The sequence below is a fragment of the Apteryx mantelli genome, chromosome 3 (assembly GCF_036417845.1).
Source record: "Apteryx mantelli isolate bAptMan1 chromosome 3, bAptMan1.hap1, whole genome shotgun sequence".
Lineage (NCBI taxonomy): Eukaryota > Metazoa > Chordata > Aves > Apterygiformes > Apterygidae > Apteryx > Apteryx mantelli.
The window spans coordinates 55,517,397-55,661,575 of record NC_089980.1 but is presented as its reverse complement, the minus strand read 5'-3'; the positions used below and the strand labels follow the sequence as shown (position 1 = coordinate 55,661,575).

Genomic DNA, 144,179 nt, shown 5'->3' with positions numbered 1-144,179 from the left:
CACACACAAAATACAAAAGTGCTCCCCCACAAGACTCCCTCATGTCAGGCTGATCCTTTATCCCCCCAAACCATCCTTTTTAGTTAAGTGCCCAGCAATATTTATGCCAGGACCTGGTATCAGAGCACTGGGACTTACTGAACTTACTGAACAGTGCCTGTCTGTAGTAGCAGTCACTATTTTCTCTCCTTTGTTGGTTGTGACACTGAAGGACTGATTGGACAGTGACATGATGAAAACTATGCTGAGAATCAGTAGCAGAAGCCCTGTCATCATCCCCGTCCTCCTCAGGCACACACTGGGTGCCCTGCGGAGGACACCTGGATTATAGGGCTCCTTTTCATTTGGTAGAAACATTGGATGCTAATACTTCTGTGTGAAGAGAAGCATTTCCCCCTTTAATGCAATTGAGGTGCATTAAAACTCATCAGAATTTACCCACCACATGTGGGCCTCTCCTAAGAAGCTCAGCTGTAAAAATAATTCTCATCACACATTACAAAGTTGACTGTGATGCTAAATGTAGCAGACATTTGGTGAAGTGTGCTCCTGGACAGGACCAAGCAGTGGTAAAGCATGCTAAAAAACTGTTCTCTCATTCAAATAGGGGCCACCAAAATGTTTTTTGAATAAGAACTCACTGGGTTTTCTTCACCCTTTCATCTGGTCAGGAAATCTCTGTGAACTTCCCTCCTCTCCATTTGCTTTCCTTCCCCTTTCTCTGCTGTCATTTACCAGCCGGGCTATTTTCTTCAAACTACCCTCTAAATGTCACAACCACCAAAGAACCACAGCAAGTAATGGAAATGCCCTAGTAACCCTTCCCGAAGCACTGATATACCAACACCGAATAATTTGACCTACTCTCATTCTTGGGAGTATATTTCACTACAGTGGCAGAAAAATGGGAACAGTTTTAAGATTTTGTTCCCTTTTCTCTTGGTTCTCTTTTCAGTGTAAAAGAGTGCTACAAACACGAACAAGGAGAACCCTACAACCCAAACCAGACGCCCCTCGGAATGAGCGTGCCAGCTAATACAGAATGAGGAACATTCCCATTTCAAGTGCTGTCACACACGCGTCAAAATGCATCCCCTTGACTATAAGAAAATTACTTAGAAGTCCTCTGGGATCTCTAAAACAAGTAATCTGTAACAATAAAAGGCTGGGGTGGCAAAGGTGTGCACACGTTTATCTCTGAACACAGGGTTTCACCTGTGAAACAGTTCGTAGTGCAAGATTTCAGGCAGAATTCCAACTCTTACTTTGGTTTTAAAAAACAGAAGTTTTCCAAAGAGCTGTGAGAATTGTTTTTTTTCTGCCTGATTCTTTCTAAGGTATCAAAAGACATTTGGTCTAAAGACCCACACTAACAGGCAATTAATTGTGTTAAGATATGTTAAGACACCCTACTCGACTAGTCTCAGGATTTCTGTATAATTTTATTCAGTGTCGGTTAAAATTCTCATTTTACAAACAACTTATTTCTATCTGTCTCCTGGATCACTGATAAATATGAATTTCACAATATTTTGTATACAAGACATGCCTGAAGCAATATCCCCAAACCAGCTCATCTTCAAGATCAGAAAACAAATATTTAAGTCAGAAGTTAGGCTTTGAAGAGGATCTTACTGCATTTCAAATAAGACTTCTGGATCTAATCTAGATCTGGGCTTTGGTCTCTGCCCCCTTTCTATTTTACAGACCCTGAATAATACTGAATGTGGTCTTTATCACAATAGTTTTCCCTCCTTCCCTGCAGGCAGGCCTTTCACTGTACTTAATTTGCCTCGCCCTAAATAAGCAATACTGACCTTATCTACTGTCACTAAATTGATACTTCAAATCTAATCCAAGGTACTTTGTCTTACAGGTCAGGAGTGAACAGAAGTGTTCAATTAAATTTTCAGAGATGTGGATTTAGTGATACACTCATCTGTTCACACATAAGCTCCTTCTGACCTGCTTCGCATCTATGAAAAAGAAAACAGTGGCACTGAGAGTCTGACCAAAGCAAATTTAGGAGCTTCCCCTGATACTACTGGAATAGGTAAGTGAAGGAAATACAAGTGGAAGAAACAAGCAGGAACCCCTCCACAAATTAACCTACCTATGCAAATAGGTAATGACAGGAGAAATTGTTTCTGGATCCCAACCATGAAACTTGAGGACTGATATAACTCTTCTGTCTGAAGTAACTGTTTGGCGTTAGTCTCCCACCTGACCTGCCCTGAAAGCTCCTCTCAGAAGTTACAGCAGCCAGAAGTATGAGACTATTCTTTCCCTTGCCACCACAATTTTGCCAGGAAAAACTCTTGTTTAGGTACAGCTATACTAGCAACAGGATTCATAGCTATTTCTGCTCAGAGAACCAGCAGGATCAATACTGGACAGAGGACGCAATGGCTGGTAGCTGGAAGGTTTGTCAACACAGTTTGCTGGAGTAACTACATGAACATCCCCTTTTAAGCACAGAAAAAGTCCTGTTCTTCTAACTGTGCAATCACTGCAACTATTTGCCTCACAGATACCACATGGCACTAAGTTCCTCTGGTTAATTAGAAGCAGCATAAATAGGAGATGCTTGCACACCCAGTCAGCCTCCTCTGTCTTTCACAACATACTGGGGAGATGAGTTGGTCTTGTGGTTGATGGTACTGGCCTGGCTTGCTGGAAATGTGTTGCTGCAATACCCATGCTACTTATATGCTGTATCCCTTTGTCTCTTGTCTGTAAGTCTGCGGCAAGGATGATCTGAGCATGTGTGGTGCCCGGTACAACATGGCTCCCATATCAACTGTGGTTTCTAAATTCTTACACAAACAGTTACTAATGATAAGAGAGCCTTCTTTCTTAGCATATAAAAACAAGCAAACAGTTAAAGTTTCAAGTGGTGAGCTCTGGCTTTCCCTGACACAATGGCAAACATTCGGTGGAGTTCAAAAGAAGCAGGCCCAAGCCCTTTACCAGTGCCCTGACCCATCTACCAACCCTGTCTCCTCAACTTTTATTGCAGCTTCTTCGGCTGCACAGAGCTCCTCAGTCAACTGCTAATATACTGAAGGCCATAATTTCCTAACCTGCCCTGTCAGCTTCTCCATGGGATTTACAAGCTCTCTCCTTCTCCTTCTGATGATCTGATTTCCATGTGTATGAGATGAGGCGAGAGCATGGCCATTTCAAAGCCTCGGAAATGGACCTCCAGCACTGGGATGCTGAAGGACGGCAGAGGAATCAGCATGAGAATGTTATCTTAACACCTTGGTAAGAATGGGAGCCCTTGGCACAAATGTTTATTCAGAGACAGAGGGATGGCCTAGCTGGGCAGCATTTTATTTTTCACTCACACGTAAAGAAATTTACAACTTGCAGTTCCTCTCCTGGGACCTAAAAGGTGCCACAAAGTAGTGGAAAAACAAAAGGCTTTTAAGATGAGGGCGGGAATTTGCTGCCCACAGTGAGCGTAAACCTGCAGTTTGTTCTTTTAGCTATGTTCAGACAAAATCTTAGATGATGCTAGTATCAGAAAAGAGCAATGGGATTTTATCCAGGCTGCAGCTATCAAAATCAAATGGGATTCTTTATTTTATTACTATTTTTTTTTGTGACTGAGAATGCCCAGCAGCATGGCACGGTATGGCAGCAGAGCTGTGCAAGGGGTGAGATATCTAACAGGAGATCAGCAAATCTGGTCAAGTAATGAAAGTTACCATCTGCCTAGCAAAAGCTGTGAGTACTTATCTCGTGCTCTTGAAAGAGCACATGGCATATTAATTAGTGTCAGACAATAATGAAAGGGCAGCATGGTGATTACTGCTGAAGCAAAGCACTGGCTGCCACTGCTCCTGTCCAGCGTGTGGTGCAGAGGAATGCAGAGACTTATAGTTTGGGTCCAGCCTGAGCTGGTCTCGGCCACAACCTGAAGCACTGGCCCTGGCTAGATGCAGCCAGGCTGCTCTGCAGTCCCTTCCTCAACATCAGCCTTACTGCCTTTAGTTTCCCATAGCCCCTGTCTCTCATGTCTTCCCTCTGGCAGAAGCAGGGAACATTGTTTTTCACATTAATATATCCTGGGGGATATATTTTTCTCCTGGGGGAATACGCACATAGGATATTCCTAAATATTTTGTCCCCCTCCAGGAGAATTTTGCAAAGAGCAGGCCTCTCCTGCCTCCACAATATTTTTTAGGAGACCATCCCTTTAGTGTAATTGACCTATGTAGAACCACAATAAAATATAATTGGAACAAATTATGTCTAGAGAGGCATATTTCAAAGTCAGAAGGCCCATTAGATTTTTCTGGCCTGAACACTTGTTTATCCTAGGACATGGGATTTTAGCCCATTTCTCTGTATTGAGCAGGGCCTCCACTTCGAAAAGCTGATAAATTGCCATGCCATGGTGGAGATTAAAAGCAGGTAAACAGACAGTATGGCCTTGACCAATTTTTCATACATTTCAAACAGGTGAGTTCACCCAGTTTCTAAAGTTTACCTGTCTGTTAATGATAAGCAGTTTACATTAGTTTCCTATTTGGCCACCAGCCGCTGGCTACCCTGTGTTGCAGGGTCACACTTCTGTACTCCAAATCAGTGAGTCTATTCCTTACGTATGGTTCTGATCAAAGACAGACCAGCTGAAGAAGAACTGAAGTAACAGGCTGTTTAGCCTAGTACAGCACAAGCTGTTTATCCTAGTACAGCAGACCGTGTTATTGCTCAATCTTTTAGGAAGACTGAATGAGACTAACACATTCATCTGTACATCAGAAAATTGCTTTCAGGGAGCAATATGTTGGGAAGTGACAATTTATTATGACTCATTTTTAGTTTTCAAAATACAAGCAGCCCACTTTGTTAATTGTATATGCATGAGGGTCCGTGTTCAGATGTCACAGCAGACTCTTCTTCCATCAATATAACATTTATTTTCCTGGGCAGCCTGCTCTAGGTGACCCGAGGAGGGTTGGACTAGATGATCTCCAAAGATCCCTCCCAACCTCAACCGTTCTGTGATTTTGTGTGATATCTTCACTCTCTCAAGAAAACAGCATGGTAAGTCAAAGGCTTTTGTATCCTATAGTTGGTAGAGCTTATAGACTTCCTATTAGACTTCCTTCCTAGACTGCTCAGAAGAGCAATAGGTCCAAGAAAGAGATTTCCAGTGGATTGATAGAGCCCTTGAGGGCAACAAGTTCTTTCTGCCTCTTCTCCAGAATAACACTGCAGGAAGATGATCTGGTTTCCTCCTAATATTAGCTCTCTGAGGTGCCTAAAATGAGAGTGACAGTTTCCCTAAGCATTTGTAAGAAAGGAATATAGGCACTTCCCAAAGGCAGATTCAGATCTCAAGTGAACCGAATAACCCTCTGGAAGAGTCTTTCTTCCGTATCAAGCAGAAGCAAAGGGTACTATTTGCCTAACTGGGGCAGGACTCACCTCAGATAACTCAAGCCACCAAAAATCAAACTTCTAGCTTGTGCTAGCACTTTAGGCTCCTTTTACCATCCGAGATGAGACAGGCACCTGTGGGAGACAATTTTCCCACCTATTTTAGGATGGGCTGAACCACCATCTGAAATTTGTTCTCTTCATCTCTTGTCTTTCTGCTGGCAAGAGAGGGAACATAGATTATTAGCTTGGATCTGTAGCAGTCCAACTGTCAGACAGTTAATGCTGGGTGAGAGAGTACTCGCCCTCGCGTAACGTAGGCTAGATGCATCCAGTTAGTTGAGGGGAATCTGGGCCAAAACACCTTTGTCAGCTTCGTGGAGGAGTTTCACATTTTCAGTATTGCAACCCTTCTAAAACTAATTAGAGCAAAATAGCAGGAGAAATTAGATCATATTAGAGCCTATTTATTTGGACAATTATATTTTTAAATTGAATCATCTTCAGCTATGTGAGGGCAAAACAAGAGCAATCAGAAACAGCTGCAATGATTTTGGTTGAAGGACTAAACCTTCCAGCCTGGGCTAGGATCTTGCATATGCTAGTCACTCTAGCTAGTGCTATACTTCACCAACATTTTGGAAGACCAGATGCTAAGCTTGCACATCCACATGGAATTTTCCCCAACAGCCACAGGCAAAGCCTATTTCAGTGACCCAACCTCAAACTTCCTATGAGGGCACTTCAATTCTCATATTACTGAAGACAGAGCACAATTGGCTGCTGCAGTAAAATTGCACTAAAAACTCAGGTTGCAGATTTAAAATACCCAAATAAGTATAATTAGAAGCCCAAAAAGCCCTCAGAGTTCAATGCCTGACTCGCAAGAATCACATGCATACAACTGATAGGATAACAGAACCTCAGAAGTTCATCTTTCCTTGTCATGCCATAAAGAAACATTCTTGATTTCTTCTGAAATTATCAGGCCCAGCCCATGCCTGAAATCAGTGTTAGACTACATGAACAGATAGTCTGATCTGGTGTGGCAAATCACACTTTGTTTTTATTTCATCCCCCTTTTTTCTACCACCAATAGTTAACATTTGATATGCAGGGCACTGGGATAATTATCACTGCATCTGTTTTCTCTATTACAGACTACATTTTTAGCCATATAATCATTCACAATTGGATGGAGGATTCTCAGAATGTGTTTACAAAGAAGTATATTGAGAGGCATCTGTTTCATTTAGTCTGGAATTAAAAAAATAAAAAGTCAAAATGGAATACTTACCCTGGGGCAATGCTGAAATTATGCTACATACTGAAGTCCAGGCTACTACTCTATTAGATCCATTTTTAATGCATCCTTGTTAAATCTGCTAACCTTTCCTGAACCAGACATACCAGATTTCGTGAACATCCTTGCCAATACTAGGAAGCAACTTATGCTAACGAAATACAAAATGCAGCAAAATTTAATTCCCAGAGTAAAACCAGCTTGTATTTTGCACTGTTATAATGAAAAAACTCTAATTAAGTGTACTAAGCAAAGCCCTGGCTTCCAGAAGCTCTGCATAGACTGCAAAAAACTCTGAAGGGCCGGAGATGCTTTATCTGACAGCTTCTGCTGAAGAAAATAAAAATAAATACTTATATGGAACATTCACATAACCCCTTGCTCATTTCAGAGTCTGTGGTTTGCAGATCACTGCAGAAGAAAAATTGCAATACTTGGCTAAGTGAATTCCCACATACATGTCTCAAAGTCTTGTTGTTCTTTGAAGACAGAGGAAGTTTCAAGTATTAAAACCATCTTTAAAATCTTTATGAGACAGTATGACAAGGTACTTCATGCTTGTGAGGAGACAGAAAACCAAAAATTTATCATTTTTTCCAGCTTCTCTTATGCTACCAGTAAAACATGCTTGTACATGGAGATACTGTCCTCTCAACCCCTTGCAGTTGCTGACATGTAGATCACAGAGTAGGACTGGGCTGCACAGCAAAGACAGCCACTATTTGAGAGACGACACTTCATAAGCCTTGGGTGTTTCTCAGCTGTGCTCCATGCCACACCATTTAGCCTGCTTGTAGAAGTATGGCCAAGTGGTGTGCCTCTGCATTTGCAGTTACTAGGACCAAACAGACACCTGTCTTTGATGAAGTTTTGTGCAGCCATGACCAGAGGTGGCTACAGCCCTATCCTACCAGGGAATGGCACAGCTCTGCAGGGACGCAGGGGCATGCACCACACCATCTGGTTCTAAGAAGGGGTGTGTGGGGGTTAAAATCTCTCAGTCTTCATTCCCTAGTAAATCTCTGACTGCTGGTTATAGTCTCTATTTCAGCAGAGTTCACTAGCAGTAAACAGAGACATTATGGGGCTTGGGACAGGATTATATGGAGAGTAACCCCCTGGCTACAGCCCCTCAGGAGCTTGTGTCTACTGCTGTACACAGACTAGGTAGCCTTTGGCAGGAAGACTTGCAATGGAGTGAGAAGGATTCTCACATACTGCTTTTTCTTTCATGGAGGTCTTTATGATCATTTGACTGGACAAGCCCCTGAAAAATGTGATTTAACTGGACCTGCTTTGAGCAGAAGTTTGGACTAGATGACCTTCAGATGTCCCTACCAACCTGAATTATTCTACGGTTCTATGATTTCATCCCCTTTTGGTTCCTTGGATTTCCTTAATCTAAGAAAAAGTCACCCAGGTTAAATGTGACTATTTTGCTCTGTATATAAAGACAACTTTGTAAGTGGCTTTAAGCACAAAGAAACTGCACCCCAGATCCAAGGCCCTAAGGACCAACTTGACTGTGTTAAGAACATTTGTTCGACTGAGGACACTTAGCCCATACGTACATGTATGTCTGTTGCACTTTGACACTGTGATAAGCTACTTCTTTCCACAGCTGCCTCCCAGAAGCAAATTACCAAACTGGTTCCTGAATGATAATATTTAATTATCTAATCCTGAGGTTGTTTTGGTTGGGTAACTTCCATTAAAGCTCTGGGATGTGTGGTGACTTCTGACAGGATTTGGAAATATCCATATCTACCTAGAGCTAACACTTAATAAAACACTGTATAATATTTCAAGCACAGCTTCAGGCTCATTTAATGCTATTTTGAAAACTCAACAGCATGAGGTGAGATTTAAATAAAAGCATGTTTCAAAGTCACAGAAATGACCATCAAAGATTGACTTCTTATTACTCTCTCAGCTGGCTGCTGTCAGTGCAAAGAACTAAGCAATTCCATTTTTAATGCCATGTAAATTATACTGCTGTGTTGTGATACATCAATTAAGTTCTTTGAATAAATTAATCAGAAAATTCTGTAAAGATGTTTCTTTACTTTCTAAAGGGAAAAAGATAATAAACCCAAACACAAACCCAGGCTTTGTGTTTATCTGGTGGTTTGTTTTCCTCTGGAGTTAATTCATGGGTTGAAATCTTCCATGCACATACATTCACACATGTAAATAAGGAATGAAAAGCTTCACATTCTGTGTGAAAAGCCTCAAAACACTTCTCATAATTTAACTTAATAGATGTTAGCAACATGCCAACTAAATAAAGGGCCTCACACACATTTAGATGAAGCATCAGTTTTGCAGCTGACTGACTACTGCTCCATTATTTCTAATTACATATTTATCTGCCTTAAGGAGCAGTTTTACTGCTGATTCAACCAAAAACTGCTTGCACAAAGCCAAAAATAAAGCAGCATTATCAAGCCTGACTTTTACATGCAAATACAGGACCCAGTTTAGCCATGGTGTAAAGCGGCCGAGTCATGTAACTTCACTAAACTGTACCTCCTCACCACACAAACAAAATTGTCTCATCTCAGGTTTTAACATGAAAGCAGACAGGTTGGTTAAAATCAGATAAGCTTATGAATAATATGGTACATGTGAACATCTTCTCATTAGTGTAAACACATCAGTGCTACACAAAAGAATAAGAGTCAGAAGCAGAACTGCTGTATATCAGCAAAGCTCTCATGACAGCAGTAAGAGCTTGACTCATTTGTATTGTCAGGGAGCAATGCAGTATTTTGAAAGGAAAAAATTTCTCAAAAAATAATAGATTCGCCACTCTGCTTTAGTGCACACAAACTGAGCTGAGAGCAAGTCTTGGCTTTGTCTGAATTTTGCAGTAGCATGGCCAAGGTTAAAATATAGTAAGAGCCAACATCCTTCTTATCTAATCCTTGATTGCTGCATCAGTCTTAAATCCTGCTGATTTTTAATGCTTATGTGTCCTCTGGAGTGGCTCTGGCTATTTGAGGAATTTGAGGTGCAATTTTTATATGTTGCACTGAACTCTCAGATACCAGTTTTGCTGAGCCATTTCCAGGTAAAATTTGCTTCCATTAACTACATGAAAAGTGCATCCTCCTCCTACTTTCCTCTAGGCAAAAAAAAACCCAACCCAAAACACAAAATAAAACATCATCTTATATTATGGATCCAAATCTCATTCGTCATGGTCCAAAATACTGATGCTGAAAAGTCTATGATTTCTGCAAACAAAGAGCCTAGATGCTGGACTACTGCAATGGCATGTCTGCTCTCAAAAAGTGGTTCCTAGAATGTTCTCCAAAACTCAAAGCCTAGAAGGTAACATCACAGCCAGGTCAAGCAGCAAAAGCTGAGGTCTTGCTGGTGACAAGATATTATAGCATCTCAGTGGGAGGCTACTTTATAGCATGACTTTTTGTTTTTTAATTAATCTATGTGTATAGGGATTTTGACATCTGCATATGAACGGTAACTAAATGATTGCTGTATGCAGAAAGAGAAAGGGTATATATTGTATACATCCACTATAGATGCTGAAAGTGTATACATGTATGTGTGAGGAAATGTACAATACATATTACATATTTTCAAGGAAATATATGCTCATTTCTTCTGGAATAATGAACAGAACACCAGTTGCTAAAATAACACATAGGAAAAGTCCCCCCATCCCCATGCAAAACCAAGCATCGTCTGTACTGCATTCTGGCAAATAATAAGCATTAATGTTCTTAAACAATGTCTGCTTGAAGAAAAAGGATGGATGGATCAAGGGAGGGGAGGTTTGTAAATATTGCCCACAAATCATTCAGGACTTCTTTCACAGTGCAGTATCAAAGCCAGACTAAATTAGCAGTCCACTTCCCCCACTCTCCTTCCCACTCAAGTCATGTCTGTTTACCCTCAGTAATGACAAAACGTAGACAACTGTCTGCTAGGACTGTGGTGACATTGGCACACACATACCAGACAAGCAGAATGTTGTGGGAAACAGAGATTGAAGCATCTTGATATACGAGAAACAATTATCATGGGAATTGTTGTTTCTCAGTGCAACAGCTATAATAAATAGTTGCCATATGCTAAGCACAGATGCCTCCTTGAAAAGCAGCCCTGTGATGGCACAGCCCATGTTCTTCAGAGTCTGGGGCTTTGATGAAGTGACTGGCTTTTTCCAATCAGAACTGCTGCCCCAAGGAAAGGTATCTCAGGCCACTGAGGGGCTTAGAAAAGAGAAGGGGCTAAATAACAGCTTTGTGTTTTATTGGCGGTTTTGGAGGGGTATCTGAAACTGATCCCTGCAATCAGGTGAGAAAAACAGGGATGCCTCTTGGTAAAACGGATCTCAACTCTGACTGCTTCTCAAAAAACAGACAAATGGAAAAGCAGAGAAAGCTTTCTTGAGGAAGAAGTGCTAGATTGACTGCTTTAGGCACATGCAGGACTGCAAGATGATTTAGTGAATTGCAGGGGTTTCAGGTTTCATTTGATTTCAACACTTATGAGTGGAATGGTTTATATACATTTATGTGTACACATGAGCATGCACGCACAGATGCACACACATATGTATATATCTCAACTCATGTATCACAAGACATATTTTGTTAATCTTGATAGGAATGATATGTTTTGTTAATCTTGATAGGAAAAAATATTTTTGTAGGAGAGGATGGTAAAGAAGCAAATGGAAGTCTGTGAGGTTCTTCCACCTATTTCACTAACATATCAGAGGACAGCTGTGGTGTTCAACAAAAAAAGCAAAACAAAACAAAAAACTAACATGTCAAAACAAACCAGGCAGACCAACTTACACAGTTTCCCACTGAGACTGGCAGGACTTTCACCAGCACTCCTGTTTTTGCATGCTGCTCATCTGCCTAGATCCTAAACTCTTTAAAACCATATCTTCCTCGTATTTACATAACCCTACAGGCACATCTCCAACCCTCCTCTTGCACAATGTAAGGTCTAGATTGTCATTTAAGTGCTGAAAAAGGCAGAGAGAACCCAGATCTGTATCATTAGGTGCTCAAGTACTTCAAGAAAAAATCTGCCTCTGTGCTCTCCAAGGCAGTGACTGGGCTTTTACAGAGCTCAGCACACCGAACCCCTGGGCTATGTATGCTACAAGCAACTGCTAATAATATTTACTTCTTCCCCCGTACTACAGTGGGACCACAGTCTCAATCTGAGCATCTAGGTATTATTGCAAAATAAACACTCAGGATTTCACTGCTGGCACACGCAAAAATGGATACTCGAAGAGACTTTGCTAAGTGAGAAAACTGTGGATGAAAATCTAAAATTAAACAATCTGTGTGTGTGTATCACTTTAAGAACATGGAAAGGCATATATTTGGAAAGCCAGCTGTAAAACCCTTAGATAGGCTTTTGAAAAAGCTAACCCACCATGCACAGCAGATGCTGGCTTCATAAATGTCACAGAAGGCTATGACGTAACCTGCTGTACCGTTTGGCTGACAATTTATGTGTGCTATCATACAGAACACTAATAGTTTTTAAAATACATTTTTAAAAAGTTGATAACCCAATTAATAAAACATGTTAAAAAATCTTGGCTCGTTTTTCATTCCTCGTATGATTAACATATGGCAGTGATTAAGAACTAAAAGAAATTTCCAATAACGTTACAAATTTTTCATTCATACAGTCTCTTTTAATCGGAAACTTTATTTTATCTGAATTCAGTTGTATCTTTTGTCAAGAACTGTAACATCAGCAATACCAGGAACTTCCTTATGATTATCCTATTTATGCCAAAGATTCTGATTGCTACCCCCTACTCCCACCCCAAATTTAAAGGAAAATGGAAAACTGTTAAGGAAAATTAAACCCTGCCGAGTGGTTGCTATGCATTTTGAATAACCCTTTTGTGCATGTATTATAAATACATACATACTACATGATCCTTTTATTGGTTAAATTTGTATCTATCTAGTGTATGTTTATTAAACAGCCAAGAAAAAAACACTGTTAAGAGGCTGCCTGTTTTCAACTCTTGTTCCATTTGCAGCAGCACTTACAAGATAGCTGAATAAAGGACAAATGCTAAAGTGCTGAAGTTTCTTTTTTTAGCATACGAAGACTTTACAGGCTTGACACTTAAGAGTTCTCAGAAGATTCGTTGTTTCCAGGATCTTTTTGGACTCTCACTGAGGCTCTTGAAACATTTTTTTACACCCAACACAGTGGTCATAAATAACATATAGGATTTTTCTCAGCAGCCTTGTTATTAGCCTATTAAAGATATTGTATGAGGATGACAATACCAATGAACAAGCTATTTTGACTCTGTGAATTCCACTGCCCATTTTATCTGAGAGACTTACAAATTCAGATGCCACTGCTGCACCTGGCTCCATGCAGAGAAGCCTTTTCAGTCTCATGGAGCTGAGGAGAAGGAATGAAATTCTATACTAGCACCAGAGTCTGCTTTAATTTAGATAAAGGATTGGAGCCATTGTGCAGTCCTTACGCAAACCTTCTTCACACAACACTTGCACTGAATACAAGGGGAGCCCTGGCTAGTGTGAGGACTGAAGGATTCAGTCTGTACTTTCACTGTACAAACTAAACGCATTGCTGACTGGGGCTGCCCTTGGCCAGAGTGGTACAGGGAAGCAGTTTAACCCAACAAGCACTACCCAACAGTATAGGGCAACACACAAAGGAGAGCAATGAAACTACTCGAGGAATACAGAGAAGTAAAGTCCAGTTACTCAAAGCTGGAGTGCCAGCACAAGCTGGCACTTTGACAGTTGGCTTTATGTTTATTTGAAGGAGAAGTTTGAAAGGCACATTGATGAACAGTATCTGTGATGGAGTTGACCTGTGTTCACAGAGAACAGGAAGTTTCCCTCCTCTTCTCAGAGAAGTTATACTCGTTAAGGGGAGCAGTTTCTTTCTGCTTCCTCTGGATGAGTGGGCTTATTCTGGAGATATTTGCAAGTGAAAATTCTGACACTCGACTGAAGGGAAGAGGTAGAAAAGCAGTAGCTGACGGAGTTAATGGAAAGAGGTGTATGTTCCTGAATGTTAAAGCATGGTGTGTTTAAGAGGGGTGACACAAATCACTCTATGAAATACATCAGGTTGAACACAATGGCATTTTATCCTGAGTTACAAGTTTTGCTAATCCTTTCTATCAGGGTCCTCACCCTAGCCTCCCTATATACAACCTGCTGGCTGAATACACTGCTGCACTATCAATAAAGTAGAATATGCTTCAGGGGCTAAGAACTAACAATTAAAAAAAATGCACTCCAAATGAGTTCCTCATTTCCTCTCCCAGGCTATGACTGAGACACTTTCACAAGCCCTTTTATAATATATTGCCTGCAAGGATTTCTCCGGGAATCCCTTGAATTGGGACTCTAAATGTAAGACAGTGTCTTCAGCATTCCTCAACATCAGCCATGACAAATGTACTTGGAGTGCACCCTGCTCCTTGATGGTGACTCCAAATGTCCTCAGAGCTGCAGCAACAGTGAGGAAGGGTGGCCATCATGCCCATGTCTCACCAGCTTGTTGTTGCCACAGAAGGGACATACATGTGTAGCACCAGCATGTCTTGCTATGGCTCCAAATGCCACCATAATGGAAATACTGAGGAAGTACAGGTTCAGAAGACAGAATTTGGTTTAGCCATATAACACCACTAGGGACTTTGCCCTCACCTTTGTTACTCTCCACTGTTACCATAGCACTTCTCTACAGTCAAATGATTTGGACATTTATTTCCTCATTTGCAAGCACCCTAGACAATTTGTTTCAGGTATTACATCTGTATTTTCCTTTGACGGATAAAATCTTAAGTGCTGTCGCACAACTTACTGGTAGCAGATATCCTACGGCATTGTTCTGGATGGGGGATATTGCAGCTACCCACAAGCAATATGTCCTGCTCACATCACTCACTGGGCTTGCTGGGTCTGAGAAAGAGGATGGTGGTTGTTTCTGACTCTCCCTTTCTTTCACCTCTGCTGCCTCCAGTGACGAATCTCTGATAGACAGTCCAGTCTCCTGGGAACACAGTTCTGTCTGTTGGGCCCAGCAGCTATTGCTAGCTCTGCTTTCTGAAAAGTCTAATTCAGGACAGTCTCTTAAATTTATGCCTGTAGTGTCAAGAGTTCCTGTATAGTGATCTTCATCTAATCTCCTCTGGGATGTTCTTAAGTGTCTTGTTTTCCCTTTTGCTCCTGCTTGGGCTTTGTCCATTCAGGTTTCCATGCCAGCTAAATTTTCAAGTTGACAGCTATTACTAAGAATCTGGAGATAACTGCAAGTGTCTCATTCACAGGAAGAAATTCCTCCTATTTTCCTCGGCTCTACTCCACATAGACTGAGTAGTTGCCTTGGCTAATTACCCTAATTGTTTTGCTCAAAGACAAATATGGTGTCTGTGTTTGACTCTCAAGTTTTTCAAGGCAGCAGAAAAAAAATGCAAGAATAACCAATGTTTTCAAGCACATAGTGCATGGTTAAAATAGGATCAAAAGTCACATTTCGAGAGCTATGTCCATGTTCATAACAGCTTGTTATCCTCTGCTCTGGGTTTTCCTTACTACTAGTAGGGATGGACACAGGAACTTTGTAGCTCACTAGATTTTCAGAGGAGACAAGTTGTTACAAGAAGGGCTCTTAACATCAGATTCCTAAGTGCACACAAAAGCAGGTAAGAAAGTGCCCAGAGCATCCATGATTCAGAACTGCGATGAAGTCACTAGGAGTTGATGGAAGATAGACCTCTCTGCTCAGAGATAAGAGCCTAATTTTAGACAACCATTTTATGCCTAGTTTCCTAAGGAAAAAAGGTTTATTCACTAACTTTCTGTATGTTTGTCTGTCTCCCTATATGCTTAGCTCTCCTAACAAACTTTGAGCTAACTAGCCAGTTTCCACCAAATTTGGTGTAAGCCGGAATTGCTCTCTAAGATATGAAATTTCTACAGCTCTCATGAAAATGGATACCTGGGCACAGGAAGCAGGTTCTGTTTGTGACATTACTGAAGAAAAGGCTTTTGCAGAAGCTCAAGCCTTTTAAGGTGCAAGGAATCCATATGGGAGACATAATGAATGTTTCAGTTATGGGAAAACCCTAGATTAGGGCCAATACTTTATTAAACACCAGAGAATGCAAGCATGAAATGGAAGTCCTGCAGAGACCACACTCCATTATTTTCTCTGCTCATGTCACAGAACTTTTTGTCTTAAATTTTAAACAAATTTTCTTATGTTGCTGATTTGTTGCTCAGGTTCCCCCTTCCTAGTCATTATGGGTCATTTTAGAACATCCAAATCAAAGGAAAAATACAAAGTATGATACAGGCAGTCAATTTGCCTTATCCATCAGATTAGGTGGTCTGTTACCACTTGTGTATTTGTTTGATTACTTGCATTTAGACAGTAAAGGAAAGGAGCAAAGAAAGATGAGTGGGAGAAGAGCTGTGCTAACAGTGCTTTGGATGGGCAATTGCTTTCTGAAGATAATATCTATTTAATTTAAGGCATTAGCAAATACTGCTGGCCAGGGCTGGTGGGGGCATTTGTAACTACACGAAATTTAGTCAAATATGCTGTTTTGCTGAGGATGAAATGCTTCCCAAGAACGTATCTATTTCAACAGTCTTCTGGTCCAGATCCCTCTAGTCACTTCTTATTAGACAGAAAGAGCGAGTGGAGAATGAACTGAAAGGTTTGAGTTTTCAAGGCTGTTTATATGAAAACATAGTAACAACAGAGTTATCCATCTAATTCTGAAGGGGAGCCAGATAAATATCAATAAAATCAGAATTTTTATGGGTCAACTAACACAAAGTATTGACTGGGTTCAATTTGTTCTGAGAGCAATCCATCTCTGCATTATTTTGCTGCTGGTGTATCTTACAGAGTTGTTGAATTCTGCCCTTTTGCTAAAATTTCACCCTCTGCTTGGCTAAAGAAGGGCAGGGTGAGCATAAGGAATATTTGTCTCCCCATTGCTGTTTGAGTGCTCACTGAAGTGGAGATACAGCACTTTTCCTCTTAATCAATGATTCAGGGTAGTAACTAGTATCATTTGAAGGGGCAGATTTTGAGTTAGGTGGACTTCTGTACGAATCAGCAGTTTTTCATTATCTGTATGGCTTGGCTGTTGTTACAGAACTTACCTACATGGTTTGATGACATATCACAGCTGTCAAGCTGATTAGCTTTTCCAAAGTGGTCACCAAATGATAACTGCATGCCACAGTATCAGTTTCTTTATACATATGCTGCTTCTGTTCATGTTTACATGATGGTGAACTTTGCTGATGTTTCTAATACATGCATCTTTTTATTGCATATTTGAAATATTAGTGTCACATCAATGTAGGCAAGCAGTAAGAAAGGAGGAGCCAGTGAACATCTTTGAAAAGGCATAGAAAACACACACAGTTCACGCAACTTCAGAAGACCAAGCCCTAACCTAAAGCCACATCTAAGCATGCATTTGCAAATACTCTTCTGAGAGCTGCCTAGATCTGCAATCAGATTCTACTTCAGGATGTTGCCAAATGCTTGAACAAAAATGAAACATCACAGATTCAATATTATGAGAAGTATAAATGTTCATGGCCAAAAAAGGTCTTTTGGGATGTCAATGGGTCAAATGAATAATGCACAAATGGCTGAAGAATGAAGAAATTTCTAGGAAAGCATAGAAACAGCATCCAAGGAAGAGGAATGTGTCTTCCATAAGGGAAAAAAACAAAAAACCAAAAAACTCCAAACCCTAAACAAAATCCTGCAAGTACTTGAAAAGACAAAGGACTAGAAACTGCCTGTTAAAAGTAAGACACTGTGTACTGATGCATGGTTAAGGAATATTGCAGCAAAGAACCAGGATCCTTGTCATTTCTAATAGAGAAACTGTGGCTGCAGGAGTTCATTAATTACTGGTGTTGTTAGTATTTGTACTTCAAATCAAAGGCAGTCAAAATAACACCATTGAAGACTACCAGATGAATAATCCAAACTGAATATTCTGCAGAAAAAAAAACCCCTGCTCTGTATACCAAGTACTCTTTGCATTTATCATAAAGTGTCTTTGCTAATCCAGATATGATAACAACCTTTATCTCAAAGCAAGAGTGGTTCTATCTGAAAAGAAAAATGTAAACCAATAAATAATGTTTCAACTGAGAAACAAATCCTCTGAAACCTGAAAGACCAGGTTTGAAGGAGACACTAGGTATTTACCAGCCAGGGTGACAAAGGGAAACAGATCATGTATCCAGACAACTTGTTGATGGATATGCTTGCCAAAGATAATTTAGTGCTGAACACAGAGCCGAAAGCAACCAAGTAAAAATCAATAGGCATCCAAGTGGGGCTGTGTAGAGCAGTTTTACAGGGGACAGCAGACATCAAAGTATGCAGTGAGAGTGAGTTGTGGCCTTGTCAGTCCACAGAACTGAATTAAGTCAAATGCTTCAGTCACATGGTTTCTTTATACAATGTTAACAGGATAGAAGGAAGACTTAAGCCCATCAGCAAGAAGAGAGCAATGGATAAACCCCTTTGGCTAAGACTTAGTTTATTTAGTCAGATGGGGGAAAAAAAAGTCCACCAAAGCCCCGCTGAAACCATCACTATCCCATCTGTCTGTGTTATTAACAAAGACTTGTCCAAAGGCTGAGTGTTAACAAGGCATCTCTGCTCATTCGAACTAAATGAAGGTGCAGAAAGTCATAAAGTTAATACACTGTTAAACATTTACCAGACAATAATAACAAAAGGTGGTGAGAAATCCAACAGAGGATTCACTACTAGCATTCATTTCAAGCATTCACAACTGCAGACCAAATTATCCAAATAGCAGACAATTTTTTGTCTTGTCCCATCAACAAATCAAACTTCATTCAATTCCTGTTTAAAAGATAGGAGGAGGCAAAGTATATTATGGAGTTCTCTATTCAACTGTGACCCTCTGTTTCTGACTAGCCAAAGACCACCACCAGAAAACAGAACTTTCAAAGTACCAAAAAAGAAGGAAGACGTATGTTATACTGCATGTTCAAATGATGGATGAAATCCAGCAGTAACACAGGTCTTGGCAAACGCACGAGAAAGTTGGAAAACAGGCACAAAACATCATTCACTGACAGTAATTATAATAGCATGCTCCCTTGGGACTGATGCATGCAGGGCAATGATTGGCCTGCATGTCTTTTGGGGATGAAATGCTGTTAGTGTGTTTTCAGACAAAGGAAAACTGGGAGCCCTAGAACTCAGGCAAAGAAAATGCCATTATCAATATAACTTTTCAGTGTTTGGACAACCCTGGGAGCTTTCATCAGTTTTCTTTCAGAAATTACAAGAATTCACATGCCATCTGTTTGTCCCTAAAAGTGCAACAACTGATGCCATTATAGACTCTTCTCTGCCAAAAGGGATGAAATCGACTCCAGCCAGCTTCCCCCAAGCAAAGATTGCTTATTCCAGCGTGAACTGCATGCAAACTATTAAGCAGGAATTTGGAGATGATTCCTGCAATGTGAACCCACTCTGCTGGATCCAGCAAGTTATGGCTGGACAACTGATGCCAAAGGGAATTTGGACATTCAGTGGATGCCTGAATCATCATCACCCAAAACTGTCTTGAAGCTTATGAATTACAGATGTGTAATGTCCACTCCTGCCAAACTGATGAATGCTTATGCATTAGTAATGGATTCAATGCACAAAGATATGCAAGTTCCAAGCCATACCAACTAAGTAACTGATGGTAGAAAGGAACACAGTGTGCAGATCACTTCAGTGAAGATTTGGCAGAGAAAGATGAAAAGGAGAATAATCATGTTATCTGAAATACTACATTCAAACAGTGTGGTAATATACAAGACCTGTGCAGTAAATATTTACAAAGCTTCCACAGCAGGGAAACATTGTGTTGTTTATTGATGGTATATTTAAACCATGCAGATTCCTACTTGTATTCAGAGTCGGTATTTTACCCACAAATTATGTAATCAGATAAAGGGAGGATCGTCATCAAAAACATGCTTAGCAGCACCGAGCCAGCCCACTGTGAAAGTTATCACATCCAAAGTCTACAGGTAGCAACATATGCAAAAAGCATCATCAGAATTTGCCACCACAGGTACTACCAACAACGGAAATGTCTAACCTTGGCTCACTGGCTTTGTAAGCTCTGTCCAAGTGGCTTCTTTTGGCAAGTGATCCAGCTGTTAAAAATGGCCAAATTGTCCTTACTAAATGGGAAGATGGACTTCAATGGATATAATAAGCCAGGGCCAACACAGAAAAAAAGTGGACCTCTCACTGCCCTGGCTGCCCAATTCCATCCCTGTGGTACTGTGTACCATCTACCAATACAAGGGTTTCTGTAGCCATGCAACAAACTAGATCCAGCTGCTCCCCAAACACACACACACACGCACACACAAACACACACAACTGTCCCCCAGAAACTCAAAAGTAATCTGAAAGTTTATTTCCAGCTGAATCTGCTCCAGTTCACCATTAGATTGCAAAAAGAACAGCATGATGAAAAGAAGAGAATAGTTCTCACAGGAGTGAGAACAAGCAGCCAGTAGCTGAGCAAGTGCGGAACTACTTCTTTTATCAACACTTACAACTTATGCTAGCTTAGAGTATTTGTCTGACTACAACCCTGAGATCTTCCAAATAGCATCTCATTCCAGCTTCTATATTACCACTCCATAACCCTGTCATCACTGCCTGGAGCTGGTCAAAACACTGTAAGGGAAAAAAGGGAGTTTCTCTTTCAAAATCTAAACTCAAGCCTTTCTTCAGGTGTTGTTCAATATGAAAAGGATTGAGTACCTAAAGACTGTTCCTAAACATTTAGTCCCAACTTGATCCCTCACCCCAAAATATGTGAAAAGATAATGTCTGGCCTCATTGCCTTGACAAGCACTATTTCCCTATTACCAAGCACCAAAGAAACTCCTACTGGGAGGATGACTGAAGAGACTGAGAAGGAAAACCCAGCATAAACTTGGGAAAGCCAAAACTGAATAAATTGATCACACCTATTCACTGAGCATTTCACCCTCATGGCTTTTTGGTGATTAACCTAGCTTCAGCACTCCTCTAACAAGTTAGAGGAGCAGTAGCCATTACCCATTCCCCTCTTTCCTTGCATGTCACACAGAGTTTGTTGTCCAGGCCTGATAGTATCCCAAACCTGTGCAGTTGTCTCTCTCACCTCCAGCTGGAAAGGCAAGTAGTGTTCACACAGCTTTTGGTCACTTATTTCTGCTCACCAATAGTGTCAGGAAAAAACGCCTGCTTGAAAGCTTTAGGCCAGGATTTTAAAATAAATGTTTTCTTGTCCATCAGTCCCCAACCCCAGAATGCTTCAATTTTTACATTACTATGAGAAAAAACTTGAAACCTTTATCTTGACTTTTTCATTTTGATTAAGTACATTATTTTGGCTCAACTTCTTAACTTTGATTCACTTGTTTCTGACTTTTACATTATTAAAATATTTTAAACACATTCTATTAGAAATTTTATTTTAAAAATTTTCCATAATTTCCCCATCTTTTACCACAATTTCATATGCATTTTAATGTATTTCAATATAAAAGGCAAAATGAAGCAGACTGATATGACTGAAATAAGAATTTCAACCTTACTGAAATAAAAAAATTCAATCAATCTGAAGGAATAAAAAGTGGCATTTCTATTCTGTGACAAGTATAAACATTTCTGCTTTTCACACTGATTCTGAAGATAAGCATCCATAATATTTATTTCCTGTGAATACCCATGTCCTAAAGACACTGACTCTGGAGCAGCTCTGGGCGGTACCCCAGACCCGCGCTTGCTGAATCAATGATACAGTTGATAATTATCCTTTGGACCAACCAAGCAGTCTGCAATGCTCTCCCTGAGCTACAGCTCACTAGTAACAATTTTACTTTGCACTTCTTTGTAAAATTTATTGTTGGGCCAAAACTTTTGCATTATCTCATGTAAATCAGCGCTAGTGCTCTGACAGCCGCACAGCCATTTGCTTCACCTGAATCCAAAGTTTCTTTAAGATCAGGGGTATTTACATGTGAAACAAACTCAAGCCAATTCAGATGCTGATTTTAACCTTCTCAGTGTTCAGGTGATGAGAGAAGTCTCATTTCAATGTAATGATTCAAACCCACCTTTACTGTAAAAGTCTCCTAGCCCGGGTGGCCTATAAGAATGGCTGAAAAACTTCTGGAGCTCCAAGAATCGCTCTCTTCCCCTCACACTCCTCTTCAAGCACTTGCATCAACACTGATAATAATACCAGAAACAACAACAAATCCCTACTCAAGTCACATTCACAAGAAAAGCAGGTAACGCAATTCCCCTTCCCCCCCCAACAGAACTTTCCCTCAGTACGAACACACACGAAACATTTTATTAAAGTGACATATGTCTAATTGGCTGAAAGGTAATATTCAAAGAGCCACACAGGCCCGCTGCTCCTCTCTGAGCTCAGGGACTGCAGCTGGCAGAGTGTTAAATCAGTTAACAGTTGGGCCCATTACTGTGCTGCACCACTGCTGCTGCTGCTGCTGTTACCGGGGCTCTCGCCGTGTTTGGCTCATTGAGCTCCACAGTCAATGGAGAAGGCATCTCTATTGTGCACCTCAAAGCATGCTCACAGCCCCTGAAAGAGAAACAGGCCCCAAACTACTGGGGCAGATCGTATGACAGGATTACTTGCTTGTTGTTCCTCTTTCTTTCTTTTTTTCTTCTTTAAAGGACTTCTATTGGACTACAGGAAGGAATTACATGAGAGAGAGACCGTGTTACATAGTGACAGCTGGAAAACTGGGGACTGCAGACCAGTAACAGAGAGCTGGGTTCCTTCTGTGAGGCATCTTTTAATTAATTTGTGTGGAGAATGATCTCCAGAACTCAGGCAGTACAGAGCAAACCCTCACGCAACTGATGTTAGTGGCAGACTGCCCCCTGACTGCACTGAGGCCAGGATTTTTCCACAAAAGCATACACAACAGCACCACTTTGCAAACCTCAGAGCACAGCAAGACAATCAAGTATTTATTGTTTTTCACAGGATTTGACCATCCAAATTCAGGAAATGTGTTAAAGCTGTGTTTAATCAGAGCTCTGAATGGCTAACACCAGCCACAGCAGAGATCGGATCCTTGCCTGGTAAAAATCAGCATTTCTCCAATGAAGTCAGTAGATGTCAGCCAGCCGAGGAGCTTTACTAGCAGCACAGCTGTGCCTTTGCAACAAATTTTGATACCTGTCTAAGCAACACCAAACAGTCAATTTATATCCTCTCCATAGGCTTTTCACAAGCATCAGCCAAGGCTACGTGTACACGCTGCGGAAGCCTGTATACGTGCTTTCAAGAGAATACCTAAAGTTTACCTTCCAGTGCTGCAGATAGGCCACAGTACCAGAGATCTTCACCACTGTAGAGTGATGACAGTAACTGTTACACAGGTATCCATTAAAGCAGCAATGGTATCACTGTATGGAACTTCAGCACGAGCCTTAGCGCTACACACTCCTAGAAATGCTCAGCCATTACAAATTCTTGGTAAAGCACATGTATATATGCCTCATCTCAACTTTCTTAGTAGCATCTCCAAGCTTTGAAAGTCTTTATCGCGCTTGCTGTTCAAACACCACTCATTAAGTCCACACTCTAATTTATCTTCTCTGCCACACGTAGAGATCAGTACAACTGTTTAATTTGAGTCTAATAACTGCAGAGAACATGCAGCCCTGTCCTGTGTAAAGCACTTTCTGTTCTGAACTACAAATCTTGCTACAGGTTGGATAAATAGTGGCTTACACTACTGGTTTTGCTGTATGTTTTTTGATCAAGGGAATTCAAATTGTCAAATCTTAAAGTAAACTGTTAAATTCTGTATTGTTTTGATTCAAAAAGCTTAGTAGCCCAGGCCTGTAAAACCAGCAACCCCCCCAGGCTTTATGAGGTTCTTGGAAGAGAGAAAAATTTGGCCCAATTTTCATTTATGTACAGGCATATTTATACCTTTCTGGCAACACAAAAGGACACCAAAGTGGATTTAAAAGGAGACTGGCACCAAACAAGTTGCCACAAGATAGGGTATAAATGTAGAGTGCTTAAGCTCCATTGTGGTAACTGATAAATTGAAGATAAACGCTTTTATCATAACCACAATAAATGCAAGGTAAGAGACTCAGCTTGCCACTCAACAGAAGCACAGCACACTACTTCACACTTGCTAGGGAATAACAACCAACACACAGGCCGTTACCACAGAGCAGATGATGCAATATAAATCCCCACCCGTGCTGCCCTTCTGGTAATCTGTTCATGTGCTTGTCCCTAGGGTGAATAAAACCAGTCTACTGTGCCAGAACAACCTGAAATAGTAACATATGCTGAAGTTATACATTATTATTGTTATTAACGCCTAGGATTATGTCAGTATGTATCATATCTTACCCATTTCTACCACACACATCATGTAGTCTCTCAGCACACAGCATTATTGTACTATTTAGTCATTTAATTAAAACCATAATTGATGCATAGGGTGAAAAAAGGAAGAGCTCTTTTTCTGAGGAGTTTAGAATTTGAAAGCCTTATGCAAAGAAGGTATAGGTATCTGACAGGATGACTTAAAGATTGAAAAAGGACTTTTGTGCTAGGAACAGAAGAAAGGAGTATCTCAAAAACATGAGAAGTGAGAGGAGCCAGCAGAAAGGCTAGCCAGAGTGAAGGCCACAGCTACGATGGATAGGGAAGACTGTGGGAGAAGATAGAAAGGAGAGCCTGTAGGAAAGGCTAAAAAGTTCACTTTTTGCTATGTAGGGACTGGAAAGTGGCAGCATATATGAAAGAAGATTCTGGAAAAGCAGAAAAGAGGCAAGGCTGTGGGCAGAAGAAAAGGAAGAGCAGTGGACGGACAGATGGGAGAGCCTTCAGCCCTAAGGCTGGGGCTGAGAGACCATGGAAGTAAATGATGTCGTCTAGGGGACAAAGCTGCAGAGTCAGCAGGGGAGAAAATACTGAAGAATACCAACACAGAAAATGAGGGGCCAAGGCATTTCACAACTTCATAGCGTTTAAGACTACTGAGCATCCAGACTTCTTGCATCCCAAAGGCCATCAAGTTTCCCCCAGTTACCTCAGCACGGAGCCTAGCTGTCACAGCCATCTTCACCAAAAAAGTTCATTTATCAGATACTGCTCTTTTCGTTTCACATGATACTAAAAGAACTAAAGGACATAGTCTACTTGGCCCTCATTTCTGGTATGCAGCTCTGTTGGCATCGTGGCTGAGCTGGGGCTTTCGGCATATAATGGTCAACATGGTCTAGTGATCTCAGCAGGCAAGGGCTGGGAGGTAGGCATGCCTCGGTTCTCATGTCAGCTCTCACACTTTGCTTCTCTCTCCTTAAAATGGGAATACCACCTGCCAGCCCCATAGGCTTGTCATGAGGATTGATTAATATTTGCAGACATTTTTAAGAGCGAGGGAAAGCTCACCAGACAGAGCTGCAAAAAGGGTGCATGTGGGCGAACAGTTATATTATTGCTACTGTGGCTTAACATTTCTTTCACTCTACAAACTGAGGCCTACCTGGTGAAGGAATGATTACATTTAGTAGTATTCAGTTGTGTCTGAAAGATTTGTGGTTGTCAGATGCAAACACAAAACGCAGTAATTACAGAACAAATTACTTTCATCCATGGGAAAAGCTGCCCATCTCTAGCCCTTTGCCTGGCTCCCAAAATACCTCCGCAGCCTTGCACATCTTCATGGCTACAAGCATTTCTGTGCTGAGCCAGTCACAGTCTACTGGCTTTTATCAAACGAACTTTATAAACACCAAGAGCTGTGAGCTTTAGATGTTCCCCTGACATTGACACTGGGCTCCTACCAGAAAGTGTGCCTGCCCTCAGATCTTAGCCTGTAATGCAAACAGTTTATCACGGGCATCACGTGCACATTAGTAAGTGGCCTTTTACATTTGCCCTAAAACTTGTAACTTGAATTCTGAGTGCAACCACTTCCCCCCCACAAGCTGAAGGAAAAGGCAGGCACGGGGTAACCCACACCAACCTGGGGCTGCCATTCCAGAGCACAGATAAAAGTGAAACCTGAGTGGAAAATGTTTGCGGTGCCACTGGCAATCAAGGGCTCTGTTGTCCCAGCAACGGGAACACTTCATCAGCTCAGCTAACAGATGGTCAGTGAGCAACAGGCAGCATATGTTCCAATAAGCACTGACATCAGCACAGATGGAGGGTGGGCAGGAGGCTGGCCCTGAAACATAACCTGACATTTCCTTCTCATTTGGTGCTGCATTGTTATAACTCACACAGGAAGATTAGCAGGGAAAAGTGAATAGCATTAGGGAATCTGCTCAGGAACCGATTACTAACACTTCACTGCAGTTTTAGATTTTTACTTAACCAGAGTGCAACATTGTTAACAATATTCAGCAGCAGAAAAGGAAAATGCAGTGGGTTTTAACGATGGGGCTTTATTTTCACCACAAGCAGGTTTTCCCAAGAACACTAATTAACAGATTGCCACCTTCTAGGACTCTAGATCTCCAGTTCCACTGATTTCTACAGCTTTTTCTTTTTCTCTCTTCATCCCTCCCCCCACAGAATGCAACCAAATGCCCCACAGGATTAAATAAACCCCCACAACACATTGTCAGATAGGGTATAACTTTCCTCAGCCCACAAGTAAACTTTAAAGATTGCTACAAAAGACAAAAAATCTTATGGCCACAGGAAAAAAAAAATCAGGCATGTATCCCTGCTGATGAGCACTCAGTAAAAAATGCGACTCAAAGGGGACTACAGTCCTTGGAAATCAACAACAGATTGATCTGGGACATGGGGAATCAGTATGCAGACAGGTTACAGGCCAGTTTTAGATTCACAGTCTTGCATTGGAGATTACGGGAAAGCATGTTGGATGGCTTCAGAATGCCTCTTTGTGACAGACAGCAAGATGTCAAGTAGATATGTCTAAATGGTGCAAGCATAGAGCTATATCACAGGCAAATAATGAAGAAAGGGAACATGTGCAGCAACAACCTTCTGTTACCTCCTAATACCTTTAGAAGTCTTTTCCTCTGCTAATGTGTGGGAAAGTTCAGCAGGCACCTCCCTTTAATGCTAATGGGACTCGCATCTCTTGTGTTAATGGAAGAACAGATCCTTCAGTGAAGCCAGTCTTCGCTCCTGGGGGACCGCCAAGCTGTTCTGGGCATGACAAACTCTTGTGTCTCTGTTCCTTGTGTCTTTCTTTGGAGAGCATGAATTTGCTCAGAGGTTTGCAGTCTGGACAACCCCAGAATGCCCCCACACCAATTCATACAGTTTCTCCTCAGATTTTAGGAAAAAAGAACATATACTCCACAGTCCTATAGCCCATTCACATACAGATCTCCTACCCCTTCTTCAAGACTAATTCATTCCCACAGTACCTCTGAGAAGCAAATATTGTCAGACTTGTTTTAGCAATGAGCAAACAGCAGCATGGAGAGTCCAGTGCCCGTATTGTCAAGCAGCTTCTGGTTTTGTGCACCTCAGTATTTAGCCTCAGCATTACAGTTATTGTGGGCAATATTCCAGTGGCAGCTAATGGCCATCCACTACCATGATCAGTGCCCAATCGATCTAAGCTTCATAGAGACTTTTAGAGAAAGACAGGCTCTGCTCCAGCAGATGACAACAGGTGGCAAAAGAAGTTGGGGTGACTTAACCAAGGTCATCGAATAAGTAAATGACAGATCTAGGAACGTGCAGGAGAATTAATTGGCTTTCCTAACCTTTTGTCCCATATCCTACTGATTAGACAACATTATTTTACAGCAGGCCAAATTAGGTACTCATCAACTCTGAGAACAAGTGTTCAATAAGAACTCCCTAATAAATGATGTATCTAAATGGCTGCATATGTAATCACATTTAAACTGCAGATTTCTGCATGAGCAGCAAGGAATCCCAAGCACGTGCTCTTGTTGCTGACTTCCAGCGACAAGCACTGTAACTCCAGTAAAGCCTTTTAAGGACACTTTTAAGCTGAAAAGACTGAGCTGAACCATTTATGATTCATTTCAAGGACAAGGATGCCAGTCTCCTGAGAGGTGCCAGTCTTATGCCCTGGGCTGCTTATGCCATCAATGGCTTTTAGCCATCAAAAGGGCAATCTGCAAGTCTAAGATTGTGCTGTCAGAAGCCCATCTCTTTCAGCATTATTTGGGGGGTTCTCTTCCAGTCATAGGGGATGTTTTTTTCCTTTCTCCCATCATACGTAAGCAAAGCCTGTGCATACATACTAATTCAGTGCAGCCTCTCTGCCTCAAGACTATTTATTTCAGATAGCACCATTTGGCGCTTTGGCAAATCTTCACCTAGGTTAAATCAGCACAGCTCCTTTATAACCAACATGCTTCTTACATTGCAGCTGAGGATGGGCAAAGATATATAAACTCAAAAAGAAAAATCCAAAGTATGTGTTTAAATTGCAGAGATAATGCAGACCATTTACAAAACTGCTGCAAGGTGAGTATATACAGACAATATCTTCTAGTTAAAGACATTTAGAATAACATTTAACATATGAAGCCTTTTAGGACACAGGAGGATTGGTCTGATTTGGTAAAATGTGTTCTTTATTGGAGAAAATATCCTCTGAATCTCTATTTGTACTATTTACGCACCAAAATGTGAGGTAAGTAGGGCAGACATTTGTAAGGGATGAGTTATCCAATAAGACAGGTACTAAGCATGCTGTTTCTCCCATCTATATCTGTATGAGACAGAGAGTCTCAACAGAGGTAACTTCTCCAGTAAAGCTGGCAGTTGGAGGTCGCACGGCTAATTCTCCAGAAGATCCCTGCCTCCAGGCAGGTCCATTAACGAATTGACTTGGCTGAAGTAACTGAGCACTCACTTCCAGTGATTCCTTCAGTTCTCTGAAGTGGTGCAGACAATGGCTTGGGCAGGTGGCTAGTCTGAGGGAGGAAGAGAAAGAAAGAAGAGCTTGCTTCCACCTCTCCCTTACTCTCCAGCTTCCTGATCCTCAGAACAACAAGCACATTCACATTTATCAAAATACAAGATTATTTCTCTCTCCCGCTCACTGCCTTTGTTTTGCTTCACTACAGTCACCACTTTCCAAAGGTTAATCTCTGTCTCCCACTGTGGGAAGGAAAAAAAAAAAAAACTTTGCAAAATGCTACTATTCTTTTATTATCACTCTTTATCATTCTCTATGGCAAAGAGTAGGCAAGAAGGTTTGTAGCTGGGCTGTTATGTTTTCATGGCAATTTTGGAAGCTCTATTTAGAGGTGAGTTAGAAGGCTTTACAAAATCTTGCCTCTAATCTTGTACAGTTTTGTAGTATTCTCTTTTCCTCTTGCCTTCAATTTCTTAGTTTTGCAGGCTCTCTTACTCTGTAATAGCAGACTCAGAGGTTCCCCTGAGGTTAGGTTTTTAATTGTTACTGTTGGTTAGAGATGCAGCCAGTAATATATTCTGAACAGCTTTGAAATGTTTACCCCCACCATATGTTATATTTGTAACATGCTATGGAACAGTCAGCAAAATTATAGTTTTTACATGTAATGGCCTATCATTGCTATAAATACATTCCAGGTGCAACCAAGACATGCAGCCAACTGACTGACTGAGACTCTCCCTAAAAAGTACTTGGTTGTCACAGCTTGTTCCCTGGCATACCAAATCACTTTGGTCAATCAGGTCTGGGATTAATGCCATACTACTGATGGAACTCATACTAACATCTTTGTGGACAAAAAAATAGTTTACTCCAGATGGCTGACATTTTTCATGTGTTTGTAAAGACTAATCTGATGTTTCCAAATAATCAAATTAAGTTATTAATGCTTTTATATCAAAACTGTATGTACTGCAAAAGTTTCACTAGGATGTATGTTACTTACTAACTGAACTCAAACTGAGACAGCAGAACCGATGCACCAGCCACACTAGTTCTGCAGGGTAGCCACAACCCATGCATTCCCGTGACCGGGGCTTGTGTCAGGTTAGCACAGAACTGCGGCACCCGGTCAACGCCCTCTAACAAACACTGCTTCTTGGAGTGGACCCCACAGAAAGTTCTTGGACACAGCACGCTGGGACAGCGAGCTGGTCTGTCTCTTAAGACTGTATGAATATCCCAAAACCTCCGAGGAACTTCTGCCAATTTGCCATTGTGAATTACCCTTAACAAGGCAATTCTCTTCTCTGTGACTCAGCTATGTAGGACATGCTATGTAAGAGCTAAGTACTAATTACGCTTCTTAAGCATGGACACAAACACGATGCACAAACCAGCAAATGGAGTATCTGACTGAATTCCTGGCTTTTGGGGAATGACTGGAAAGAGGCTCACAGTCCAGGGAAAGGAACCACATAGCTGGAATTAAACACACACACTAACGTAGTAGCTGCCCTAGGGAATGACTGGAAAAGGCAGCATTGCCCTCACCTGCCCCAGTGGCCTGCTTCCACAGCCCTAACGATGGCAATTATCACAACTATCAGCCAAGGAACTAAGTGAAGATTGAACCAAAGTGAGGCCTGAACCAAACTGGAGGAAGGAGAAAGACCCAAAGAGAAACTATTCTCTACATCACTGATTTTCAGTGTGATCTCAGGGTCCTCGAGAATGACTTTTGGCTTTTGGGAAAAGAGGGTGGGCTCACTTTAATATGGAGTAAGTTCCCACTAAAGGTTAGGTCCTGTGTTCCCTCACCTGCCCCCAGCTACTTATTTCTGCCCCTCTTTTGTGCTGGCACTAGTGTTTGTGCAGACACACAGCAGATAGATCTGGTAACTGATCAGACCAAAAACTAATAATTATTTTTATTTCCTTGATCAGGTTATCTTTCACTCAAGCTGACTTCCTGACTTTGCAAACAAAGCATAAGCAAAGCAGGCCGGCTGGCAGTAGTCTTTGGTTTGCTATAAAGCGGCCCACTGGAAATTTTTGGGAGGCCACAAATCAAAAAAGGTTCACGATTCCTGTTCTGTTTTATCCAGCATGCTGTATTGTGTACAAGCAGAGCAGGAAACATTTCTCAGGAGACTGAGCAGACTGAGCAGGCAGAAAAGGGTGTGCAGTGACTAACCCCTGGGAATCAGTGCAATAGCTGATTTTTATTTTTTTTAAATTTGAAGGTAACTAATGTAGCTAAACGACTAAGACTGGTGACTGTAGGGCAGGATAGTCTTGAACTACCCAAACCAGACACAGCAGTCTAACAGCTGAGAGCTCGAAGAAATAAGGCAAACTGCCCACAGCGAAGAAAAAGCATATTTTCATTTTACTATGAGGTAAATTCACTTAGGCAGCTTTGTCATCCTTCCCCTCCACAAACACCTGGGTCTGGCCTTGGCCCATTTACCTGGCAATAAAACTGAAGAGCCTTGCCTTAAGCCTCTTTCCACATCAGTTGCGTATGGTAACTGCCCCAGGGATGAACGCACACATCTTTGTGTAGCAGCAAAAGGGCAGGCCAGGCCAGGCCAGGCCCTGGCTGCCAGGACTGGAAATGCCAAATGAAGGAGTGCCACTAGCTGCCTGTCAGTCAAATGTGCGTTGTGCAGACATGCACAGATATCTCAGCCAGCAGGAGCTCACTTAAATTGGCACTGTAATTCTGTCTTCAGCTACGAGATCCTAAACCTGCCTTGCAACAGGACCCTTGTGTGACCACAGGGCAAATCAGTTCAGTGCATTAAACCAGCAGAAAAATTAACCCGGCTTCAAAAAAATTCTGTTGGCTTAGCATCTGGATCCAGCTTTGGATATCAGAGGAATGCCAGTGCCAGCACAAGAAAGCGGATAGAAGGAGGAACAGACAACAATAGTATCAGTTGACTTAAACTATCGTGGAAATGTAGCCCCAGGTAAGTAACCAAGAAGTAAGTGGCAGCTACTGGGCGATGTGGGATTGGTCTTGAATTTTAACCTGCGAAGCTGCAGAGTCCTAGCACAGACAGGACCTACAGCAGATGAGCTATACCTACAGTTAAAATCCCTGACAGGGCAGACAAAGCCTGTTACCAGAAATGAAGACATGGCATTCAAAATCAGTTCACTGGGGGCTTCCTGAACATTTGCTTGTGGCACACTGACGGCAGGAGGGCACAACATACCAAAAATTCCTTACTGAGAGCAGTTCCTGAAGCCTATGCCAGATCACAGCACACAGTGTAGTTGCTTTGCCTGATGTCCCCATCAGTTTGAAGGTGATATGTTAAAGCACTGCAGACAGAGGGACCCCAGCAAGATTTGCTCAGAGGAAGCATAAACAGAACAGTCCTGACGAGGCTCATGCAATGTTAGGAGCATATTTGTGCAGGGACTGGCAGCGTTTTACAAGCAATTGCAGGTGCCTGATCTTAATGCTAGCAACTGCTTCTTTTTGTCTGTACTGTAGCCAGGACTTGTGAGTGTGAGAGAGATTGAATGCTTTGTAATGAAGGTATATTATAACATTTCTCTCCAGGTGGCACTTTGTTAACAACAATTAGATCCTGATTGATCTTTGAAGGGCTAATTCTTATGTGGCTTGCAAGGGTTCTACACGGAGCAAGTGTTGAGTGGGGGCACTTTAAAAGTATTAGTGAGAAAAAAAAAGAATAGTGCCATAAGAAATTTGCAATACAATGCCCAAGCCTCCTTTGCACCTCATAGTAATTTGTTCTTATTCTTGTTATTATCCCCTCGGGCACTAATGGTCACTTTATTAATTAGTTGAAAATTGCATTCTAGGTCAAATGGCAGCTTTTTTTCCCTCCCATTGTTGCAAATTGCTAGTGGTATGGCCCAGCAAATGGCAGTGTTACTGAAAAATGGGAAAGATCCTTTGCTTTTCAAGATAAAGCGCATGGACCAGCTGCACTTTCCTGAGCATTTCTAAGCACAGCATTTCCCCAGGCCTGCTTTTAAGCAGTTAGAAATTAAACTGAACTCACTGTCATTGTTAAGATTTCTAATCATAGGCTGTTACTGTATTTGCGCTCTCACTCTCCTCACCCTTTCCCCCCACCCCATATTTTAATTCTAACCAAGCCTGTTTTGTAAGGTGCATCTCTGCAGTGCCCCATTTTGCAGGAAAGGAGGCAATGTGTTTAGGTGCCTTCATTTCTGTTGCTCTAATGGAAAAACTTTAAGGACATCTGCTTTAGCAAAAGAGGACAGACGCTCAGCAATTTCTGAGAAATAAGGCCCTGTTTGAGACATCTGAAGTTAGAGACTCAAAAATCACAAATCACCCTCAAAAATATTTGTTGGCTAGTGAATGTAGAAATTAAGTAAACCCCAGTCTCAGAAAACAAATTTGGAAATCTACAGATTTTGCGAAAGCTTTTAGTAAAGCAAATTCGTACGGAGGACAATAGGTGTTTAGCCTTTAAACCAGAGGAACAGCCCACCAAAAGTGAACATCAAAGCAGTCTATTTTCCATTAATTGCTCTCTGCATCCTACTGTGCTGGATGCAATCTGTCACACAAGTTTGTGTTCCAGCAGTCAGGAAACTGATCAGAAGTCAGAAGGTCTGGGCTGATTTCCCAGCACTGTCAGGCTAACACATCCAAAAGGAAGCACTTAATGTGAAGTCAGCTGCGCAAACTGTCCAAGAAAAAACATAGCCCTTAATTTCTATTTTGCAAGCAATTCTGGCCTCACAGCCTCTCAATCCTCTTCTGTAAAGTTACACTCAGACTGCCTTATCTCCTTGCCTGGTGGGCCCAGTATAAAACCAACAGAAATCAGAGAAAAAAAACTCCCTCTGGCCTTTCAGAGCTTTGACTGAAGTCAAAAAGAGTGAGGAAACTTCAGTAGGGGAGGAAAATGCTACAGAGTCTCTTCCAGAAGTGCTTCATACCCTCTACCCTCACATACCTAGAAGTACCTCCATTTCATGGTTGAAACCTTTCCCTCCCCAATGACAGACTCATATCCAGCATGTGGAAGGGAAACGCATCTCAGCCTGCAGCAGCCTGGACACTCATCCTCTCAACAACGAAATGCTGCAGGCTGGCTCCAGCTGTAGCCCCTAGTGAGTGCTACTGGGGGCAGTTAATCCCTTGAATCACTGCACTTCTGGAGCACAAGCATCAGAAGGTGATCATTTTTTTCTTTCAGATCCTAATTTCTAAAACAACAAGCCATCAGCCTTGCTAGGTTGGGCCAATACACTAGAGAGAGGTGGGGATGTTCAACAGGGAGAGGGAGGGAGAAGACAGTGGATTGATCAAGCAACAAAATGTCAGTGTAAATAAATGCATAATCACAAATTTAGGATTTCTTTCCTACTCACAACAAGCAAGTGTCAGGACACAGAAGCTGGCTTCTATTAGCACTTAATATTTTTTTCCTTGATGCTATTTTTTAACTTGCTTAGAGCAAGAGTTTCTTAAAGCACTATTTGCTGCCAGGAATAAATGTAATACACACTGATGCAAAGGAGTAAAAGAAGTCTGTCCTCTGAGTAACAGGCTGATGAATTTGGAATCATTAATGACTTCTTTTGTTCAACGACTTCAGGAAATCATTCAAAATGTAATCTTCATGTAAAGCATAAACCAAAGTGACTGACTGGACTTGTGGAGGGGGTCACCCTGAGCTGCAAAATCAGCCTGGGTATGCAGAGACTTAATAAAAAACCTAACTGGAGAAAGCATATTGCAACCATGATGGAAGTCCAGTACGTTTTAGAAGGTTTCTGAATTGTTTCTAACACAGGGAACTTTTGTTCTGGATGCACAGGCCATCTTTTTAACACTCTGTGCTGTTGTGCATCCCCTGTGTAGCTGCTCTCCCACTTCTGTTTGGAAGTGCAAAGTCACTAATGGACTTCACGGAACCTTGGCTCTTTGTTCCTTTGTGGGGTCTGTCCTCTGCATAGGGAAGGTGGAGAAGAAAGCCCTTCCCTTGTGGTGTTATTAATAACACGGGAATAACAAGGGAAGGGCTTTCTCAAAAAGTTTTCTAATTTGTCCAAAGATGGTTAAGATTCTGAGTCAGCCTCTTCACCATATTCAGTAAGCAACACATTTAAACATGGTGATCTTTCATATGCATATTACATAACAGAAGTCTAGCTTTATCACCAGAAAGCCTCAAACCTAAATAAACGTTACTCAAATTGAAAACCCTCCAGCAGAATGTAGACTAAAGGATCTTATAGGTAATTAAACCAGAGGGCAAAGATGATTATCAAAAGGCAGCACATTATACATTTACATACTTTTAGATGAGCTGCATCTTCATTATAAATGAAAATTAAAGTATTCTCAGAAAGTAAATACAGAGCCTGCTGGGCCTCCTGTTATTACTAAACAAATGAACCCTTGACTCAAATTAAGCTGGATCTGATAAAGATAACCTCTGAATGGTTACCTTGAGTTCAAACTTCCAAATGTGATAAACAACATGCAAGTTTCATATCACGGTTCTAAAAATTATGACTGCTTTCACTAAGCAATGACTTTTTGAGCAATCCATAGCATATTTAGATATCACATTTGAGGTCAGGGTTGTTCTTACAGTACATTTTGCTCTTTAATCAGAGTCCAAAGCCCAGTTTCATAGTTGGCTACCTAAAGACAGGGGGCAACATCCTCTACTAAAAAGCCTCCAGTTATCAAGCACTGTCAGATGGTTTATATCCAGAACTGGTTTCTATATCTAGTATTTCTTGTGTCTTCTAGCACAGAAAACACATACATATATCTAAAATGTTGGCTTTTATTACAGTTGCTGGCAAACGGAAGAGCATGAAATGAAAGCCAATGTATTTGTATTTCACATCAAAAGTCATGCCTAGATTAAGTATATTAACATTGATTACCTCCCTTTTTATACATTTGACTACTAACAATAGTAGGTCATTCAATAAGTAATCTAATGACTAACTGTAGGAGAATGAAAAGAATCAACACAAAAATAAAAGCCTAAATATATTAAACCTCAAATGCATCCCTCTTATATCTCTTCCTTGTTGCCCTAGATTGTGTGATTTTCAGGTTTGGGAATGTATCAGACAGATAAGCACATCCAGTCCTTCATCTTTGCAGGCCTAGTGAGCAGTAGGTGCAAGTATAATCAAAGAGAAGAGTCTTACGATAATTACACCAGCAACACCCTGCCTACTGATGAAACACAACTTTGATATCAAATATGAATACCTAGTGCAGAATGTAACACTGTGTGTGGCTGAAAATTTGCAGTCAAAGCAGTTCTCTGACCCCAATTAAATGTCTACCTTCCTATTTGTAGTATAGAGATATGGGAGACAGAAAAGAGAAGCTGAAATTACTACAGCTGAAGTCCTGTGTGCACTCTGGTTTCAAGTGCATTACAGAGTTTTCAGCTGTGCACTAGCATAACTCCTACTCCATGCAATAAGTGGTGCTCATTACAAGATCAGGGCCAGTATTTGGTTTTGATTCCTAGGCTGAACAGACAAATGCCTAAGACTCTGGGTTTTTTATACAATAAAGATATATTTGCCCAGCAGGCACACGCAAAGACAAACATTAGTCCTCACCTCTGTAAAGAGCTTAAATGACATGTTTAGGCTGATGAGTACTCAAACAGAATACCCTTGCAGCTCCCTTTATGTCTTTTACAGACAAAACTGCAACTCATCAAGTGCTGTCTCAAGTATAGAGCTCTAGGAGAAAGACGGACATCCAGGTAAGAAATTCCAGCCTTTGAAGGCACTGTAGGTTAAACCTAACATCTTATGTTATGACTAGGACTTCAAAGGCTACTGCCAGCAGAGCTCTAAAAGCATCAGTTGCAAGAATGTATTCTGTAACAAATGAATTTCCAAGCTCTGAACCAATTTCACATTTGTGGTGTGTAACTTCCAAGCATAGTGTACTCAGTAGCCTAATTATGGGTGAGAAAGTTCTGGATGTCACCTACAAGGTCTATGAAAGCAATGGATGCAAGCTCCTAACCATAGAGAGAAATATACAGACACCTTTCTGGTTGTAGCTGTCTTCATTTTTTTTCATAGCAGCAACTAGTCCCACAAGCCATATTTATTTTGTTTACACTGTTCAACTACTATTGTAGATAGAGCCAAACTCCCTGACCATCTGTGCTGCCTGAACCTTAAAATTCACCGTCAGGGAGCAGCAAGGGTGGGCTGCTCCATAAGGGAAGACAAGCCAGGAGCTGATGGTGACAATGCAGGCAAGGGCAGTGACCTCGCTGATGAGGATGCAGTCCCACAGTACCTGAACAAGAAGAGCAGAGCAGGTCTGGCGATGGTAACCAGGTTCAGACAACAATCCAGTGACCACCAGAGAAGTCCATAGTGACGAGGCACATCCAAGGTCATGCCAGGAAGTCAAAGCAAGCAAGGCATGGTCAGGATCACCAAGGTACCAGGCTGGACACAGGCATATCTGCATAGATTAGGAAAGGACCAAGGGCAAGGACCTGGGCTTAAATGAAGCTCTTGAGTGCAGCAGCCTCCCATGAGACTTCACAACTCTCTCACACAGCTATTTCTTACACAGCAGCTGGATCCAAGGTCATCCAGCTGCAGACAGCCAAACCCCTGGGGGCTGGGGGCAGATCCTGGTAATGCACTCAGTGCGCAGCCACCCACGTGGCTCTCAGGCCCATCTGCACCTGGAACACTAGGACACACTGCGGCTTGTACACCCACCACCACCGAGCCCTGCCCTGAGCAATCTCAGCAAGTCTGAATGACCTACATTCAGGAGCAACATTACCAGGTCACCAAAATTTATGTAATAGGGCAGCCTCACCAGAGTCTCACACATTGCCACGGTACCCCTATATTCTCAAGTATGATACGCCCATGTGGCACAAACAAGCCAAACTTTTCTCTTATTTACTAAGCTGATCATGCTCTTATACCACCAAAAGATGCTTTCTCAGAAGGAGGGAGGCCCTCTGCAACACAACAGGATCTTCCATCGACCCTCCTATGGAAGGAGTATATACTAGCTTGCCTCCCTCCTTAACTGACAAGAAGGGAGTCAATGTTTAAATATGAAGAAGTAAACTTTTGATCTTACTCCCCAACATTTAATTAAAGGCCACCTCTGCAAAATAATGGCATGTTTGCTTATCTTTACAGCTTTGCCCAGAAAACATGGTACAGAACAATTTGCAAAGCTTTAGCACTGCTGTTCCCTTCTGCCTGAGGCGGTGTTTGTTAATGTAGCAAAGCAATTGAAACTGTAGTTCTCCATTTTATAAAACAGGCATAATTCATACCTTTTGCTGCTTACAGTGTCACAGGCATCATAAGATTAACTCAGGGTTTTCTGCAGCCCTCAGATCCCCAGAATGATGGTGTCACAGATGAGCAAAGTAATGTAAGATATGAAGCATACATATAAACAAAAAAGGAGAGTCAACAAATGTCTTCCCATTGTCTTCACTCACAATGATCAGGTCACTATTTCTGTTACAGTCACAGTCGATTAAGTTATTGATGTTAATGAAAGTTCTCTTAACCCCTTTCCTGAAGGGCAGCTGATAAATAACAGCACAATTTCAGTGAACATTTGCTGAAAGGCAGTTACACATTGCACAGGCTAGAGGAGACAGTCAGCAGTAAAGACAAGCAAGAATGGTTTTCTTGCATGTTTTCCCCTTACAAACATAGGTTCCTTCACTTCAAATCCATGTGTCTCTTTTTGCTCCTTCCTGTACAGATTCCAAGTATCCCTGTAGCCCAAATATGAAGGAAACCCTATCAGACCGGGATCTTCAAGGCCATTTTCTTGTATGCAATTTACTTCTGTAGTCCATAAGTTTCGTGGTGCTTTGACTAACTTAAAGTCCATCAGGACAGGAAAGTAGCACCTCCATGTTTCAACTTCATGCTTCTGCGTTGACTCTCTGATTCCTGGTGGGGAAAAAAAAAACTTTGGCTTGGAAATAACAATAATAGCAGCTTCTGCTTATGGTCTAGCATAATTATTACCAATAATTCATAACATACCACAACTGGCACAGCAAAACTCCCACTCTAACTGTATTTAATTTTGGTTGTTCAGGCCAACAGAAAATTTTCCCCATATCAGAACCTAGAGTGGGAATTACCAACAGATCTTGGCACACGACTACATTCTTTTTAAATGCACTATTATACATAATGAGATTCTGAAACTAGATATCTTTTCATAAAACTCAGACCACATTTTTCCAAAAGGGCTTGAAAAAATAAGAGGTAGTACAATTACAATCAGTGACAAATCGGTAGAAAAAGGAAGCAGGAATGCCCCTATCATCAGAGGATCCCTAGAATGCAAATCAGATACTCTGTTTTGTAACAGTTGTGTCTATTCAAATATTTAATAGAATTAGAAATGTTGTGCTGTTGACAATTTATTTGTTTAGCTGGACTATTGCTATATGCGAGTATGACAGAATATATTTATTGGGTTATGGGCAAAAAAATACATGAGAGGAAATTACAGTATCATGTTATGTATGTCTGACAATACTTTTCACACTGACACAACATGTATACTAAACAGGAAAAGTTCTATTGACAGCTGACTTAAAGGAGTTACCTGCACAAGACCCAAGAAACAACATTAACTAAACACGAATGGACTAAAACCAACAAATTTTAAATCAGTAATCATTGTACCATGAGGATTAATCTAAGCTGTAGAGTAGCTAGAGTATTCCTTTTGAAAAAAAATTTCAAAATTAGATCTAAACTTTCCCTTTGGGACATAAAAATAACATGTATTTTCTTCATGCTAAAAACTTCTAAAGACAGATTTACTTTTGAGTGTACATATGTACTATTCTAAAAATACACATATCTCCAAAGCAGTGATTAAGACTGTGTGACGAGTAATAGACCAGTGAAAATTAACACAGGAGATACCTGACTGCCTTACCTGTACACTGCTCATTTACTTATATCCTTAAGACTATCTTATAAGTATTGAGTGAAATCATGGCCCCACTAACATCTACAAATGATTCACCATTGATGTCAATGGAGAAAAAATTTTACCCTCTGTGCTTCAAACAACTGCCATTAAAAAAAATGAATGCACTCAAAATGCCTGCTAGTTTCCCCTCGATTTACAATTTCCTCCAAAACTATACTGGTTAGAGGCTCACACCGAAGCCTTTAGTTTGAGGCTAAAGACAGATTTAAGGTCTGACATAAATCTTAAATTTTTAGGAAATGACATATGGAGGACAATTCTAGATGTTCTAAAAGAGGACACTGCATTTGACTCACCTCTGAATGGCCCCTAACTAATTGGACATTAAAGCTGTAGCAGTTTTGTACACAAAAAAAATAATTCTAAAAATTTCTTGAATGTTTCAGCTATACTTTTCTCATTTTCTGAGGCATGTGATGGAGGAACTAGTAAGTCACAGGACAGAAAAAAAAGTTTTTTTAACCCTGAAATGAATGTAAACACTTCACATTACAGAAAAGTATCCTTTTGTGTACAGGACAGATGCACATACATCCTCTCATAGCACAGGATGACCTTTAGGTTTATCAGAAGAGACTTTTTTACCATCTTTCAGTAATAGAAACAGACGAATTAATTAAATTTCTCCAGTCGTCTTTGACATATACGATTGCCCTCTACTTTTTGGTCATATTTCTTTTATGATTGATTTTCATAACTGTGTCAACAAGGTTTTTGTAAAGGGCTCAAAACAATAGTATCCAGAACCTAAATTATGTAGCAACTGTTTCATAAAATTCCATACATTTATTTCTGTAAGCAATAGGCTAGAAACAAAAAGGATACAAAATAAAATATAACTGAAAATAAAGAGTCATGATAAGTTTCTGATCAGAGCCTTCCCACTACCATTCTTGAAATACTGATGAAATTTTTATGATCTTCAGCATATAGTACTTCATAAAAATATATCTTGTTTTTTTATCCATTTTCATCCACTTTCAGTAATGGGTAGTCATCTGGGCCATCTAAAACACAAACAGCTGTGAGGAGCCAAATTTGACACATGAACATCAACACTGAAACAATTCTAGTAACAAAAAGCCCTGTGAAAAGCTAAAGTACTCAAACTGCTCATGAAGCCAAAGACAATGTAATACACTTGACATACACCAAGTATTTGGGGTAAAATTTTTAGTATCATTTCCAGAATGTTTTCAAAGGAGCATTTTCAGATTTACAGGTATCTCTGAAAATCTGCTCTAACCACTGGACATTTCAGAGCCTACATTTTTCTGTGGGTGTAAGATTCCTGGGATCACACTTTTTTGTGGTCTTTATACAGCTGAAGATGGCAGCCTACAGGCAGCTATCACTGTTCTATAAAATCTGGAGCACCTAGTTCTTCTTTGGGAAAAAAAAGATGTAGGTATATTTGAAAATTTTTGTCTATTTTCTGTTCAGATTTCTTTTTCTCTTAATTTTGGATTTCCTTGAATACATCAAGGGAATTTAGAGACAAAAATATGTGGATACTGAATTTAGACAAATTCAAGCTACATATAAGGCACAGAATTTTTTTTTATAGTAACAGGACTGTAATCCTTAGCTAGAAATACGATGAATTTTGCAATACCTGAAGCCTTGATATCATGACTAGATACTCTTCTGGTGGGGTCTACCTTAATCAGAAGTTACGGCCTGATGCAGGGTGAGATATTGTGTTCTATATTATGCAGACGGTTACACTAACATAATGCCTACTGGGTTTATTGATCTATGTATTAGTTTTGCAGATCAGCACTTGTGCTTTAAACCTTAAACAGGGAAAAATCCTATAAATCTTAATGCAAGCATAAGTCCTACAGCATCTGCTATTCTCTGTTAGTAAGGCTCATGAGATAGTTTTCATATAAGGATCTATTTTTCAAATACTTATAAAAATAAATGATCTGTCCGTAACACAATAAGAAACACAAGACTGAGAGATAGTTGTTGTATCAATAGAATCTAATGTGATGACCATGAGAACCATATGAACAAGATACTAATCAGTGTTATTCAGAACAAGAAGGAAAAATAATCCAAGACAGCTGACTTTCTAAGATAATAAACATTAAGGCCATGGTGCAACCCCACTGATTTTGGTGAGAGTTCTTCAACCAAAGTGGTTTCCAGGACTGGAATATAAAATAACTCATAGAAGTGTTCTTATTACTCTGACAAAAATTAACATACCGAAACCCAAAATAAAAATCTGTCACAATTCCAGGTAAGTTATTTTCAGGTATTTCATAGAGTTTGGTATGTAGTGGTATTAAATGATTTGTGAAAAATACGTCTGTCCTGAATGCCAGATTGAGACTTCGGACAAGACAAAACTGTAAAATCTGTAGTCTCTGACTCAATGACTGTTAAGCAAGTAGCAGGTCAAAAACGTCTTAGTCACTCAACACAGTAAAAATTTGCTGATTCTTACTAAAGAGTGAAAACAGGAAAGTGGAAAACTTCTAAAAGCTATTTGGAATAGTTATTTTTCTCAATAACTAAAGATGCTTTTATGAAAATCTGCAAACTTTATCAGATTTAAAAACTGCATCTTAACATTTTCCCCCTATCTTTGGATATCCCCTCATTCTTCTGCTCAGTCTTTTTTTGTGAGTAGGAACAAGACATCATGCTTTGATTTTTCTTTCATCCTGTACTTCCCGTATGAAGAAGAGAGGTTATTATATAACTTAATGTACTGAGAACGTTCAAGTACAAAACTAAAGACAGGGCAATTCCAAAGCACATAAACAGAGAAAAAATGATCAATTTTGTAAACATCCATTTGAGCCAACCCAATCCAAAGATTGCTAGAAAGCTAAGAAAAGCACGAAATGGCTGAAGATTACATAAATGGAGACAATTTTCAAATAGGTTGTTGACATACAGACCAGTAAGGAGACAACCACAGTTCTAAGTGCACCATCCATCTTCTAGGTGACCTAAGTGTTGTTGACACTTGATTTTTTTTTTCCTGGATACAATTTATATACTTCACAATTTAAAATGGGACTTTTACATAGCTGCCTAATTTTCTGTCTGAAGACAGCAGTTAAGCAAAGTCCCTCCGATTATTTTTAACTGAAAGGATATGCAAACAGAAGACATTAAGAAAGATGTTATAACCTCTAAAACAAAGTTTGTTAAAGAAACACAAGTACTGTCTTGAGGATGGGCTTTTTTTGGTACCAGTTTGCAAATATATGACCTTATGGTGCTGTTAAAAATTTTATGTGTTCTGTTACGATATATTTCTTTAGTGTTGCTTGTATTAATTCTGTTCCAAGTTAGTTTATTTTATAATTAAAGAAATATACATGTATCACTGACACTGAAACACAAAGTAAAATATATCCATCTTTAAAAGCTAATTATAAAGATGAATGCTTGAATTAGAATTCTAGATAGAGAAAAATGCATAGTTCTCATAAATATTATTCACTGCAGGAGTAACACATGGTAAGACTCAGACATAGCCTCAATGAGCAGAATTCATTCTCTCCTCAGCAGTGATGTGGTTCACCCCACCACATTCAACTGAGGTAGAAAAAGTTGCTTAACTAGAAGGGCCAAAAGCAACAGCAGTTTTAGGCTCCTGTAAGAAAGCACTGCACTTTACAGGAAGGTTATTTTGTTTCAATGGCAAGTGATAGTTACACCAGTGATACAATGTTTCTATCTTTTCAATAGGTTTCAGCAACGGGAGGAGCAAGGTATAACCCTTAAGATATCATCAGCTAACACAATCCATGATTCAGCATGGCTATTCCACATTACTCATGGTGAAAAAAACTCTTGTTAATATACCAAACTACATGCAAGATGTATAAAACTATAAACGGAGGACTACCTAATGATATGGTAAAAATACTTTGGACTTTCCAGTGTCAATGGGACAAAATAATGTTGTAGACATGTACTATGCCTCATCTGGTTCCCTTAAGTTTTAGTGATTTTGGTCTCATAACAAGCATAGTCCTAAAATGACAAGGGATTAACAGGCTAAATATGTGGCTCAGTTACTCAGCAAAGTTCTTGAGAAGTGGATGTTATAGACAAAAATGATCTCAATGGTAACTCTCCCATCATTTCAGTTTGCTAGCTCTACAGATATATTCTTTACCGAGGAGGAAACTCAAATCTTCTCCGGCCTGGATGTCCCGATCTATATTCTCTACCTGGAGGGAGTAGGATAGGAATTAAATATTTTCAATTAACATTAAAACAAAAACATGAGCTTATTCATGATGGTATATAAGAAAAAATTCATTTATGTGTATTACAGAAAAAGAACATGTCCCTTTCCTGTTGGCATATAATTGTTGGTATATAATTAAGGCTAGTATTTTGAGACATAGGAGGATAAAGTCCATGATGGAATTGTTCTTCTTAAAGCACTTGGACCATTGTAACACTTAATTCTAGTCCAAATGATGGCTTGGGATAGTGAATCATACAAGTCACACAACACAGTCAGTAAATCAGACTGTGTGAATTCAAGAAAGGAAAATAAACCATTTAGAACCTAACAGAAGCTGTACTGACAAACATTTTTATGCTGGTTTAAGTGTGCCCATGTACACTACTGCATTGGTTATAGCTCCCTATAAGTAGCACCCAAGCTGTAAACAAGCTCTTATTTCAGCACTGAAGTTCTACCAGTTCCCACCTACACTGCAGTTCTACCCAAATCCTATTAATCAGAAACATGCTTGAACACAGAGCATGCAACACTAGTGTAGTAGCCTTTCCCGAATATCTAGCAAATGAAAACTTGCTAGAAACTTGGGTCCTTCAGTAAGGTTGTATTATGTTCTGCTACATGGTTTAGGGTGTGCTAAGGCTGCAGTAAATGTACCCTTTTGATACAATTACATTCCATGAAGAAATGGGACTTGAGATAATCTCCTTTTGTCTTGGACAAAATAGTTTCTCTTGAGTGAGAGATACATCTCCAACAATTCTGTTTCTTCTATATATTTCCTTGAAACTCATTTTCCATTTCTTTCCCCTGAACAACTGGTTTCAACTTTCTATAAAAGCTTTTCTCCAAGATCTCTTTTAAAGAAAAACAAATCACTTTTGAGAAAGTGGTATTTTCTAAGGTATTTTCTAAAAACCAAGAGCTGTCCATTTTCTTTATTTTCTCTCTTTTCTGATGGAGAGATGGAAGAAAAACAAGGGAAAGGTGGACGGACACAAAGAAAGCAAACACATTATTTTGGAGAGAACATAATTTTCTTAGAATATATTTTTAATACTCTCGGCCCCCAAATCCAACTGCTTCTGCGTGAAAGTATAAAACTGTCAAACAATTTACTATTTCCCCATCTCACTGTTTATGATCCTGGTGGTAGATGTCTGGTAGCTGAAGTACTTCTAGCTCTCTGATAGCTCTTACTCATTATGTCCTCACCTTCACCCTCTGGGTCCATCATACTCACAGTCCTGGTGTCTACCTTACCACAGGCATATCAGTAATGCCATATCCTTGCCAATACCTTTTACTACTTCTAATATATTAGGATATCCATGATTTTAATCATTCATGCAGCCATTTTAAGCAGTCCCATAAACACTCTCTCCCCCATCTCCTTCTCTTATCTTCAGCTCACTTTGTGCTCTTTCAGACAGGTTTTCCAATGCCAGTATGAGAATCATTGCCCAAATTACTGAAATTTTTATATAAAGTTATAAAAGTAGGACAATGCATAGTTAAGGTTAGACTTAGATTTTTTTATTTTCATTTTTGCTATCTTTTGTACATTGGTTTAGATATAGATAGTAATTTATATGATAACAAAAATAGTCTCAATGTTTATCAGTTGGAGTATTGAACAGAGTTACGGAAGCACATCATTTTCAAAAATAATTTCCATAGTTCTTAGTACTCAGTTCATTTTTAGCTATTTGTGTAATGAAGTAACAACGTGATTCAAAACAATATGTCTGTTGTATTAACTGCTAATTAATAAAGTTTCATCTAGGAATAGGCTATATGGCCCTGTCTACACTGAGGAAGAAAGCATATTACTTAACGTGTTTTCAAACATGTTTTGAAACCAGTTTAGCTTGAGTTGAAGGGAATACAAACCATGGTGATAACAGATTTTGAAACAGCATTTTACTTTTTAAATACTGTCTTTAAAAACAATAAATTCAATATTTAAAAAAATATGTATAATCTATGAATGATGATAGTCCTCAACACAGGGCAGATGGAGAACATGTCTAAGGCATGCACGTACTTTAACAGTATGCAAACACATGTATGTGTTGGCAGGAGCATCAAATATGTGAAAAATGAAGTGGCCTTTCCACCATGCAGTATTCTGTCTTGATCTAAGTGAGTGTTCTCAAGTCAACAGGCAGCACAATGCTAGAATCCCTCACCAAGCCTTAATTAGATACACGTTTAAACTAAAGACAAGAAGAGCTGTTCCTTTATGAATTCCGCATTTGGCACTTTGAGTACTTGTGCCATATGTATTGAAAAATGATAGAACTACTACATGTCTGCAAATATGAGACTTAAAACTTAATATGCATGAGGGAACATGCTTACACACATAGGAAAAGAGACTGAACGGTGTAGCTGGAATTTCAGTGTGTGGTATTTTGGCCATTAACCTAGAACTCAGAAGGTTGTCCTTTATTACAGACATCTATGCAACCTTAAGCAAGACTTTTAAACTCAAAACACAAAGATTATGAAGTGCTGCAACACCCAGTTTTTAGGTATTTTACATCTCAATAACAGAAGCCTAACCTTAGCTTTAAATTAGATACCTAGATAGATTAGATTAGATACCTGTTAGGTACCTACTGTATAATAAGCATCAGAATGGTTAGGCACTCAGAATGGGATACACAAAAGTCAGCATGCTAAATGGGAAGTCATATATATTAACATACAAAAAATACTGAGGATAAAACTTCTACTTCTCTGTGAGGTTTAGGTGTCCTGCTCTGACACCTGTGACACACGGACAAGAAGTCTACCAAGAAACTTTAAAAAGAGACCCAACCGAGCTCCCTTCTCTCAAAACAGAGATGTTAATTACAACAGATCAGTGGTTAGCATTCATGATAAAATGAGGGAAGCCTAGGTTCAAATCCTGTTCTGCCTGAGGGGATTCAAACCCTAATCTCAGAGAAATACCAGTGCTTCTTAGGTTTATGTTTTGTGGGTGGATACACTCTTTCCTCCAAAGTTGAAGTTGAGCTGCTGTTGTGGAATCCTTAAAGATTAATTGATAAGAGAAAGCAAAGGCTGCCTAATCATTAGGTACTTTCTTGAGAGTAATGATACATGTCCCATGGTTATTGTTCCATTAATTTGTAATGCATTTCATCCAATGATTTATATATCATATGCAACACTTTCCAGAGCAGAAAGTACACCACAGGAAGATAAGGGATGGGATAGCTGGATATCAGTAACATTACTAGGAAGTTTTATGACATATGCTATCATGGAACACAAAATTGCTACTTTTTGTTCCTTTTTTCTCTATTCGGTGAGACATATATAGCTGAGACAGTAGCTACAAATGAAGCAAACTAAACAGCTGTCTTAATATTAGCAAACTTATAAAAAGAAACTTCATCAAAATGAGTCATCTTGGCAGGTCAGTTTAAAGGGAGTTCTAAAACATTGCAGGACTCTTTTGTAAGGGTAGACATGTTTTTCTAGTAAATGTATTTTACTTGTAACAGAAGCAATTTAATTGAATTTATGGGATCATGTTCTAAGAGTCTCCTGAGAGTAGTATAATAGGGCTTGATTTTGCCTGTGTAGAAAAAGCTAAGCTCTGTTTTAATAATGCTACTGAATCACATTTATAACATGATTCAGTGCAGTTACTGTGGAACATACTTTGTGAAATACATCTTGTCGTAAGATCCCTGGAGGTGATCAGAGAGCCTACAAAAGTGATCCCTGAAGAGCAGGCTATTTGAGACAGTCACAAGAAAAATGATCAGTTTTGGTTCTGCACCCAGTTAGCATTAACACTCTATGTTCTAGCTTTAGCTACACAGGTCATCAAACAATCTTATCTGTGAATCAAATGCCAGCTATCTCATTCTCAAGCATAAAACAACGAAACTAAAACACATTCAAGATTATACTGTATTTATTTACTAACACTCTTCCCCAATCATATCATCGATCTTCTTTCAAAACCTAACCTGGAAACATAAAAGAAATTTAGGCTCTACAGATTTAAGAAAATAACTGATCTATCTTAAATGCTTCTCTTCCTTTTGCTCATTTTCTTTTTTCTATGTGTATATGCTTTACCTCATAATAATGAGGAATTAAAGTTGAATTCATGTCGGCTCAACAGCGTTATCCACAGTGATGTTTCACTAAAATGCCTATTCTGTTCAAGAAGTGAGGTTGGTGAATGACTTAAGATTAACTTCTGCCAAGACAGAAGAGAATTTAGATTTGTATTACTTAGGCAAGGATCTGGAAGCTGAGACCCTGATGCAGAAAACCACTTAAAATGTCTAACTTTATTCACATGCTTAAGTATTTTGTTGAAGTATGAGTTAAGATTTGCAACTAAAGATTTCACTGAAGATAGAGATTTCTGTCCAGCTGTGACAATTCATTTTAGAACTACTACAATTTTGAAAACCATTCAGCTGAGATCAAAGTTTCTGCTAATAGTAGTACACAGCTATAATTGACAAAAACAAGTTTTGCTACTGACTGCTATGGCCACAGGATAACCTCATACATACAAATGCAAACTGCATAAAGAAACAGAGTTGTTATAGTGTTGATAGAGACAATTCCAAATATACACGCATGCATATTCTTTTTTTTTTTTTTTTTTTTTACCTTGTGGTTGAGGGCCTCTCCATAGAAACCCCCTCATCTGATTACGATATGGAGAAACAAAAGAAGTTCTGTGTGTTTGCTGGAACCTGGGATTGATTTCTCTTTGTCGTGTTCCTGAAAAACAGTATTTACTAACTGACTCTGACTGTGTATAAGATTAAATGAAGAAAAAGAGAGAGGAAATTTTCTTCTTTGGGAAACATCATTTCTTAGATTTATGCCAAAATACTTCTGTGAAATTATGACTTTTCCAAACTACAGTTAACCTAATAAGTATGGTTATTGTGCTCACTTCCATCTGTGCTCATCACAATTACAAGCTGCTAACAAGTGTATTTAGAAACCAGATTGAAATTTTGTAACACAGATTTGGAGATTGCAATCATTTAAAAGAAAGCGAAATCTTTGTCCAAATTTGAGCCACAAATCATAATGAAAAGGTTAAGTATGGCTCTAAAGTAATAGCAGATGCTAACAAGGTTTGGTACCATAAATCACCATCAGGTACTTTCAGTTCAGAATGCTCCTCACCCGTATGGCCCAGTACCGCATCAGAAGCATTGCTGCCACATGATGCACAGCACTGAACCAGCAGAAAATCATTCTGTCTGTTGTAATTTGCTCAAGGAATTTTGAATGGCTAATTTTTATCCTTGAAGACTTTATACCAGATCAGGTATTAAGCAGGTAATAAACATAAAATCAGTGCAAACACTCTATCATGTGACATTCAGCTAATTCAACCATAATGTAATCATCTGCTCATGCCTGAACCAGATCAAATTTGTAGCGTTAGGTGATCCTGTTGTGCATAGATCTGTAATTAATGAATGCAGAACCAGAGGTCTGCTAATGGTAGAGAATGAAACTATAGAACAACATAAACAAATAAAAAGGCCCACAGACAGGCTATCTAATACTCTTTCCTTTAAAAGTTATCAAAAACTTTCTCTCCTCTTACATAAAAACAAACAACACTCAAGTTTAAAAAGGGAGCTAAAGGTTTTTCTTACAGTTCTCTGCAAATACGATCAAAAGCTGAGGGCATAATTAAACTTTTTCTTAATAAAGACTGGCAGACTACACCCACATTTTCTTATCTATATTTCAATAATAAACAGGCAGGAAGTAATAACAACTTTTTAAATAGTAATGATAGTATTTTAAAATCTATTCATTGTAATTAAAACGATGCCAATTTACAGCCTTTGAACTGAGATTTGGTGTGAATTACTTTGAAGCCGCAAAAGCCTCAACAGTCAGGCTGATCTGTGAATGATACTGAAAACTTTTTAGATGTTTCTTCCCTCAAAGTCAGGCAGAACTGGTGGGAAAACTAGTATCTTTAATAAACCAACTGATATAGTTGGAAAAAATAAGCAAGATGTTAGGCAAAAAGCCCTTCTCCATGTGGCCCAAAGGCTTGCCTATATTTTCAACTATATCAGTCAGCCCTATAAAGAATATTTTCTCTTCAGTGCCTCACTCAGGCCTTAAACTATCATGGCTAAAATAGCTCCCCTGAGGGAAAGGAAGAAAAAACTCTGAGTCATCTATATGTCTGCGTCTGCTATAAAAATAACTTTAGCCACTAAATAAATGACAGCAATGATTCTGTCAGTGGACAATATTTTATTTATTGCACGCATCTATGTAGCTAGATGAAAATTTTTTTTTATCCAACTTGGGCAATCAAATTCACAAAAATTCCTAAAAAAACAAGAAATATTTTCTTAGAGCTCTCCTTTGGTTTCTTGGAAAAAGATCTTATGATTTACTCAGCTTGACAAGCTGCCTGGGGAAATGCTGCTGTTGTTGAAGGATAATTGAACTCATCAATATACTGACTTTACTAAGGAAAATTAACATGATGCCAACCTGTGATAATTCCATTCCCCCTCTGTCTGCTCTGGATTGTTCTGTTCTTCACCACGCAAGCCTTGCAGATGAGTGACTTCAGATTCTGGAAGGGTGCATACAGTGACTCCTGCAGACAGTAAGGTTAGAATTAATGACTGTTTGGCCTTTCTCTCTTCAGGTGTAGCACAAATCAATCACATTTACAACAATTAAATGAATTTTCTTAGCCCAGACTCATACATGCTTAAAAGTGCTAGATCTTCTGGTTTGCATTTTTCAGGAAACAAAGTTAAAACATCTCATATCAAAAGAGAATTCTTGAAGGGGTGAATAGGTGTGCAGACGGAATGTATTTTGTGTTTCCCTCTCTCAGTGAAGTTTGCTTTTCTGCTCTGCTCACATCCATAAATCACTTGCTTCCCTGTTATATCACTTTGCACCTGCAGATATACCTAACTAGACTTTTATCAGCAGTACCTCAGGCAGAGATAGTTAAAGCCTCCAGACAAGGAGTGATGAACTGATGGAAAAAGCATCAGCGAAAGTCAAAGTATCTTAATCTCATACATCACAAACAAACCTTAACACACAACAGTAACACATCAGCCATAATTCCAGATATTTGTTGACTGATAAAGCATAACCTAGTCTAAAGACAGATAGAAGAATTAAACAAAAATGTTCCTTGTGTGATCAAAAGTTCTACTGTCAAAATGACAAGCTGAAGCTATTTAAAGACACAATATTAAGAGATGTGATACATCCTCAACTTCCACTGATTTCAGGGAGCTTTGAAGAACTGTCAGATCTTGAAACTTTTTTCTTTGTTTATTGATTTGTATTGAGCATTTGGGTGGTAGTACACATTGAAAAGAATTAGCAAAAAGGGATTTTTTGAGCAATGCCATAATATGTGATTTTCATAAAGCTGAACTGACTTTTACCAGGATGATAATACCTTTTTATAACCAAGATTTGGCAGAGAGGGGGAGAGGATTACATGATAAGGTAAAAGACCAATAGGTGGCAAGACTGCAGCAAATAGGGAGGTTTCCTAAATAAAGGTAGAGTCTGAATCCCTGAAACGTTCATTAAACTTTCCTAGTACATTTTTGAGTTAACAAAATTCCTTAGGGATAGAACTTTATGCACAACCCATGGATGATTTTTTTTTTTCCCACACAAATTGAATAGAGTCTGTGACAAACTCCCACAAACACTAATGGGAAAATCCCTTCATCATATTCTTGGAAGAATAAATTCGGAATGTGTTTATGAAGGTTGGATGAAAGGCATGATCAAAAAAGGAAAAAACATATCACCTATGCTTAGCCCATTAGGTAATTTGTTTCTAATTTAAAAAATGGATCATGAACATACTCCATTAGTGAGAAGCAGAATAAAAAGGTTAATTAAGTGATAATATCATTGCCTCACTGCCTTATGAGACTATTAAATCCAATTTTATGTTTGGATAAACAAACTAATATGATTACTCTTATGGAAAACAGAGAACTAGCATAATATGAGCTTAATATATTAAAAAAAAAGGCGAGATGCGTCTATTTTTGATTCTTATCAGAAACCTTCCATTTTTAATCTTTAGTGACTGCTAGGGCTACATAGAGCTGAGTTACACAAAAACTTGCCGACAAATACATCAACCGCATGTAATTCATATATTTTATTCTTTTGGTACAAGGATCTGTGCAAAACAAACCCTAAAATGTTCAAAAAGTACTGGTATACATGCAAATATCTAACCAAGACTGTATCTCTACTGTACTGTTCATAAAGCTATTTACTGTATTTAAACCCATCATAATCAAAACAATACTGATTCTGAGATCTCCTGAACTCACTGAAATAATATAACTGTCCAGATCCTATGCACATAGAGGAGAGATCTTAGGAGGCAGCAGGAAACAGCAAAAGGAGTAACTTTTTCCTACTACTTTTCAATAACAAAACGTCCCATGCAGAATAACTTTTTTCTGAATACAATACTGTAGCTATCAACAGATTATATTTATGATGCTTAAGGGTAGACTGTTAACAAACAAGTGCTGAAAGATCTTGGCTTCCGGTGCTAAATTAAGCTCTTCCAGGAACTAAGTACCAATTGTATTTATTAACGTTGAACTTACAATAGCAGGAACAACGAATTGCATATGCTTGCTGCTTTGCCAGGGTCCCCAGCTAAACTAGCATCTCTTGGCAATTCTCCTCAAAACAGATTCTTGCCTTTCAAACTGATAAGCTGGAAAGCTGTTTTATTAGTCTGGGAGCTACCTGCCATATATGTACCATAAAACCAAATCTAAAAAAGCAAAAAATATTCAAACTACTCTAAAAATTCACAGGACTAGACTGAGTATTTTTTCCACAACAGAACAGTTTGTCTTGCGCTTGTTTAGACTGGAATATCAGGCTTTTTAAAACCCTAATTTAGATATGTTAGCTGATCGAGTAAATCTTCAGCTGTGTTCTAGGGATCTAAGCACCTCCCTTCATCTCCCTTCTAAGACATGTTAAAATATAACTTTAACTTGACCATATCAGCATTTTCAAATGTTAGCTAAGAAATGCTAGCTAACATTTACAAATACCTCTCAGTCAATATCAATTTTATTCAGATTTAGATACATATTTTAAAGGTTATTCACTAACCTGAATTCTACCCAAATGGCAAAGAAGTAGCAGTTTCACATAGGCTTGTATAGTTTTCCATTTTTCCATTTATTCTTTACACTCTCTATTATTCTGCGTAAATCCTATATGAAAAAGTGGATGAACCAATGGCCCAATCCGAAATCTCGTGAAATGAACAGAATGATCAGTGAGAACCACAGGATTTGGGTAGAAGCTATGGTCCTAATCATGTGATTGATTCAATCTGGAAAGGATTATCCTCCTCCTCCATGCTGGAAAGACATACATTCCACCCACCCACATGTGTTCCCCTCAGCACTCTGATTCAGGATGGAATCTAACTGGACACAAAATCAGAAAAGGAAACTAATTATACAAAGACTGATATTAAATGCCTGAGATCAAAACCATTCAAAAACAAAAACATTTTTCTCTGTAATCACTTTATTTGAACCTGAGGTGACATGTGTAACAAGTTAAAACATTTCTAAGGTAAAATTTTCAATAATTAAGTGGTACAGGATTTTCAGTTCCACCTTCAAGAGATATATGAATCTAAGGTCTCATGTGCTTTCTACACAGATGAGTACAACACTACCCAAGCTCCTCTCCACATGTTCTGTGCTGGTGGGGTATAAGCCAGGTCTGGTCTGGGGGCTTCATAGGTGCATTAATCCAGACTATGCACCCTGCCTCTGAGCCTGGACATGGTGCTACCCTAATGCAGCTACCTGGCATCCAGGCCAGACCTGGCTCATGTCTAGCAAGACTCTGCTGATATCTGTCTGCCCTTGCCTGTGCAGGCATGCTTTAAGTCATACTGACTTAAATAACATAGGATGCAAACTGTACAAATCGCCAATTTCTGAAAATTTAGAGCCAAATAAGTACTTAAAAACATGGAAAGGTACTCAGTGAGATTCTAAAATATACCTAGATATATACTTTACTCTGATTTCCAGTTCCTCTTGGAATTCACCTATCTCAAACTTTAGGTTCCTTAATACCTTTAAAAACGTCACTCTTAAGCTGTTCTTTAAAGCTGTGTAACTTTAAAAATTTCACCCAGTATGTTTATTTAAAGAAATTCTTAAGATTTTGCCTAAAATCTTGTGGCAAAGTTTCATTAATATCTTAATATTAGAAAAATGTTACAGTCACTTTCATTTTTTGAAATGGACAACCAGTTTGGTACTTGTACTATTTTTTTTGGAGTAGTGGAAATCAAAATAAAGGTAAAAATTTAACTTCCTTCATAGTTTCAACATTTCTATTTTCTTGTGTTTTTTTGGCAGGAAAGATGAAATAGGAATAAGAAGGAGAGGAAAAATAGAAAGAAAGCGGACCAGCGTAAACACAAATCTTAAAATGAAACAAAGTCTGTAATGGACACATACATTTTTTCAAGAATACAAAACTATCTAAGGCGATGTGATTACTCACATTGCCTTCCAAAAGCTCCTCCAAAGAGCACCCTCGGTGTGACTGCTGATATTTTTCTTGAAAAAGTTTCCCATCAAACACTTTCCATGGCATTAAATCATCCATTCTGAATGGAAAGCCACAGGCACTATTGGCCATCAGCAAAGTTGTAAGGCCACGAATAAAGACAGCGCCAAGATGCACAGCCCTGGAGTCCACTTGCGCAAGCTGTCAACATAAAAAAGGAAATACACATCACAAATCAAGGAATGCAAGGGACCTTACCATGTCACAGAATCATGCGAACAGCAGAGCAAATGCTAAACAGACCCAAAACTGTGAGAATGATGGTCATGGGGCATCTTGTACAGCTGTCCTCTACTCCATAGCACTAAAGGGCTTTGTAGAATTCATCAGTGGATTCTGTATCAAGTTTTATTCATTAAAGTAAATGAAGTAGAAGTTTGTTTTAACAAATATAGCATCACATTCAAATTTTTAAGACAGATACACTCAAAATGAAAACTCAAAGACAAAAGGAAAATCTATTCTCTACAGTATTTCTCAAATGTTAACAGTTCACCACAAGGAATTCCGTTAGTGGAATGTAAAACATTAACTGGGAGTATAAAGTGATGTATATAAAGTTATCCATTGACCTTCCACAGTTTCATCAACTGGGAAATGTTACAGCACTTAGAGATCATTTAAATTATAAGATCTGACAGAACAAAGTTCATTGTGCCCAGGCTTTAGAAATATTTTAAACACTCTAAAATTTCCTCTGACTGCAATCTAAAGGCCAAATTATTTCTCTTCAACATGGATTTCTTCAGAATACTGGAATGGTATGACAACATCCAGAAAATACAAAACAAGAAACTCAACAAGACAATTAAAACTCGCAGCCAAAATAAACCTGATGGGTGATTTTAAAATCTTGCTGTGGCAGAGTATGGCCAGCTATAAAAGCCTTGAATCCAATAAGGGGAAAACTCGTTAAGTAAGTGTAAACAGTACAAAGTTCCTCACGGGGGAATGCCTCTTCCACAGTTGTATCGCTGCAGTCTGTCAGGACCAGGAGGAACTCATAATGCCACTGCCATCAACACAGTAATCTATGGCAGCTGCTGTACAGTTTTGCTTACAGTATAAGTTATACCAGAAATGAAATAGCATCCAAAACAGTCCAGAACAGAAAGTGCAAAAAGTTGGCTCAAATTTGCTTTAGCCCTGCCTCCTGGAGAGCTGTGAATTATTATATGAAATGCAATAGAAAAGGTTGGCCCATTATTAGTAACGATAATAATATCTTACATGCTGAAAGGTTCCCCCAAAAAACCTTACAGGTATGCACATACAGCATCATTGCTGTATTTAAAGAATGACAGGTAATAGCATACAACATGAAATGTTGTACTAATGGATCAGAACTTTTTTTCCCTAAGGCCCACATAACAAAACCAGAAAACTTTTACTAGCAACATGGAGCTAGGAAACTCCTTATGAAAGATCCAAACACAGTAAATCATATGGAAGAGAATACAGCTAGAACCCTATGGTCAAGGACTTCAGCTTTTTTTTTATTATACAATGAGCTGCAGTCTGTTGTATGATCTGATTATGTTAAACTGGTTCCTGTGATAGGGTCCCCCTAACCACAGACAAGGGGCAGTAGGGTTTTGTTAAACCCATTTGAAGAAATGAGGTGTACATTTACTGGCATTTTTTTCTGCAGTGCGGAGGCAAAAGAGGACCTAGAGATGATGCTGCTGGCAGAAGATACCAGGGAGAGTAGTCCAGAGCCCTGTTGGAAGAACTTCTGCCTCTAGTGATTCCTGGAGAGACACTGAGCTGACCACCAGGGCACTGAACCAAAATGACGCTCAGTATCTGAAACTCACCCAACACAGACAACTGAGACAACCACAGACATCCAGATAAATGCTACAACTCCAGCTAATTTGAGCGGTTACTTGAAAAATGAAAGGCCCATCCTTCACTGGCTGTGACACTTGATACTTGAGAAAGGGGAAACCTTCTTGTCTCCCCAGCATTTAAAATAAAAATATTTGCACGGCATCAGGCTATGAGTTTTAGGAAGTTACTGCTTCCTTTGGATGCAAGTTATCATTTTGCCAGCTGAGACTGGTAACTACATGCACATTCAAAAATCTATTGCTCTGGCAAGTAAAGCAGGTTTTTGCAAACTGCCACTGAATGATGCTGAAAGGTACTTAACCAAGGAATGCAGTTTACGTGAACCAGTATTATTTGTACTAGGGAGACTATAAGAGTGCACACAACCAGTTATCATGTTGCAGCCAAGAGATAATAGATTCTTACACTGCATTAACTAGATGGCTTCTCATCACCTGATCAAATCTCACAACCAGACAAGAAAACTTGCTCATGTCATTACAAGCTTTAAAATGGAATCTGCTTGCTTTGTGATCTCAGAGTAAGGCTTTATGGGAAGAAGTACAAAGAGTAAGAATTGAGAGGAATATTCAGAACTCCCTTTTTGTAAACTAACTCAGCTAGGAAATTCTTTCAGAATTTATGTACCCTGGTCTCCTTTGCAATCAACAACAAATTGAACTTTAAGTATCTTCAATAAAACACTTCCTTGCACTCTGACAAGTACTAAATCAAGCTAAAGTTTTGCTCTTAAGCTATAAGCAAAACAGAAATACTGAACTAAAATCAACAGTAAAGCCCAAGAGTGACAGTTGCACACCAACCAGCTAAAGCAAGCTTGCCAAAATTTATATCAACATGACCTGTACTACCAATATTCTCTTACAGATCAGTCCAAAAAAAGACTGAAATACCCTGAAGTACAAACTAGTATTGTCTCTCACTGAATTATCCATTTGTATTGATAATGTTAAAAAATGTCACTGTTGAAAATAAACTTTCATAAAGAATAATCAAAGCAGTTATTTTAAGCCGCTGAAAACAAAATAGTGAATGCTGTCTTTGCAGCAAGCATTCTACCACCTTCAAATTTAACTACTCTATTTGGTATGACTATTGATTCATACCTTTCTGTCATGTACTGATAAAAATACACTGTTATTGGTTTTTTTTTGTTTAATCCCACTGGTACCAATGACGTAAAACAGCTGTTAGAACAGACTACTAACACTAGATGTGGATGCTGGATGCCATCTGGACTGCAAATCTTTAAAGTACAGAGTTCTGTTCTGAAAACTCTATGCATATACCCAACACAAATATGTGATTAATCCAATTTCTTTCAATGACTTTACTCAAATTAGTGCAAAACAAATGCATACATATTTGCAGAACAAGGGTCTAAATGAAAATTTGAAAAATTCTGCTTTTGATGGTGATGCACAAAATAGGAAAATACACAAGACAACCTTGAGGTCACAGTTTGAACACTATTCAAGCTGGAGATCAGTGTAGTACCTTCACTGTTGATGCTAATTCCTACTGCTGACTAAGTGAGATGAAAACTGAGCTACCAGCACAACTCTAGTGTTACTCTTTCAACTATGGCTGAGACATACTGGTTTAAAAGGTAAAAGAATGTTTTACAGCTAGAAGGCTTCATTTTTTAAGAATATCAGTCCAGAACTTTCGTTGAGCACAAAAGCAATGGGGTGGGAGGCTTGTTTTTTTAATGGAAATCAATATTGGCAAGAGTGAGGCAAGAGCTATCAACAGTGATTTCTTTATTTTAATATGACAGGAAATACATTCACTAAAGTGTACTTTCTATTTTCCATGTCTGGCAACGATAAACAAAGAAAACGAAAGCACAGTGAGTCTGTAACAATGAGCCAGTGCACATGGCAAACCACAGACTTGCTTTGCCATGGGAATGCTCACAACTGCTTGGTGTCTGCAATGCAAAGATGTCATGATGAGGATAAGTGGAAAATTCCAAAAGAAAAGAAGGCTTGCCTTCCAGGGCATTACACCCTACAGATTACTCCTTGTTGGAAACTGTGTCTGCTCTTTTTACTGTTTTTATAAATTCAGGACCCAATGAGTCATGTGAGATGCACTCCTGTGATCCTGCTGCTGCTACTCCTACCACCAGCTGATGACATTTGTGCGGGAGAACCAGGGAGTGCGTGAGAACTGTTCCTCCTACGCCAGCTGCTGGTACTGTGCTCCTGCTGCTGCTCCTACCAACAGCAGCTTCCCACCCTCTCAGAGTTTTGGGAAAAAGATTACTTTTCCTATTTGACAACATTAACTGAAGACCGAGAAGAGAACTCAGAAGTTCTCAGTCCTCTATCATCATTGCAAGGGAGGTTGCTGATATCAGGCTTAGAAGGCCTGAGTTGAACTGGGTAACCATACTTGAGACAGCAATGTTACAATACACACATTGCTAATGTGAAACATTTTTGAGAACAATTTGAGAAATACCTTTGCTAGAAGAGCCATCATCATAGTTATCTCAAACCATGTCTTTTCCTGCTCTACGAACACACAGCTTTAGCTTGTGGACCACAAGCTCAAGCTGATCTTTGTGTTCATGTTCATTGATCTCAGAAAGAGGCTTTGCAAGAGGGAAAGTGTTTGCCCACAGGGAGCAGTTTGCAAATCTGGACCCACAGACTGTATATCTGGCTGAAGAGCTCTCACAGAAAAAAAATATATGTATCTTGAATATGAAATGCAAATCTCCAGTTCCAATTAAGTCTAATAAAATACTTTCAAAAAACATTTTCCAAATGTAATAATATTTTTACATTTTAAAGAAATATTTCTTAGTTCTCTGACTTCTCTTCATAGATTCACAACTGATTTTGTGATAGAAATACACACTCTATCCTATGCACTTGGAAAGCAGCACAAGCTATTTTTAGGAACATATTACAGTTAAAGCAGAACGCCTCCACCGATTACTCTGTGGAGTTTTGAGGGTTTAAATGCTGTTAAAAGGATGAATAGGCTTTACTACATGTAAAATGTGTGGGCAAGTGGCTCACATTCTTCACTTCTAGAAACCAAGAAGAAAGGTAAAGTTATGATGATAATTTTATATTCCTTTACCTAGACTACTTTATACCTCATCCATATCTTGATGCACTAAACATTACATTTCATTTAAGAACTGATTCCTTTAGTAGGATTTATAATTACATTCTGGGGACATACTTTAACAATCATTAATATATATATTTTTTACATTGAAACTTAGGTTAGAAGTTGTTTTTGTACATTCATTTTTTTCCTAGTCTGTTGCCTTCTTCCTGTGGCTGAGTTGAATATAGAACATATGAGTACGATCAACATTTTTTTAAATATACATTTAAAAATAAATAACTTAAAAATGACATCAGGCTTTTTTTTTTTCCAAAAGTTTCTATTTCTTTCTGTTATAAAAAGGAAAATGCAACACTCAAGGGCAGGTTAGCACTTGCTAAATCCTGGTTAAGATTAATCAATTGAAGAACAATAATTAAAACCAATGAAATTCGATCCAAGCAATGAACTGCTGGAATTCAAGTGAAGGTGATCAAAATCTGAGTACTTTCCTAGTTAAACCAGTTCTTTTCAGATCCATTTGAGCTCAGTCAGTATATTATTAGTAAACTACTTCATATAATACCTCCCTCAAACTCACCTCTATCTTAAATGATCAAATATTTAACTATGGGCAATATATGCCTGAGCAATAAAGGCAGTGGGTTGATCCTATCTTAGGAACTTGTCATTAAAACAGCAAGTTTTAGCTTTGCCCTTCATGAAGATTGCTGGGACAGGTAAGGCACACTGTGTTTCAAATATAGACAGATGGACTGTCAACTGATGACAACTTCACTAAAGTTAAATTCTCTACAGTGGAAAAAATCACAAAATAAATTTTCTCAACCAAAAGACAGAGTCCTTTCCTGAATTCTAGATCTCCCTGCTCTCAGCCATTAGTATAAATTTCCCAGTGTAAGTTGTCAAAAGCTGCTATAAACCATGTGCACTGGAACTATATACTTTGTTCATATGTGAAGAAAAGCTAAACTGGTGCAGATATCTGTCTACACTAGAGGTTTACACCACTGCAGTGACTGCAGTGGATAACCATCTGTAGTCACTTCATCTCAAATATTGTACTGAAACTATAAATCACCCTGCCAATGAAAATAAAAGTTGTTCTAGAGAACTTCTGATGTAAGTATCTGTGAAAATTTGTCATCAGTGAACCTATTAGGAAAAAATCAACAATTCAATACACACATGCTGAATTTTGTTAAAACTCCTACACAGATGCACCCTTTCAGAAGTAAACTGACCTCAGCTTACTGAAACAGTATTTTTCATAACATCAAACTAATACCACAGTATCCACATAGGTTCTCTAATTTCACTTCATAATTGATCTACCTAAGCTATCCTGAGTGTCTCCCTAAATAAATGCAAGTTGTTTACATAACGGCTTGAGTTTGTTGGGGTTTTTTGTTTTTTGAGATACGGCTTCCTACATTTATTATCAAATGGAAGCACATAAAGACTGGAGACCCACATGCATTTTAAACAACTAGAGATGCGAAATTACTCCTTCATAACACTAGCGCTTCACTTGTTGAAAGCTGGTATCATGTATGGAATTATGCTATTCAACATCTTCTCCAACCCAGAGTATTTGAAATACCAATGGTTGTTTGGAATCCTGTCTGCTTGACGGCTGCATCAGGGAAGTGGAAATTCTGGCAGCAACGGTGGCAAATTTAAGGAATATTATGCTACAAAGATAGGCTGGTAAAACAGTAACTTTAGTTGGCATCAGTCAGCTTTATGCAATAGCTTGCTGGATGTGTAGCATTTCAGCTGCTTCCTTGACCTGTCAAATTGAGGGAGGGGAGAAAAGCCAGTATTTTGAAAACGTGATTAAGGTTTATTCTGATAAAAGACTACAGCTTAAGTTAAGCTCTTCCTGCTTAAACAAGGTGAGTGCAATGGAAGTGAGGACTGAAAAGAGGAGGAGATCCTGTGAGGGCATCTGCCACAACAGAAACTAGAAAAAACAGTTCTAAACGTTTCTAATGCTTTACAGTAAATATTTAACAATAAACAGCTCAATTGTTTGGTGTTTATATGTTTAGGAAGGTTTATTTACTTAGTTTTATCAGAGTTTGATGTAAAATGATACTTCTGTGGAACAACACTGCTATTTACATTAAACGGTAAACCCCAATGAAGTGAACCTAAACAAAGCTTCAAACATTGCTTTTTCCTTGAAGCACCCTATAAAATAATAACAAAAGATAGTATTGCTAATTAATCCACAACCAGGTAAAAATTTCCTTCAACTAAAAAAATTGCTTTTAGTTTCTTGTTTCAATCTCAAAATATCTATCTTTATCAGAGCTCTTAATTATATCTACAACAAAACTCAGCATTTTGGGGATTTCTGTGATGATGAGTATCACCAGATACAGAGTTTAGCTCTCAAAACTCAGGTATCTGTATACAGTTATGCAATGGACAGCGCACTAGCACTGCAGAAAAGATCAAACTATCATTATTTTTCTTATTTCAACCATAATTGTACAATTGTTCAACTCTGATATAAAATGGACATATGGACTAATGACAATCCATAACCCGTGTGACATTTATACAACATTTGCATAAATCTGGAGTTGCATTAATCAGGCTAACCATCTGATTAAGTGTGACCCACCCAGCCATATGCTTCCTATAAAAGTGAATTTATTCATTAAGTTTTTAATTTTTATCATCTTTATATACACACCTGTGTTTTTTGGTGACATACTTATCTTTGAACCTTGCCACTTTCTCTCATATGGATAATGTTGAATTTACTTTGTAGCAAAATATAAGTTACTTGTTTGGGACTTTGAAAGCTCTCTTGACCATTTTTTCTTCTTTTTTCCATACATTAGTTAAAAGTAATGGAATTACCAAAGTGTATAGAAGGCTTTCTAAGTCTCACTATATACTTCAATATTCTACTATATACTGACTAGCTCCTTAAACAAAACCACTAAAATCAGAGGCTTCATTTTCCATTATCTGCATCTTGACCATCCTCCTGATCTGAAATCTTTATCCACACCTTACCCTAGCCCTTTTCCCTGTGTTTAATCAGAGGCCTGCTCCAAGGGACAGTTTTAGGAGTAAAAATTCTGTCACCAGCACAACTGCTCAGCAGAGTGTCCTGGGCTACCTTTGCCAATGCAGTGGGTTCGTTCACAGAAGCAGACTATACTGGCAAATGATAACTGTTCAGGCATACAACTGTTCAGGGTGCCACTGTCTGGTGTCCCATCTTGTGGGCTTTTTTTTGCAGCGTACTCTGAAACCTTTGCCATGGATTAAGGCACCATCACAACTATCAGGAAATTTTGATTCACTGCTAAAACTGTCCAGGGCTTAATTAACTGAGCATAAAACTAATGTTTTGCCCCGCCCCCCCCCCCCCAGTCAGACTAGATGTTTATGATCTAGTTAACTGTCTCAATGTATAGCTATTCCTTCTCTAAGCTGTTTTAAGTACAACTTTCTAAGGGCCTGATCTACTTCGCAATTAAATCAACAGAAAGACCAGAAAATTTCAGTAGAATTTTGATTAGGCATAATTTGATATGTCTGAAGCTCTGTAGCTTCATGAAACCTCATGACAACTGTTGCTCCTGTCATGTCTGTTACACAAGCTCTTCAAACGAAACCGTCACCGAACCAAGGCAGTTATTGAAGGGCATTCTATAAGATCAAAAGATGTTTGCCAGAGGAATCAAAGTTTTTCAGAGGGTTTCTTTTTTTTTTTTTTTTGGATTGCAAAGCAGCAGCACAATAAGACTGTTTTTACTAAGGTTCATCTTTTAAGTCATATGGTCCAAGGTAAACAATTCCGGCTAAGGGATTTTCCAGGTGTTAAGTCTATGAGTTCAGGAAGAAGGGAGGAGTGCTCTGCTTCTATTTCAGGCCAATCCTGGGGTCCAAGACAAGTTGAACCACGAATCAACCTAACAGTATCTCAGATGCTCTATGAGAGGAACTGACTGCCTGCAACTTGTGACCAGCTATGTTCAAGATACTAGGAATCACACACATTTTGTAATTAAGCTGCAATAAAGTATCCACTTCTAGATGATCAAATTCTTTTGGAATAGAAAACTGCCATACATAGCTTGAAAACTGCTGCCTTTTGATACAAGAACATCAATACCAACCCTATGCTAGAGTCAGATGAGCACATATAATTAAACTACAGAATCCCCGGTAGTTTGGTGCACGCAGATGTTGTGTAAAGACGGTCTTCTGCACTACTCAAGAACTGACTACAGATAAAAGATTTAAGGAAACCAATGTTATTTATCTGTGATATTCTACATTTTCTTGTATCGGCACTGTGTCAGAACAAATTGAATACAGAAAGGGAAACAGTTAAAGTGAGAGTAACTCGGTCATTTTAAAGGCGCTCTCCACTTAACATGGAGAAGAATGTTGTTTAAAAGCAAATGCATGCTCTGAAATCAGTAAAACTTTGGGATCTTAGCACTTCAGCCAGCATTGGACTCTGCAGGAGCTTTGCAGATGAAATAAATATTTCACTTATGTTCCAGCTTCAGGAACTGATCCACTGCCATTTTAAAACAAAAGGCACCTATTTCTTTGGCACAAGGGGCTGTACCAAAATAAACTTCTTGCAGGACCACCACACTTTCAGCTGTGTTATTGGAATATTGCTTGCTGTTGTTGGTAGTCTGAAGTATGCCTTTGTTGTATTGAAGTTTTATTGCACGAAGGCAACATATATGATTTTGCTAAAAAGTAAAAAATACTGAGCAGATTGAGGAATGGTTTTTCAAAAGTGTATTGGCATAGTTCTGCTTTTATTAAATTGAGTAGTAAAGCTCTTGTTGACTTCAATGGGAACTTACGGAACTTCAGTCTTAGCACAGAAATGTCTTCTGCCAAGATGTATTTTTGTATCCTATATACATAAAATAAATAGAAACCTATTGCTAAATAGGAAAAGATGCTTAGATATGCATTAATTGCCCTAGCTAAAACAGCTATATCATTTGTCATTGAATGAGGAACTGAATGATGCTTGTTTTAAATATATCAGGTGAATACATAACAACCTAGCTGAATTTAACATACCTTTTTAGTTAATGTGCATATGCTTCTTATTAGCAGCCCTATTCCTTGTTCTAGCGCTGAGTTCTGTTGTCACCCTAGACATGTTGAATAGATTCCTAAACAGCTCAATAAATTTGCCCATAACTCATGTTTAGGTTGCTCACTCCCACTCATTTTTTTGGGAGGTAATACATGAATACCTTTATAGATCTGGCCTTTATTGTCCCCAGGCTTTGTTTCCTCACTTACAAAACAGGGACAGAACTGACTTAAAGAGCGATGACATTGGGTTGCTAGGATGTAATGCTGGTAAGGGCTATATAACTACAGATGTTATAATGTATATGTATCATTTTTCTCTGAACACAGCTCCATTTCTTCATAAAAAGTTGCTTTAACCATATCTCAACTATTGTTCAGTAAATGTCAAATAAAATCATCACAAAATAAAGGTTAAGGAGAGGAGAGAATATATGTCCAATAAAACTCCCGTTTTAACACTAAGAATATATTACAAAATCACATTTATAGAGCACTTTTGATTTAAGAACTTCTGTTATTAATTGAGACTACTGGGTTGCATGAGTGTTACAAGTGAGAATTAGAACAGGAGAAACGAGTGAACAATTTGCCCAAAGTAATAGAGGAAGTAACAGATAGGAACAAGACACTGTTCTGACTCTTAACTCCTGGACAATGATGATGCCCCTCAAGGATACACTTGAAGGGAAAGGGAACAAATCAGTTCCTGGTCAGCCTTATTGTTTCTGATACCTTCAAGATGAGCACTTCTACTGCAGTCATTTGAAAAATACCCAGTACATCCTACAAAGCACTGTAACTATATGCCTACAAGGCTTGTTTTATCTTCTTTCTCCATCCACCTACAAATGGCTCATTAGGTCATTTCAGAAAACATTTTTGCTTCTCCCAAGTTACACATAGCCATCTGCTTCTCCAGGGAAAGCCAAGACAGATGTGCAGCTTGCATTCCTGCTCAGGCGTGACAGGGCCATGCAGGCAGGTGCAGGTAGCCCCGAGCAGATGACAGGCAGGTGCACGCGTGCCACTGCTTCCTGACAGCACAGTGGCTCCCTTCCCTCCCTGGGCTACAGCCGCTGTGCACCACAATGCCTGTGGGGACACAGGTCAGCCCTTAAAGGCAGTGTGGAGCAATCCCACTCATGCCAGTCAAACACCACCTCCAGCCTCAGGTACTGCTTGCTCCTTCTAACACACAGTACAATGCAAGGAAATGACAGCTGTTTGTCTTATGAGTAAATGTACACTTTGAACAATGCAAAACCTGGCAGGAAAATGTCAGTTGATGCCAGAAATTAATAATTTCCTTCTCTGTAAAAAGTGTCCCTGACTTTTTCAAAGTTGTCAGTTTGCCTAATCAGTATTTTGGGAGGGTTTTATTACTCTTGCTAGCAAGAGCTACATTTCACCTTCTGCAATATTACTGAGCATGGATTAAAAAGTAACAGTAACTATGTTATCTGAAATTCCAGAGTGTCTTTTACCTTAAACACCCTAAAAGTTCTTTAAGCTATATAAAGGCTGAAAGCAGTTTACAACTGAAACACTGCCACTATTTCCTTGCTGTTGTACACCTAACTAACAGTAAGCTACATAGCAGTAAAGAGGAAAACTCTCAGGAAAGCAGAGTAAACTCATACAGTTAAGAAAAAATGCAAGATCATCTTTCACAAAAAGGAAGACAAATCCCTTGTTTTAACATGCTTACTCAGAAAGATTTTCTCCATAAGCAAATTGCATACAACTAAATAAACGTATTTTTCTCAGAGGTAGAGGGGAGATAGTCATGCTGAGGTAAAAACTATGTGAATTCTGATACTCAAGCTTCTGTCCAATGTAAAAAATGTCCAGGGAAACGTTGGTCTCTAATACTAATGAACATACCCAAATAGGTAAAGAAGAAAATAGGGGGGAAAAAAACCAACAATCTTGCCTGAAAGTTGAATATGCCGGCCTAAGGATATTTCACATGTTTATGAACCAACAGCAGTAAAGAAAATTAGAGTCAGTTGGCCATGCAACAGGAAAAAGAGAACTTGAAATTCTTTAGAATTTCAAAAGATGATGCTGAAAATAGTAACAGATCTAGAGATGGGACTTTCAACAAATACTGTAAACAGTAAGTAACTTAAGCTCCTGAGATACAATCATATTTGCACAGTTGTTTGATCTGTGCAAGTGAGTGCAACACAACTCTCAGTAACAGAATGGGAGACCCATATCCACCGCTTCAAAGTCACTAGAGAAAATAAATATACAGGTTCTGCAGTACAAAGATAGCACACTGAAGTAGGCATGTAGGCCCAAGAGACCAAAGCACAGTCATTAAAAGAAAAACAGAGAGCATGGAAGGCTGAATGCATTCAAACTTAATATACAGATTTAATATAAGCAGGGTTCCTAAAGTGAAACTATTTATTCTCTGAATTTCTTCACTGGAATGTCAAAGGTTTTGCACTACTTTAGCAAAATCAAATGGTCTCTTGGTCTTGATGTCTTCATTTGATGCAACTTATCTTTCATTAATCATTTAATCTTTTTTTGAATGTTTAAAAACAAAACTAATACAGCTACTTTAAGACTTAACTGTTTCTATTTGGACTAATTCACTTAAGGCTATCTTGAGGAGATGAAAAGAAAGCTACATTTCTGAGATTGAAGAGGGCCTGAACCAATCTCAGCTTGAAATCACAGCTCATACTATTGCACTTTTGATCCAGATTAGCCCAAAGCGCTGAGAAAATCTAAAGACGGCAGATGAGAGAATGGGCTGGCAAGCAATGCCAAGATCAGTAAATCACTGCAACCCTCTCCCCACTTACAATCTCACCTATCATTTTAAAAACACTTTTGACAGATCCAGAGTTTGTGAGGATATAAAGCCCTGATTCAGGAAAGCATTTGGGAATGCATTAAGATTCCACTTCAGTTAATACTGAAGTGCATCACAGAAGCAGGTTCTAAATAAGTAACAGAGGTTTATCTAGGAGATCTTTACAATATTCATACTTGTATTTTATGTCTTCCTCAATTCAGTTAGACTTCAGGCAAATATTTCTTAGGAAAAAGTCACACAGACACGATAAATATACATTCAACTGGCTTAATTTTTCCTGGGGTGAAAGAATTTTTTTTTAGCAATTATATTTTGAAAAATGCAGATATCTCACCAAGGCTGTTTGGAGTTTGTCCGAAAGGTATCACATCTAATGGGGTTGACAAATGTGGTTTGGCTTGCCAAATAGGTCAGAATACTGAAAATCTGGTATGTTCAGAGTCAGGGTGGTTTTTGTACTTTTCTGCTTGGGCAGCAATGGAAAATTTTTGAGCTTAAAAGTACCAAATATACTTAACAATACTCTCCTGAAATTTGAGGGACCCTAACTTGGACACAAACTACTGTAAAACATACTGCTTTTTTGCATGAATGTGGCTAAATATCCCTTACAAAAATATTCACAGAAAAATATCTTGTTTAATACTGATATAATAGCATTACCAAGTTAATTTCGCTTCCATGGCACTGCACAGCAGAAAATATTAGGAACTCACATAGCACTGCAATTCTTTCTAAAGCTATTTCTGCCTGTCAAAGTAGTTTGCTGGGTGTTTTTTAATTATTTCAAAAGCTGATTAATATTTGCTAATGTTTTCTGTGAAAGCTTATTAACAATGGAGTTGTAAAGACTTGCTAGGACTTGACTTTTAAGATCTAAAATGACTGTGCTCATTTCAAATCAGTAATCCTTTCTAAATAATTGTTTTTAATAAAGCACTTGAAGAACTAAAGGAGCACATTTTCAGTGTTTGACATTCTTATACCTCATAGACAGCCAAACTGATCCTTTTACAAGTGGCACAAAAGATGTAATTACCCCAAAGCAGATATTTTGGCATAACTGGATATTTTATAGCAGAGCTATAAAGAGCTTACAAATAGTTACAGTGCCATAAATTCCAGCAGAAAGTGCTGTATATGTCCACCCATGCATCTGCTACTTCTGTGAAACATCATTTTGACTGTAGTATGTTATCAAGGGAAATCATTCACTACGGTAAAACAGAACTCTGAAAGCTAGAAGAAAATACATAGGAGAAAAGGGATTCAGATTTTAATAAGTTTGATTCATATTTTCTCACATACATGTCACTTTTAAAACCATTTAAAGCACATTGAAGAGGATGCAAATTTCAACTGACAATTTCCATGTATATTTCCTTTTTAATCAAATTTTCCCAGCTCATCTTTGGCCACAACTTTCAGAAAGTATGTGATTCACAGCATTCCATCTCCAATATATTTTTTTCATATATTCATATATCTGGAGAAATCTTAGAAGAAATGTATTTCTTTTCATAATTCATTGCAACCTCTCCTGTTTGGACAGTATTTTACATGCATTACAGGTGAAAGATGACCTATAACTACACTTGTAAACAACTAGGGCCAGCCCAATAACAGAAACAACACAGCAAGCATGACTGCTAGTGCCTCTTTTTCTCTACAATGGCTGCAAAGTCAGACTGATGGTGCTCTGGGCTTTTTGCCAAAACCACTCACCAGATTGAAATAGAAAGAAGGGAAATAGGCAACCTGGGGTCCAAAATTTAATTCTGACCTTATGTACAAGCTCTATGGGAGGCTTGTGCAAAGCAGATTGTTTATATACCATATAAGGGGGCCACAAGGAAACTAGAAAAAAAACTTAGAGAAAAAGAATGTATAAAAAGCTCTTGCCTATCACGTGCACTTTTTGTATTCTGAAACCATCGATCTTGAAAAATAATGAAATCTGCATGTATAAACATTATGTTATTCTCAGAAAATAAATATTTAATTTGCATTTTAGTTCTACATCCACAGCCTGCTTGCTTTCAGCCTGAGACAAACCATAGTTTTTATGGCTTTAACCCATTTTATTTAAAGCACGGATATTTCTGTTTCATGAATTTGCGGGTTTATGGATCTCATTAACTATGAAATATGGATCAGAAAGCAGATTTGGAAGTGAAGAACAGAAAGATCTCTTCACCATATGAGAAGAAGCTCTATTTGCTTTTTCTCTCATACTTCACAGTGGAAGTTAAATTTTCTTCTGCTAAAACACATTTGCTAATGGACTCTTCTGCAGAATCAGAGCCAAATTATTTTGATCAAATCACAGTATTCTTCATAGAATTGTTTACAAGTAGTAAACTTTTTCTACATTTAAAATAATATAGTGTTAAGTCCAAAATTGCAAGTCATCTAACATTTCCATAACATTTTGTAGATTCTAAATAGGTTTAATCTAACCTCCTTGAAAGCTTTGTTATTAAGCTGTTTCTAGGCATCATGTTTAACTTCTCGGTGGAGAAGAAATATTACAGTAAACAGATTAAATTCTGTTTTCCTATTATAAAGCCCAGAAATTAAACTTATCTCTGTATCAGTCTAATTCATTGCACTTGTATCTACTACTAATTTTAAAAATAAATACCTAGAAAAGTAAGCTATTAAATACCTACTAATAACATATTTAATACCTATTAAAATAACATGAGTTAGCAGGGTAACACTGAATTTTGTTAAAACTATTAAATAAGCACAGTAATGAGTAAAAACAGCATTAGATATTCTGGGATGGAATCTTGAAAATGAGAGTTGCTTGAATTACAATTCTCAGAATACTTGCATTATTGATCAATGATTATTTTTAGAGTATTTATATAAGGTATTCTATCAGTTTAGTCTCCTGCCCTTCTGTGAAGAATCTCACAAGACAGTGCTAGGTTTATCTACACATCATAATTTCAGAAGCACTGATATGAGAAACAATCCACCTTTTACCCTTCTTGTTGTGAGATCAACCTCAAACAGCTCTTCTAATTACTACTTCTACTACCACAAAATTACAGGTGGCTTACATATGAAGAAAAAAGAAAGTATGTGTATGGCAACTAATACAACCCAGAATCATCTTTTGATGTAGCTTGACAAGTCAGAGATATCCACCAGAGACAGCAACTATTTTCCACTGGGAGATCCAAGGCATCAAAATACATGATTTTAAGATAATGGGGGGAAGTTTTGAAACTGTTATTCACCTGTTTACAACCTCAGAAGGGAAAGAGGCCAAAATCTTTCTTCACTGTTCTCTTCAGAGAGTCAATTGATTCTGGCTCTAACTACTACCAAAGGCACTACTATGAATTTCAATAGAAAAAGACAAGAAAGTGCTCTATAAATGACAAGAAATACGGAAATTTCAACTGCATTATGTGAGCCTTTTCTTGGTCTTTTGTGCAGCAGAAGGAATTATACATCAGTTCATGAAGTGCTTATATGAGCAGCAGGGTGATGTAACTTTGAAAAGTACCTGCCCAAGTACCCATAACTGAACTCCATCATCATACTCTCCAGTTTGGCAGAGCACGTGATAGAGTGTTAATACAAACCCCATGCTTCATGTAGTTCTGTGTCAGCTATTGAAGGACAGTACCTGATCTGCCTTAAGGTCTGCAGGAAAAAGTTACAAAATTCTGTGAACGATTCTGAATTAGCAGAGTGACTGCTTTTAAGCATTATGCATCAATCTTATGCATTTTGATGCAATGTTAAGTACAGGCATACCTCGTTTTATTGTGCTTCGCTTTATTGCACTTTGCAGATATTGTGTTTTATTTTTTTACAAATTGAAGGTTTGTGGCAACCCTGCATCAAGCAAGTCTATCGGCGCCATTTTTCAAACAGCATGTGCTCACTTTGTGTCTCTCTGTCACATTTTGGTAATTCTTGCAATATTTCAAACTTTTCCATTACTATTATTATCTGTTATGGTGATCTGTGATCTTTGATGTTACTATTGTAATTGTTTTGGGGCGCCACAAACCGTGCCCATATAAGACAGGGAACTTAATCAATAAACGTTGCATGTGTTCTGACTGCTCCACTGACCGGCCGTTCCCCCGTCTCTCTCCCTCTCCTCGGGCCTCCCTATTCTCTGAGACACAGCGATATGGAAATTAGGGCAATTAATAACCCTACACTGGCCTCTAAGTGTTCAAGTGAAAGGAAGAGTCTCATGTCTCTCATTTGAAATTAAAAGCTAGAAATGATGAAGCTTAATGAGGAAGGCATGTCGAAAGCCGAGACAGGCCAAAAGCTCGGCCTCTTGCGCCAGTTAGCCATGCTGTGCATGCAAAGGAAAAGGTCTTGAAGGAAATTCAAAGTGCTACTCCAGTGAACACACAAATGATAAGAAAGCGAAACAGCCTTCTTGCTGATATGGAGAAAGTTTTAGGGGTCTGGATAGAAGATCAGACCGGCCACAACATTCCCTTAAGCCAAAGCCTCATCCAGAGCAAGGCCCTAACTCTCTTCAATTCTATGAAGGCTGAGAGAGGTGAGGAAGCTGCAGAAGAAAAGTTTGAAGCTAGCAGAGGTTGGTTCATGAGGTTTCAGGAAAGAAGCTGTCTCCATAACAAAGTGCAAGGTGAAGCAGCAAGTGCTGATGTAGAAGCTGCAGCAAGTTATCCAGAAGATCCAGCTAAGAGAATTGAGGAAGGTGGCTACACTAAACAACAGAATTTCAATGTAGACGAAACAGCCTTATCTTGGAAGAAGATGCCATCTAGGACTTTCATAGCTAGAGAGGAGAAGTCAATGCCTGGCTTCAAAGCTTCAAAGGACAGGCTGACAGCAAGAGAACTAGAATTAGAAATGGAGCCTGAAGACGTGACTGAATTGCTGCAATCTCATGATAAACTTTAACAGATGAGGAGTTGCTTTTTAAGAATGAGCAAAGGAAGTGGTTTCTTGAGATGGAATCTACTCCTGGTGAAGATGCTGTGAACATTGTTGAAATGACAACAAAGGATTTAGAATATTACAACAACTTAGTTGATAAAGCAGCGGCAGGGTTTGAGAGGACTGACTCCAATTTGGAAAGAAGTTCTATTGTGGGTAAAATGCTATCAAACAGCATTGCATGCTACAGAGAAATCCTTCATGAAAGGAAGAGTCAATCAATGCTGCAAACTTCATTGCTGTCTTATTTTAAGAAATTGCCACAGCCACCCCAACCTTCAGCAACCACCACCCTGATCAGTCAGCAGCCATCAACATCAAGGCAAGATCATCCATCAGCAAAAATATTATGACCCGCTGAAGACTCAGATGATGGTTAGCAACTTTTAGCAATAAAGTATTTTTTAGTTAGGGTACATACATTGTTTTTTTATACATAATGCTATTGCACACTTAACGGACTACAGTATAGTGTAAACATAATTTTTATATGCACCGGGAAACCAAAAAATGTGTGTGATTTGCTTTATTGCAATATTTGCTTTATTGCGGTGGTCTGGAACCAAACCTGCAATATCTCCGAGGTATGCCTGTATCCTAAACTCAGTTTTATAATCCCACAGAACCACAACCTAAATGAAGCACATAAAGACATCTAATTCAAACAGAATTAACTTCCGAGCACTTTAGAAACTTACATAAAAGTATCTGTAAGCACACTTTCAAACAAAATATGTCAACACTTCACGCTTATGCTTGGCTTCCTTTATGCTTTTACTGAATGACTGCCACATCAGACTTGAAAAAATAATGATATTCTCCATGTTCTGCACACCATTATGTGCAATATGTCTTCTGCACAGGAATAAATCCTCTATTTTTGTTTTTTGTCATATTACCTTCATCTCATCACTTCCTTTTTGTTACAAATACCTAACATTTGATTGCCTATAGAACAAATCTGTGATGAATTCAGAAGAAATTAATATGAGGTTGGATTTAATCTGTTCAAATAATTCAAATAATGAAACTGGAACCACACCATCTTGGGAATTTTGGTCCCCATGCACTATAAAACAATGAACAATACAGAAGTGGCTAATTTACCTTTCTATCAATAAAAAGGACTTTTAAAACTGTAACATGGCCTGTTCAAAGTAACAGAGAATCCCCTGGAAATATAAACAAGATTTTCAGAATGAGGATAGAATAAGGTTCCACCCATTTCTAACCCTTTCCCCCTTACTTTTAAGTAGACCCACAGCTCAAATAGTGAAACACAAAAAATACCCTATTTACCACTAAACAGGGACTTGGATTTTAAGTGATTAATCAGTAACTAAGACATGCGATTTGTCTGTGCTGTTCACTGCCAACGTTTCAAATACTGTCTGCCGTTATTAGCTTGGAAGTACTCTTGCATAGTTAGATATGCAAGAGAAACCTTTTAGGTGATCCCACTGCAATAACCATCTAAGAAACTGTTTTTCCATGTGTGGATTTAAGAAGAAAGGAAAGAGAAAAACACATATATTTGCTTTAATAAAAAATGTAACCCCTGCCAAATAATTGACAGTCAGGAAACCTGGATCTTAACAATTAAGTGAGAAGAGTCACCAAAATAATTTATTCAAATAAAAGACCATAAAACAAAATGTAATAATACTCCTACGTGCTATTTATGCAAAGAGTCCAAAGCAGTTTAAAAACATTTATAAATTAAATCTCACAGGCCACCTTGGTTACAAGGTAAGCACTGTGACAACCATTTTGCAAATGAAAATACTGAGGTATTGAAATAATAAGAATTTGCCAAAACCATACTGAAAGCCAATGGCACAACTGTATAAGCAGACCCAAGAATTCCTCCATCCTTTAGTCTCCTGAACATGCAGCATATGGAAATGAATGTGATTTTCTTCTGCAAGGATCAGTCCACAGTACAGAAGACCAATGCTGCAATACACAATTCTTAATCATTGTCAATATCTTCAAATATTTTTTCAAAACCTACTACAATCTGGTCCCAGATCTAATGGCAAATTCTAGAAAGCCTTATAAATGTTAGATAATTTTTATTGATATACTATTATTATTAATATATCACAAGATGATCTTTACTTAATTTAATTGATTGCTCATATAGGCAGTCTACCCCTCTACCTGATTCCACAAACATCCATGATTACACAATTCATACGTTTTCTACCGTCTTAAGTTTTCATTCCCTGCCACCCCTTTAGTAATAAAAACAAATAAATATTATATCCTACTTCTAACACTGTGCTGGAAGTTTGAGCCACAAATCATAAAATCCAAGCGATTAAACTAGTTCACACCAACATGGAAAAAAAACAGAACAGTTCTTTGTTATTCAATATTACAGGACATAATGATCCAAAAGAAGGTCTTCACAATAGCAGGCAATATTAGGTAACAAGCCATTTTTTCTCCAGATAGGTTTATGCTTTCCCACAAGTAGTAATATCAAACTTTATTCAATGAAGTGATTTTCACACAACTTATGTTCTGAAACACTATCCGTCTTCAGGAAAAAAGAATGAAGAAATGTTGCAAGACAGGATTCGGCATTAAAATTTTCCATCGGCTAGAAGTCAGGAAGTCAAGTCAGGAAGAAACCTGAGATTGTAATTCCCTCACCCTAGGACTCCAACCATTAGAAAATGTCCCTTCCATTTTAATTTTTTTACATAATTAACACATGTAAAATTCATACAAGCTGTAGCACATTAAGAGTCTATATATTTACTGTGACCCTCAATTCCCATATCTGAAAAAATTTAATGCAGAAGAATTCCCCAAAAGAAAATTGTATTTAATTTATCCCAAAGTTACCATGAATATTTTATATTACTAAATTATTCCAGTCAATACCTGCAAATCTGCCAGTTGAGCAGCTGCCTTCCCTTTGAGGCAGAGAATGAGAGCCACAAATGCATTTAAGTCCTCCAGAGAGAGGCTGTTGACCTAAAATGGAGATGAAAAATAACACATTACCTGCAAGCTCTGAGGAAAACCTTTCTGAAAATTGGCCCCTCTTCAGGGGCCCCATTTTTATTTCAAACCAGCTGTCACCTTTGTGTAGATAGCAACAAGAGAGGTTTACTAAACCTGTAAACTTTATACAATGTAGTAACAGAAATGTAACTTTCACCTACAGCGCAATTCTTAATACTGTTGTGTCCTAAAAAGGCAACTCAAAAACAGCTTGCAAGTACTACAGTGAAGAAATGCCTACAACATAGCAGAACAGCCAAATAATGTGAGAAAGATCAGCATGTCAAAAAACTTCTTTCAAATACTTTATTTAGTATCCTAACCAGGTGAATTATCCCACTTCCATTGTCAGATCTCTTCCAAAACTGTAACAGCTCAAAACAAATGTTTCAATTCCCCCTTTCTTTGGAGACTCCAGTTTGCTCTCTGATCTCATTCACTCCTTTACTCCATTTTTAAAGACAGAACTATTATTTTGTTATTTTCTCACTATTTTTATTCTTAAATTGGAGGACATTTGAGCAGTACCCTCATTGAAAAGATTACTTTTCAAATCAGCACTTTTTGTTTATGCAGTTAAGCTTTGCTTGTTGGGATTTTTTTCTCCCTTTCAAAAATTTGTCTGAACTTTTACATTAAATAAATACAAATTTTGATGAAGCCAGATGGGCTGATCAATATGCTTGTTCTTGCAAAAAAACTATGTTTTAGGTTACATTAGACGATAAGTAACAGAATTGTTAACAAGTTTATTTCTCTATCAGATGAGCATCTAAATGATGCTAGCCTGCTTCAAGGAAACCTAAAATTCTCAGCTTCAATCACCTTTGGGGCTACTATCCATCTTCACTCTCTAATACAAATGTAAGGTGTAAGTATAAAGTATGGACAAGAATTAGGTGACAGTTAGACAAGCATTGCTTTTTCGGCTATAAAATAAATGGAAGCAGTACTGCCAGCTCACTGTATGGTTGCTGACACTTACTCTTGCTCTCATGTTTTCCTCTTAAACGTACCAAGAAAACAAACGGACAAGATTAGAGACCTAATCAAAGTTAAAAACAATCCAGCAGTGAAAAACATTTTAATCCAAATCAGTTCCCTAGTCTGGTTCACAGGGTATATTGTAGCAGAAGAGAATCAGAAAAATAGGACAGGCGCTGCTGAAATTGGCACTGTCATGAAAAAACTTCTAGCAAACTAAGCCCTTTGCATGATCTCTCTGCTATTCTTCTTACTGAAGACATGAGCTGCAAAACTATTATTCTCTTGTTTTTTTTAAACATTAGCCATCGGATAAGAACTTCTGAAGATCGTATCCCTATAAGTTTTTTTTTATTTTACTAATATGCTGTGATCGAGGCTCAGTAAATCCCCATTTCTGTAGGTGTTCTATCTTGCTATCCCTCTTCTTAATTCTACTAAAAAAACCCTTCTCAGATAATTTGGTAACCATGGCATAAAAGGGTATAGAGGATAGCATGATAAAATAAATGAAACAGTCAAAATAGAACATATCCAAATAAAAAAAAAACACCTAAAGGATGTGTTTAAAACTAAGTATGTGGTATGTATCCTGTGGAATTGAAACCATAGGACATGAGATTATGTTTAATGAGTTTCATCTTCAAAATTTTTTCCACTAATATTCTGCTATACAAAGGTTAAAAAAAAAAAAAGTAGCTATTGACCATCTGTAGAAGTCCCATACAAACTTCCACAGTGCACCGTCTAAGTTTGAGCAAACATATATGAAGGGAAAGGAGAGAAAAAGTTAGAGAGAACTTGTGTTCATGTATCACACATCAATACAAATCTGTCATTGCAAAATGAGAGGTCTGAACAGGCAAATCATGAAAGAGAAAATGCTATTCAGTGTAAGAAAAGGTGCAACGAGAGCTCATTAAATTAGATAAAGGCATTGTAATTTTCTTATCCTCATAGAGGAAAATCTGCTTATGCAATCACCATTTGAAAGGTGGCAAGTATAGACAATGTATCAAATATCTAAGAAAAATGTAAATAATGAATGAATACTGTATTTAATCTTGCATTCCTTTTTACTACAATTGAAGTAGTCTGTAGGCTGCCAAATGTTTGGAATTATAACAGAACTACTACCTAATGATTCCCTGTTACTCAGAACTTAATGAGCACAGCCATATCCTCAATTCTGGCTTGAAACCGAGTAGCTTCACAAGTGGTGTGAAAAAGTAGTGAGAGCTGACTAAATATTTATATTGTCTGTTTGCACAGCCTGCATAGTCACCTGTGGGGTTTGGGCGGGGGTGTGTGTGTCTTCTTTTGATGACATGAAGGAAACACAGAAAGAGGAGCTTTAATTTGCAGACAGGTCCCAAAAGGGGAGGGGGGGGGCAAATCCCTCAATTGACACTGTCTGTTAAACTGCCCAAGGGGCTTTGTCATGAGCATGTGAAAGTTATGACGTATTATTAAAAAACTACAACTATTTCTTAAACAGGATGACGCATGTTAAATGGAGTAATTAAAAATACTGTAATGCAGTACTATTATATTTGATCAATTATGCCTACAGTAAAGATTAAGAGAAAAGTCAGGAACAGGCTAGTAAGAAACAGTTTACTAGAGGCAGAAGGCTACAGAAAGTGCAACCATTCAAGTTACCTGCAGGATGAGATACGCCAGCAAGCAGCAGAATCCTGCAACAGGTGCTTCCAGAGCTTGGAGCTCTTCCATCATGTCCTGAAGGCAAAAGCATGCCAGAAATGTACTATACCGTTGCTTTTCCACATCAGGTCCTTTGGCAAACCACAGTGTTTTCAAATTAGGTGTTCCACCTACAAAAGAAATCCATTATTTTACCTTGGCAGCAGCAAGATAAAACATGCCTTCCTCATTAAAATCTGAAAGGAACCAATGGATCCGCTCTTGGAACTTGCGAGGACCACAAAGTGAAAATGAAATGAATTTGACAAAAACTGGCATTCAAGAAAAAATTAACAACAAAAGGCCTGTAACCTAAACAACTTGTATTGACTACAGTGATGTTTAACACAGTGGGCTGAATTCAGTTGTTACAACAGCATAGACAAGTTCAAGACAGGAGGCATTCACCCCTTGCAAGAACAAAGTTTGTCTAAAATTGTGTCCTCCCCCTTGAGGACTCAGAGCATTATTAAAGTGAGATTAGAGTCATCATAAAATAGTAATTCAAAAGGAAAAAAAAATATCTGTATCTTCACCCTTCCTCCTACAGTTGACATATCTGGGCTCGTTGAAAGATCCTGGCACTGGCTTCCTCATCACTGCCTACTTTAAGAAACAAACTGGCCACTTACGGCATTTGCTGGCAAAGCCAGCACTCACTCTCCACAGAGCACTCTGCAAGCATGACTCCTCTGCAGGAGGTCCACTAGCAAATCTGGGAACAAAAAAATCAAGGCTATCTAGTATTTTGTATTCCCTAGGCTACAGTATGAAACATTATGGCAAACACTCGCAAAAGAATTGTCATCGGTTACATATAATATATCTTCTGGGGCTTTTCTAAAGTATCATTCACCAACGTATCTAAATTTAAGTCTTAATACTTTCTCCATGTTGCCATCTCCCAACCTGTGATGTGTGAACAAATATAAGATTTGCTCCCCATCTAAATTACATTTAATCCTTTATCAAAATAAACACTAATGAGAGTAAAATGACAGAACAGCTAGCCAGTTATGCTTAAGAATCCCAATTAAAGATAGAATCCTACTGTAAAACACTGCTGCTTCTGTAGTTAAATAAAAAGAGGTGTGAATTTTAAATGTGGACTAATTAAGCTACATTTGTTAACACCTTTTCTTGTTTAGTGACATGCAGCAGCTGTAGTCCACAGTTAGGACCACTTGGTGATAATAAATGGTTAAAGTGACAAGGCGCTGAGATCTACATAGATGATGTTTATTTAGCACAGAAAGCCCATTAACCAAATGGTACTAATTCTACAGAGAGGGTGAAACTAAAAAGCAAGTTCTCTAGCATTTTCTTTCTTCATTTCCCTGGTGGATGTTTGTTTTATTATTTTTACAACTAACTTTCCCACCAAAAGTTGCAACTATGTAAAGAACTACTTGCAATCCTACCAAAGAATCTGGAAGTTTCTAATCTTATTTTGTAGGGAAATATATATATTAAAAAAAATACTGGAAGATTGATTTGGGTTAGAAATGCAGGTTAGTGATATCACAGTTACTGGCAGTGAGAGGGTCAGTATAGAGAGCACGATAAAACTCAGATTACTGTTTTTGGTACTGGTAAGTACTGCATTAGGGAAAAAAGAACAGAAGAGACTGACTTCCAGGAAGGAAAACAACGAAAACATACATAAAAACAAAACAAAGACAACTTTTCCTATCAAGGCTAAGCAACTTTAAAGCATGAGACAATTTTTACAAGCGTAAAAACAACTAGTTTTGATATCTACTGCTTTCCAGAAGGTTCCTGATCAGCGGCATATGAAGAGATACTCCAAGTGTCAGATAAAGGAAAGTATTCTCTTCCATCTGTACAATTTTTTCTTTGAAGGAACTGCCTCCAGGGGTGTACCTAATAATAGAAATTTTTCTTTCTGCAGAGTAATACTACTAACTGCAGCAACAATGCAGACAATCTTGCTGGATGAAAAATAAACATTTTTTAAAATGCACAGTGTCACCTTCACTAGCTTTTCTTCCAATTAACCTTCAAACAAGCACAATGAAAATGTACATATCTATATTGAAAGAGCTCAACAAAAAATTCAAACAATCTCTTCTATAAACAGTTTCTTATGCTTTCAGAAACAACATCTACTTGTGCCTGGGAAAAAGAGGTACTGAAGAATTATGAGTTATTTGGTCTGGGAAAGAAAACTTGACACTATCTCCTTTTGGTTGATATGGTCCAAAGGCAGTATTTTCACACAAGGATCTCAGTGCATTCTACAAGTAATTAAATTTCATGTCATACCCAAGAGTTAGCTGTTATATTAACCCTTAAATGAAAGATAAATACAATGAAGAAATAAATACACTGAAATTTAATGACCCTCCCAGGACAATACGTACAGTCAACAACAGAGCTAAGATTCATATACAGTAGACCTAAAGAATAGTTCTCTGTTCCAGTTACATGCTCTGGTTACATCTGTACTACATATTTTAACAGCAATTAGAAAACATTCCTGAAAGAAAGTTTATTTGGATAGGGAGGAGAAATAACTTACTTTCTGGACATTTCTGAATATTTACTAGCTTCACTTCAAAAAAAACAAAACGAAGTAACAGAAGGGATAGACACAGAACAAAACACTTCATCTCCACTCTACTCTACTCTAATCTACATTTTCACTCTAAAGATTACTCATGAGAACATTATCTATCCTATTTGGGTTGTAGCAACCAGGAGTTCCTATGAATTACAGGGAGAGAGCCAAACACTGCGTACACTTATGGTTATCCTCAATATGCACAAAACTGTGTGAAAAACTGTATTCAGGAGTATGTACGTAGTCCTTATGCCCTCCTAGGGGGAGGGCATCACAAAGACCTCCAAGGATATGTCAAGAGGTAGTGCTTTTCTAAACCCCCAAATGGATAGCCAACAAGTGAAAGAAAAATCATTGATCAATTTATTTTCTTTTAATGCATACATGTAAATACATGATCATATGGAAAGCATCCTGAAAAACAAGAGCACTTCAAGTAAATATATAAATATTGATTTAACTTGGTCAACTTCATTAACTGACTTATCAATATGCAGTGTAGGCAAAAACTGTGGAATGCATTAATACTGTGATAACATTAAATTCTATGCTTATACAAAGGAGATCCTCACATTCATACCAACCTAAGTCAGGTAATCATACTGTACATAGATATTCATGTATAATATTGATTGTTCATATCTGTTTGAAGTAATACTGACTACCAAATTTTCATTTTATAACAACTGTAATAGAACTTAAACATTTCACTGCTCAACATTAACGTGTCAACAATCTTGGCCAATTTTAAAGATGCCATAAACTCAAATGGCAATTAAATCTGAACATCAAAGAAACATTCAGAAGACAGTAAGTTGAAAATGAGTGTACTCATGACACGTCCCTGTAAGATACAGTCATCAGAAGACTGAAAGTATATCCAGACTCCTGCAGTATGAGATTTGCATGCACTTCAGCTACAATATCCTACACATTTTCAGAAATAAAATGAAAAGCAGAATCCATACATTTCCAGTATAGATTATAAGACTTCCTCCTGCTCCATAATAAACCACACGCATGCTAAACACATCATATCAAACAGATCAGCTATGCTCACAAGATAAGGATGTTAAATAGCATTTTCTTAGATCACAGATCTTCTAACAAAGTTAATTTCTCAGAGATGTTTTTATCAGCTTTTCAAATGGTGTTCCGTCAATGTGTGGGAAACATCAAGATCACACTCATTCCAATGAAATGGAACATTCCGGAAAGGAGAGAGGGAGAGAAAGACAGAGAAAGTGCCTGCATGTGCTAAGTCAGAAGACTCTGTCTTGAGAAAAATGAGTAGGCATAACACACACAATATTTTCAATATATTTTAAACTACTACCTTGTAGCCTTTAGGATTCAATGCTCCTTAAAAAAAAAAAAAATCTAACATTCAGTCTATCACCTGCAAGCTTTTCAGATGGAAGACAGTTCTACTGTTTCATACACAAAAAAGACTTGCATGTTTTAGTGGGAATTTTTTTTTTTAAGATCAATGAGAAATTTCTAATATTTATAGTGATGTAGATTACAGTTCAAAATTCACATCACATACTCTTTCTTCAGACGTTTCAATCCAAATCAACTTCAACAGTCAAGATTTCCCATATATTCTCAGTACATTTCTAAAATAGTATGATGATGGAGTTACCATTTTTCCCCCAAAAGACAAAAAAGGACTCTCCCAGATTAATTGCACCTGTGATTTTTCAAATAACTGTTAACATTTCTTTTCATTTTTTGAGTAACCTGATCCTGATTGATGGTTTTGAACTCTAACTTCCTAACAACTTCTTTAAATTTAGCTCTAAGAAAGATTCCTGTCTGAAAAATGTGATGCGCTGCTGAGAACCTTATTTGGTGAATTACAAAGTCATGCAGTGGAAAATAAAAGATGCATGAGCGAATGTAAGGCATACAAATATGGACTGCAAAAATTTTAGAAAAATATTTGTTCACTGAAGGAATGACAACAGAGCACTAAAAATACACACTAGAAGTCCTCCTCCCCTTTTTTAATAGTCTGCTAGAACAGCCTTTCATTATTGAGTTAGTAAAGATTATGGCTGAGAAGATGCCATTTTTATAAACTCCTGTTATGTAGCTGCTATAAACAAACTTACAGTGATTTTAAATCCTGTTTATTGTCAATATGAAGGTAGGTTCTGTGTGCAGCATGTTTGCAGAGTAGAACCAGAGAACATGACATTAAGTAGATTCCTCTTCAGAAAAGGAAGGAATTTCCTTCCCTGCCTGGGAAGGAAAATTGCACAACAGTAAATATACTATATCTGACATGCAAACTGAAATGTAACTGCATCAGAAGCAAACATAGCTGAGGGACCATGAGGAGTGAAGATTCAATAATATGGCCCCAGTGTAGGGTGCTCACATCTGGCCAGGACTTTGAGTTCCTACTCAGGTGATGACTCCATGCTCCTACTGCTCTCTTGCTGTCTGAAGGCAAGCTGAGCTAACTCAAAACTAGATTAGGTATGTTTACTCCTACTGTAATCAAACCCCTGCTCTTTAAGTAGATCACCTAAGCGGGAGTGCTTGGAACAGAATTTGAGGCTACATTTGGGGTAGTTTTGTATTTTCTTGTAACACACATAGGTATGGTTTATGCTTTGTTGCACTTTTTCTTTTGTTTGATAAATGCATTTTCCCATATACTGGAGCATTGTATGCTGAAATAAAACAGTTCTACAGGAGAGACCAATCAATTTTTACCCCACGTATTCATATCCATTTGGAAAATTTCACAGCAATTTCACGATATCATCAAGTTAATTAGATAATCACTCTCCCAATAACAGATCATGTGTAATGGACAGTGAAACTACTGTCTATGATATGAAAGCAAGTTTGTACATTGTTTACATAACTCAATTCTTCCCAAACACAGCTCCTTTCGAAAGGACTTTGAAAAGGCTGCTACCTAAAAATCAACAATTTTTCCTTCATCCTTGAATTTGAAGACTCTCATTAAACATGTAAGTTTCAAACATTAAGATAAACATATAATCTTAAGATACATCAATAAATGCAATTTACTATAACCCTAGAAAATTAGAATCAAATAGGTTTTAAATCAATCTCTAGCAAAAAAAGCAAAGCAAAGCATCAACTTCATATAATGTTCAGAACAAAGAAGTGAAGGGATTTAGACTAGACCAGAACAAGGACTGCTGCCAAAAACTCTGGGTAGTGCACGAAAAACTGCTAGTGAATACTCTCAAATTCAATTAGATAATCATTTTTCCTAACGAGATATCAATGGTAGTGTATATCAACAGAACTAATATATTTCATATGAAAGACTAAAAACATTTGAGCTCCTGATCCACCTGTTAATGGATGGATGGACAGAGAGATGACGACGAGAGTAAAGACAGAGGGGTTATGAATACAACAGCACGGACAAATTAGTAAGGTAACTGCTTTTATGAATTCCCTCTGAAATACAAAACCGATGTGGAACCTTTTACTTCCTATCATAAACTGGTATAGCATGATACAATTTAGTGATAAAAAGATTATTGACATATACTTTAGTTAAAAGATTGGGCCCTGTGTAAGATATTTGCTTACAAATGAAAGACATTCCTCATAATACTGAATCTTGTAAGATGTTCATGAATGTGTCCTTTACTAAAGGAAAAGAGAACTAACAGAAGACTGAAGTAAATTCAGTAAGAATATCCAAAACAGTTGATGCTTAAGACAGTAGAAGAGACTTTACAGACACAGATAACCTAATTATTTTTTCACTGAAAGTTAGATAAAATGAACATTTTTTATTTTCTCCTCCAATCCTGTTGACAGATTTTCCTCAAACAGCACAATAGAAGAATTTTAATATGGCCCTGCACACCACTTAGCCTGGCCTTGGGACAGTGTTTAGAACTCTTAAAGAATTGTTTGCTTTTTAGAACTGATGTTTGAATTAGCATTGGGTTTAAGGAGACACAGTAATAATGTAGTTCAAAGCTGAATCCTATTACAAATACACAGGACAATTAGACGCAATTACAGACATGCAGAAATTCCAACTTTAGCTCCTTGTTCTTCACAGTCATTTTGGATTCCATATCAAATGCCTAATGATGGATTTTATAACCTGGTTTTAGTGACATCATTATATCAGTTCCGATTTCAATACATATTTTATTTCTACCTGGAACAGGAGGCTGTATAGGTTGTACCAGCTCTGGTTGCTGTAGTGGATTTCCAAAATAGACAAACCACTCTTTTACCAAAGGATAGGCTCCATCTAAAAAAAAGACAGAACTGGGTCAATAAATCAAATACACGTATTGACATTAGTGTAAAAGTTGGAAGCACTGCTGGTCAGGATTCTAAAGTAATAGAAAGCACTTCATAATGACTTGTTTGCTTAGCTTCTTTAAAAACAAACCAAGAAAAATTAGTTTTAGCATATGACAAATCATCAGAACAAATGAATAGAGTTGGAATTATGTACTATAAACATAAGTTTGGAGTTGGGAATTGCAGCCAAAAATATAAGCACAAGAGTGTGGAAAGCATTCTAAAATGGCTTTCAGCCAATTTTAGGCCCTCCCATTCTGAGGCAGCTCAGGCAGCTGCAGAGGCATCTAGTGTAGCGTAGGGACCTGCATGAGCTCCCTCAGCTTCTTAGGGGTGTCCCACTGTCACATGGGCAGCCAGTCTTTAATATAATCCTCCTCCCAACTTGCCCTGATATTTCCTGTGTCAGGGTTTGAGACAAAATCTTTACTGGAGGCCTTGATGGCTATCTATTTGAAAGCTGACAGCAATGGAGTCATCCCACAGTCAGATGCAGAGCTTTTAGAGCCCTTTTACATTGTTCCAGACCTTTTATCTGGTATAAAGGGATTGTGTATGCATAATAGCTCAAGTGGCTTCCTACATTTCCAACCCCACCCCCCTGCAAGTAAACATTAAGGTATCTATTAACTTAGAAGTTTCGCTACCTGAGCCACACTCTCCCCATCCCAAATTGCCTTTAAAACTCAGCTCCCAGTAACATCTAAAGGAAGCTGGGTACCTTACTTCTCTGAGTGTTCCACTTAAAGAATCTATTTATAGCAAGGGTGCATGCAGAGGACAAGGGTGTAGCCAATTATCAAATTTGATCTACATTGCATGAAGAAGGCCTAACCATGTTTGCAGTCCCTACAAATAAAACACCCTTATTTGATACAGGTTTCTTCCTTTCTTTGCATAGCATTCATTCCAGCATATTGGTATATCTAATCCAGTTATCTTGACAGGCTGGCTTGTTTTTCTAGATATTACAAATACATTTAGGGCAGAAATGGTTACATGTTCTCTTTGTTACTGCACCTAACTACTTGATGCTTTAAAAACTCCAAATGAAAATACCCTCAAAAACACCTTAAAAAGTTAAGAATTTTTGAAATGAAGTCTATCCGATTTGAAGTAGTTAGCCTATAAGTAGATGCCTTCCCTATTATTAGGCAGAAACTGGGGGTTACCATTGCTATAAATGGTGCTTTCTGCATTGAGCACAGATTTTGCTTCTATGATAACCATGTCACAGTACCTTAAATTTCCACCCCCTGATAAAGAGTATGAAATAAACAGACTCAGCTACTCCTAGGCACTTGGGATAGTGTTTTCAAATCTTTTCTAGGCAAATCTCAAAGCTGATTTTTTTTTCTTTTCTTCCCTTATCCCTTTCCAGATTCACAGAACTGCATCTCTAATTCCTTCCAGCTGTGGCCCACAGTGCTGAAGCCACTGGTTTTAAGACACTGGGGCTTCAGTCGTACTAACAACTTGACAAACACCTGCCTTTTACCATCAGTTCCCATCACTCTGCACTAAAAACGCACAAGTATTTCTGATGCCACAGTGTGAACCCCAGTCAAAAACCTTACCCAGCTAAAAAAACAAACAAACAAAAAACCCCAGTCCCTCCAACACTCTCCCCCTCCACCATCAAACCTTTGGTTATATCAATTTCCTGATCCCATTCATAGTTCAACTCTTCAAATGACTGTTGGCATAAATGAGCGACTGGTGTGCTATGGTACAGGGGCAGAAATTCCTCAGATGAGGCACTAGTGTCAGGGATAGGAGGAGGGGAAAAATAACAGAACATCATCTATTTTACAACCCTACTTCTCTCTCCTTCCTTACCCACGGACCTGCAGCACAAACTCCTAATAAAGGTGAGGCACTGAAGAGCCACCAGCTGGGCTGTGAGGGACAGCACTGCACCTGGCTTTCCATGCTTCACTGTTTGGGAACTGCTGACATGAAGAATAAAATGAAAAATGTGTTCACTGAAGAAAAAAACAAACTGAAATGGCACATTTCAATAGCTGAATAGTCTCCCATCTTGATTATAAACCATTGCCTACGATAATGTTATTTCATTAACAAGAATTTCCAATTTAATAGCCCAAAGTCACTTTCAGAAAGATTTCTGATGTTTTAGCATTCTGTTTTAAGATTTATTAAGTGAATTGCTCTGCCTTGTTCAACCTAGTTAGCTCACTCAGCCCCCACACTTTATCTTGGCTTCTTAAGAAAGCAAGGCTTATACAATTGGGAGGTCTGTCTTTTACTTAACTCATGAACCCACCGCTCTGTTTCAACTAAATTTGACAGAGGAGAAGATGTTTCAAATGTATTAAGTTACAAAACATTTCAAGAAACTGGTGAGTCAGCTGAGAGAAGGAGCCTATTAAAGCCCCAACTGAAGGAAAGGCAGGGAAGTCAAGTTGCCTGTTTTATCTGGTAGCACCGGGTGGCCAATGAATACATAAATAGCTATGGGAACACTAGAGCAGAATAAAGAGGGAGACAGGATTTGGGGAGAGCAGGAGGCAACAGGGAGGCATACTTGGGAACTCAATATATTGCAACTCAATATACTGCTGGAAGAAAGTTTTATGGACATGGGGAGAAGTTAAGAGGATACTAGGAAGGGGCATGGGAATAAAAGCTTTGCTGTGAGGAAACTGGTGAGGCGGAAGTCACTCTTAATTGGTTCCAGAGTTCACAGAACAACTTATTAAAATGTCACTTGATCCCAAATGCCAGTGAAATACTATTTTTACATTGCCCATTGAACTCAAGTAGAGTAAAAAGTTAACAGGAAACCTCTAGCATTGTGTTTTAATCTATGTGAATGTTGGTACAGGATGCAGCACCAACATCAGCTGAGTGCTTTTCACAATTAGATTCCATTAATTACAAAAGTATGTGACTATTCATATAAGAAGTCACATAAATATAGCTGAAAGAAAGGTCCTGCAAACTGATAGCACATTAACACAGCAAGAACAAAATGTAGACATGATTACTAAATGCCAACTCTCCCTACACAGAAACATCTCTGAAAAAAATCCCAGTCTCCTTTTTCAAACTTTTTTCCACGATGTACATTCATAATATCACCACTGAAACTCAAAGATAGCAGTTCCTTTGTTTAAACAGACTCTGAACAATCTGTGAATGAGCACTGCCTATCAGTCTAAGCAAATTCTAACAGTGTGCAAAACACTAAACTCAGACCGTTGGAAACTATGTTACATATGCTCCTCTACATATGCACCAATGCCAGCCTTACTGAGTGGTCACGGGTGATATCTGGCAAAAATTCTGCTAATGGACTGGTTTTGACAGTATCAAAGTGAGGGTCAGTCTGGCCTGCTAAACACAGAACTAGGCATGAATCCAAGACTTCCAGGAGTTGGCCCCGTGTTTATGCTACATTACATAACCTCCTAATTGGCAACAGTAACACAGGTGCAGGTATTTCCATGGACCGAGCTAGTTCCAAACCTGTCAGCTTTGTTCTGAACTCTTCATTACACACACAAAAGAAAGAGCTTGGCTGGCCTATCAAGGTGCTACACAGGAGCATTATTCAGCGTCATTTTTCCCTCCTTCTTAAATTTTTCCAGTAGTACTGTTATTCTAGGAAAGAGCCTTAAAGATGAGAGCTTATATATCACTACAAGTAATATTTCACTTAACAAACAGAGGTAGCCCAATTAATTATAAAGATATTTTAAAAATACGTAGACCACAAATGCCATGTTATTCAAGATCACCACCAAAGCTTTATTGACCTTTTTTTAGAGTCAAATTAAGGCTCTGATTCTAGTAACACATCACCGAGTAAAGGTATGCACATGCTTAACATATCCCAAATCACAGCTGAAGGTATAGCTCCCTGAACAGTTCTCTCGGCAGCATTGCTAACTTACACAGCCACTGATTTGCTCATTCCCTCTCTGTGCCATTCCCTCAGCTTGTCTCATCACAACCTGTGGCTGCACAAAAAGCCAGACTGGGTAAGTGATACAGTTTAAACTTACTTTAATGACAGAAAGGCCAGGAAGGACAGAGAAGTGCTATTTTAACTCAGATCAGCTTCTCAATCTAGGTCACCATGTAGCTGCACAAACAGCTGCACCAGCATGACTAAAAGGTAGCACAGGGGCTGAAATGAGTGGCTGTGCAAGAGAAGTGCTTACATTGGCACTGCCAAAAATAGAAATACGTATCAAATTATGGCTTCAGGCAAAGTGTCATGGTCTAAGTAGGTGATTTCAAAGAATATGAAGACATCCAGCTCCTATTGATTCTCAGTTCCCTTTGGCACCCTTGAAAATCTCAACCTAAATATTCAAATCTAACAGCTTCTTGTTTCAGGGCAGAGGAAGCAGTTCATAGTATTTTTTAATCTGTTCTTAATAAAAACTGTAACAACTGGTTTTACAAAATGTTGGCTGCTTTGGTATCCCTATCAACAGTAAACAAACAGGTTTACAAACTGCAAAAGGTTTGTGAACAGGTCAGTTTCCAAGACAGGAATCTTGTAATTGAGGGATCTTAGGAAATTAAAAAGCTGAGTGTGATATTTGCGCAGACAGTCTGATTCCACACATGCATCTGCACTGCAAACTGGAACACTGTGTACAGTTAGCCAAGTTAGTAGCAAATGAGCTATACTGGCAATTGTTTCACAGTGACAGCAGACTCCACAAGGACTAATTTAATTGGTTGACTCCTTCCAGTAAGCTCTTTTTTAACACTAACCCAAAGTAATTCTACACTATACTAGAGTCTGCAGTGGAGACATATCATTAGGTGAGTTCTTCCCATGCTACCTGTCACTGAATTACAAAAAACAGTCTACTTCATCTAAGGGAAACTGGTAAAGGACATTACCTCCTTGTAGCTCTAAGAGCAAATTCATAAAAAGTAATGCTGATGTTTACTTGTGAGCTTCCATACAGAGTCTGATTAATGGTCCACCTTCCTGACCTAGAAGCAGCTATACACTGGAGTAAAATACCAACCTATACACTAATAGGAAGTGATGTGGTTAAAACACTTAGAGGTAGATATGTCCACTGAAAATGCAGATTTAATATGGGTGGCCATGCAGACATGCTCTACCTACTGTTTTGGAGGGTTAAGGGATTGGGGGTGTTCACCATGATTTACTTCAGAAAATTATTTACAGCCATTTGCACCTGGAATTTGAAGTATGAACTAAGAACCAATAATACATGTTATCTGTGGATTTATGCAATATCACTTTCTTAAAAGACATCTTTCATGTCCAAATTTCATTTTAAGATTCTAAATTAATGTTTTTGCAATTCAAATCTAATCTTCATCTGAGTACTACAAATGCTGTAACACAAATGCAAATCTGTACTACTACCCTGCCCAGTGACAATGGTTAATTAGAAGTTTTGGTTCTGGGTGTTCCTGAGAACATCAATGAATATCCTGCTGCTTAGAGGAATAAACAAAACCCAACCAAGTTATAATTGTCCCCAAAATTTAGAGGCAGTGGCCTGAAAAATGAAAAATGACAGATGTGCATGATTACTGCTGAGCTTTTCGTTATTCTCTCCAAATGACTATTTATACTCTGATTCACTTTTTCCTATTTTCTTTTCTATTATAGCACAACTTCAGTCTGTAGTGGCTGAAGGAAGTTAGGTACTTAGTTACATGGCCTTTCTAAATACATAATTAAAATATAAAGTTTGATGATGGTGCACTTTCACCACCAAAATGTGAAGTGATTAACAAGGAGAAAAGAACATATTAAAAGGAATAAAGGTGCAATAATTTTTTAATTTTCAAGTCACTTTCTAAAAGCTATTGGAAGTATGAAATAAAAGTCACTGTAGCTAAAAATAACATTTAATGAATGGAAGTCTTAAGAACTTAAAATTTGTCTGTGTATTTGCATAAAGAATTCTCTCTCTTTACACAGAAGAATATGAGCACAAATACATATCCTGTTACAGCATCAGTTTACATCACTGGATAAAGAAGTTGTATATTCTAGCAACTTGATGAAAGAACTAAAAATCATTGACATGACTGCATGTGTTTGTATTAGTGCAATAACCGGCTTCACCTATAAACTGTCCTTAAAGTTGCAGACTTAAAATCAAGAGAAGGCAAAATGCTAACAGTGCATTACTGTTTTACAAAAGGGTATTACATCTGACATTAACTTCTAAAGAGATACACTTATCAAATCAAAAAAAGCTTTCATAGCCTCTCAGACTCTTAAAATATTCTAAACTTCAGTGGTTTTGCTCAATTTTCTGGTTATTAACAATTCTCACATCTGCCCATTTAACAAGACAAAAATTTATTTTTTTCTTTAATTTCTTAAAAAGCACTAAAATTCAACAGCATGTAGAAAGACTACATTTTCATTGTTGTGTTTTCTATTGATTCCTTAATAAGTACACTTAGGCTGTCCACAGTATTTACCCTAAATGTCATGGAGATGTAGCCACTAAAACATGGAAATCAAGATTTCACATTTCCAAATTTCAAGTATGCTTGAATAATGGTGTAAGTGCTCTAATCCTTACCTTTTCCAGATGCCAACAAGACAGAATAAATATGCTGACGAGCAGGGCGGTAGATAAGTGCCTGTCCAGGAATCTCTGTATCACATTCATCTTCCAAAGAGTTGCTGCACTCAATCTCTCCATTACTCAGGATATTGAAGATTGCATAATTTTCAGATTGGATGTGCTGTTCTTTAGCTAACTTCAAAGAAGGAAAAAGCTGTTGATCTTCAAAATTAAGAATGATCAGAAAGTAAGACAATTAATTCACTGTTAGAGGAAACAGTACCTCCTCTAGCAGTGAAAATATTGAGGGAATGGTCAGGGAGGAGAGAACAAATGCTTTTTCAAAAAATAGGAATCTAGTATATTTTCAGATATCTATCTTTTTGTGGATGGAAATCCTCAGAAAACCCATCATTACCTTTCTCTTATTCCCTCCCTGAATTCTTAAATCTGTTAGTGATGACACCTTTTTTGAGAATAAGAATGCTTACTATGAATTTCAAAGTCAGTCATAGAAAAATGAACTACCCTCACTTGAAAACTTATCTTTTCTCCTTTAAAAAGTGTATACACACACTTCTTTGTTTTAAACATGTGAGTGAAGGCATGACAAAACCCAAACTTTTCATTTTATTGCAGGATAAACTACACAGGACATCACTATTTCTGTCCTGACACTAGCTGACTTTGGCTAGTTTTTGTTACGGTGAAACTAAAATACTTTACTTTCACTACACTTTTAGTTTGCAATAGCTTTTCCCCAAGAAAAGAAATACAAGATGGACTGTTTCTGCTCCATACCCCCAGACCAAAGCTACCAGAGTGTTCAAAGAGCTGACTGGAGTCAGTCCCGATTCTGCGGGGGGCGGGAGGCCTAATAAATTCTCCTGAACCCATGACGTATCGTGAGCAAGCACTCAAGTTTCTCTGCTCCATATTCCCTGTATGCGTAACACTATCTGTATTATTTGGGTTGTGCCATCTACAGAGCTATCTCAAATTCTTTCATGGGGGACTACTACACTATTGTCCAGAGCCAAATTCACCATTTCTGCAAAATTTCTAATATCTGCAAGCCTGGGAACTCAGGGATCCACACTTGAAAGCTGCAGTCAATCACTAGGTCATAACTGATCAAAACTAATTCTACTGAAATGTCACGTGAGCATAATGTGAGAAAACATCTCACATGAGCACAAAATTAACAACAGACTCCTACGTATAGTGCTCATCAACACAGTATTCTCTTACAGGAGTAAGTTAACAACCGCTCTGGAAGAAATATTTCAGGATTCTTAATTTACTTAAACAATGTAATCTCCCAATCCACTTTTGTATAATATAAAAATTAACAGTTCATTAGTTTTAAGCATGATTGGAACGAAGTATGGAACTATTTCAGCCAAACCACTTTCACAGATATTACTTCATTTGAAATGCTAGCTTCTCACAATTTAGCAATAATCTACATATCCTAATGAAATAAAAAAGATGTTTCAAAATGATAGCTGTATTCAATGCTGTATCTTGAAAAATATTTCTGATTTACACATAGAGACAGATAGAGTTATGCTTTTTTTCCCCCTGAGAGAAGCAGCAACATGAGGCAACATCCTCAAGATTGGGATTGAGCTATAAATGTCACTTTTGTGCATTTTAGATAATGTGTAAGGTAAGTAGAATCGGGTATGGGTTTCAAAATATGAGGTGCAGCACAGACATTACAAATATTTAAATACCTGGAACAGAAAAACAAAAGACAGGTTAATAAATCTACAAATTAGATGGTAATTTCATTGGCCAAGGAACTGACTTAATATAGGACTTATGCAGCAATGGTGAGGCCACAGTCTTCAATGAAACTTCTAGACTATAATAAACTATCTAAACTATAATAAAATTATAGTTATTATAGTACTTTCTCAGCATGGTGCTAGAGAAATATAACCCTTCAAATGAAAGACAAAACCAAGAAATAATGACTACTTGTCATAAAGACTGTATGGCATGTTCTCTTAAGAGTAAGGATGCTAACACTATTGTCCTGGCCATAATCCAGCTTACCTAATTATATTCTGCCTAATTTTTCCTTGCACTTAAATTACAAACAGTACCCTTCAACCCCTTATTAAAATGAAAGGTTTTTGTTTTTTTAACAGTGTCTTCCATTTAAGTAGTACAGTCAAAAATTATATGTATCTATGTGTGGTTAATATCAACCCCAAAGATGTCTGCAGTTTAGCTGAAATGAGCACTGCATAGTTTTCAAATTATGCTTTTAAAAGTTTTAGAGTCTTCTTAGAAAGGAAAATGTAAAATATAGGATTACATTAGTGTAAGATAATGAGGAAACAGGAAAATAATTTTAAAGAAAAGATTCAAGATAACTAAGAGACAGACAAAAAAGACCTGAAGCTTCTATGTACCTAACAAAGTAGGAATGAATAGATGACTAATATAGGGGCCAAAAGACACTACATCCTAAGATTTTTTAAAGTAAATTTCAGCATATTTTCTTAACTTCCATGAATTTGCAGTATTATACTCTTGACTTACTACTGCTATAAAAACTAACTCTGATACAAGGTAGCTCAGTTGGTATAAATATTAGTCCATGTCCTAGAAGCAGGGTTTTGTATCAGCCAGGTAGTCTACCCTTTGGTACCTTGACTACATGGGCCAGGCACAGAGAAGTAGACCGTTAATCAGCTGTATCTGACCTGTGGGTTCAAAAAGCAAAACAGAAGCTATTACACTGTGCAATACATGGGAAGTACATCTCTGTGCCCAGTGTGTCCCACACTTCAGCTGCTGCCCCATTATTTGACCTGCCTCATGTTTCAAAAAACAGAGGAACATGAATGAAATGGGCTCCATTTGCCCTGATCACATGCATATCATGGCTGCACTTAACACACAAAAGACTTTACCCAAGCAAATTTAAATAAATAGGTTCAGTGTATTCATTACCAATTTTCATTAGTCATTGCAACAAAGTGATCATTAAGCTTTAAGAGGCAAAGTACCTGAAATATTTCCTTATCTTGACACATGGCTGTTTCTTGCTGAATGGAGAACATCTGGATATTTGTTACATTGGGAGGAATCCATGGAGACTGCTGCCCAGGCAAAAGATAGGACTCCATTCCTCTGTAGAGTAAGGTCTTGTCTGATCCCAAAGGTAGCATCTTTTCCAAGTCTTTCAAGCTGCCATATGAGCATGGAACTTTTGAGATGTAATTTGCTACTGCTAGAAGTATGTTAGTTCTTCTGCTGTAGCTCTTATTCTTGGGGGGATAGATGACTAAACATTTATGCCAAAAGCCTTCCAACAAGCTTTCTGGGACAATATCATTGCCAAGCAAGCAAGCAAGCAGAGGGAGGTGTGTCATACTAAGACCCAACACACGGCAAAGGTCTTCTCTAGAGTACATAACTGTGACCAGTCTGTCCAAACAGAGCTTCTCAATTGAAAAGTAGGGAGATGTATTATAGATGAGGTAGTCACTATCTTGCCCAAGAATTCCCATGCAATTATGCTGCAATCCATAAGCAGCCACCTCAAAGTCTGCCTCTTGTAATGAGCATACTGTTTTTTGACCAAGGGACTTTAGTGCAAAACGTGTAAAAGTAGGTAAAGCGGAAGGAATAACAAACATTTCTCTCCCTGGTTGTTTCCTGTGAGTCTTGATAAACTGAAATATTCTGGCTATTTCCTTGTTATTCTGCAATCTCCTTTTGATCCACTCATCTCTCTTTTTTTCTTCTACCACACCATCAAAGTAGAACACCAACTTGATACCAGCTGCCATAAAAGCTTCAATAAAATTCTCTAAATTAGCAAGATACTCCTGCCACTGGCCACCACACACCCAAGATTCTGGTGTGTACCAGTACCTAACACAACTCATGGCGTCTACCACGATAACAGGAGGGAAATCAGGATGATTGATGTGGTGTCTTTCTGCCATTTCTTTCAGATTTACCATTGTGCATGCATCAGGGCAAACCTTTGTCACAAATCCCTGCAAACCTTTAATGCCCATGGCTGATCTCTGAAACTCTCAGCAGCCTGAAAGAAGAAAAATAAAAACAGCATTCTAAAACATAATACCAAGAAAAGCAATGAAATTCTATGGTTAAAAAAAGCAGCTTGGAAACGGAATTAGTTAATTTTCTGTTTTTGCTAATGTCTTGCTGTGTTATTTAAACTGGCCTTTAAACTGTCTGAACCACTTTTCTTCCCTTCAGCAAACTGGACATAAGGCCCTCTCACCTTGCAAAGCACTTTGCCTTCCGCCTCTGGTTTTTTTATCAAGTGAAAATTGTAATTATCAAAAAGGGTTTCACAACTATGACTTTAAAAAAATCAGATGAATAGAGTTAAATATATAAAAAGTGTTCATTTCCAGGAAAACAAATGTAGATATAATTAAAAAGTTTATAACATCTTAGCTGATAACATGCAACACAGGAATTAATGGTCTGATTTTCACACTAAATGTATATGAGCACCTTCAACTGGTCAGCGGAAACACATACTGAATAACTTTGAAAATCAGCCCTGTACCTTGAGTGTGCAAATGGCTCAGTTGCCATCTGAGTTCACAGTCAGTAGTCCATTAATATGGCACCAGCTGCAGTATTTCTACTCCTATACAATTTTTGTAGTGTCAGTTCTGCTTTGAAACAGAAATTGAATCCATTTTACTATCCTGTCATTTGAAGACACAATTAAATTTCAAGACATGTTTAAAGAATTATAGGTTTACCTATACTTAGTAAAGCTACAAATATGGCTTTCATTACTAGTCAAGGTAATACATTAAATGGGATTTCTAACAAGCACAGCAATTTCAAATCTCTCTATTTTAAAAGGCACGCATGCAAACATTAGCTAGAAATTAAATAATTAGGGAATAAGCCTATTTTCTGCTTATTTAATAACTACCGAAAGACTGAAGCATACAGATCCTCCAAGTTCTGTGGCAGAGCTTAAGAGTAAGTCAAATAAACCAATACACGTGTTCCATAAGGAGACAGTTGTGAGTTAAAATTAAAACCTTTGCTGACCTCCATTTTTCTTTCTAGAAATCTCAATGCCTAAAAGTTTGGCACAGCTTAATGTTAAATGTGCTTTTTCTTCTACTGCAACATCAATTTCCTGTCCTACAACACTACTTTATTTTAAAGGACCTTCCAATCAAAACTGGAGGTAACAACATTGATTTTCTCACGCAATGAGACAAGCTTTGTTTTGCTTTTATTTTGACTTTACACAAACATCAAATCCTTCCTCACTTAAACAGTTAAGAAATTCACCATGTTTTAATTAAACAGGCACAATTTTTTCTGTTTTTCACACTGCTGGTTTCTGACATTTCAATTACAGGCTGTCTCAGGAGTGTTCCGTTAGAGCATACGTGCCTGGGGTATACAAAAAGGAAGGCGAATTCCCAACAGTATTGTGAATTGACAACTCTTAAAGGTATTTCTGAGTTCTTCTTCCTCAAGAGCTTTAAATATCTAATACCCTTCACAGACTGTTTTTGAATACCCTCTTTAGTTGAAAGTAGTATGAAATACATGAATATAAATACAAAATAAACTTGGGAGTACACAGTAGACATTACTGTAATAAAACCAGAAATAAATGAATATGAATCTGCTTCATTACTACACAGGTACTGTGTAGTAATGGATGCTACTTCTGTACAGTGCTACTTCCAGTGTCGTGTGAGTGCCCTTAAGATTCCAGCCATTTGTTGCACCAGGAGAGCTGCACCTCTGATCCCAGTTGGAGCATTGGTATGTTATTACTTTTTATTACCTTCCATGGAGAAACAGCAATGAGTGTGAAGATCCTTGCCTTTCAAACACTAACACGCGCAGACACACTGAATGATATGAGGTCACTGCACAGATACAGTAGGCCATGGCTGGCATTATTTCTGCAGAAATGTACTGTGTGTCCAAGCAAGTTTTAGCTATGATTTAGTACAGATTCTGTCCTCAGTAGCTACACATCTAGAGGAAGAAGTGTAGTAAATTATTTACCAGCTATACATAAGGTAATAGAAACATTCTCCTACCCTATGACACCTGTATCTGAAGCATTCCTCTTGCCTAACAATCTAAGCAAGTCTATGATACAGACATTATCAGAAAATTTTCCATTACCAGTACTAGTTTGGCTTAATCAATAGAAAGTTGTGTGACTTAGCATGTAAGCAAACAGCTTGGTCACCACAAGCATTTCAATACTATTATCATAAACATATTCTATGCAAACATAACAAAACCCACAGATTTTATATTCTGCCATCCATCTTGTTTCACTACAAAACTGTAACCCTTATATTAAGGAAATCACTGTCCAATCAGTCAGGGTAGCAGAACAGAAAATAAGTCAAATCTGCTGACTTGAGAAGTACTTTCATCCTTAAATACGTGAATAATGTTAGCAAAATAAGGACTTAAGTGTTTTATGTTGGAGTAATAAGTTTCTAATGAAAACTTCCACTTCTTTACAGTGAAAAGCATGTGTATTTTGTGCAGTACGGTAGATGAATAATTTAAGACTGGACACTTATTTCTAATATTATTTGTGTAAAATGGAGATCTCAGGTTACCAGAAGATCCCAACTGCATAACTATCAAGTGTGTGACTCTGCAGAAAAAAAATTAAGTTTTCTCCACAAACTGAAATAATTAGAAATATCTTTCCTCTAATTTTTACATATACACAAAAATTCAGACAGATGGTCCCTACTACGGCTAGTGAGAAGATGTCACTAACTTTATCTTGTCAGCAAACAACTACCAAGATGCAGATTTTACTACACTCATAATAACGTGCCACACTGCAAAGAACTGTTACGCTGGGGGCAGAAGTGTGTAAACAAACTACTCCAGCCCTCACAAGAGCCCTCTAGTCGAAGTACACAGCACCAGGGACTAGGGGCAAAGCTCTCCACTCCCCACCCGCTCAGTGAACGTGCAGTAGAAAGAGGCGCACAGCCCCACGCACACCAACGGGCGCGCTTAACGCGCACGCAGCAGCTCAAAACACCGCACAAGGGCCCCGGAGCAGAGCACGCGGCGCCGCCGCCCGGAGCCGATGCTAGGGGTGCGGCAGCGGGAGGCGCCGGGCGCGGCGGCCGGGCCCGCGGCCTGCCCGAGGCAGGTGGAGGGACCTGCGGCACCTGCCCGCCGCTGCGGGGGAGCGGCCGGCACCGCTGCGTCCAGCCCCGGAAGACGAAAGCCCCTTCCTCAGGACACCTTGCGGCGCCCAGGCCGTGCTACGAGCGGCGGCCGGAGCTGCAGGTCCCCCCGCCGCCCCCAGGGGCCCCCGAGAACCCCCTCCCCCTCCGGCGCGCGCGCGCCACATGGCCGTTAAGCGGCCGCCCACCCCCGCCTAACGGCACCCCCAGCACTAACCCGAGCCGGCGCTTCCGCTTCCCTGGGGCTGGGCCGCGCATGCGCACGGCGGCGGCGGGAGGCCCGGGCCCGCGGGGCGGGGGCTGCACCGAGGGGTCGTTGCGCCCTGAAACGATCGCTGCCGGCCGCCGTGTGGGCTATGCTGTAGCGCGAATTGTGCCTGTTTTATAACGCTGCTCCTGTCTCGGCCTCTCAGGGGTAGGGGTCAGCCTTATACGCTAGGTATCACTTGGGGGCTGCTTGGGATCTGAGAGCTGACTAAAAAACACCCCCAAACGAGCTGCTCAGGTACGCCCCCTCCCCTTGACACGTTACATTTGAGGGGGGCGTTTTTTATTGGGGTCCCTTTCTCGCCGTCCCCGTAGTGGGCTTTAAAAGGAGTGTTTCCTAGCAGCCGATTGCAGCAGGCCCATTCATATTACAATGGGGAGAGAGGAAAGAAAGGGCCTGGTTTGTTTGAACTGCTTCTGTCTTCATTCACAGTCTGGTGTCCGTGCGCATTGTGCGGGCCACAATGGGACCAAAGGGCTCATTGTGCCCGAAAACAAATCAAAACAGAATAAGAGATGATCAGATGAAAGAGTCGCGCACCAAAATTGTTTGAAAAAATCTAAGTCTTACATCTGAGATTTATGTTACCTTTTGGCTGCGTGGTCTATTGACCGATGTTTATAATAACCACTAGAGCTTGATATACAAAGCGATCTATGGGGAACCTTGTAGGCAGTTTTAACGGGAACGGGGGAGGAATGGGAAGGGGGGCAGATTTGCTCGGTTTCCTTTGGTAATTAAAACTGAAGGGGTGCCCCCATCTTACCCCTGTGTTCCCTGCCTCGCCGCGCTCTGCCGGCGTGTGCTCTCAGCAGCAGGCCGGGATAAACTGGTTACAGGCGTGCCAGGGCCTCTCCGGGTTCGCGACCCACTTCCACCCTGCAGGCAACAGGTGGAGACCTGAGTAACTTCACATATTTTCAGGGGGAAAAGAGGCACTTTGGGGAGCCGCTGGAAGGATTAGATCAGATGTTATTGCTGGTGAAAAATTAAACAGAGCAGTGCTCTGGGGAGCACAGATTAATATATTTGGTGACTCTGTGTACACAAAGCCTCACCATTGTAGCCAAGTCTGAATGCCTGTGAATAGGACGGAGCATATGTGGCCTGTCACTGCAGGTGCCCACATCTGTTCATCTCCGGGCAGATGCTCTCAGAAAAGAGGAGAGCATTTCCAAAAGCACAGGCCTGCCCCATCCATACCCATCCTCTTTTTCATAATCACCTTCTGCAAAGTAGTTTCTGCCCCCTTCTTCTCCCTCCTCCCCCCCCCCCCCCCCCCCCGCACATCTTAGGCGCAGAGAGATGCAGAAAAGAAGGAAAAACAAGGCGGACTGGAAGTGGCTCAGAAGGCCCTGGAAACATACTATCAAACACCCCCCTTCCCCAAGTTAATTTCCAGCAGGTTTTGCATTGCAGCGAGCACATAATACACAAGATGTGCACACCGTGCAAGGGGGACTGCAGGCCACAGGGGAGCAGAAAAAGCCTTCATGCATGAAGTGCAGCACAGTACAGCAGCACGCTGTGTTGGCAGTCATAGGGGAAGAGTGGTCTGTGCAGATACCGTTAGGAGTTCATTCTGGCTTAAGACTATGATTAATTAAACCAGGGAACAGGGAAGAGGAGTTTTCCCTATAGGAACTGGTGAACACAGGCAGTGTTGCTACTGAAGTTGGATATCAATGACAGGAATATTTCCAGCCATCCAGCAAAATCTTCTAGCTGGAGTGCAAAACATTTTTCTGAGAAATGCTGTAACAGATGTTTTTTCCTCACGTACACAAATTTAGCCAAGTCATCCCCTCTCTGCTCTGTGACGCCCGCACCGAGGCAAGCCGTGGGGTTATGCCGGGTGCCTGACGGGACAGATGGGGTGCTGGAGCATAGGATAATTCTTAGGATGACAGGTTGCTTCAGGCTGGTAAGGACTCAGAAGGTCACCTCGACCAAATGCAGTCAGTGGTTTCTAGTAGAGGTAAGATCGTGAGTGTGTTGGGGAAACGAGTTTGGGGCTAAAAGGGGAGGAAAGAGGCCGACAGCACGCACACCCATACACCCGCCCACGCACACACACAAGTGGCCAATTTTATCCATGGCAGTTCCTCACAAGCAAAATCACGTCGGAAACAAGCCAGGGAACAAACCCAAACAAGTAGCGCAGAGGAGGGGGAGGGAGCGCTAGCTTTCCCCTCGTGTGAAATCAGTAAAACACATATAGGGGCCACTTTCAGATTTGCCCAGGGAAGGCTCGGAGAGCAGCTGGCTGCGGTAATCTCATCGGGAGACAAAGGAATGCCCCGTCGGTTCTAGGATCACAGGTAAACATACAACCATTGTTATGAAAATTAGGGGCTAGGATAGGGCTGCAGCAGATGATTTGCGATTTGAAAAAGGGGGATGGGGGGGAGGGAAGGCCCAGAGCTGCTTATCTATCATCTGGCCTCTCTGTGTGCCAGCTGAGCCACGCGACTGCCCTTTCTTATTCTAATCAGCACATGCCTTTGCAACTTTGGGCTAACCTACATGCTAAACTTCTTAATCCCCACCCCCACCCCCCGCACACGGAAAGCACATGGGAGCCCCTCTCGGGGCTGCGCCCCCCCTGCCCCAGCCCACCCGCTGGGATGGGGGCAGCGGGGCGCCCCGGGGACCCTCGCCCCGGCCCCGGCGCCCGGAGCAGCGCCCCGTGCCCGCCGCCGAGCCCGGCGGCGCCGGCCGGGGGCGCAGAGCCCCGGTGCCCCGCCTGCCCCCAGCCCGCCCCGGCCGGGGGGCGCGCCGTGCGGGTCGTGTCGGAGGGGCAGCGGCGCACACATACCTCCGTGGGGACTGCAGGCCTAATTAAAATATTATGCACACTCGGCTACACATAGCTCCACACGTACAGCGCCGGCCGCCGCCGCACCATTCGCCATATGCCCGCAGCCCTCCGTCCCGGGGAAAAAACAGGGTCGCACGCCAGGGACCGGAGCGCGCTGCCCTAATTAACAGCTCCTCTTTGAAGCGACTTTTTCCGCATAATCTGGCTTGTTTGGAAAGACGAGCTGCGGCGGACCGGGAGCTTTCGGCTCCTGTGCGGCGGGACGGCAAATGCTTGCCCGGGGACGAGGGCGCCCGTCGTGACGGCGACGGGACCAGCTCGGGGCAGCGGGGCCGCGCCAGCCGGGGAGCACCGTGCCCCACCGGGCAGCGGGAGGGCCCCGGCCCCGGCCCCGGCGCCCCGACGGGGCGCGCAGCCCGGCCCGGCGTCGCGCGGGTCCGGCCGCCTGCGCCGGGAGCGCAGCTCGCGGCCCGCGGCGGTGCGCGGGCGCGGTTAACACCGCGAGGGCGGCGCGGCGCGGGGGGCCGCAGGGGGCCGCGGGCGAGCGCGGTGCGGAGACACGCGGTTGGGAGCGAAAAAGCGCCATTTGGTTAGGAGCAGATGGCTGGCTAGGGGGCTGATCGCGTCTAAAGGCGTGTCATCCCCCTTCAGCGAGAATCCCTAAGGGCTCCCCTTGTCTTCAAAATCAATGAAAATTAAAGTGCAGAGAATGGATGAATAGTTAGACCTCGAGTCCCTCCTTTGTTCGCCTCAGCTACTGGTGGGCAGGAGTTAAACTACAACAGCCTCCTATAGAAACACTTAAGTTAAACAGTCTCCCCGTTAGCCCAGCATCTGAAAGAGAGAGGGAGAGGGGGGAAAAAAGCAGAAAAAGGAGCTTTCTGCTTGATTTCCCCAATACAGAATCGCGTGGCATAAATTAAGCCGGAGAAGAATGAGCGCCGTGGGCAGGATCCTGCCGGCTCTCACGGCGCCTTTCAGTCACGCTCGGCAGCGGTAATCGAGAAATCTGTGCCACGTCAATTTAACAAATACTCGGTACCGAAGGGGGGTTGTTAAGGATTTGGGGCAAGTTTTTTCGGGTCCTCCCCCCCTCCCCCCAAGGTTAAAGCCCTCGTGCGTGTAACTTTTTATTTCCATTTTTTTAAGCAAGAGGATGCTAATGGACCAAGTTTCTCTCTCACGCAGATTAAAAGATCCGTGGTGATATATCACTTCTCACCTCCACCGACGGGCGACCCCCAAATTTCAATACAGACATTGCCCGCCCCCCCCCGCCCCACTTCCTTGGTAAACTCTATACGAAGTGGTTATTTTCCCCCCTCTCCCTCTCTGTCCTGGGGATAACGCCGCAGCAAAGTTTCCGAAGCAGCGGCAAGCCACTTGAAGAGATATTGACGCTAGGTGGCAAAAGCAATTTACAATTAAAGCCGGCGTTGCTGTGCGGTGCGCTGGTTAACGCGCCCACAGGCCCCCTGGTTGAGAGGCGCGGCAGCGCGGGGGCGGATCTGCGCCTCCGCTCGCCGGGCCAGGCCTCCCCCGGGCAGGCATCGCGGCTCCTGGGTTTGCCCAGACATAACTCTGGGGTAAAAACAAACATTCCTGCGCATTTGAGCTTTTGCTTAAGCATCGAGGTCGGCGAATGGGGGCCGGGGGGGGGGGAGGAGGGAGAGGAAGAGAGGGATACCCGAATATAGAGCTCTCGTTCGACCAAAATTATATTTAAAGGCCACGCACGCAGAGCGGTGAAATGTTGCAAAAGTCTGCCTGCTTATTTAAGCGCCAAGGGTACCTGCCTAGGTTTGGGGTGGCTGTCACAACCCCCCAGTAAATGGACGTGCACAGCTACAGTCCTGTAACAGCCAAGAGGAGCTGGGCTGAATGAACTCATTAGTGATTTTCTTTTAATTGGTATTACCCAATGCTTTTACTTTAAGAAGTCTTTAAGATTTTTTTCAGTGCATTGTAAGATAATTTGTGATCAAGACATCTGCTTCAATGAAAGTCACATTTTGCCATGCAAATGCACGTTTCAACCCAATAAAGTCGCCATAATAAGGCTTTTAATACGGCATACCTACAGTGAGGTTATTGTAGCCAAATCCTCTCCTTTCGCACACAAGCTTAATCTGTGCTGAAATGAGCTGTTACAATTAAAATGACATTTACAGAGACAGTTACACCTTGCATCCTAATGAATCCGCCTGCGCCTACCGAAGGTGTTTAACAGAGGGCCCGAACAAAGTGGAAAACCCTGCTTCGAGTGACATGACAGAGTCGCCCAAAAACTTTTATCCTCCACTTCCATCCATCGTTAAGAAACTGCCCAAACGGTAATCTTCTCTTACCCCTCTTCCACCATACCAGTAAACTCCTTTCCATGTTTTTAAGATCAAAACAAAAGTTCTAGTGTCTGATGGATATGTGAAAAAATAAGGTGACGGTTGGTGTAAAGTTTTTTTCTTTTTTTTTACGGAGGGGGGAAGTGCTGGAAGGGATTTCTTTAAAAAATGTGCGGACATTGTTGTAGAGGCAGTAGCGTGCGCCGAGGGGAGCTCTTTCTCTCCCTCGCATTGTGCAGGGAGCAGGTGCTGTCTACATTACCATACAGCTGAGAGCACAAAGAGCTAACTGATTCAGCCCTCACACAATAACAAACGGCCTTAATGACAGCCACGCGAACGACACACACCAAACTCACTTTTTACTAAGCTGAAGGAGGAAAAAAAAAAAAGAGAGAGAGAGAGGGAGAGGTTGTTGGTGATGATGATAATAATCATACAGGGATGTAGGACCCGGGCGGAGCGGCTAGCTCTTCGCTGCCGGGCAGAGGCGGGTGCGCGAGTGATCCTCCGCGGGCGCGGCCGCCCGCGCACCGCCCCGGCCCCGGCCCCAGCGGGAGCCAGGGCGCAGCCGGCACCCCGGGACCCCGCTCGCCTCCGCCGGCCGGACCGTGCCGGTGCTGTGAGCGGAGCCAAAGGAAAAGCAAGCCGCGGGCTCGGTTCGCACAAATTCATCCGTGACCGCCCCCCCGCCCCCCGCCCCCCCCCCCCCCGCCGTCATCCCGGTCACGCCAGGGGAAATATGGTGTGAATTTAAAGGGATCAACTTTCCCTTGTTGTGGCGAGCCGACTCGCCCCCACCCCCGTCCCTTTAAAGCTGCAGAAGCCCCTTGGAAATGGTCGCGATCACCAAGTTACTTTTTGGGGGCACGGCGGTACTTTGCACGTTTCGAGAGGTTATCACAGCTCGCAGCCGCCGGGGCTGGTTTCTCGCCGGAGCGTGTTGCGCTGCCTCTCTCCGGGGCAGAGGGATTGTTACCCTCTCCCCGGAGCAGAAGGGGGATGCTTGCGGTTACCAAATTTGCAGGAATGTAAATGAGCACGTTGTGTGAGCGCGGAGGGGAGGGGGAGGAGGGTTGCACATTTTACAGCTCACTGACCATTTGGCGATCCATTGAGAGGAGGGTTTGGAAAAGTGGCTCCTTTGTGACAGCTCCAGCCAGATTGGGGGGCTGCTCATTTGCATCTCATCAGGCATGCAGGCGGCCGGCGGGATATAAGGGAGGCAGGCGCCCGAGGAGAGGCAGATCCTTAGCGCTTCACACTCGGAGAGAGCCGCCGAGGCACGGCACGGCGCAGCGCAGCCCCCCCGTAGGAGCACACCCGGACACGCTCAGTGCGCGGCTATTGAGACACGAGCTTATTTTTGTTGGCTGGGATTCCTCTAAAAACAAAAGTAAGCCCACAGCGACGACAGAGAGCTGCGCTTCTTTTGCAAAAAAAAAAAAAAAAAAAAAAAAAAAATTAAAGAAAAGGGGATCGAGGCTCCAACGTGACCTGCAAGCCGCTGCTGCCGTTTGACACCTACCAGCCCCGACGTGCGCAGGGCGTGCGGAGCCGCGCGGAGCCGCGCAGAGCCGCTCCCCGCATCTCACCGCACCGGGAATTATCGCCGCCGCCGCCGCCTCGTCCGCCGCTTCGTCTGCAGGGATTTCCAGATCGCTGATTTTTAATCTTCCTTGGGAAGCCTTTTCTCTGCCTCTGTTGGGAATTAAGTTGTTTTTATTTTTATTTTTGCTGGCGAAAAGGAGGATCACCGTGGATTGGGAAAGAAAAAGAGTTTAGCAGATAATCTTAACCTTTTTTTTTTTCTTTTTCTTTTGCCATTCAAAAGAGCTGTCAGTCACCGAGAGGCTGCACCTAGAGACATCGACGGGGGAAAAAAAAATCAGAGACACTCCTGAAAGAAGGAAACCGTGACACTAACTCTTCCAGCTCTGCTGGGACAAGCGGCTTTGGCCGCTTACATTTTTTCCTTCCCCCGAGAGACACTTTCCCCTTTCCCCTCGAAAGAGAGACAAGGGGGAGGCAAGCGAGGGCACCAGAGCCTGCCCCTCCAAAATGGGAGGCCGGTTCCTGCTGACGCTCGCCTTCCTCTCGGTGCTGCTGTGCCGCTGCCAGGTGAGTACCTGGGGGCTCCCCCGGGGCCGCAGAGACGTGTAGGGGTCCCCCACGTGTATATGAGCATGCACCGGCCCTAGGGAGGTGCAGAGGGCCTATAGGTGGCCCGGTGGAGCGGGGAGGAGCGGGGTGGGGGGGCCGGGGGAGCGGGGCTGCTTCGCGGGGCTGACGGCCGCCGGGGTGTTCGCCCCGACCCCTGCCCTCTTGCAGGTCGGCGGTTCCGGGGTCTTCGAGCTGAAGCTGCAGGAGTTTGTCAATAAGAAGGGGCTGCTGAGCAACCGCAACTGCTGCCGCGGGAGCGGCCCCGGCGGCGCCGGGCTGCAGCAGTGCGACTGCAAGACCTTCTTCCGCGTGTGCCTCAAGCACTACCAGGCCAGCGTGTCCCCCGAGCCGCCCTGCACCTACGGCAGCGCCATCACCCCCGTCCTCGGCGCCAACTCTTTCAGCGTCCCCGACGGCGCGGGCGGCGCCGACCCGGCCGCCTTCAGCAACCCCATCCGCTTCCCCTTCGGCTTCACCTGGCCCGTAAGTGGGGGGCGGCGGGCGGGGGCGGCCGGGCCCCGGCCAGCAGACCCGCTGGGGGCTTCGCGGGCCGGGCCGGGCCGGGCCGGGCCGGGTCGGGGGCTGCCCCCGGCAGGGCGGCCCGGGGGGGGGCCGGCGGCGCTGCCCCCTGCCCCTGCTGGCGCTCACGGCCCGCCGGCGGGCACCCTCTGCTTCTTCTCTCCTCAGGGCACCTTCTCACTCATCATCGAAGCGCTGCACACCGACTCGCCGGACGACCTCACCACAGGTAACTGTCCTGAAACGGACCCTTTCCCAGAGTAACCCCGGCCCTGCCGCCCTGCCATCCCACTTTGTCCCTCCTTCTGCGTTGTGCGGCGCACTCCCTGTCTCCATCCCTGCTCCTTCTCAGGAGACCATGGGAAGAGGCCAACCTGTTGGCACACGGCCCTAGCAATCCTGCCTCTGCAGTTCCCCTCCCACCACAGACTCCCCCTTGAGCGTCTTCCTCTGCCACTGCCCACTGCGGGTCCCCTAATCATGCTTCTCCATCTCCTTGCAGAAAACCCTGAGCGCCTCATCAGCCGCCTGGCCACACAGAGGCACTTGGCTGTGGGTGAAGAGTGGTCCCAGGACCTGCACAGCAGTGGCCGCACCGACCTCAAGTACTCCTACCGCTTCGTGTGCGACGAGCACTACTACGGAGAAGGCTGCTCCGTCTTCTGCCGCCCCCGGGACGATGCCTTTGGTCACTTCACCTGCGGGGAGCGTGGCGAGAAAGTCTGCAACCCGGGCTGGAAAGGCCAGTACTGCACTGAGTGTGAGTGTCACCTTCTTGTCTCCCCAGGCACCGTTTCAGCTGTGCCCATGGAGCTTGCTGGGAGGTGTTGCTCTGACATGAGCCCCTACAAGAGAGGGGGGACTGGGTTAGGGTACGTGGAGGTCTGGTGCTGCATACGGGCCTTACTGGTGTGGGGGTCAGGAGGTCCTCAGAGTTACTGTAGAAATTTAACAGCCCCATCTCAAGCTAATAAAATGACAGTGTCAGTGTTACACTCTCATTTCTTTGCTGTAATCATCAAACGATAGCAAAATGTTCAAGAGCTGCTTTGTATTAACATATATCAGATCTAGTTCTTATACCTTTCCTCATCCCTCCCACCATGGTGCAACAATATAATGAACTGAGGGGTACATGTCTTCAGGAAAGGAAGCTAGGCTTTGGCAACATCCATGCATCCGTCCGAATGGCGAGCTTGTTATGGTCTGATGTCATGCTATCTTGTATTGAAACAAGTATTGGGAGATCCAAGATATTCTCTCTGGGCAGTAGATTGTATGTTTCTAATTTGGGGTACTCATAAACCTGCCACTGACATCTACTCTTGCACCTGAAACCACAGAAGCGTTCACTTTCTGCCCCATCTCACTTCTGTGACGTTGCCTTGATGATTACTACTAATAAAGTAGCAAGGGATGTGAATTTTAGAGTAAACCTGAGCTTGAAGCTGTTTGGGAGCGTGGTGTGTTGATACAGCAGGAAAAGATGGAATAGTGAGCAGATAACAGATAAGGTAGTCCGAGATGTCAGATACATCCAGTTTTGTACAAGATCATCACCCCTTGTAGATACATAGCAATGCGCGTACAAACACACACACAGAGATCCTACTGTAGCATGTGGTGGCATTCTCTGTTTGTGTGTATACACACATCTGAAGTTGCCTGGCAGATGACTTACCCACCATGTGAGTGCTGCTCTCCCATCATCAAAGGGCCGGGGAGGCAGGGAGAAAACTGTTGCAATCTGAAAAGCAACCTCTCTGATTTTTGTTTTTGTTTTTAAAACCCACCTACGCTGTGGTCACAGACAGGCTGCTGTCAAACAGGCCCAGATTGATTATTCACACTGTTAGTGACTGCTGAGATGCTTTTAACAGTTCATGGTACAATGTTGCACAATAAACAGCAGGCAAAGAGGCTTGCACTTCCTTTGACAGTGTTTTAAATAGGAACTACAACCTTTCCCATGATCAAAAGTGCCTATCCCAATTGTGTCAAGGGGTGGGGAAAAAGGAAGCATTTTGATAATGAGCTCTTTCAGGGCTGTCAGCACTTTTGGATGCCTGTGCACTGCTGCTCTTCCCATAGCAAAGCAGAACATTTTCCATCTTTCCTGACTTGTTATGTATGCTGTTCACTCTTCCTTCTGCCTTAGAAAAACAGTTTATAACAGCACAGACCTTCTAGGCGATAGAGATGTGTTTGTGTGTGCATGCAAAAAGAATATTTTCCTGTTAGCAAGCAGAGTTCCCAGTCCCAGATTGCTTCCTGTCTACTTGCCCTCAGCTCCATTCTTTCTAACTTTGAGGTGATCTGATTATCAGCGCTGATTCTTTCTTTCTTTTTTTTTTCCCCTTCCCCTGGCATGCCATTGTCTCCGGCTGGCTTTGTTGAATTAAAACTTTGCAGTGCCTGCTTAATGAGTTCCATAACCGGGCAGAGTAATGAGCAGAAGTCCCTTTTTTCCTTCTCTCATCCTCCCTCCTGCTGGCCCGCTTACCTCTTTACCGTGTCTGTACCCACCCGCCCCTTTTCAGAGTGGGGCGGGGAGGTGGGGGGGGAGAGCGAAAAGGGGGGAAGGAGGGAGGAAGAACTTTAGACTTATTTGTTTGAATAAGAAAAAAAGTTTTTGCAGCGAAATCACGCGCGTGCCATAGATTAGCCGTGGGCAGGGATAGGCTGCGCGGGAGCCGGCCGCAGCCCCATTGGCTCCGGGGCTGGGGGTATTGTTGCAGTGGGGCAGCTGCTGGGAGAGAATAGACAATAGAGCAGCTGTCTTGCACTGGCACCCTGCACACCAGCTGTCCACTCTTATCTACACACACACTTTCGGGGGATATTAAGAGGTGGAGCTGTGTGCATAGAATTGGAAAAAAGGACTTCTGACCCTCACTGGGAAGGGAAGGGGGGTGAGGGGCTGTGGGGAAGGGAGCAATTGTGAGCCCTCTTTTGTCTGTGTGCAACTGTATTAAGAAGAATGCTCATCCCTGGCGATAAGTAAAGTGCCCGGTTACTAGGCAAGATCAATACTCCTGCAGACTTTGGAGATTAACTCAGCTGCTGTTAACTGCCTGGCCCTGGTAAAAGAGTCTCACTCCCTGCCCACAAGGTGCTCTCAGAATTGTGCTTTTAGAAGGGAGGTGTTTGGCCCTGGCTCTTATATCTCTCCCTGCTCGATTTGTTCACAGCAATTTGTTTGCCTGGATGTGACGAGCAACACGGTTTTTGCGACAAACCTGGGGAATGCAAGTAAGTTTTCTGCTCCCCTTCTGCTCCCTTCTTTAATGTTGATGCTCTGGTGTTAAATAAGCCATTGGTCATTTGAGGGTCAGTTTAAGTGCCTTTCTTCATATTAGATGGTAATTTGAGAAATCCAGGTAATGCCAGATCAAAGTATTAATCTACAAGTCAAACATCAGTGCCATTAATATTCACCTAATGAGTTTACAGTACTATGTGTAAGGGTTAGCTGTTTGTTGCTAGAGTAAACAAATTAACTACCTGGAACCATGGCTCTATCTAAGGAAGTGGAAGAAATAGCTGGGGCTGATGAAAACTGATGCTACAGTTGGACTCGGTGACTTTCTCACATGAAGGATCACTGAAGGCTTTTAGGAAACTTCATCCCTGGCATCAGTGTGTTTGCAGAGTTTGCGATAGGGTTTCCAACTGTGAGAAGTCTAAATCTGACGAGACTTTGTTGTTGGCTGTTTTTTTTTCAGATGCAGAGTGGGTTGGCAGGGGCGATATTGTGATGAGTGCATCCGATACCCAGGCTGCCTTCATGGTACCTGTCAGCAACCATGGCAGTGCAACTGCCAGGAAGGCTGGGGTGGCCTTTTCTGTAACCAGGGTAAGTGCTCAGCCCTTGCATGAGCGTGTGTTTTAGAACTCAGAAAACAAGCAGCTATTTGCAGCTCATCTGCGCTATGCTAGCCTTGTAAAGTAGCAAGTGTCCTGATGGATCTCTCTTTTCAAAAAAATCTTTTACAGACCTTAACTACTGCACCCACCACAAGCCATGCAAAAATGGTGCCACATGCACCAACACCGGGCAGGGGAGCTACACTTGTTCTTGCCGACCTGGATACACAGGTTCCAACTGTGAGATTGAAATCAATGAATGTGATGCCAACCCTTGCAAGAACGGTGGAAGCTGCACTGTAAGTTTGAGTTGCTTGTGCCATGTGAAACCCTGAAGGAGGAGGAAATGTCAGTTTCACTGATTTTCCAAAATCCTTTTTTTGGGTTTTGTGGCAACTTCAGTTAAACTTTTCAAGCAAACAAACAAACAAACAAAAAATCTGTTTTCTTCCCAACAGGATCTCGAGAACAGCTATTCCTGTACCTGCCCACCGGGCTTCTATGGTAAAAACTGTGAACTGAGTGCAATGACTTGTGCTGACGGACCATGCTTCAATGGTGGGAAATGCACCGACAACCCTGATGGGGGATACAGCTGCCGCTGCCCACTAGGTTATTCTGGGTTCAATTGTGAAAAGAAAATTGATTACTGCAGTTCCAGCCCTTGTGCTAATGGTAAGGCCAAACGTGCTAAGGTGACTTTTTAAAAGGAGACTGTCCAGTTACTTAGGCTTCTGATTTGGAGTTCACATTAAGACCCAGTTATAAATCATGGCCTGTGTCACGTCAATAGTTGACTTGGTGGAGGAACTGTACTTAAAAAGTGATGGCATGATATGACTCACTGCTACAAATAACATTTTCTTAAGGGGTGACTGTGGCCAGGTCACTTGGCCTGAAGCCTCGTGCATAAACATGTGGAGGCTTTCTTCCAAGTGGTTTATAAAAACTCTTTGAGGTCTGTGGATGGGAAATACCTTACAAATCCTAACTATTGTTACTTATAATCTAGTGGTAGCAATCATCTCGTTTTGATAAAACTAGTGAAGACTTTCCTTAGTATGGTCCTCCACATTCATTGCCACTCTAACTCTGCAGCATGAGACTGTGATGTGATACTGAGCTGGACTAGCTTTACTGTCCAAGCCGAGTGAAATGTCAAAAAGCTAATAGGATACTGAAAGAAAAGCAAATATCACTACAAAAAATTTTCCTTAAAAAAAAGGCATACTTTTTATGGTGGAACAGACCTAGCAAAGATTGAAACCTTTCTCAAAAAGAAAGGTTTTCTCAAATGCTGGTTGTGATGATCACCTGGAGAACATCACTCGGAGTGTACTGGGTGCTCGAAGCAGAAGCTCCGAGGTTGGGCAGCCTGACTGTACACCACTCAGTGCTTGTCCCATTTAATGTGTTGCAGGAGCCCAGTGTGTTGATCTTGGGAACTCTTACATATGCCAGTGCCAGGCTGGCTTTACTGGAAGACACTGTGACGATAACGTGGACGACTGTGCTTCCTTTCCGTGTGTCAATGGAGGAACCTGCCAGGATGGAATTAATGACTATTCCTGCACCTGCCCCCCGGGATACAACGGGAAGAACTGCAGTACCCCAGTGAGCAGATGTGAACACAACCCTTGTCACAATGGGGCGACGTGCCACGAAAGAAACAACCGCTACGTGTGTGAGTGTGCCCGGGGGTATGGCGGACTCAACTGCCAGTTTTTGCTCCCCGAGCAGCCTCAGGGACCAGTAATTGTTGACTTCACTGAGAAGTACACAGAAGGCCAGAACGCCCAGTTCCCCTGGATCGCGGTGTGTGCCGGGATTATTCTGGTCCTGATGCTATTGTTGGGGTGTGCTGCTGTTGTTGTCTGCGTCAGACTCAAAATGCAAAAGAGGCACCACCAGCCTGATGCATGTAGGAGTGAAACTGAGACCATGAACAACCTGGCAAACTGCCAGCGTGAGAAGGACATTTCCATAAGTGTCATTGGTGCCACTCAGATTAAAAACACAAACAAGAAAGTAGACTTTCACAGTGATAACTCCGATAAAAATGGCTACAAAGTTAGATACCCATCAGTGGATTACAATTTGGTGCATGAACTCAAGAATGAGGACTCTGTTAAAGAGGAGCACAGCAAATGTGAAGCCAAGTGTGAAACGTATGATTCAGAGGCAGAGGAGAAAAGTGCAGTACAACTAAAGAGGTATCCTTCGTATCCAAGTGCAGGGGGAGCAGCTTTACTCTGAAAGGTGTATGTGTCTTGTGGGTAGCGTTAGCAGCAGCCATCTGATTTGTGTTGTCTGTTTTTGTCTTCAATAGTGATACTTCTGAAAGAAAACGACCAGATTCAGTATATTCCACTTCAAAGGACACAAAGTACCAGTCGGTGTATGTCATATCAGAAGAGAAAGACGAGTGCATCATAGCAACTGAGGTTAGTGTATCACCTGGTGGTTGTGAAAGCAGGGAAAAGTCTGTAATGTGCATGATCCCTGTCTAACACATGTGAGGGCAGCTAAGCTGTTTTTCATGATTTCACACTGATTCGTAGCTCTTTGAAATCTGGTCCTCTTGAGTTTATTGTGTTGTGGAGGTTGTAAAAACTTGCGCTTTATTAAGACAAGTTTGGTCATGCAAGCCACTTGCTTCAGTGGATGTCACAGGTACAGTGACTCTTGCAGACAAGGATACAATTATGGTACAGTTGTGATCTACTGGCTTGCCCCTTAGTATGCTTAACATGGAGTTTGTTCTTGCCTGGCATGAAGATAGACTCCTGGCCCTCTTGAGCCTTACGGCCATATTTTTACTTTCTGTTAATCTCTTCTGGTCTCTGCTCTTGTGTTCTCTGAACAGGTGTAAAACGGAAGTGATATGGCAAAGTTGTTGTTCAGAACAATTTCAAAGGAGACGTACCCCAATGAATGCTGCTGAAAGAGGAATGAGAGATAGATTCCTTCACTGACTGCTGCTGAGAAACTAAATTCAGGCTTGAGCTGGTTCTCTACTGAAGTTAGCAAAGTGACTGCAAAATAAAGAAACAAGATGGACACTAGGCAAGGGTCTGTGTTCAAGGATTACTGTTGCACTGCCTTTTATGAATTTTATCATTGCACTATGGTCAGTTGCTTTTCTATATATATTTAAATGAATGGACTTACTTACTACATAAGAAGCATGCACTGCCTGAAGTGTATATTTTGGATTCTTATGAGCCAGTCTTTTCTTGAATTAGAGACACAAACACTGCCTTTATTGTCTTTTTTGATACTAAAATGTGTTTTTACTAGGTGAGAAAAAGTGTGTTATTTTTTTGAATCTGTAAAAATATTTTCATGATAATTGTAAAGCTTGAGTATTTTGTGATGTTCTTTTTTTATAATTTAAAATTTTTGGTAAATATGTACAAAGGCACTTCGGGTCTATGTGACTATATTTTTTGTATATAAATGTATTTATGGAATATTGTGCAAATGTTATTTGAGGTTTTTTTTTACTGTTTTGTTAATGAAGAAATTCATTTTTAAAATATTTTTCCAAAATAAATATTATTAATGATAACCAAAGTGCTATGTTTATTCCATAACCGACGACAAATGGACTCAACCTTGCGGCCAGGCATCTAGCAGGCTTCTGTGGGCAGACTGGGAAATGGGGTGGGACTGAGATCTATCACAAAGAGTGGAGAATAAATTATGTGGACTACTCCTTTCCCTTCCTACTTTTCTGAACTTTTGACCCCATGGTTGTGCTCACTCTTACCTCAGAAGTGAATTTCTGTCAAAACCTTGAGTAATGTTTGTTCAGTCATGTTGGACTGTGTATCTATAAACAGATATGGCGTCACTTCCTGAGAAAGAGCGGTACAAGTGTGCTCCATTTCAGTGCAGACATGGGGCCTGTTGTGACACAACTCTTCACTTCTTGCAACCTCCAATACTTGCCTGGAGTTTGGGGCACCCCGGGCATGCCAGAGACGGCAACCTGGCCTCGGCTCCTTTATGCCCAACCATGGGAAGTGAGCTGCCCTCTCAGACCTGTTTGGAGGTGGCACTTCCCTCCCCAGGAAGGGTGATGCTGAGCTAATTGAATGCCACAACTCTCCTGACTGTGACACCTGTCTAAAGTACTGGTTGTATCTTTGGTTTTGACTCTGCCCTTAGTGCCTGCTGCCATCATGCCGGAGTGGTGTGTGGTCCCATCCCTTGGCTTGGCCCTGAATGCTCAGGCAATATTTCCCCTATTTGGTTTGCCCTAGCTAGCTCTCCCGCAAGTTGTCCCATGCATTAGTTAATGGAGTCCCTTCAGAAACATGCAAAGTGTTTTTCCACTGCAAGGAAAAAAAAAAAGAAAATCTAAAAAAACATTTCCTTTCTGATTCATTAAAGCTGAACCCATCCTGCTTATAGTGGGTCAGCTCCCGCAGCTTCTTGGAGCTGATGAAGATATTCTGCTGCCATTCACTTCAGTGGAGTTAGATTCTATTCTAAAAGCACAGAATGGGATACCAGAAAAAAATCAAGCAATTATTGCAATTAGTGATCTATAACTCTAAATTATATATGTATTTGCCTTATTTTAATGTACATAAATATGTGAACAACAAGGACTTTACTTCATAGTGAGATCAATAGAAAACAAACCTTGACTCCAGGGACTTACCGGTCTATAAAGCCTTCTCACTGAGCCAGTCCTTAGAAGCTTTACCAGATATGCTTCACATGAATCCATACCACAGTGTATAACCCTTTATATTTATTCCAAGGTGTGTTTTTAGGGAAGGTTTTTATGAGGAGAGTGACATGAGGTACTAGAAAGCAGACCGTCAGTGATGATCTGAAGAGCATTTCCAATCTGAGTGGTAACATAATGACCTGCCAGTAATCTCAGCCAGTGCATTATATATTACCCCAGGCACAACAGTGTGTATGGTGGCAGGGTGTTCAGAGCACCATAATCTCGTAGATCAGACATACAAGTGAGCCTTGGTTGGTTTTGTGTTTTACTGCTGTTTCTGTCATAGACTTGCTCTCTAACCTTGGGCAAATCACTTTACTTCTCTCGGTCTCTGTTTCCTCTTCTTCCTAAGCTTTTTGGAGTGGGATTGTTCACTTATTACGTACTGCACTTTGCACAGTCAGTGTCACGGTCTCAGCTGGGCCCTGTTAGTGCTACTTCCATATAAAAAGCAATAAAAAATGAAAGCTCATTGATGAGTTGAGTGCCTCTGTAATAACAATAGGTCTTCAGTGCTAGAGCAAGTGCTCCTTTAATATACTGTCAGGTAAAGGTCCAGCAAAACATACAGCTTCTTTCTCTTGCAAATGGGCATAACATCAGCATCTGCCTAATTTAGGCAGATAATACACCTTTGGAAACCTCAGCTTGCTTACTGTGCTAATTACTAAAAGTGCTGAGTTTGGTGAGTGAAAGAAAATGCACCATGGGCAAAAAGGATGTCATGTCTTTCTGAAGTACCATCTCAAATGATATCCACACAAATGAGTTTAACTGCTTTTTCAGTTTCCATGATGAGCAGGATTGGGACTATTGCCACAGGCAGGATTTCTAAGTCCCCCAAATCTGAACACATGTACAGGGGCCTTGCATGGTCAGACTAGGTTGTGGTATGCAACGGGGAGCAATGGATCTACATTCCTCATCATTAGCACCTGGTCCTTTCTAGGAAAAAATAGATGATCCAAGCAGTGGGTCAAAGTCATGCATGCATTTGCATGAGAGAGAGAGAGAGAGAGAGAGAAGGAGGCACATACAGGCAGGGCATACAGACAGTGCATGCAGTGGTAAGAGGCAGCAAAAGGCACTTGTTGGCTCTTGCCTGTGTCGGCCCCGTGAGGGGCTGCCAGCCGCAGCCACGCTTGTGGGAGGAAAGGAAGGTCCTGTGCCAAAAAGTGGCAGGAACCTCCCTGTCAGCAGGGTCTCCAAAAGGCCTCCTTGGTCTAAAATGAGAGGAGAGCCAGCTCGAGGAGGCCATTTAGCCAGGACAGCTGAGAATTCAGAGCCTGATCCAAAGCCCATTAAAATTAATGGAAAGACTCCAATGAGCTGCAGGGACACATGGCACCATGCCCTTCCTGACACAGCACATCTCTGCTCCCCTGGGGAAGCTGTGCGTGTCCCCAGCAGGTGGGGGATGTGACATCTCGTGGCAGTACCAGCTGGGTCTGCCCTCGTTTAGGCTGCTCGTCCCCCTGAGGACTGCTGGGCAGCAGTGAGGGATGGTTTGGGCATGTTTAGCCTCATTTGGTGCCCTCCTCCAGATGGTGGCAGGCTTCAGGCTAAGCCCCTATCTGTAAAGCTGCTCCTCTATGCCAAGTGGTGGCATTAGGGGCCCTGCATCCACCACCTAAATATTTAGCAGGGTTGGTGTGAATAGGACAAATTAGAAACTTAAAGACACTGAGATAGTAGGAAAGAGTTTGCTACAGGGAACTATTAGCTGCCTTGTTTGAGAAAGTGACCTTTTTAAATAAGGTATGTCACAGCTTTCAAAACATAGGAAGTTTTGGGCTCAGACAGCACGCCTGAGGTTTAATTGCAACACATAGGCTTATAAGTTGCTTTAAATTGATATTTATGCTTATTTTGTGCACAGGGAGGGAGGACAGCCTGGACGTCAGGAACCTTGGGTACTATTCTTGGCTCCACCACAGATTTCATGTGTAACCTTGGGAGAGGAAGGATGGTCTTGTGGTCAAGGCACTGCAGTGGAACTCCAGAGGGCCCCGCTCTATTTCCAGTATGCCTTCCAGACTTCCTGCACAACCTTGGACCTGTGTCACTTAATCTTTCCAGCGTCTTAGAAAAATGGGGCCTCCTGCTTGCACTAAGAGGGAGGATATCATTTGTGCTTGTGAGAGGATACTGTGGTGATGGGGAAAGTTAAAATACTCTCCGAGGCAAGTAAAGCTATGTCCTATCTCTGCATGTCAGATTGCTTGTCTGTGAGATGGCGAGCTATTTTTATGGTGAGCTTGCATGGAATAAAGACCCCAATCACAACTGAAACATTCATCATTTTAGAGAGGATATGTAAACCCTATGCTGGCAAGCAAGGAGACAAACTGGTGGGGGGAATGATGCAGCTGCAGTAGTAAAAATGCATGTGCAGTGATGTGCGGGTGGTTCGGGATGTAGTTGAGTGGCCATGACCCAGAAAGGCTGCCAAAGGAGGCAGTATTACCAAGAGGAGTAGGCTGGGGGCCCCACTGCCATCAGCCTCCTCTCCTAAACCAGCACCTGCAAACAAAGTCTGAAGCAGACTCTCTTCCAGCAATCCTGTTTTGCAGGCAGAGGTACAGATTAAACTTGGCTTGGGGCTACGGGGATGAGGAAGGAGAGCTGCAGAAATGATGCAGATGTGAATTCTCCACTGACAGACACTGGGAATCCTCTTTAGAGTTATGGCTTAACATCCAAAGTCACATATTTCAAAGAAAATCACTGGAGAACTATTTTTTCTAGGCCAAATCCCACAATGAGTAGCAGACTCATGATGTCTATGATCTGCTTGGGTCTTTGATGAATGAGGATCCTCCAAGTGCCTTTCCCTCCTTAGGAGTTACTCTTTTTCTGCTGACTGTTAAGACCTGGGTATCCAGCTCTGTGTCCTGCTATATGCTACGCAAGTCAAAAAGATCAAGAGCCTGGCCTGAGAAGACCCAATGTGCACTGTGGAATAGATTTTCAAAACAACATAGGGCTTCTGTTGCAAAGATATGGCCACTGATCCTGCTGCTTGAACTGAGGCAGAGGTGGAGACAGGCCCCCGCATGTAAAGCCTGTTGCCTGCTGAGTGGGGCAGGGAGACAAGGGGAAGATGGGGACAGAGGTTACAGCCTCCTTATGACAGGTTGGCTTTTTTTCTTAGAAAGTAATATCCCGGGTCTTTTCTCCTGCTGCTTAGGCCTTGTCTCCTTCAACAAAACTCATAACTTTTGAAGCTGTGTCTGCACCAACAAATTAAATGTGCCAGGGACTGCTCTCCGGTCCTGCAGCCAACTGGCATGAAGCAGCCTGCACCCATACTATTAAACTCCCTCAGCCTCCAACACAGACTACTCACTTTGAAACTGCCTTTAGGAAGGTTTCTGATCTATGCCCGGAAGGCTGTTAATTGCATGGGGCAAAAGCATGACAGAGACCTTTCTTGCAATTTAACAATACAGGTGATTGGGCTCCAGAGAACAGCAGCTGTTTAATTTGCTAGCACAGATGTATCCAGAGTGTCTCACCTACCACCGCATTCAAGAATGCCTTACTACCCGGTGTGGGCAAGGAATGTCGTGTCAGCTGTATGGGGTAACTGTGAGGGTTAGTGCAGTCTCATGTCAGCTGTTTGGGGTAACTATATCAACATGGCATTATTTACACAAAAGTCTGCTCTATACATGGGTTATATATGACCGTGATGATTTTTTTCCTGGTATAAAATTATACCAATAGAATGGCCAGTGTGGATGCAGCTATGTTGAAATAAGGGTCACTTATATCAGTAAAAATAAATTCCCTTCCCTTGTTTATTCATCTAAGTTGTGCTGGTGAAAGCAATTTTATACCACTGTGTTCTCCAGAGGATGGTTGTGTGGCTACAAAGATACAGGTATAATTCAAAAAAATACAAGGTTGTCTGGGCAAGGTTTGAGCACTTAAAGTTTTGGGGGCTAACAACAGTTAGTTAGCACATATATATACACAGGGTAATTTCCCAGTGTGCTGAAGACTGCACAGGAGAAAGGATGAGGAAGAGAGCGTCCTATGTTCTCATTCATAAAATGAAACTTGAACTTTGTAAAGACAGCATTTTCTATGGGAAAGGGCAGAACATATCCTGGTAGAAAATGATGACCAGAGTTAGTGGTGGGAGGACACACTCCACAGAGCCATCTCTGCACTGAACTCCCAGCACTGTCAGGATCAGTTAGCATTAGAGATAGCTGGTCATTTCTCATCAGAATTTCTACCTGGCATAAAATTACTCTTTTCACAGGATATCAAAGTTACTATTTTGAAAAAGTACATTTTTTCAGTGGGGAAACTGGTTTTCAGCTATGGAAAACTGAAATACCCTCTTGAAAAGCTCTTATGAGTTTCACTTTCTTCCTGAAGCAAGATAGCAAAATTACAAGTAAGTGCTTCCCGGCAGACAGCAAGTTAGCAGAAAACTTCCGTTCATTTTTTTCAAAAAATCCTTCTGGGAATTTTATCTCATTAAGAAGTTATATATTTTACTTTTGATTTTGCTTTAGAATGTGAACATTAAATTTTTTTTCTTTTTTCCCCCCCATTTTCTGGACCCTATTAAGTAGCACTTCAGTGGCCTGAGGAAGGCTATGTTAAACACAAGTAAGTTGCAGCATTTGGCCATATGACAGAAACTATTTTTACTGGTAACCTGCACAAGGAAAACTTGGTATACTCAAGAACAACTGATTACATAAGGCACAAAGCATTACGAGAAATAAGTTTTTAACATAAAAGGCTAATGCTCTACCATCAACAACCTCTCCAGAACATTTTCAACAGACACCGAGTCAAAATACCTCATTGGCATTTAAAACAAAAGATGTGCAGATGAGAATCAGGCCTTAAATACTTGGATCTGAGTTCCACAGCCAAGATATTTGACTACTCCTTAAGCCCTTTCCTTTTCAAGACACTAAGAGACTTTCCTTTACGGGATTTCCCATATATGTGCATGTGTGTGTTTACAAAGGCCACCTGTTCCAAAAATGTACCCCCCTTGCTCCGGTCTGGTTTTACCTTGTTTCGAATCAAAGGGATTGAGGAATTCTCCATTGCGCTGCAACGGTGATGGCTTGGCACAGCTGCCGCCGCCGCTGTTCCCGTCTCCTCTGGAAACACCAGATGCCCAGTGTGCTCACGCGAAGTGAGCTGCGCTGCTCAGCACAGAAAGGGACTGCACAGCAATGGCACATCAGGCTTGTTGCAGCTTGGATCTTCCTTTTCTTTCCTTCTATATTGGTTTAAAGAAAGGAACCATTACAAATGTATACTGTTGTGTAAGTTCTTCTAATTGCCTTTGGGAAGCGTTGTTTGGAACGGCAGTTGTGAGCACACAAACTCAGCAGACTCATCTGTGTTATCTAATTACCAGACTATAAAGTTCTGCTGACATTTCCTTTGGATAAATACAGTACACTGCTTTATCTATCTGCCATAAAGAAACAATATCCTCCTAAATCCAGCCACATGCATGCATTTACCTAACATAACGTTATGAAACCCAAGACTAACAGAAATGTTGCCACAAACTTCGTCGTAAATGAAAACAGTGGCTTTCATATGAAAAATATTATCTAATGGTGGTAGGAAACCACTACAAATCTGAATGTTTCAACTGTAAATAAGCAAGTCAGACTTGACTGATACTTATTGACTAGAAAGAAAGAGATGGAAAAAGGAAACAAAGAGCACAAATATTACTGGTATGCTTGCATTTCCTTCATTGCTGATGATACAGGCTTAACTATGTACAGAAACGTATCAGTTTGTATCATAAAGAGTTTTAAAATATGATTGCCAGAACTGACTGGACTTTCCGGGCTCACTTCTGCATGTGCATGGGAGCATTTTGGATGACCGCTGAAAGCAGGATTTCCCTGCCCCGAGCTCTAGCACAGGAGGTCTGCAGGTAAAGAACACAAGGGACGCATGCTGCACATGAAGGTTTGTTGCTCTATGGTCTGCTTTGGTTTCTTCTCCTACCCTAGGAGAGCCTCAGGAACCTCCTGCCCTGGGAAGAGAAGGGGGAAGAGGTAGCTGGGGGCTGATGCACTTTCTCTGCAGCTGGGGCCATGCAAGGGTAAGCCAGACCCGTGAGGCTGCAGCAGAAGACATTAGTATTTAAGACCCAGCCTGCAAGTCCTTTGAATTTCTATTGGTCCCAGTGAGAATTAGGCACTGGGGGATGGTGGTTGTAGTTGGGAATCTTCTGGCACCTATATACTTTAAGAACCTGGCACTAAATAATGTGCACAAGGACCACAGAAAAGTTGGGGCAGAGCTAGGAAATGGAGGTGGATCTCACAAATCTCCCGTGAGTGCCCAACCCTGCTGGACTGTCCTCTCTGAATCTAACAGGCTGCCTGGGATTAAATGGTCACTGATTTCCCCAAACTCAGCATGTGCCTGTGCTCCTATGACCAATTAACCAGGGCACATTGAAAAACAGATGTCACACAAGTATTCAGTAAAAGATAAGGGATGTTCTGTGCTTTTAAAATCTGGATTTAAGATAGAGAAAGGATCCACAAGTGAGAAAGAAAAGCTCCAGTACCATGCTGGGGTAATCTGCGAACGCACCTTGTAGATCAAACGTAGCTACCAAATGCCAGGGATGTTCCAGAGAGCTCAGTACATTCAGATAGGAAAGATACCCATTTCTGTCAGAAATACTAAAGGAAGCATTAATGACAGGAATAAATAACAGGTGCTGTTAGGAGCAGGGAGCAGCTGTTACTGATTAATGACTCGTCTTTTTTTAAATAGGTTTTCTGTTGGGGGAATCAAAAATTTTCAGTAATGTTCCATTGTCAGACAATTGAGGAATGTTTTTCCCTTTTTTTAATAAAGAACTTCCCCATCATTTCTAAGATGAAACAGATTCAAGAATCAGATTAAATTAATATTTGAGTTTAAGGCCATCACTATTTGAGGAAAATTGAAACTATAATGCATTTGAATCGCACAAATAAGTGTCTGTTTCTCTGTCAGCCCTGCTGCTTGTGTTGCTCTCTCTTGCTCCTTCTGTTTCTTTCTTTCACTCTCTTTCTCTCTTTACCTCTCCATCTCTCTCTTGCTGTTTACATGAAACACTCTGAGACAGTAGTTCCAATGTCATGTATATTTGACCCTGAAGTTGTCTTTTTATAAGTGTATGGGGGATGACAAGATTAAATGTTACAACAAAAGGCTGGCACTGCTGCCATTTTTCAGCGATGAAGTAATTTAAAAGTCACTGAGGACAGCTCAGTGAAAACATCTGCTCTGGGCCTTGGGGCAATCGGAGAAGCATACAAAATATTGTGATGGAAAACAATAAGGAAAATACACTAATAATTATCATTAATCTCTATATAACAATTTAATTTTCATATGCATCTGAAACCACTTCAGAGGCAATGGCTAGTATCATAATTCCCCATTTTTCAGCTGCAAAAATGGAGGCAAAGAAGCAGATATCCTGGCCCCACTGAAGTCATGGCAATGCTGGGACTTGAATGAAGCTAGAATTTCTGACAGAAGTGCTTACTTACTCTAGGTTACCCAAGACTGCCTTTCCAGAGGTCTAGAGCCCCATTTGATTTTCTGCAGAGATCAACAGTGGAGGTGACCAGGCATATGGAAAGACTTCCATACTACGAGAAAATACTAGGCTTTCCTTTTCAGAGGAGTAAAGATGGAACATGATAACATATGGACGAAGGAATAGGGTTCAACTACTTGTTTGCTGGAAAAGGCCAAAATAAGGGGACATACAATAAAACAAGAAAGCGATGTTTTTCAAGTAGAAGCTACAACATGTAGTTCCCCTGTGGAATTTACTGCCTCTGAACATCTTTGAGGTCATTTCAAAAGCTTAGCAGGCTTTAGAAAAGAATCACTGCTCATATCAATAATGAAGATCCCCACAGCTACTTTTTAGAGGATAAGTAATAGAATATAAGCCCTCATATACTGAGGCATTGCTTAACTGTTAACTACCTGGGAAATGTCATGTGTTATGTCCTCTCCCAAGGCTAGCTGGTTTTCTTACTGTTCATTACAAAGTCTTTGCATCTCTTTTCTAAAGTAACTATTACAGGCCATCATAAAAGACATGTTGCAATATTAAATAAACCACTGGTTCTGTCTGGTTTAGAGACAGAACTAAACTGAAGGGCTGAGATTTGCTTCCCCATTGTCTGGAAGTTTTCAGAAACTCTGTGTTATCTTTGTCTGATCTCAGTTTTTCATTCATCTGAAGATGAATGAAAGATGATGTTAACAGTATCATGCATCAGGCTTCTCAAAGCTCTTTGATTGCTCATATAAGGAAAACATACTTACTGTTGAAATGGAGCTGTAGCTGGGGAAGAGCACAGCATTATTCTGCACAGCAGTAGTTACCTATGACAGCTTCGAACAGGCGAAGAAGAGAAAACCAGCTATAACTGTAAATATGAGAGGAAGAGGAGAAAGTTATAGTTATGCAGAACGTAATCATCCTCATTGACACTGGTGACCAGGACTGTTGGCTTCTGGCTTATAAGGAGAAACCAGCCTGTTGTGCACTGTGCACAGCAGTACCCGCTGCAGCGCGATTCCAAGTTGAGCAGTGCCGGTCACTGCCCTGCCAGTGTTGCCTCCGAGGGCTGCGACACCAGGCTGCATGTGGCGCAGTCCCACTGCAAGCCTGGCACAGTCTTGCCCTCAATTTGTTTGTGCAATGTGCAGCAATAGTAGTCCAAGGTAGCACAGACACACGGCTCTGTTCCAAAGTGCTTCTAGAGCATCTATGCACAACAATCTCTTATCATCCGCCCACTCTATTTCCCATCTGTAACCACATCTAAGATTTTTTTTTTCAGCTGACATGACCAAAATGAAAAGTGTCTCTACATTTAGATCTGCTGATTGATACAAATAAGCCACTTCCCAGTGGTTCCAAGAAAACATCCTTAGCTAAAACAGTTTCTGAGAATGAGAAGTGCCAACCCTAATGGATCTGTTTTGTTTTGTATGCAGGTCATGACCATTGCTGATTGGTTTAAGGATCTTCAAGAAGTATTCCCTTTGCCCCAAAAAATCCATTCCACAGTTTTCAGCATCCCTCTCTGACAACCAGGATTTCAAATCCCTTTATCTGGAGACAAACAGAAAGAGTGTGCTTGTGGTGAATAATTTGAGCTGATATTCTTGCCAGCTGTTAAGGGACACATGCAAAAAAAAAAAAAAAAAAAAATGTTGGTGACATCTGGTCAGCACTGATATTTCCTAACAGAAGTATTTGTTTCGGGGTGGGGAAGGGGCAGTGGGGGTAATGAGAAATACCATCTCCGCGCACTCCTTTGCACCCTTTTGAAAAGTGAAAGTGATAACATTGACCACAGCAACTGGAACAAAAATTGCTACTTACATCATGGGGAAACAGTGACATTACATTAGCCCATGTTACACAATGGTTGAGCAGTTGTTTTCACACATTATGCTTTCAACTTTAACTTTTTTTTCCCCTTAAGCTACACAATGGATTTTTTTGCTGAGTTGGAAAATATCAGGAGACAGGCAGAAAGCCCTCCCTTTGTTCCTTCATCCTGCCCAGCACCTCATCATAAAGATTTTTTCCCTTCTGCTCTGTTTTGCTTTCCCAACTTCCTTTCCCCCTTCTACCCTCTTCCCCCATTTTTGTCAAATTAATATGACTAACTAAAAGTGTGACTTCTTTCCACCGAACTGTAAAATCACCTCCTTTAACTTCATAAAGGTGATATCGCTGCATCCTGGTTTGTTCCTAGGAAACAGACTTTTTAACTATCTTCTAAATGCTTTACTGCAAGTGATGGTTGTTTTCAGACTCAGACTGGAAGATAAGTTGACTTTAGTTCACGAGTAACTTCAGCTCTCTCTCCTTCTCTTTTGGGTCTTTTCACGGAAGTACACCCAGCTCAAGTCAGTAGATAATAGAAATCCCAGAATGGAAACACATAAAAAAAGTTGTTTCCTGGGGTCAACAAAGGACAGGAAAAGAGCCAACAATTACTTAAATAAACAGTATTCAGAGAAACAACACACAAAAATGTATGTCTGTACAAACTGAGTTACAAATGAGGAAGCAATGGTTTAAAGCAACTCAGTGTTCATTCTGCCGAAGTTCAATACTGCTAGGAAAAGGAAATCCAAATCAAATCAAATCAAATCAAATTATGAGGGCATTTACCCTCAGAAAAACATCTTTGGCTTTTTTTAATCCCCTTCTCACCTCATAATAATACTTTCCTCTTATATAATACTTTTCATCTTAACAGCAGTAATGACTGCAGGGTGGACATTTCCTGGGGATTATGACTAGCTGGGGGTTAATGACCTTCTGCTGCACCTCAAACCAACAGCTCCTCCTGACTTGTCAGTAACTCTTCAAAAATAATCTCTACACCTCAGCCGTTACTGTTTATTAAGATTAGAAATAGAACAGTAGTAGAATAATTGTGAGTTATGTACTGTACAGTTATCTTGGAACAAGCTTGGCAGGAAACAAAGTAAAGAGATGAATAATGTTGTTAAGCTGCATGAGAAAGATGCAACAGTTGGAGGGGGGGCAATTCAGTATTTGCTTACTAATGACTACTACTTATAGTCAACATGGCAAAACCCAACCATACTAGCACCTGCTTTAGAGATTTCTGGCTTCTCAGAGAAACCATAGGGTAACTGTAGGGAAGAACAAGCAAGGGGAATAGCCCTGTTGGGAGAAAATGCTTTGTTTTGATATCCAGAATGCTGAAGGAAAAATACAGGCCTTCATATAGGTAGGTGTTGTGGGAATTAGAAATGTGGGGAGTCCTTTGCTCCCTGGCACTGGCCCAGCTCGCAGAAGTAGCTGCCATGGGAGAATTTACTGACAGGTAAAACTTAGTGACCTTTTGCAGAAATCATGGCAAAGGCAGGAGACAGGAATCAGGACTTTGAGAAATCCGTGAGAAGAGCAGGTCTGGCCCTTCTCAAGTCCCTAAGCAAGGAAGGACATGCAAGGACATGCTATTTATTTCCTTCATTCCTTTAGGCTGTGCCCCCCGCATTTCCAGCTGTGCCTGGGTGTTAGGGGCTGGCTCTCTGCCCCCAAGGTGGGTGAGGTGCTCTGAGACAACCCATCTCATACGCTAGACCTAGAGTCTCCATTAAAGGAAGGAGCCCTAACTTTCTTGAATAGCTATTTTCAGAAATACAAAACCTATCAGAATGCATGCCAGGATCAGCTGAGCTGCTCAATTCTATCTAATCTGTTCCTTCCTAATTGTAATCTTTTCTAGGAAATGGGAGTTCAAACGGGTAAGACATTTACGGCCAAGTGAGAAGAAGTAGAGATATCTTTATTTGTGTTTTCAGTTTGCTATGGTGTCACTTTTTACCTTGTGAAGGTTTATGGATCAAATTCATTTCTTGCCGAAGATCAGTAAAAAGTCTTAGGTCCTTATCACTTCAGCCCTCAAAATAAGAATTCACTGCCATGTCAGTTTATTCTGGCTGTATGTGCAAAAGCTATCTTTGCTCTATTAGCAAAGTCCAGTGTACACTGAATCAACATCAAAAGGCCCCAGAAAATGTCCCCTTGACTCTAGTCTTTGGAATGATCTCTCTTTTATAAAGCACCTAGAAATAAGGTACTAAAGCAGCAAAACTGATGAGAATACTTCAGTTAGGGAGAGAGGATGTACATATCTGCATACATGCACCACACACTGGCTCTCCCTATTCACTCCTCTCAGATAATTTTTTATTTAATGAAATTGAATTGTTCTCTACAAATATTTTTGGGAACTGTCATTTTCTCTAACAGGTTAATTCCTAAGGCAGCTAGCAGTAGCCAGTATTTCTCAGGGCTCTCCTGCCTACTATTTATTTTCAGAGAAGGGTGCTCTAACAGTCAGGACAAGGGTCTGACACTCCTGGATCATGATCCTTGCCCTGACCAGAAACGAGAATGAGATTTTGGGCAAATCACTTTGCTCCAATACCCCATCTCTAAAAAGGGAACTGTCACACTTCTTACTGTGTTGTGGCTGCACAAGAGAGACCTCAAACAGTCCTTCAGAGAGCATGCAGCACTCCAAGTACAGTATAATCAGCACTTCAGGTGCAATGGCTTGGGAAGAAAAGTGTTGCATAATTAGGTGAGCATAAGTGGTGAGGTTCAGCGGTGAGTGGCAGTGAAAGCTGTTTGGATTATGAGTTCTTTGAGAGCAGCTAGAACTACTTATTTAAACTGTTGATCTTGTATGGTTGAATTTCAATGTTACTGTCACTGAAGCAGCATTGAATTATAGAGTGTCACAGGTCGACTGAACATGAGAGGAGAGTTAGCAGGTGATCTGAAGGACAAGAAACACTTTTGCAGGCTAGTGCTGAAAATCAAGCTAGCCACATCAGAAAGGTTACTCTGAACTGAACTTTGCTTTATGAGGATTAGCCTAAAAGGTGTGCCAACAACTAACCAAATATTGATCTTATTTAAGTTACTCATTTGACAGTAGCATCTAGAGTCTCCAGTCAAAGATCAGGCTCACATTATGCTTAGTCTTGTATTAACACACAGTAAAGACATAGGCATGACCCCTTTCAGCACCTTAAGCAGGAGTTAAGCAAGACTGAGGCACAAAGAGAGTAATTCTGAAACCCAGTTCCCCATCATCGGGGAGGCACCAAACCTCATTCAGTTTCTGAGTTTTGGACAGCAAAGTTCCCTGGGCACCTGAACTTCCCCCATTGCCACCGGAGCTGCACGGGTTGGCAGCAGGCACTTGCCTCCAGGCTAAGCTCCACTGAACTTCGGAGACACTTATGCTCTGCTTAAATGCCCAAAGGGGATTAACCTGTTCAGTGTGCTCAGAGCCATGCCTAATGCACCTCAAGAGTTTTGAGACCTTGTAAAGGATGATAGCCACGGCAAAGCAGATGCCTGCTTACCTCAGAGAGGCATGAGGACTGCAAAAAACATGATCATAGAAGGATGAAACATATGATTTGCAACCATAATAGTTTGCTGATCAACTGGCAGTTGCAAAAATGATACAACTAATTATCTCAGGTTTTTTACTGGGGAGTTAGGAAACTTTTAGAGGAGGAAAGTAAAACATACTCCTGCATTATGACCCCAAAATAGGGGCCAGTTGAAGGTGACGGCTGTCATATAAGCAATATGGCAGTCAGGTGCACACTCACAAGCTGTGACAATCAAGCTGATAGCCAAAATTAAGTTGAAACAGATACTAGTGGCAAAACAAAACCTACTCTGATGGAAGCATAGCCTGGCCTATTCAATCTGGAAAGAAGAAACAAAATCATATGACTTCAGTGAAGCGCAGATTGCAAATTCTGAAGGATGAGTATATGCTGAAAAAACCCTGCTGGGGACAGTTTGCCAGTAATCTGTGACTATACTGTTCTTATGAAAGCTCAGGAACCAAACAGTTTTGCATAATGAGCAAATTAAGCTTGTGTGGCTACTGACCTTTCAGAACCTCATAAACAACTGAGGATTAGTACTAACAGAGGCTATTTTGGGTCACAGAGAGTCTTTAACTGGGAGCTATTTCCCACTTTTCTTTTCCTCTTTCTTATGATGCTTCTGGTCCTCAGCTGCAGTACAGAGAGCCTGACATGATAGTGAGGTCAGCTTCAGCAGGTAAGATCAAAGTTAGAAGGCAAATGCAGCCTCATACTGTGCTCTCTGGCCAACCCTTTTTCATTAATGGAGGCACAATCCAAAGATTGCTCTAATTCTTGGCACATATACAGTTGTGGCACTAAATCCCTGTGCATCAATTTTTGCAGAAACACAATGGGAACCTCTGCTCCTTGCTCTGGCCTGTCATCCTTTCAGTGATTGTAAGTAACAAAAAAGAAAAGTGTTGGGGGAGAGAACACCATATTTTACAGTAGGTGGATGGGGTCACGGCTTGTGTGCATGGCGTGAGTAGCAGTGTGTGGTGTATGCCTGGAGCAATGTGCACTTACAATTAGTTGAATTTCAGTGTGTTGGAGATGGAAGCTGACAGGCCACCACACAAAACCTCCCCGCAGCCAGACTCATGCTGAGATCCAGAGCGGAAAAGGATTTTAAGTGAAAGGCTTTGAAGGCTTTAAATATGGAGGCAGTGAATTCATGCACTGTTTACCTTTGCAGTCCTGGGCTTGACTCTGGCTTTCATTTTATTTTAATGAACTATGTGGTTTCATATAATTCCTAATTATTGCAGAAAACCAATCCCTAAACCCTGTAACTTACAAGTTAAGAATATTCACTGCAGCTCACCCAAATTCTGAAGAGGTCATAAGATATTGCAGTATTTAGATAGAAACAGTTTAAAACAGGTATACCATCACAGAACTGTCTATTACAGGGGCCTAACAGCTTCTGAGCAAGCACATGGTGGTGGCTCCATTGGGACACTGAATTAAAAGGACCAGAGGTCTGAGCCACTATGGAAATTTCTCTATTCCTGACTGAAACAGGGTTCTTCTGTTTGTAGCCTATTTATTCTAGTATTGATCTAATCTCTGAGAAGACCAAATTCTTTAGAGGAAGGCCTGAAATCTCACAGGTAGAATTCACCTCTGGATGATGCTTTTACTTGCCCTTGAACTTTTTGTCCTGGTTTGTTTTCAAAGACAGGAGGACTCATGTATGTTTTAGCTTGCCATCTGATGTTATATGAATGACAGAATTAACAGAATTTCTCACCCTTCTGTGAATCACAGATCTTTTATTCCATAGCATACTGTGGAAAAGGGCTCATCCCACAGGCTCTCCATCCCAGCTCTGCCCTTTCTCTTCCTTGTGTATGGCAGGACAGTCACCCCAGCTCTTTATCCACTGCACTAAAATTCAACTCGCACCTACCCTGCTGGCAAAGATCTGGGCTCACTTTGCCAATCCACATTTCCCTAAGCAGAGGCTTAACTTGGATTAAATAGAGAAAGGATCCCAGGAAGTATGAGATTCCAGCCAAAATCAAGCTAGTTTAGTTGTTATAACACCCAACTCTTGCCTACAGTCCTATAAGTGCTCTTCATTCTCCCCATTGCTGACTAACCCAGGCCAAGGTGACACCAGTGTCTGTTAGGACATTACCTTTTTCAATTCATTCCTGAAGATTTCAGTTAATGGGAAGGCAACAGCTCTCCTGTAGATTTTGGAGATCTGAATATACCCCAAGCATTCACACATTCTTCAGACACTGAGCTACAAAGGAATTCAGTGTGCACAGAGCATTTCACTAGCAGTCCATGTTCATTATTATCCAGACTCATGTTGCTAAAAGTGTCCATGCTTTTTCTTTTCTTGACATCAATATGGCAGATTACCAGTGAAAACTGAAAAGGGATTTCTTCCATGCAGACACATCAGTTATTTCCCTCCAGCTCTAGAGAAAGGGCACAGAGGGTGCACGTCCCATTGAGGACCGCTGTCACTCTTCCACACAGATTCTCTCTGGCTGTGGTCTGTCTGATGATGGCTGGAGTTCAGAAGTGCACCACGTGAGAAAGCATCTTGTCTTTTTCTTGCCTCTACTTTAAAAATTGAGGTGCTGCTTCCCCTAGCACCCACTCTGCCAAATGACAGGGATGCTTGGTATGTATGTCAGAAAGGAGTTTTGAGTCTATGTGAAGGAGGAGCCCATCTGGCAAAGACTTAGTTGCACAACATAACTTGTAAAACCTAGATTCCTCCTAATCTTTTCAGGCTTCTTTTCTTCTGTGTCCCTATTGCATGCACCTCTGTCCCACAGCTGGTGGAATATCACAAAATCTTTCTGTGAAGTGCAATGTCAGGAACAGTGCATGGAGGTGTCAGGAAATTCATTCACAGCACAAATCCTTCCACCTGGAGAGTGCCTGGTGGGACCTCACTATCCTATATTTCTGTGTGTATCCCTGAAAGGGGAAATGGATCCTTGCAAGACAGACTTCCCACTTGGTGAGGCTTCATTTCACAGCTTTGCCACCAGTCTCATTGCCTTCACCCGCTGGTAATGCTTGCCCTGTTGTCTGCAGTGGCAGGACAAGCACAGATTTACCTTGTAGAAGAGAGATAAAGAGAGGCCTTAGAAGTGAAGCCTTTTTCCTTCACATGGGCTTTACCAACACTGTAGCAGAGGAAGAGGAGACAGGAGATAATGTAAGGGCAAGAAGCTCCTCTCAAATCTGCTGGGGAGCAGAGCATTTCAAAAGCAGTAATGCTGCCCTTTCTAGGACTGCGCTGGTATCCTGGCACCAGGGTAGCTGTGCTTTGGCCAGTCAGAGAGCCTGTGTCCCGGGTCAGAGCTGTGGGGCGGGTGGGTTGACACTCTCACCTCTAATGTGTGAGCCACTGGAGGGCAGGGGATGGAGAGGGTGGGATGACACTGGTCTGCACCACTCAGGCAGGATTTGGAGCACCTGGTGGTGCTCCCAGTAAGCCAGAGCATCCTGGGGCAGGTGGACAGGAGTCTTTGATCTCCCACAGCCACGTCACTGTTTTTAGGGGCATCTGAGCCCCCCACTGCTTAAAGCATGATTGAAAGTCCCTCTCATAATACCCTCCTCATAATATGTTACCTCCTCACAATAGGGGAGCTATTAGCTGCTCAGGCAAACACTGAAAAAATTCATGATTAAAGCTGTCCTCTGCAGGGCATCAGCTTTTATTAACCTCTCAAAGTTCATCTTTTATTTCTTCCTCTATTATTTCAACATCTTAGACTCAGCTCACTTTCTCACGTAGACTGGTCATTCTCCCCTCACAGGAGTCTGTTTCATTAAAAACTGAAGTTCTCTGAAAGTGTTATTAAACTCCTTTTGATGTACCTGTATGTGAATGAGAACAGGAATCCTCCACTGATGTTAGTGGAAGTTGGACTTGGGCCTCCTTGCTCCTGTTTTGCAGGTAGAACTATAACTATAAGCTCCCAATCCCAGGGACTGGACTTGGTCCTTTCAGACCGGTCCTTTCAGAGTCCTGTGCTTGCACAGAAACCCTTTCATGGCATTGCCAACAAACATCTGTATTCACCTGCAGTATACTGCAGGCCTGCAGGCCTGAGACTTTACTAGCCCACATCCTCCCTAATGGATCTGTGTTCATGAGAAGCCTTTACCACTTCAGAGGACTCTGCCTTGCCCTGAAATCTTTTGTTTGTTTAAAGAGAAGATGTAGTGTTGGGCAACAGTAGTGCAAGCTTCCCCTGGTGTCCCCCAGCACTCACCTGGAGGGAGCAGCTTAACGAGACGAGTGAGGTGGTTCAGCTCTACTGCCTTTTCCATTCTTCAGCCTTTTAGCTGAGCTTGCCTCAAAAAAGTACCAATTATTGCCACTTGTAGCAATGGCCTTGATGACAGGGAGAGCTGTCAGCTGGGAAGTGGACTGACACAACCAGTTCATTTCACATAGGTCAGCAAGCAGCCATCAGATTAAAATGATTTTTGTTTGCTATCGACCTGGGCTCGATTGGAACCAGTGACCCGGAGATGAAAGGCTCAGAAAGAAGGGTTTCTATTTTGTGTATGGCCACACATCACCTCTGTCTCCACCTCACTCATTTTCTTGTCCAAAACTCTTTCTTTTCTTTTTTTTTCTCCACCCCAAAAATTATAAATCTATCCTCTACTCTTAATTGCAATGCACCATATGGGGATCTGTTGAGGTTTTGTTAAGGCCTCAGTAATCTATTAGTCATTCTCTCTTTTGTGTTACAAAAGATCTATCCTTCAAGAGTCATGTATTGATTTCAGCATTTCTGCAACCTGTTCAAGTTTGGAAGGCACTTTGTGAAGTAAAGCAGAGCATGATTTGAAATCAACAATGACAGTATAACTGCATCAAAAATATCAGGAATGATCTTACAGGGAATTCAGCATTCACACAAGGCAAGGAAAACTTAAATGAATGGGAAAGGAGATATACTGGTAGCCCAGATCCACTTCTTTTGGGGGCAAAGTAATATTTTCTTGGGTCTGAAATGTCTCTATCCATTTTTAAAACACGGGCAACTTCTCTATTCTATCTTCTCACCTCCTTCTTTTTCTTCTTTAGTTCCCTAGCTTCTCCCTATGAAAAATAAATTAAGCTTCCAACCATCTTTAAGAAAAGGACATGTTCTAGATAGTGAATACACTTAACAAAGATTCTAGTGATAATATATGGTTCCAGGCCATATCTATTTATTCCTTTGTTTGAGAAAGCATCCATTTATGCTTGTGTTTAAGTCCTGCAGTAATCATAGGAGTTTAAGCATTCTCCAGAATTAGGTTTTCTGTTGCTTATGAATTTCACTAGATACTCACAAAACTTAGTTTCTTTTTAGCACGGGGATAGTTTTTCTTTCTATTCCAGAAACAAAACAAAATGAAATGAGTAGGACTAAAGAGCAAAACGTTAGAGCCTGTAAAAATTAGACCAATAAACATGCAGGGTTCTGTAATGTTTCTCCTTACCATGACCACGATCATGACATTAACCCCCATTTTTTTAAGGATAGCAAAGAGTATCTAACTAAAAGTGCTGCATTTCCCTTCTAAAAGAATAGTGCAAATATGGTTGCCTGCCACTTAAATCAATGTAATTTTCAGGCATTCAGAACAAGACATTTTCCTGGGGACTGTATTCCCCCATAAAATTCATTAGCTGTGATAAACTATTCATTATGATTAAACCTGTAATCTGACCCCTAAAACACTGGTTATTATCATCCTTACTACAGTTGAGCAGTATCATCATCATCCTCAGCACCATCATTACCATATGAATTGTCTGTAATAACTGATTTTGCTAAGATAATTGCTTCTTTGTCATGTCTGCTGTTACATTTCCAGTACAAGGGCGATGGCCGAAGACCAGGAATGGGCAGTAGGAGGAGTCAAACCTGCAAGCCTCCCTGGAAACACTATGTCTTAATTCCTCCAGGTACTTCTGTTTAACCCACAGAAGTCTGCACGCACCAGTCCTTATCCTGAAGCTTTTACCACTGATAAACTGAGCTGGCTAGCACTGGCCTTTGGGCCCTTCAAGGGAGAATCCTTGGTCTCATTTAAGAGGTGGTGAGCCCTTTTCCTCCAGATGGTAATTCTAAAAACACAGATCCCAGAAAATTAGTCCTGGAAGGTCCTTTGGATGTCATCAAGTCCATAGCCTTATGCCAAGGCAGGATCAGCTCTACCTTCCTGAGGGATATTTGTCTAATTGCTTCTTAAAGACATCCAATGACAAAGATCCTGCAATCACTCCCAGCAGTCCAGTCTGGCACTTCACTGTCATAACTATCAGAAAGTTTTCCCAATGTCTAATATGAACCTTTCTTCATGTATTTTCAGCTCATGACTTCTTACGCTCACCACAGAGGATAAGGAGGGCAGGTTATTCTCTTCTTCTTTCTGATGGCCTTTCATGTACTTGAAGACTCTCATCCTCAGACTTTTCTTAATGCGACTATCCCAAGCCATTCAGCCTTCTTGGGCTCCCTCCAATTGCCCACATCTTGCTTGAACAGTGATGCTCAAATTGGCACAGAGTACCAATGGTGAGCTGAGTACAGGACTGCTTCTTGCGCCTTGCAAGCTAGACTCCTATTTATACATACCACTTGGGTACTTGTACTTTTCTTGACTGCCTGGCATTCTTATTCAGCTTAGCCTGCACACTTTTTCCTGAAGGACTGCTATCCAACCAGTTGTTTCTCATCCTGTATTTGCACAGTCCATTATAGCTGTAGTAGTTCCAAAGCAGTAATCTTTCCTACATACAGTATCTTGAACTTATTCCCAATGAATTTTCTCTTAGTTTTTTCAGTCCATTTATCCAGTTTTTCAAAATCAGTTCAAATGCTAATCTGTCCTTTTTAAAAAGTTCAGCTCTATTCAATATAAATGCAATGCTCCATTTCTGCAAACTTGATAAATGTACTCCTTGTTCCTTTGGCTCAATTATCAGTGAAAATTATCACAAAGAGGGGCAGATGAGATCTGTTTCCACATTGAGTGTATCCACTCATGTACTATTGGGTGATAGCACACACAATCATCTAAAGATCTTCCCTTCCCAACCCCTTGGTGAGGCTTGTGTTTCTCAGTAGTGAAACAAAAAGTCAGCCTGACAAAGAAATCTTCTGTGAACTTACCCCCAGACGGTGAGCCTTCTGGATGCACTGTTGTTGCCCTCCTCCATGCGCACTTAAAGATAAACACTTTCTTGCTCTAATTAGTCACTACAACACTGATGTGAGGCATGGAGACTGAGGAATGTTTTGACACCTTTGAGATTAGGAGTACCTGTGCCCCACTCCTATTCTCTGACTGCTAGAGCATGTCTCTCTCACATACACTAACATCATCTGCTGTAAATTCAGTATATCTTTATATTTATATACGTTCTTATATTGCATGTATTTATGAAAATTGATAAAATGTATTCTTATATTTATACAGGCCAGATTAAGATAGCATTGACATCATTCATTAACAGCATGCAGTAACTGCAGTCTGGCACAGTCTCTGGGTGGGGCTGGCACTTGTGGCTTTACCAGTTGGTTTTCTTAGGAAGAACACAATTCTGTCCTTGAAGAACTGCTAGTATAAATTCTCAGTTGCCTATTTTCCTGGAGAATTTACTTCCAGACTCAGAAGATTTTGACCTGTTTTTCTCTAACTAGAATGAATTTTAGAAACAGTACTGTTTCTGGAGAATTGTACAGTAATATTTTTTCAAGAGGGGTCTCAGATAAGGACTTTGCATGTTTTTTGCCCATCTCTCCTGTTCACAGAGTATCCCCAAAAGATTACTCTATGGCACAATGGCTGTGTGATACTTTACATACAGCTCAGTCTGCTTGTACAGTGAGGCAGCTGGACACAACAGCTCCAGACTGGAAGTTGTGGTGAGAAGGATGCTGAGCCTGGGCAAAGAAGTCCTGCTGAGAGAGGCAGGAGAAGCTAGCTGCAATCCACACAGCACTAATACAGCTGCATGGCCTCTAGAACAAAGTTTGCTTGGTTTTGGCTCGGATGGAAAGAGTTTGGGTTTGTCTGGAGTGTGGGCAGAGAGAGCTTGTGTCAGCCTACAAAGCCTTTTGCAGCCAAACCCTAAGACAGTGATGCAGAGTCTAGGTATTTCTTTAGTACTTTCTGATTCATTTAAAAAACTCTGGTCCCTAGAGCTTTTCCGAAATAGTGCCTAACCAGTTGTTTCTCAGCCTGTGAGTGCAGTGGACCATCAGTAGTCCACAAACCTGGTTTATAGAAGAATGTTGCCTTTACAGTGCTTTCAGCTAAAAGATGACTGCTTAATTTACCTGATGACCGACAGAAATATGAATGATTATTAACAGCCTCTGATCCCGAAAGCCTGTGGACTCCCACACTGAGAAAATATCCAGACTCTGTCTGCATCACTGAATTCTGCTCCAACAAGTAGCTGATTTGCAAGACCACAAAATCTGGTACTATTCAACAGAGCACTGGTGGCTAAACAGAGTGGGTCCACAAATCTCCTTAGTGCTATAAACATATGAACAACAGGAGAGGCAATGCACAACATGACAGAATAGTAAAAGCTTGGAATAGTGTTTATTACTAGATGTTGTGTAATTTTCTAAAGATGTTACACATATCAACAAAGTCTCTTTATTGATGTGTTTAGTTCCTCTGCTGGCTTATTTTAGGCACAGCTTCTGCCTACCAGATATTTCTGGGTAAACCAGGGATTGCATGGTATGTGGACTAAAACAAATTGTGTCAATGCTGGTAAATGGAAACTACCAAGTTTTGCTCAGCTTGCTTGACTATCTGCTGTGACGGGAAGTTCACTGTCTCTGGTGGCAGTATTAGGAATGGAAAATTATGTAGTAGTAGTAGTAATAATAATAATAATAATAATAGTAACAATCCCACTTTTGCTCTCTCCTCACTGGTTTGCAAGGATAGTTGACTCCTGCCCTTTGTATAATACTATGTTACATTGCAGTTACCAGCTATAAGAGGCATTTGTGCTGAACAATGTGGTCACTCTTCCTAAAATCTAATAGTTTCCTCTCTAAGGGCAGTAGTTTTATTTAAAATTTGGCATTGAGTGCTGTACAGCATCTTGGCTCCTATATTGCCTAATCCAGATTTTGGCATTGTTTTCATGAAGCTCAGTCTCGAGGATTTGGCAACAAAGCCCAACATGTTTCTCCTCTCACTTTTCTCCCTCTGCTCCCCACTAGCTAAACTGGAACAAGAAATAGCAGCATCCTACATGTTCCATGCGGGGGGAAAAAATGACCTACAGTGCTAACAGCTGGCCGACTCCATTGATACCTCAAAAACCTCTGTGTCTGCACATCTGACTGATGGACCGAACTCCAGCATGACAAAACACAGTCCACAGCTGAAAAACTGAGTCGACTGTTTTCCAGTCAGAACACCGAGGCCCGAGGCCCAGCTGAACCTTTAGTACCAGTCATTGAGCGCCAGCCCTCTGCTACTTCAGCTGCTCCCAGCATCTTCTTCAGAGACTGCAGCAGGTTAAAAAGTACTGGCAATGATGGTGTATTAAACTGAGGCCCAGGGAAAAGGAGTGTCATTAAGTTAAGGAGAAGCCTACACTCCTGCTTACATAATGTTGAAATATTAGCTGAGGTGCCAGTACCTCTGGCTGGGAACTAAGTTGAGGAAGGGTTGAATTTGCAGTTCCATTTATATAAGGATTTTTCACATCAGAGGGATGTTCCTGGGTAAAGGCTATGTGGTCTCAGTTTCTATTCAGTTTTGCAGAAGGGAAAGCATTAACAAGGCTCTTTCTTCTTTCCTGCTCAGCACCGACTCCAGCTCTCACACATAGGGGATGGGCACTTTCGTGATGCCTTCTGCTGAAAACAAGGCATTAGGTGGGACTACAGGGAGCAGGAACTGAGAGTCCTGGTTGCCTGTTCCTCAGCCAGGAGAGCAGGCTGGGTACAAGTCCATCTCAGTTACACTGCAACTTTCCTTGTACAGAGAAGACCAAGAAGCAAGAGGGGAAGGATCCTGACTTTTTGGTTATGTCTACACTAGCAGCCAAGGACTGTCCCCAAGCGTTAGAACCCAACTATCTGCACTGCTAAGTTGTTAGACTGGTCCCTGGCATGCTCCTGGCCCCAGGCAACCAGCAGGCTTCAGAGAGCTTCCGGGCATGGCGAGGAGTTAGCATAAGTCAAGGAAGCTTCCTGACAGACATTTGGGTAAGTGGACCCTTGTTTTGAAGAATAAGGGGGTTTAATGGTATAGAGGCAGGCTCTTCCATGCCAGTTGACATGAAAGAAGAGGGCCAGAAAATGATTCAGCATGAATTTAATTTACGAGCATAGCTTCTGAGTCTTGATGAGCCTTTTTTGTCTGCTCTGAGAGTTGTGCAGCCATGTATAGAATGGGACTCTGTCACTGAACCCAGAATGAGGTAGTGGTTGCACAGTGTATCTGGATGCAAAGAGCACGGGGCAGTGCATATTTGATCAATGTGAAGCAGCAGGTGTGAAGCAGGCTGTGGCCTTAAGCAAAGGTAACTTTCATTCCTAAAGCACTGCTTTATTGTTACAATCATGTGTCAGGGCAAATTAATTTTGTCCCATTAGTTCTCTGTATCATGTGTGGTTATAAGGGATTTCCAAGCTCTGGATAATTGGTGTAACTTATAGCACTGACGAGTCTGATTCTGCCTTATTTTAAAATGGTCAATGACTGCATCACACCAAGACAGTCCTGCTGCACCGAGCCATCCATCTTTCTAGTTACAGTGAGCCCAAAAGTAGGTGTGACTTGCCACATACCTACCACATGACATCTGCACATGTATTTCTGCCTGGGATTTACTGAGCTAATTTTGATGCCTTCTCTGCATGCTTTTGCATCATGCGATGTTGTCATGAGAATGCAATGGTGCAGTCTGCAGATTTGGACCAGGACTGCATGTGAAGTTACTGACATGTTGATATGTATCTCCTTTCCTCTTGGAAAGAGGACTGCATTACACAGACTACCAAAGATTTTGTCCATGATTTCTTAGATTTCTTTTAGGAAGTCTATCACAGTGTTGATATGCTGAAAATGCAGTAGATTTTTATGTTTTCTCTGGATAGAAGTGATATTTTACTGTAATTGTACACTTAGCATAAAAAGAACAACAAAATACTGGCAAAATGTTGAAAGCAGAAGTCAAAAACATAATGAAAAAGATAAAATAGAGGACAAAGGATATAATAAATGAAGAAATGCAAAAAATTGATAAGGAAAATCTGAAGACCAGAAAATCCCTGTCTGAAGGAGCTGAAGACAATGAAAAGGAGTTTTTCAACTACAGTAGGAACACCACAAATCCTAGCTATGGAACAGAAACATTATCAGACGGAGATTACCAAAAAGGACTGCCAGGATGTGGAAAAATAGGTATTCCGTAGCTGTTTTTGTTCTGTTCTTGAGACACTTGTATTATATGAAGATCATGGGAGCTTCCTTCAGTCACTGAGTAACTGGAAAGAAAGTCAGGCAATATCTTTTAGTGATAATCATTTATAAACCATCAAGGCTCAATAACTTGTACACAGGAACGGCTGAAGAAATCTTTGGCTTGCTGAAGTTCATTTTCAATTAATCTCAGAGTGCCAACAAAATCCCAGATGTACAGAGTGCAAATGGGCTGCTAATATTCAAGGAGGGCAAGTAGACTCACCCAAGTAACCGCTGGTCAGTTAGCCTACCATATATTTTGGGAAAAATAATGCTTACACTGATATAGAGTTTAATCAGTAAAGAATTAAAAGTTGGAAATGTCTTTGGATTCACGACAACAAGAAAAGCTGATCTTGTCAAATAATTATCAACTCATTCTTTGGTGAGATTTCTAGCTTGACTTCTAAAGGTAACCATAGAAATGCAATATATTTCATACAGCATTCATGCTTGAAACATTAATTAAGACTAAAATTCTTTTAAATATCACTAGATCATGTGATAAATAGATTAAGAACTGTTAATGGCCTGTATCAAAGAGAAGTTGTCCCTGGGTAATTCTCTTTCATTAAGAGTGTTTCTAGTGTACTTGACAGCAGTCAGGCACAAGCCTCCTCCTGCTCATCCTGGAGAAAAAAGCTTGCCCTGATAAATACACCAAATGTTGCCAAGATTGACGGAATGGTTGGTAATGATGAGGACATGGCAGTTATATGGAGCAATCGGATCATGTGTCAGACAAACACAGTGTGTTTTAAACCTGTAAAATGGTGCATGCTTAGGAACAAAGAAGGTGGGCCACTCCTTTAGGAACTGGGGTTCCCTCCTGGAATATGGTGATTTTGGAGAGGATTAGCAGTCACAGTGGACAATTTGCCTGAGCATAGCTATGGCCTGTTTATGTTATCAAAAAATGGCATGAAGACATGAAGATTGCAAAGAAAATTGGTTACCATCTGCATACTATCACAAGGTGAAAATACCAGGTTCTGGAAGGCTCTTTTAATCCAGTAGAGCAAAGTCAGACAAAAACTAACACTGAAGCCAGACCCATTCAAATGAGAAACTAGGCCCATGTTTTGGAAGAGTGAAGGTCCTAAAGATACTGGCACAAACTATTAGAGAAGAGGGTAGTTACCCATGTTTTGATTCCATGTCCTTAGGACAGGATGCCTCTGGGTCATCTGTTTTAATCAAGAACAGTTTGGCTCGATTAGGCTCGATACAGGAATAAATGGGTGAAATATAAAGGCCTAGGGCATGCAGAAAGTCAGAGTGGATGATCTAGTAAGCCCTCTGGCCTTTGACTCTGTGAAATTATGAAATCTGTCTGACCAAGTTTACTACTAGCAAAATGCTAACCTCCAAATTTAGGCTTGGCCCAGGAGAATCTTTAACCTCTTTGGACCCAGGCAGAGCAGCTTGCTGTTACTGCAAGCTTTCCAAGTGGATCCTAGAGATTCACTGAACTCAAACAACTCGGACAAGTTTATAGTATCAACTAACTCTGAATGGCATCGGGGAGGCTGGAGAAGCTGATAGGCAACAGCAGATGGTTACCAATCAACAGTGACAATATACAGAGGCAGCGGTAGGGCCAAATCTAAACAACATCAAAATCCATGAAAGGACTCTCACCGATTTGAGCTGGCTTAGGATGAGGCAGAACCAGGGTCCTGACATTTCCACTTACTTACATAGGAACAAGTGAATTCCAGAGGAAGTGACATAAGGTTTAATACACATATTATATGCTTGCTGCACATGAAAGTTAATGATGCATTCTTTCTCACTCAGTGGTTATAACCTGCTGAAAGCTTTTCTCCAAGGTGCCACACATATTGGGCTTTAAAATATTTATTATGCTATAATTTCATAGGTTTAGATGTCAGCTTTGTAGCTATCGATGAAACAAGTCCCAGATTTTGATCACTAAAAAAGTGGGAGAAGAAAAAAAGACAGAGAAACATTAAATAGCATTTAGAATCTGATTCAAGCTAACATGAGACACAAAACCCCAAGTCCAGACTGGCACCAAGGGACCTATCCTCTCTCCTTGATTCCAAAGAGCATATGGCCCTTTGGACTGTGCCGGCAACAGAATTGTCTTCTTCCACCCTGACGTTCCTCTGGGACATGGTCTGATTTTGAGTTAAGTTGCCCTAACCAGGACTTGCCAGCAATGCTACATTCTCCTCCATCCACAAAAGTATTAAAAATAATCAAAGCAGGTCTCCTTTAACAGGCACTTTGTGGCTACGCAGAATAAATGAATGAGTTAAAGGTAGGGCACTGGCCACTATGTTGGATTTCCTGTCTTTTGTTGTCAGCCTGTGTAACAACATTCAGACATTATTTCAAGGCGGTAGCAATGACTTATATAGATTTGTATTTATTAATGATTTTAGTGTATGTGAGGGCTAGTAACTTTTGTGTGCAGTTTTGTTTTTTTCATGTTCTGTTTTCTTGCTGCTGCAAACACTTGTGCCTGCAGAAAAAAAGAATTAAAACGGGGAGAAAAATAGATCAGCCTCTATCAATTGGCCTGTTCACCAAAGAAGGAATAGATTTTACTCTAATCTGTACCATTAGCATAACAAGAGAAATGCTGGAGCAGTTGTTAATAATAGCAAAGAGGTTGTTTAAGTCAAGCATGTGTTTCAGCTCCACGGGTTGATTAATCTTGTCACCAATTTTTTTTTTGTTCAGAAAACTTTTCACTGGAGCCGGGGAGGGGGGGGAGGAAAAAAAAGCCAAAAAAAAAAAAAGAAGCAGAATAGCCATGTCTCCGCCTTCAAACCTGTCTCTCTGTCTACCCTTACTTCTGCCTGGATTAGTCGACATAAAGCTGTTTTCTACAGCCCAGGCCCTCAATGGCAAGTTAAATTCAGACAGATTGTGAGGAGTGGAGAACATGGGCCTGAGAAAATGGACGTGGCTCCCGCCCTGACCCCTCTTTGTTCGCCCGCAGTGGTCACCTGCCACCCCGCACAAAGGCCCGCGCCGCCCGGCCCCACCGCCCGGCCTCCACCGCCAGCCCGCCTGGCCCCACCATCACCCGGCCCCGCTGCCGCCCGGCTCCACCGCTGCCCTCACCCCACCGCCGCCCGGCCCCATTGGCTGCCGCCCGCCTGGCGGCTGCTGTTGCCGGGGCAGGCCGGGGTGGCCTGGCCCGCGGCTCCCCCCAGCCGCCCGCGCAGGGGCCGCAGGCCATGTGCGACGGCTGCGAGGCCCTGGCTTTGCTCTGGCGAGCGGCCTGGGGCCTCCCGCCGCCCATGTTGGCGGGGAGCGGCGAACAGCAGCGGCAGGAGCCCCCTCAGAGGTGGCCAGCCTGGTGGGGCGGCTGGGCGACCTGAGTGCGAGGGCGGTCTTGCTCCCATGCAGCGTCTCTGGGCTGACGCAGGGCAGGGCGCTGCTGCCGCGGCCGCTGATCCCCCCTTGGGCGCACGGGGGCTTGGCCGCCACCCTCCCGATTTAAGCAAAATGGCTTTCCTGTGTCTGCTGAGTTTTAGTCTCTGTTTTGCTTGGCTGGAGCCGTAACTGCTTTGCTAAGTTGAAAACAAACAGAGAGTGAGTGAAAGCAGCCTCCTGCTCACGCTCGTTATCAAAAGCTACCTGCATGTGGCAGATTTTTTTTTTTTAGTTTGCAGATGGATCTGTTGACAATAATTTGGAAGGAGAAGAAGAGACAACAATCAGCCTAAATGCTGTGCTTACACAAATATTCATCATAAAGAAATTTCGTCCATGTGTGTTCCTACTGCTGAAAAAGAAGGGGAAAAAATTGCTGCTTAGCGTACAATATTTCCTGATTCAAGAAAACATTTATGCACATGCTTATCTGAAAGCGTGCTGGTGGCCTTTTTCACTCAGTGAAGCTGCTGGCCTGCCTGAAAGTAATGCTATGTTATAACACGTGTGTGGCTTGGGCCTGTTGTCATCATCAGCAGGACACGATGTGCCCACCACCTTTTGCATGAGCGAATCCACCGACTGCAGCCTGGGCGTGAGCAGAGAGAAGAGTTACTCAAAATGAAGAGCCACAGAGTTCCTATAATTGGCCTGAAATAGG

General features: G+C 40.8%; 2 protein-coding genes across 2 annotated transcripts; one reads left to right on the top strand and one right to left on the bottom strand.

Annotated features, from left to right (window-relative positions):
- Positions 1-28,178: 28,178 nt before the first annotated feature.
- Positions 28,179-96,457, bottom strand: FAM120B (family with sequence similarity 120 member B). Its single transcript, XM_013946116.2, has 13 exons — positions 96,230-96,457; positions 94,686-95,731; positions 91,675-91,855; positions 84,954-85,049; positions 78,154-78,326; positions 75,385-75,477; positions 54,582-54,788; positions 50,505-50,613; positions 48,627-48,740; positions 43,896-43,950; positions 38,043-40,752; positions 37,028-37,198; positions 28,179-28,753 (listed from the first exon to the last, which is right to left on the bottom strand). Exons 2-11 carry the CDS (start codon positions 95,703-95,705, stop codon positions 40,740-40,742), a joined length of 2,061 nt encoding a protein of 686 aa, XP_013801570.2. The 5' UTR covers positions 95,706-95,731; positions 96,230-96,457; the 3' UTR covers positions 28,179-28,753; positions 37,028-37,198; positions 38,043-40,739.
- A 9,096-nt stretch (positions 96,458-105,553) lies between these two features.
- DLL1 (delta like canonical Notch ligand 1) lies at positions 105,554-114,351 on the top strand. The gene is made up of 11 exons (XM_067294731.1): positions 105,554-106,434; positions 106,645-106,959; positions 107,164-107,224; positions 107,498-107,755; positions 110,187-110,247; positions 110,721-110,851; positions 110,992-111,161; positions 111,321-111,537; positions 112,283-113,075; positions 113,192-113,306; positions 113,729-114,351. The coding sequence occupies exons 1-11, from the start codon at positions 106,375-106,377 to the stop codon at positions 113,732-113,734; spliced, it is 2,187 nt and encodes a 728-aa protein (XP_067150832.1). The 5' UTR covers positions 105,554-106,374; the 3' UTR covers positions 113,735-114,351.
- The last annotated feature ends 29,828 nt before the right edge of the window (positions 114,352-144,179 follow it).

What these genes read in the sequence shown, in the direction of transcription:
- FAM120B (XM_013946116.2), bottom strand. Translation starts at nt 95,705, where the DNA reads ATGGGCATTAAAGGTTTGCAGGGATTTGTGACAAAGGTTTGCCCTGAT. An exon ending in CTTGTTGGCATCTGGAAAAG is followed by an intron (nt 85,050 to 91,674) that starts GTAAGGATTAGA and finishes TCTTTTTTTTAG; the next exon opens with ATGGAGCCTATCCTTTGGTA. An exon ending in CTCAACTGGCAGATTTGCAG is followed by an intron (nt 54,789 to 75,384) that starts GTATTGACTGGA and finishes TTATGTTGACAG; the next exon opens with CTTGCGCAAGTGGACTCCAG.
- DLL1 (XM_067294731.1), top strand. Translation starts at nt 106,375, where the DNA reads ATGGGAGGCCGGTTCCTGCTGACGCTCGCCTTCCTCTCGGTGCTGCTG. An exon ending in TGCTGCTGTGCCGCTGCCAG is followed by an intron (nt 106,435 to 106,644) that starts GTGAGTACCTGG and finishes GCCCTCTTGCAG; the next exon opens with GTCGGCGGTTCCGGGGTCTT. An exon ending in TGGCCTTTTCTGTAACCAGG is followed by an intron (nt 110,852 to 110,991) that starts GTAAGTGCTCAG and finishes AATCTTTTACAG; the next exon opens with ACCTTAACTACTGCACCCAC.